The sequence below is a fragment of the Diplotaxodon limnothrissa genome, linkage group LG3 (genome assembly GCF_057381915.1).
Source record: "Diplotaxodon limnothrissa isolate DT_005_m linkage group LG3, D_limnothrissa_male_GT1.1, whole genome shotgun sequence".
Classification (NCBI taxonomy): Eukaryota; Metazoa; Chordata; class Actinopteri; order Cichliformes; family Cichlidae; genus Diplotaxodon; species Diplotaxodon limnothrissa.
Genome location: NC_140598.1, coordinates 41,317,820 through 41,442,217, shown reverse-complemented (window position 1 = coordinate 41,442,217; position 124,398 = coordinate 41,317,820). Strand labels below are relative to the sequence as shown.

Genomic DNA, 124,398 nt, shown 5'->3' with positions numbered 1-124,398 from the left:
ACATTTTGCTGTACCTGCAGCTGTTTGAACAGCGAACACACACCAGGAACACCTGTTCAATCAGTAACATTAACTGTGATCTGCAGACAGACTGAAGCGATACCTCTTTTTCCTAACTGGAATAAGAGGTTAAAAGAAGGGTAGGGGAACTGCAGTCAGGAAATGAAAAGAGCTGTCCGCTGTTTGAAACTATAATTTGAATGAGATGGATTCAGCAGGCAAAGGATAAAAGCCTGTAAAAAAACAAAAACAAAAACAAAAAAAAAAACCCATCGGTTACAATGGCTGTGATTTTAAAGAACCAAACGTTGGCTCTTACCTAAAATCCTTCACTCAGCCCTCACACTGAGTGTTTAGATGCCAGCCCCATTTATTGCTCTGTTATTGTTGATTTTTCCAGCAGCTCTCCGACCTTATAGAGCGATTTTCGTTTCTCTTGTTAAGAATACGATGTCCTCCCTCACACTCACTGATAATATCACTGAGATCTGGATGTTTATTGATTATATCTTGCTCCTTCAGATTATCTTCACGGGTCAACAAGGTCATTGTGTAACATGCTGCTTGTTCACCAAAGGTATTTTGAATTACTTTTTCCTTCTTGGTGAATCTGAAAAAACAACAAAAGAGAACAATCTCTCTATTCACCTCCTTTTCAGTTAGTCCAGTTTCCGTACCAAATTGTGAAACACAAATCAGTTTAAAATGACGAAATTTACAAGCTGCTATGAAACCAGATGCTTAACTGTACTGCATGCTTTTAGGAAGGAACATCTGGTTTACTTACTCCTAAATGACCCATTCCTAAGCAGCATTTTCTGAACTGTATTTCTGATTTCACCACAAGTTGACAGCGTTTTACAATAATGTGTTTGTATTGAAATAGGGCTGACCCAGTGACATTGAGGCGGTCGAGTAGTAAATACCGTATATCACAGTAGTTGTTGTAAGAAATCAGAAATCAGAATGGGTTTATTGCCAGATGTTGAGGTTTACAACATTAGGAAATTGCTGCGGTGCTTCAGTGCAGACAATAAGAATTAAAGTGCTATGTAGAAAGAAAGATATGTGCATGAGATATACATGAGATATATACATGAGAATAAGAATTATGAGTGCTACGTAGAAAGATATATACATGAGTGCAGGTGGTGATCAGTGCCAAACATGAAATGATGCAGTTACACAGCGTAGGGTCATATGTTAGTGGCGGGGACAATCATGTGGTTATTGTTCATGTGTCCAACAGCAGAGGGGAAGAAACTGTTCTTGTGGCGAGAGGTTCTGGTGCGAATGGACCGGAGCCTCCTGCCTGAGGGGAGCAGGTCAAACAGACTGTGTCCAGGGTGAGAAGGGTCAGCTGAGATCCGGGCTGCACGCCGCAGTGTCCTGGAGGTGTACAGGTCCTGCAGAGATGGGAGTCTGCAGCCAATCACCTTCTCAGCAGAGCGCACAACACGCTGCAGTCTCTGTTTGTCCCTGATAGTGGCTCCAGCGTACCACACGGTGATGGAGGAGGTGAGGATGGACTCGATGATTGCAGTGTAGAATTGCATCATCGTCCGTGTTGGCAGGTTGAATTTCTTCAGCTGCCTCAGGAAGTACATCCTCTGCTGGGCTTTCTTGATGACGGAGGTGATGGTGGGCTCCCACTTCAGGTCCTGGGTGATGGTGGTACCCAGGAAGCGGAATGAGTCCACAGAGGTGATGGGGGTGTCAGTCAGGATGATGGGGGGGAGTGGGGCTGTGTGCTTCCTGAAGTCCACAATAATCTCCACTGTCTTCTGGGCATTCAGCACCAGGTTGTTGTGGCTGCACCAAGACACCAGACGTTCAACCTCCCTCCTGTAGGCAGACTCGTCCCCGTCCGAGATGAGCCCAATGACGGTGGTGTCATCTGCGAACTTGATTAGCTTGACAGACTGGTGGGTGGAGGTGCAGCAGTTGGTGTACAGGGAGAAGAGCAGAGGAGAAAGAACACAGCCCTGAGGGGAGCCGGTGCTGATGGTCCGGGAGTCCGAGACATTCTTTCCCAGCCTCACGTGCTGCTTCCTGTCCGTCAGGAAGTCAGTGATCCACCGGCAGATGGGATCAGGCACATTCATCTGGGAAAGCTTGTCTCGGAGATGGTCTGGAAGGATGGTGTTGAAGGCAGAGCTGAAGTCCACAAACAGGATCCTGGCGTAGGTTCCTGGGGAGTCCAGATGCTGCAGGATGAAGTGTAGGGCCATGTTGATGGCGTCGTCTACAGACCTGTTGGCTCTATATGCAAACTGCAGGGGGTCCAGGAGGGGGGCCGTGAGGGTCTTGAGATGGGAGAGAACTAGGCGCTCAAATGACTTCATGACCACAGATGTCAGAGCCACGGGTCTGTAGTCATTTAGTCCAGTGATCCTAGGTTTCTTGGGGACAGGGATTATGGTGGAGGACTTGAAGCAGGCAGGCACATGACATGCCTGCAGTGAGGAGTTGAAGATGCCAGAAAACACTGGGGCCAGCTCGTTTGCACAATGTCTGAGGGTGGCAGGAGACACACCGTCTGGGCCGGGAGCTTTCCGAGCATTCAGACTCTTAAACTGCTTCCTCACACCTTCTTCATGAATATGAATTTCTCCCTGCATGATTTCAAATACAATAATTGTCAATTTAATATAATGTATTTGATGTAATTTAATTTACAGTAAAATTACAATTATTACGATATCTCATATAGTATCCTGTTTGAGTAAAGCAACTGTAAGTTTAATTTAGAGTAAAATTAATGTATAAAACTATTATAGTGTCTTACCATTACTGTAATGTCTTAAGTTTTTTGCAGTGTTTGTATCAGTCTTGTTTTATTATTATTTAAACATTGTTGTAGTTGTGTTTAATAAATGTGCGTTTTCAGTTCCAGCCTTAACTTCAGGTGTTTTTGTACATTATTCTCATATTAACAAGTTTCTCTGATCTTTTTTGACACAATTCACACACATTATTTCTGATTAATTATTACTTTGAGCTGATTTTAATAGCAGCAGTTGATTTAAAAAAAATCCATCCACATTCAGTCTCGTTGATTTCGCATCTCTCAGCACAGATGATCACACACTTAAAGTTCAGAGGCGAAAGAAATATTTCTGCTTCGTTTGAAGTTTTACTGCAGGTTAGAGTTAGTCCAGCAGGTGGTGCTGCTGGATGAAACCAAACAAACTGATTCACAATGATGGCTGATGCATTTTTTCCAACCCTCCGTGTGCAGATTATTTTCACTTGACTGTTGACTTCTTAATTTGTTCCATCTAATAACTGAATAAAAATGTATTTAACCCAGTGGAGAAAACATGAAATAAATGTCATTTGATCAGCTCAAACACTTCAGTGAAACTTCTTCATGGGAAACTGGTTCATTCCAGGTTTTTTTGTTAGAAAAGACAAGAAAAACCCCCCATCAATACATTTAATCTGTTTTATTAATGATACATTATTCAGGAGATCAAACTAAATGTGAGACCACAGCTTCAAGACACATTAAACCAATAAGTCTGTCAGATTATGTACAAAGTAGAATTCAAAATTCAAATTCCCCCAATCATTACAAGTAGGCTAATAATCAGTGATGATTAACATGTTTCTATTCAGCAAACGAACAAAAACTATGTTATTGAAGATTATATTTCACATAAAAAAAATTAAAAAAGAGACTTATAAAGACAGTTATGCTATGCTGTGGTTATGTTCTTCTGTCTTTATGATAATTTGTCCTTAATAAGTTACTGCTAAATGATCACAAAAACTCATCTGTCCCAAAGAAACTGATTGTTTCTTTCAGCTTCATGTCCTTCTTCTTTGGGTAACATATTGTAGCAGGTCAGGGCTGTTTGGGGTCATGACAGCTATGTTCTGTTGTTCCAGGCGGCAGCGTTATGTTGCCATGGTTACAGGTAGCGCGCTCTCTCTCTCTGCGACTGTGTGTTTCTGGGTGGAGAGAACGCCTTTTTGATGTTGTGTTTTCTGTTGAATGGCTCTGCTCCCTGGCTAACTCGCGGGAAGCAAGACCAAAGGACACCCCTGTCTCCTCCTTGTATAAGCTCGCCACAATATACTCTGTTTCTCTTTCTAACACATACTGAAAAAAGGTTCACACTATTACTGTTATTATTTTTCATTTAATTCCTTGTTTACCAGCTGATGATACATTGGGGCAAAAAAGTATTTGGGAGACACAGATTGCTGTCCCACTTAAAAAGATGAGAGAGGCCTGTAATTTTCTGCATAGGTTCACTTCAACTGTGAGAGACAGAATGTAAAAAAGAAACCCAGGATATCACATTTTATGATTTTTAAATAATTTATTTGTATAATGGTGCAGAAAATAAGTATTTAGCACGCACAAACAAGCGAGAATTCTCTCCCTCACAGACCTGTTACTTCTTCTTTAAGAAGCTCTTCTATCCTCCACTCGTTATCAGTAAGACACATCTCCACACCTTCAAACAGTCAGACTCCAACCTCCACTATTGCCAAGACCAGAGAGCTGTCTAAGGCCACAGGGACAAAACCCGCGAGAATGTTATGTGGTATAAACGCCACTTGCCATGTTTGGAGGGGGAAGAATGCTGAGTTGCATCCCAAGAACACCATACCCACTGTGAAGCATGGGGGTGGAAAAATCATGCTTTGGGGCTGTTTTTCTGCAAAGGGGACAGGCCAATGAAGGAGTGGCTTTTAAAAAGCATTTCAAGGTTCTGGAGTAGCCTAGCCAGTCTCCAGACCTCAATCCAATAGAGAATCTGTGGAGGGAGTTGAAAGTCTGTGTTGCCCAGCGACAGTCCCAAAACATCACTGCTCTAGAGGAGATCTGCATGGAGGAATGGTCCAAAATACCAGCAACAGTGTGTGAAAACCTTGTGAAGACTACAGAAAACGTTTGAACGCTGTCATTGCCAACAAAGGGCATATAACAAAGTATTCAGATCAACTTTTGTTATTGACCAAATACTTATTTTCCAAATAAATTCTTTAAAAAGACAATGTGATTTTTGGGGTTTTTTTTTTCTCATTTTGTTCTTTACAGTTGAGGTATACTTATGATGAAAATTACAGGCCTCTCTCATCTTTTTAAGTTGGAGAACTTGCACAATCGGTGGCTGCCAAATACTTTTTTGCCCCACTCTAAATGTTGACTTCCACTGAGTATTACTGTGTAACACAATCCCCCAATTTCAATTTAAAAATTGTTTTTAATGCAAAATCCACTACAGCTCCTGATGCAAATCCAGCCGACCCTGCAGCTCCTATACCTTTCACTCCTTGAGCAAAATATCCAACACCAACTCCAACACTAACTGCAGCACCAACAGCAGTAGCAACTCCAGCACTAACTTTTGCAGCAGTTCCACCAATAATGGCATCCCATTTCCCCCGAGTAACCTCGTTCCTTCTTTCTGCTTTGTATCTTGCTTCTTTGGCCGTCATCTCTGGATTTTCTTTCCGAAGTCGTTCCATCTCTGTTTTTATGGCTTTCTCTGCCTCTTCAAACATATTGGTGGTGTAGCATCCTCCTTTTCTTTCAGTCAGATTGTTGATTTCCTTCAGCACCTCAGAGGGATTCTTGTTTCTGCTGTTAAAAACATGATATCCTCCACGGCACTGACTGATAAAGTCTTTGAGATCTGGATGTTTGATTGCTTCTTCTATGGTGTCTTTATTCTCATCATCTTCATGGATTACCAAGGCCATTGTGTAATCAGCTGCTTGTTCACCAAATATCTTCTGAATGAATCAAATCAACACGTTTCCTTCTTACACTCTGATGTTACAGAGGAAGAGAAGTCTGTTGATCTAAATACTTTTCCCTTTAAGATGATGTTTCCTGCTGCACTCTTCCCAACTCTGGTTTTCCCAACAAGAACAATCCTGAGGTCGGCTTCTGGTTTTTTCATGGCTCTCTGAGCTTTTCTGAACATTTCATTAGTGTAGCATCCTCCTCCATTTCTCGCAATCATTGTGTTGATCTTCTCCAGCAGCTCTCTGACCTGAAAGGGATTCTTGTTTCTGTTGTTAAAGACATGATATCCTCCACCGCACTGACTGATGAAGTCAGTGATATTTGGATTATCATTGATCATTTTTTCTATGGTCACCCCATCTGCCTCAAGATTGTCTCCACAGGTGAACAAGACCATAGTGTAACATGCTGACTGTTCTCCAAACATGTTCTGGATGATTTTGACAGTTTTTTGTTCTTCTTCTGTGAATCTGTTGGTCTGAATCACAACCAGGAACACATGAGGACCAGGAGCAGCAAGGCAGATGCAGCTACTGATCTCTTTCTTCACATTGTCTTCAGTTTTTTTGGTGTCAAATAAACCTGGAGTATCAATTACATCCAGTGTTTGACCTTCAAACAGACCTATTTCCTTCTGACACTCTGATGTCACTGTGGAAAAACATGCTAAACTTTTAAAAGCTTTTTCTCCTAAGATGGTGCTTCCTGATGCACTCTTACCAACTCCAGTTTTCCCAACAAGAACAATCCTAAGGTAAGCATCTCTGAACATTTCAACTGTGTAGAATCTTCCTGCATTTCTCTGAACCATGATGTTGATCTTCTCCAGCAGCTCTCTGACCTGAGAGGGATCCTTGTCTTTGTTGTTAAAAATATGATATCCTCCACCACACTGACTGATGAAGCCACTGAGAGCTGGATTATCACTGATTAATTTTTTTATGGTGTCTCCATCTGACTTCAGCTCATCTCCATGGGTGAACAAAACTAATGTGGAACAAGCTGACTTTTTCCAAACATGTTCTGAACAATTTTCACTGTTTCTTGATCTTCTTTTGTGAATCTGTTGGCCTGAATCACAACCAGGAACACATTAGGACCAGGAGCAGCAAAGCAGATGGCTCTCTCCATCTCTGCTGTCAACTCATCTTCAGGCTTACGGGTGTCAAACAGACCTGGAGTATCAACTACAGCCAGCTTTTGACCTTCAAACTTTCCTCTTTCCTTCTGACACTCTAATGATATCACTTCGAAAGCATTCTCCTTTCCTAGGATGGTGTTTCCTGATGCACTCTTTCCAACTCCAGTTTTTCCAAGAAGCAAAATCCTGAGTTCTGGCTTCTCTGGTTCTTCTAGTTTTGCTGAAGAGTAATAAACATTTTAAAGGTAAAATTTAAAGTTAATATATTCACAATTCAAACTCTGAAGACAAACAATGTGTATTTTCTATTATGTCAAGTGTGTCTCTGGACTGTTGGAGGAAGAAAACGCATGCGAACTCCAGGAAAAAAATAAAAAGATCACAGAAGGATTTGAACCAGTAACCTTCTTACTGTGTCAATTATTATAGATCATGATGTCAAGACACCATCTCTCCCTCACCCTTCAACCTCTATATGACTTCCTCTTCATGTGCGCCATATATGATGATACCTACAGTATAGTAATATTTAACTGTTTAGAGACTCCAAACCAGTAGGTGCCTGACTTCTGTCACCCCTGTTACATCAAATTAAATAAAGAAAAGGCACACAGATACTGTAATTTTCTCAGTTTAAATAGTTGATGTGTTTTCTATGTTCTATTGTAAATAAAATCTGGGTGTTAGATTTTCTAATCATTGCAATCTGGCTTTATTTAGATTTTACAAATATTTTGGAATTGGATCAAACAAGGAAATAAAGTCTTGGTAGATTTGGTGAGTGGACCATTAATCTGAAGCGGGGTAAAGAATCATGTTTATTAGTGAACAGAACAAATGTTGAAGGAGACGAACAAGAAAACACCTTCCTTTTTTTGTTCCTCTGTAGTTTTGTAGAAAAACTGTTCAAATCTTTTTTTTCCCACTTCTCGTGTCATCAAGAAACTCCAGATGACATTAATTGAAAAAAATTCTGTTCCTACGTTCTTTCTGACTCTAAGCTTTAATAAAAGAAAATAACTTTTCAGTCAAACTTTTCTTTTAACTTTTGAGAGTTGATGTTCATGTTGGGCATTTCATGAACCAGCTTTTGGATTTGTAGACTAAAATTCTGATTTGAATCACAGTGTACAAAGAACCATTAAAAGCAGTAATAACAAAGGGAAATTGTTAAAGGGATAGATCAAACAAGGACATAAATTAAAATAATGTCTAGGATCTGATACATGTTTGGTTTAATAAGTGGCTGTTGACTTTTATTTGCCTTTATATAAAATTAATGTTATAGATTAGTATTTTTAAATGTACTCACCAGGACTAGTGTGTTTGCTGGCCATGTCTGTCTTTTATTGGCAATTGATGTGTGATTTTCTGGCTCTGCTGATGTTCTGCTGCTCAGCAGTTTCCTCTTTATCGCTCTGCAGTGTTGGAACGTGTGGAAACGTGTCTGAGAAGTGGGGCAGAAAGGTGAGAAGGACACAGGAACAGCTAGTTGTTAGTTACATGTGATTCAAGTTGAGTTACTTTTGTATGAGAGAAGAGTTCATATTTTGTGTTTGGTGTATTGAAGAAAAAAGGAGAGCTAATCTCAAATCCTAGTTTTTGGCCTATGTAATTGTGGAGATCTGAGTATTGACAGTTAATCACAGACTCCGTATTTAATATTGATGTTTCTATTGCTTTCACAAACCTGCATGAAGACCCTGTCTGGGACATTAACTTTGTGACTCAAACTAGGAGTACAGTGGCTTGTGCCACCCTGAATGGAAATCAGCATTATATATGCCAGCTGAGGGTTTAAATTCTTATTTTCCATGTCATCATATTTCTGTTTGGCTTTTGAATATCCATCCATCCATTTGCTACTGCTTATCCTTTTCAGGATCACTGGAGCCTATCCCAGGTGTTTTAGGGCGAGAGGCACGGTACACCATGGAGAGGTCGCCAGTCTGTTGCAGGGCTGACACATAGACGGAGACAACCAAGCGCACTCACATTCACACCTATGGGCAATTTAGTGTTTCCAATTAACCTAACCCCTCTAACTGCATGGAGAACCCACACAAACACGGGGAGAACATGCAAACTCAGGACCTTCTTGCTGTGAGGCAACAGTGCTAACCACCATGCTGCCCACGGTGGCTTTTTAATAAATCAAAGAAAGAGCATATCAAAGGTATGATATCTGACCAGGGATCCAGGGCAACGCCCAGAAGCTAGGCAAATACTTTCTCTGTAACATATCACACAGCCAAATCTAGCCTCCACTCTGTACAACTGAAGAGCATAGCATGTTACATAATGTTACGTTACATATGGCCCAAAAATCTCGATATTATTTAGCTGGATGGTGATACACGATATATATCTCAAGCTTTTTTTAAAGCCATAAAGTAAGAACAAAAAGAGAGTCCTTAGTCAAAGCTGTGTCCCAGATCTCACACAGGCACTTTTATTAACATCCAGCGTAGATGTACATAAAAAAAACAACTCAGAAATAAATTATCAGCATTTATTAAATAGTAATGCTCCATAAATAAAATAAAACAATGTTGTTTTTGTGCATAAAAAAAGCTCACAATTGTGCAGTCAAAATGTAGCGTTAACGTCATTTTAACGAGCTTAACGCTACCAGCACTAAAATAGTAATTTCCAGATGTTTTCTTTTAACCGACCAGCTCCTCTTTGATAGCTGCCGTGTCCATCTTGTTGTTGCCTGCAGGTGAAGCGATGGGGGAGGGGGAGTTGTGTTCAGTGAAGGAGAGAGGCAAGGCAGAGTAACGTTGCGTAGAGACAAAAGTGGACGAAAGAGAGGAAAACTTTCAGCTCCACGAGTATAATTATAACGTGACAGAACAGAGGGCGACACAAACAGCACACAGGAGGAGATCAGGTCAGAGTGGACACACATGGGGAACACAGAACCTGGAGGAATCAGGGTGAAGCAAAACTGAATATGAAACACACAAGATGGGAGACTAGCAAAATAAAAAAGGAAGTACACACACACAGACAGACACATACAAACTAAGACACGTGAACTTGACACTGGGACAGAGGAGAGACATGGAGACATGATGAACTAGGTGAGACCAAGGAGTAAAACGCACAGGCACAGGCACAAAACACTGAGATGAAACTAGGACGGACTAACAGAATGAAATTAGATGCAGAAAATACAAAAGTAAAGACCAACTAATACAGAACTAGAATATGAAAATCTCTTGAATCCAAAAGTGTCATGGTCCTGGGTCGTTGACCCAGCGTTTTGTGTTTTGTGACTATTTCCCTCTGTTCTAGTTATTCTGTGTCCTCCCCCCTTGTGTCCGGTTCGGGTTCTAGATTTCCTGTTTTACTTTGTAGGTCTGTGTCTCGTTATGCCCATTAAGTTCCAGCTGTGTCCCCTCCTGTGTGCCATTTCCTCATTACCTGGTGTGTGTATTTATAGTTGGTGTCTGCCTGTGCTCCTCGTCGGCTCGTCTGCACTCATCCGTGTATTTCTGCGTATCTCTGCATTCATCTGCGTTCCATGGTGTCCTGTCTCTGCGTCCCTCTGCCCCGCACCCCCTTTGTACGGTCTCAGGTTTGCTATTTAGTTTCTCCCAGTTTAGGTTTCCGTTTGTAAAGTACTCATACCTCGTTGCCTGTTTTTGTCACCACCACCTTTGTAAATAAAACATCACTCGTATCATCAGTTTGCTGCATCTTGGGTCCTCCTTTTCCTCCACACCACACGGCTCCCTCCGCCAGCCGTGACAAAAAGAATGAGTCACAACACAAACTCATAATCTGGCTCAAAGACCCAGGACCATGACAGTGATATAAAGACTTGCACAGACATTCATACATGTATGTAACCCTTTAAATATAAGTGTGGACACATAAGGGGCTGAGAAAATAATAAGGAAAAGGCCAAAGAACCAGAAATTTCACACGGATGTGTCTCTGCTACACGGCACTTTGGTTGAGGTCTACACTAATCCGGATAAATTTGAGAACGGCGTTTTCGTCTAAAAACGCTGCGCATCCAAACTGAGCCCGTTCTGGTAGTGAGAACGTGTTATCCAAACTATCATTTTTAATCATTTCCGAAGAGTTGTTCATCCACACTGAAACGACTGAAAACGCGTACGTTCCTGTACTGCGCATGTGTGAAACTGCTCCATTTGAACAATTCAATACATGAAAAGTACATTAACAGGCTCGCATATAGTCCACATATGCCTCAAACACTATTATAAAAACTTTAGTTTTTAGATGTTCTAGATGAGCCCATAAATCCAACTCGGTTGTGCATAAGACAAAAAGCCGACTGTAAAGCTAATTACTGTGCATCCAGTTACTGAAACGGGCAGAAGGAAACCCGAACGAAAGCTGAGAAAGTGAAAGCAGAACTTCTCTAATGTAGCCCAGAGAAGTAGCAGTCCGCTGTTAAGATATCAGCCTCACACCAAGACCAGACTGCCTGTAATGTACCGTAAAATTAACATTTACAGTAAAGAGACCATTGTGACAGCAGTAATGCTAAGATTGTAACAACTCAAAGTTACACACCAATCAAACGGCGCCGACCGATTCTTAAACAAAGTGGCCAAAATGAGGTTTCTGCAGCTCCAACCTATAAAAACACCTGTTTACTACCAGGGCCCTGTTTCAGGAAGCCGGTTTAGAAAACTCAGAGTGAAAAACGATACTCAGGGTTGAGTAACCCCGAACTGTCCAACTCGGAATATTCGGTTTCAGAAAGGCTGATAACAATTAGTTCAGTCAACGCGGAGTTGCTTTAACCCCAAGTGAAGCGCGCGGACGAGGATACATAAAGCCCTGATAAGCGGAGCACAGATTAAGCGAGTCACCATGGAGACGGAGGGAAAGAAGGCGCGGTCAATGTATTTTACAGCGCTTGAGGCCGAAATTCTGATGGCAGCATATGCCGATAACATGAAAATTCTGCGGAAAAAAGTAACACAGCCACAGCTGCAAAAGAAAGGGAGCATGCATGGCAAAACATAGCCGACAGAGTCAATGCCTGAGTGTTAATTTAAACATTGATCTAGGGATTTCCACCCATTTAACACGTTATTTTATCATATGTTATTTTATTTGTTATTTTATACATTTTATTTTGTGATGATGTGAGCGCAGGTGCAACCCAACAGGCCCCAAACGTTCCTGGCAGCAAGTAAAAATGAAATATAAAAATATAGTCCAAACAGGTAAGGTGTAATTGTATTATGAGCCATAGTGCTTGGTCTGTTTGTCCCATGTAAATCAATTGCAGTTAGAGGCTACATTAATTTCCCCTCTGTAAGCACTTATTGCAATTATCTGAGCACATTACAAGTACATATTTGCTTACTCTGTATGCTCAAATGTGGCCCGTTATAGCCAACAGATAAAAAGCGGAGGCCCGAAAAACAGGTGGGGGTCCTCCACCACCACCACTCACAGAGGCTGAGCAGTTGGCCCTCAGCCAAAACAGTGGGCGCCCTGTGGCCGAAGGCATCTCTGCGGGGACATCCTCTGAGTCAATAACCCCGCAAGACACAAGTGCCTACATAAGAGGTAAATTCAAAATAATACATGATGTGCATACATCCTTTCTTCACAGTCACCTTTGCAGTGCGACTCATTCATCTGATAAACTCTTCACCATAATGGATTATTTTGTAGTGAAGTTATTTTCCGACTGATTTTGCCTTCCCTCAGTCTTGGTTGTCTTTGAGAGCATAATGACAATGAAGTGTAAGGTGATTGGTATGTTTGTTAATTGCCATTTGGTCCCTTGTAAGTTATAAGTGACCTGTATAAACCTCATATTCTATCAGTTGATGGTGGTGGTGTACTGCATCTGGTGCAGCCTCCTGTTGAGCCAGACCAACATGCAGTTGTGAGTAATACTCCACAGATTATATGAGTGTACAGTAGAACAGCAATGTTGTTTATTTCTTTACTACAGGAAAATAATGAAGAAACATTGACAGCTGTTACAGAGGAGGAAGCAACAGAGACACTTTATGAGGTTTACATCTTTTAATACTTTGTGTACAGGAAACACAGGCGACCAATAAAGCCAGTTGAACAAAAAATCAGTTTATTCTTCTTTCAACATGTTGAGGTGATGGGTCAAAGGAAATGATTGTGACATATGGTGTCTCTGACTGCACTTCCATCTTGTATGTCCGTGCGAGGGTCAGGATGTTCATGGTTTGGATCACTGCTGATGTTTGGTTCAGAAGGACAGTGTTCTCCTCTAATTGTGGCAATGTTGTGAAGAATCACACATGCCACAATAATGTCACATGCCCTTTCTGGGGTGACCCTGAGTCTTTGCAGGCACTGGAACCGGGCCTTAAGCATTCCGATAGTCATTTCAATTCTGGCTCTTGTCCTGCAATTAGCCAGATTATATCGCTGCTGTGGGCCCGGTTCAGGGTCAGGGTAAGGGGTAAGCAAATAGGGTAAACATGGATACCCCCTATCACCAAGCAAGTAGCCAGTGAACTCTCCTAAGACAGAAGGATACACTTCAGTTCAAATGTCCCTGAAGCAATTGGTCTTTATATATTTTAAAGTATTTTCAACTCACCATGTCCAAATTTTGTGCTCAGTGTACATTCACGGAATATTTGTGAGTCATGGACAGAGCCTGGCCACTTGGCTTCCACATTTGTGATAATGTTGGCAGCATCACATATGATCTTCACAGTGCAGAGAACACAAATTAGCATCCATTACTATAATGAAATAATTTGTTAGTTTGACATGCTACAGGGAACTATGTACCTGTACATTAATGCTGTGGAAAGACTTCCTGTTCACATAGTCTCCTTCATTTACTAAAGGAGCAATGATTGGAATGTGAGTGCCATCTATACAGCCAATCACGCCTGGGAACCGTGAAAATACATGTAAAATTTAAGTAGTAGTCCAAGTATCACCACATCATAAATTAAGTTTCGTTCATCCTGATACCTGCAATTTTGTGGAATCCCTCTTTGATAAATCTTGTGGGTCTGTGACCGGGGAACACCACAAACGTGTACAGGAGACGTTTCAGTGCAACTGTAACATTCCTGACTGCCCGACAGACGGTAGCCTTGGAAACGTGCTCAGCGTCACCAATATTATACAGAAAGCTCCCGTTTGCAAAAAAACGAAGTGCAATACAAATAATACGTAATGAACTGAGAGCATGTCCGCGATGTGTCGCATGCGTAATATATGGCCTGAGGATGTTATTGAAATAACTTATAGATTGTGCTGAAAAACGGTAACGTTCGCACAGAAAATCATCAGGAAATGATAAGATGTCCAAACGCGCTCTAATCACTCTCTCCCGGCGGAGAGCTCTGCGGAGAATTTGGGCTTCACGATCTACTGGCTCTTCAAGGACGGGGCACGCCATGTCCGACACTTCCTACTGTCAGGTTTCCGACAAAGGGGCGGAGACAGTCAGGGTTAGTTGTGGTAAACCTGCTAGGGGGCAGGTTAGCTTCACGGCGTGTGTCGTCATAGTGACTCACTCAGGCTTCAGCTGAACTCGCTTTGTGAAACCGAAAACCCGGAGTTTTCGTTAACTCAGGGTATACAGAGTTTGCACTAAACCGGCTTCCTGAAACAGGGCCCAGGTAAAATAATTAAACGTACGACACAAAATAAACACATACCAGCAATCGACGGCGAGAAGACTTCAGAGAAAACGATCCGCAGGTGATCTCTACAAAAACATGAGGCACTCCAGTCAACAAAAATATGGCCAATTCAGACAGCTTGGGACACGACTCCTACCTCTGGCAGCTGGGAAGGTCAGGGCCCTATTTCAGGAAGCCGGTTTAGTGCAAACTCTGAGTAAGTATACCCTGAGTTAACGAAAACTCTGGGTTTTCGGTTTCACAAAGCGAGTTTAGATTAATTCTGAGTGAGTCACTATGACGACACACTCCGTGAAGCTAACCTGCCCCCTAGCAGGTTTACTTCAACTAACCATGACCTTCTCCGCCTCTGTGTCGGAAACCTGACAGTAGGAAGTGTCAGACATGGCGTGCCCCTTCCTTGAAGAGCCAGTAGATGTTGAAGCCCAAATTCTCCGCAGAGCTCTCCGCCGGGAGAGAGTGATTAGAGCGCGTTTGGACATTTTATCATTTCCTGATGATTTCCTGTGTGAACGTCACCGTTTTTCAGCACAATCTATAATTCATTTGAATAACATCCTCAGGCCTAATATTGCTCATGTGACACATCGCGGACATGCTCTCAGTTCTGTACATATTATTTGTATTGCACTTCGGTTTTTTGCAAACGGGAGCTTTCTGTATAATATTGGTGACGCTGAGCACGTTTCCAAGGCTACCGTCTGTCGGGCAGTCAGGAATGTTACAGTTGCACTGAAACGTCTCCTGTACTCGTTTGTGGTGTTCCCCGGTCATAGACCCACAAGATTCATCAAAGAGGGATTCCACAAAATTGCAGGTATCAGGATGAACAAAACTTAATTCATGATGTGGTGATATTTGAACTACTACTTAAATTTTACATTTATTTTCAGGGTTCCCAGGCGTGATTGGCTGTATAGATGGCACTCACATTCCAATCATTGCTCCTTCAGTAAATGAAGGAGACTATGTGAACAGGAAGTCTTTCCACAGCATTAATGTACAGGTACATAGTTCCCTGTAGCATTTCAAACTAACATATTATTTCATTATAGTAATGGATGCTAATTTGTGTTCTCTGCACTGTGAAGATCATATGTGATGCTGCCAACATTATCACAAATGTGGAAGCCAAGTGGCCAGGCTCTGTTCATGACTCACAAATTTTTCGTGAATGTACACTGAGCACAAAATTTGGACATGGTGAGTTGAAAATACTTTAAAATATATAAAGACCAATTGCTTCAGGGACATTTGACCTGAAGTGTATCCTTCTGTCTTAGGAGAGTTCACTGGCTACTTGCTTGGTGATAGGGGGTATCCATGTTTACCCTATTTGCTTACCCCTTACCCTGATCCTGAACCGGGCCCACAGCAGCGATATAATCTGGCTCATTGCAGGACAAGAGCCAGAGTTGAAATGACTATCGAAATGCTTAAGGCCCGGTTCTAGTGCCTTCAAAGACTCAGGGTAAATGGTAAAATGGTAAATGGCCTGTATTTATATAGCGCCTTACTAGTCCCTAAGGACCCCAAAGCGCTTTACATATCCAGTCATCCACTCATTCACACACACATTCACACACTGATAGGGTCACCCCAGAAAGGGCATGTGACATTATTGTGGCATGTGTGATTCTTCACAACATTGCCACAATTAGAGGAGAACACTGTCCTTCTGAACCAAACATCGGCAGTGATCCAAACCATGAACATCCTGACCCTCCCACGGACATACAAGATGGAAGCGCAGTCAGAGACACCATATGTCACAATCATTTCCTTTGACCCATCACCTCAACATGTTGAAAGAAGAATAAACAGATTTTCTGTTCAACTGGCTTTATTGGTTGCCTGTATTTCCTGTACACAAAGTATTAATAAGTATATTATTATGTTGTTCAAACACTGAAATAATTCGTCCATCTCTGACCACTTCACCCACCCTTAACTGATGTTCCAGCAGTAAAATCTCAATCGTGGTCTTTTGGATCTGCTGCTTGAAGTGTTCCATTTCCAAGTCACATTTTTTTATTTTCTTGATCAAATAGGTCTTGTACAGCTGCTTTACAGGGAGCTATTGAAACACAGAAAATAACATTGACATTCATAGTACATGCCTACTTAGGTTGGTTGTAAATCAGTGCTGAACATCTTACTGAGGAAAGGTTTGTTGGAGAAGTGGCTGGACCCTCTTCCTCTTCATTTCCATCATCACTCTGTTAGAGACATAGAAAGTCCATGGTTTTATTATAGTACCACATTTTATTCAATTGTTATATTTCCCATTGTAAGATGTACACCTCATAAAGTGTCTCTGTTGCTTCCTCCTCTGTAACAGCTGTCAATGTTTCTTCATTATTTTCCTGTAGTAAAGAAATAGACAACATTGCTGTTCTACTGTAAACTCATATAATCTGTGGAGTATTACTCACAACTGCATGTTGGTCTGGCTCAACAGGAGGCTGCACCAGATGCAGTACACCACCACCATCAACTGATAGAATATGAGGTTTATACAGGTCACTTATAACTTACAAGGGACCAAATGGCAATTAACAAACATACCAATCACCTTACACTTCATTGTCATTATGCTCTCAAAGACAACCAAGACTGAGGGAAGGCAAAATCAGTAGGAAAATAACTTCACTACAAAATAATCCATTATGGTGAAGAGTTTATCAGATGAATGAGTCGCACTGCAAAGGTGACTGTGAAGAAAGGATGTATGCACATCATGTATTATTTTGAATTTACCTCTTATGTAGGCACTTGTGTCTTGTGGGGTTATTGACTCAGAGGATGTCCCCGCAGAGATGCCTTCGGCCACAGGGCGCCCACTGTTTTGGCTGAGGGCCAACTGCTCAGCCTCTGTGAGTGGTGGTGGTGGAGGACCCCCACCTGTTTTTCGGGCCTCCGCTTTTTTTCTGTTGGCTATAACGGGTCGCATTTGAGCATACAGAGTAAGCAAATATGTACTTGTAATGTGCTCAGATAATTGCAATAAGTGCTTACAGAAAGGAAATTAATGTAGCCTCTAACTGCAATTGATTTACATCGGACAAACAGACCAAGCACTATGGCTCATAATACAATTACACCTTACCTGTTTGGACTATATTTTTATATTTCATTTTTACTTGCTGCCAGGAACGTTTGGGGCCTGTTGGGTTGCACCTGCGCTCAAATCGCATCACAAAATCAAATGTATAAAATAACAAATAAAATAAAATATAATAAAATAACGTGTTAAATGGGTGGAAATCCCTAGATCAATGTTTAAATTAACACTCACGCATTGACTCTGTCGGCTATGTTTTGCCATGCATGCTCTCTTTCTTTTGCAGCTGTGGCTGTGTTACTTTTTTCCGCGGAATTTGCATGTTATCGGCATATACTGCCATCAGAATTTCGGCCTCAAGCGCTGTAAAATACATTGACCACGCCTTCTTTCCCTCCATCTCCATGGTGACTCGCTTAATCTGTGCTCCACTAATCAGGGCTTTATGTATCCTCGTGCGCGTGCTTAACTTGGGGTTAAAGCAACTCCGCGTTGACTGAACTACTTGTTATCAGCCTTTCTGAATCCGAATATTCCAAGTTGGACAGTTCGGGGTTACTCAACCCTGAGTATCGTTTTTCACTCTGAGTTTTCTAAACCGGCTTCCTGAAATAGACCCCTGGAGACAGAAGTGACATAAAATAAAAAGTGGTTAATGTCTTAATGAAAAAACATGGGATAACTCAAGAAACACATAGTTTAACACAGGAGTACACATATTTGAAAGGTTTTATGGAAAATTATAATTCACTGAAGGCAGAGAAAGAGACTAAACAACCAACACAAACCTCTGTAGAGAAGTGTGAGAAGCTGACATCAATGTTTCTAAGAAAGAAGCTTTACAGGAAAACATGATAAACTAGAATTTGAGACTAAACAACCAGACAATCTAATCAGAAAAATGCTGTGCTTTTAATGAGCAGCTTTGACAGCGACCAATCAAACACCAGCAGCTTCATGCTGACAAACTCATACTTCAATCAACTGCGTTTCAGTCACCTTTTGTGAGAATTCAGACTTTAACCTGTTGTGTTTAAAGCTGCTCTCTTTGATTAAATATCAAAGAGAGCAGCCTCTGTCAGTGCGCTCCCAGGGTGGCTGTGGCTACAATGTAGCTTGCCATCACCAGTGTGTGAATGTGTGTGTGAATGGGTGGATGACTGGATGTGTAAAGCTCCACACTCTTTAGAGTTAAATCAACATTTTTGAAATAGTTAAAATATTTAACACCGTGCCAGAGTTCATGTTTTAACTTGCAAAACAGAGTTAAAACTAGAAAAAATTGCATTTCCTGCGAAAATGCTGTGTGGATGCCTTACGCTGAAGATTTCTGCTGAAAAAAGCAGAAAAAGTTGAAAAAACAAAAAACATTGCCCTGAGCGAGATTCGAACCTGGCCTTTCTGATCTATAGGCGGCATCTCACCTTACTGGACCAAACTGATTCTTACAAAGAAGAGGTGGAGAGACTGACAATTCTGGTGAAATTAGCAGAAGCTGCTTAGTATTGTGCTAATAAGAGGTGAAAAGGCTAAACATTTAGCAGAAAAGAGGTGAATCAGAAGAAGTTCTGCTGAAAAGAGGTAAAGAAGCAAAAAGATGAGTTGAAAAGAGGTGTAGAAGTGCTTGCTGAAGATGGCTGTATGTGTAATGACACACTGGAGAGTGTCAAGAAAGCAGAGCGCATGCAAGCAGGGAACATGTGTAGCAACTGTCACAGGTAGGATTCGAAACTCTGCCCCCGGGTCTCACGGCAGCTGCCCTACCCTCTGAGCCAAATGAGTTCTGGTCTCAAGCAAATATATGATGAGAGAGAAAATGTGCACTGTGGAGCAGAAGCTCAAATTAGCAGAAAAGAGGTGAAGAGGAAGAACTTTGTTGTGAAATGAGGTAAAGAAACTGAAATTTGTGCTTAAAACAAGTGAAAAAGCTGAACTCTGAAATCCTGCTAAAACAGTAGTAGAGGCTGATATTTTTCAGCTACTCACTGAGCCAAACTGGTTCTCACGTAACTGAAAAAAGGTGGAAAAGCTTAAAATTCTAATGAAAACAGCAGAAGAGGCTAAGTGCACTGTGGAGCAGGAGCTCTAATTAGCAGAAAAGAGGTGAAGAGGAATAATTTCTGCTGAAAAGAGGTAAAGAAGCAAAAAGCCGAGTTGAAAAGAAGTGTAGAAGCAGAAGTGCTTGCTGAAGATGGCTGTATGTGTAATGACACACTGGAGAGTGTCAAGAAAGCAGAGCGCATGCAAGCAGTGAACATGTGTAGCAGCTGTCACAGGTAGGATTCGAACCTCTGCCACCGGGTCTCACGACAGATGCCCTACCCTCTGAGCCAAATGAGTTCTGGTCACAAGCAAAGATATGATGAGAGGGAAAATGTGCACTGTGGAGCAGCAGCTCAAATTAGCAGAAAAGAGGTGAAGAGGAAGAACTTTGTTGTGAAATGAGGTAAAGAAACTGAAATTTGTGCTTAAAACAAGTGAAAAAGCTGAACTCTGAAATCCTGCTAAAACAGCAGAAGAGGCTGATATTTTTCAGCTACTCATTGAGCCAAACTGGTTCTCACGTAACTGAAAAAAGGTGGAAAAGCTTAAAATTCTAATGAAAACAGCAGAAGAGGCTGAGTGCACTGTGGAACAGAAGCTCAAATTAGCAGAAAAGAGGTGAAAACAGCAGAAGAGGGTGAGATTTGTGCTGATAAGAGGTGAAACTGCGGAACCAATCAGAGGTACTGCTTCTGTCTGCTTCATCAGGCTGTGTACTTGTATGTATTTCTGCCATAGACTGTTAACCAGAATCTGAGGTCCATATTAGAAAAGCTGCTAAAATCATTAAACTTTGCAGAATTGTAATAAATTATCAATATGAATTACCGGTCTGTGATAGTGTATAAATTTGTAGTTAAAAAAAAAACATGTGGGCCAAGGTGGAATCGAACCCACGACCTCTGGTCTGAAGAGCGGTGTCATTACCAATCGCGCCACCTCTAAGGGGGCGGGCGCTTTGAAAAAAAGGGTGATGAGGAGTCAGAATTAGATCGCGGTGAGACGCGAAAAACGCCGTTTTTTGGAGTTACAAAACGTCGTGTAACTCAAAAACTAGGTGGGATAGAAGCATAATTCTTGCACTGGGTGAATCAGCGGACTTTGGTGTACTTTGACTGCGATTTACATAGCTCTTTGTATCTCCGTCGCGGAGATATGACGAGAGAAGAAACGGCTTCATTTTCGGAATTTGAAAAATGAGAGGAGGACAGATTTCCACCCCTCAAACAAGTCTAACTCATCTCAGAACGGTAATAGGTGAGAAAATAATTCTTGAATTGTGAGTGTCAGGAGTGTCTGAAGATATACAGGGACAAGCCTCATGTCTTAACTTTGCTTCGTTAAGGAGATATGACGATTTGAAAATGCCTTCAGTTTCAGTATTTCAGCTCTGAGTTTCACAACCTCCCCATAGACTTTGAATGGGGAGTTTTTAGACCATGTGTCACTTCGAGGCAAATTGTGAAAAAAACGTAACTCTCACAATAATTATAGTGACACTGTCTTAAAGCCAGCAAAAATACCTACGTTTTGATGTATAATTTGTGGAAGTTGAGTGGAAATTGAGCGAGTAGCAAGGAGTTGTTCAGACATGAAGAGAAAATTCAGAACGGACGAGTGTGCAGTGGGAGTTAATTGCATAGCAACCATAGCAACACATGTATTTTCTGAAAAATCACAAAGTTGTAACTGAAAACTTAAAGAGTCATTACATGAAAACGGTAACAGATATGAAAAAGCTGAATCACACAGGAATAGCCCAATCATCTGAGAACGTTTTAAAGTTTGAATGGAGTTTCTAGGTGAAAGTATGAGGAAGTAGTTAAGTTTCAAAGACAAGCAAGTTTTAGCAGAATTGTAGAAGTTTCCCATTCATTTCAATGGGACAAATTAAAGGAAAAAAGTGTAATATTTTAAAAAGTATAATAGTAATAAGTACCAAAAGATATAGCAGTCGAAAGCAGAAATAGCAGAACAGTTTAGAGTTTGAATGGTAAAAATCGGCTGAAAACTGAGGGAGTAGTTAAGCGGCAAAGAAACGGAGCAACTAGAATAATAAAGGATAAAGAATAAAGAGAAACAGGATCTCAATAGTGTGGATGCCTACGGCATCCACCCAATAACACTTTAGAGACTGCTGAGACTCTGACATACAATTTTTAACCTTCTGGTGAGTGTTGGCTTCACTGAAAAGTGTTAAAATTAAATTCTGAGAAAGAATTACACTATGCATCTCTCCTCGGTATGTACAACTCTTAATGCATATAGATTGTTAAATCCTCCCAACTCTTTTAATCTTTGGGCTGAAGGAAGGACAATACTCGGTGTATAAATGCTCAATCAACAATCATTTTATTCCATACAATTCAGCACTTTATGAGCATAAACCATCCGGAGGGGAGATGACCGCGGGAGGGTGTCCACCTGATCTCGAAGTGTCTGAGCGTTCCTCAGATTCTTATAGCTTCATCCCCCCCTCCACCTAGTCATAAAACCTAAACATCCACATTCTTTCTCTCTCAGTGAGCCTAAATTATGACCTTGGCTTCCTGTGCAGTATGTTCTGTTCTTTTCTAATCAGACAAATAAGGTGATGACTCTCTGAAAACAGTATTTCTTATAGTTTAATAACTGTAATAGTTATCACCTCTTCAGGAGAATAATGCAAACTAAAACTACATAATGATTTCACAATCTTTAATTAGGGGTCTAACATGGCATAAGATAATATAATAATCTCACAAGATGGTTATCAAAAGACAGACATGTCTTCTTCCACTGCACTGCAATAACAAGTCCAGCTTTATATTATCTTGGGACAAATTAAACACAAAATGTGCTTTGAAAAGTTCATCAAATGGCCCGACTGAGTGGCTCGCCTGACATGGAATGAGATGCTTATCCATAAATGATGTAAAAGGTGTCAGTCTTGCTCTTCTGATGCCCAACAGTGAGGGGGTATGGTTGCCGACCTTGATTGCAGAGATGCTCTTCCAGACTGCAGCATGACTGGGGTTAACATAAGGAAACTGAAAATTATTCACAGAAATAATGTCTAAATACAGAAAAAAAAATATAGAAAAGATTCAAAGACTTTCATATTATTGAAATTTCGTGATAAATCACAACCTTATGAAAGACTACAAGTCTGTGACTTGCATCGCTTGCCCTGATTTTTGGAGACCTTTGTCCTCCTGGTGGTGGTGGAAGGAGATGTAACAACAACAACAGCAATGCCATTTCATGTTCAAAGGCTGAAGATGAAAAGACACAAAATTAATACCATTTCATCAAATGTACTGATCTTTTTTACAATGAAAACCAAGTTATCAAAAAGTAGACACACTTTTAGAGACACTCAAGAAATAAAAACTCTATCGGATTACTAGTTCTGGATCATCATATGAGCAAAACAGACAATTCTTTGTTTGACATTCAAAACTAGAAAAAGTGGACAAATATTTAATTTGTCTTAATTGTATGAATTTAAATGTTAAAAAAAAACACAGAAACAAATTAATATTTGCCCCTGAATGCAGCTTTAACCTTTAATATACAAAAAATACAACTCACTGGTAGAATCATCTTGATGATTTTCTGGATGACCTTCTGCTGACTGAACCAAGCGAAACAACTCTGATGTTGAAGTGAGCTTCTTAGCCTCTTTTATAGCTATGAGTACTCCGGGAGAGTAGAAAAGCACTATATAAGAATCAGTCCATTTACCATTTACCAAGAATGTATTCCATTTCTGAAGCAACCTGGAGGATGTGTCGTCATTGAACAGGAGAGTGAAGTCTTGCTCCGTCTTTAAGAAAGAAAATTGTATTTGAAACAACTGCTAGCTCCAAATTCCAAAGTATTTTAAAAAATGAATTCTAACTTACCAGTCCTTTTGTATCCAGGAATCTTGGAAAAGTGGATAGAATACCAACGCTTCTACTTGGGTCATTAACAAGCCGCTGATGGTGCTGAAAGGTCTCTTTCATCTTCTGGAAAATCACAAAATTGTCTGTAGTATGGTTAAGCAAAGACATGGCCTCCCTGCAAGCATCCCCATCAAGCATGTGTATAACATTCACGATCCTTTGGAGACTTCGGCCACCTGAAGAACTGTCTCTCAACCTGTTAGGTGGTGTTGGACGTCCATGACGAATCTTTCTTTCGACAGTTTTCAAATGCCAAGAAATGTATCCTGTACCACTTGCTGCATCATAGAAGCAGAGATGGGCAGTAATGCGTTACTGTAATCTGATTACTTTTTTCAAGTAACGAGTAAAGTAAGGGATTACTATTGCAAAAACGGTAATTAGATTACAGTTACTTTCCCGTAGGAACGCTGAGGTACTGCGTTACTAAAACCGTGATTTTTGGCGAGAATGTCTCACGACAGTGACGTAAGCGAGTGCGCCGTTAGTGACAACAGCTGTGTGCAGATCAACAATGGATAATATATCGAGTGCGGGAGAGAGTATGAGCGTGCAGCGTTTAAAGCGTGGAAGTACTGACCTTACTTTGAGTTTGATTCCATAAAAGGTGACAAAAACATTAGCGTCCGTTGTGCGTGGGAAGAAAACTTCTTTTTACAGCGAAAAAAACCCCCTAAACTTCCAAGCAAGCACCGAGTGCGCTACGATGTAATGGGAAACTCACAGAGAAACTCGTGGATTCTTCAACTGACCGCAGCACACCTGCACCAGGGTAAACCTCCGCCTACCGCAGTCCTGCTTTACAGGTGAAAATAGAGCAACAGGACCACTGAGTCTTTGGCTTTATTTATTTCCTGCTGTGTTTTACTTGCATCTATTTGAAAGACTGAGTGTAAACACAAAAAATATTTTATTTTATGTGCTGGAATGTGCAGAAAATAGGTTTAAATGTTAAACAAATTACTTCCAGTCAGAGAATGTTGCATATAATTACATTTTTGCTTGATGCATAAAGTTAAAAGATTAAAACTGATAAAACAAGTTAAAAAAAGAGACTTTTCCATTTGATTACATTTTGTATGATGGATTATGTAGAAAAAATAGAATTGGGCTGAAAGATCTATCGCTTTATCACCTCTTCAGGTTGCAAATCATGTTTTTAAAAAGTAACTAAGTAACTAAGTAATTAATTACTTTTGAAAATAAGTAATCAGTAAAGTAACATGATTACTTTTTTGTGGAAGTAATCAGTAATTAGTTACTGATTACTTTTTTCAAGTAACTTGACCAACACTGCATAGAAGTGCTCCTGGTTAAGTGAAAACACGAAGTATTTTGTCAGATTTAGCTCATAACAAAATATCAGATATTTTTTATGTCCATCATTGAATAATTTTCTGTTGAATAACTAAATATTGACTATTACATAGCCTTTGTCTGCATATGGATCTTTGAGTGAGGGGAACAGCATCACAATGCCCAAAGCATACTCCTCTCTGATTGCTTTTGTGTAGTGATGTGTCCTGTGTGTCTAAGCGTCGAACCGTGTGTCGGGTAATCTCGGGGGCATTTTTGTGAAGCGCGTATCGAGGCTTGCTTTGATTGCGTATGCAGTGACGTTCGAGGCCTCGCGGGCAGCCCGTACCACGTGACTGATTCAGGGACTGGTTCACCGGTTCGCGCCAGATTCGAAATAAAATGGGCAGAAAAACACAGCTGATTTCCCATCACACTGTGTTGTGGAATTGGATTACGTAAGTGTTACAAAGTTACTTGAGCATTTCTTCTTCGATGGAACCAGCAAGGAAGAGATTTTTTTCTTTTATATTATCTCTCCTAATAAAGATATGAAAAATATGCACACAGTAATAAATATCACAAATGATAAGCACCATAATATAAATAAACAACACTACACAATCTGATTTCTGTCTTTTAGTTTATTAAAAAGTGAAGCACCAAACACTAGTTTGTGTCATTATCCAGATGTACATAAGCATGATTACACAGGTACTAGGAGCGGGTTTTGATTATCGATTAAAATCGATTCTAGCTTGGATAACGTGATGTCATTCATTAAAATCCTGAATCGATTTTTAATATAAATATTACTACATTTCAACCACCACCAAACAGCTAAAACAGTAAATGAGAGCAGGCACACCGATTCTGCACAAAGATGTAAACACAAAGCGCGGACCCGCTGACGCATCAGAATCAGTGAGATGTCGCCTTTCTCACCAGAAAGCACGGTCAGGGCTGAAAGCCGACAGCTCGCAGATTCTGATCCATTGGCGGGTCCGTGCTTCGTGTTTACGCCTTTTTTGCGCTGATTCTGAAGCTGCAGGTTTTATTTCTCTTCAAACAATATTGACCGAACCAGCAGAAAAAGAAGATCCAAACTACGCTTCACATAAACATCGTCATGAATTTCCTCTGACTTTTGCTGTTTTGCTTTCACCAGGATAAAATCACACTTCAGGCACAGCTTTCTCTCTCTCTCACACACACACACACTCTCTCTCTCTCACACACACACACTCTCTCTCTCTCTCACACACACACACTCTCTCTCTCTCTCTCACACACACTCTCTCTCTCTCTCTCTCTCTCTCGACATAACCTGGACCAATATTCAAGATCCAAGATTAAAATTTTAAGAGGACAAAATAAAACCTACCCTGAGTCATTCATGTACTATATAAAACTGTGCATGTTTGAAGACTTTTTTTTTGCAGTTCTTTTGATGTCAAACTACATGTCAGATTCCACAAAAAATGAAACAGAGGGGCATTAATGCCAGCCTGAGCAGTTTACAGCTTGAATGTGAACTGTAACATTGATATAGTTAGAGGCTATTTACAGTTTGCATTAACAGTTATTGCTAGTAAGTTTGACTTGATTCTACTTACCCTGTGGAACTGCATGCAGGTGCAAAATCAGTACTGTTCTTCCATGAGGCTCCAACCGATTAAGAAAACTGCCCGCACTGGGAGGGCTGGGTCTAACTTGAGTTCACAATCAACTCTATACAGAGTTAAAGTTACTAAACTCATGACAGACTTAACATTTTAAACCAGCCTCTGCGCAGAGTTACAGTATTTAGAATTTTCTCTTTTAAGAGTTAAGTCAACACTGATTAAATACATGTTGTCAAATAACTCCAACACTGCACAATTTAAATCAGAAAGTGTTTAAATCACACTTTGGGGGTTAAAATCAGCTCTGAGACATTTACTCCAGCACATTGTAACACTCCAATTTTTTCTGTGCAGTTGTGATTTTATGAAACTATAAGTATGACTGAACTTAAACTTTGTTCTATTAGTATGAGTTAGAGTATGGAGAGCCATCCATCCAACCATGTTATTTGAGTCCTCAGCAATGTAATGTGTAAATGGTGATGTCACACAGCCGCCTCCATCTTCTCTTTACAATTTATATTCAATATATGTTCATAACTTTACTTACTTTGGCTGCAGCAGGTTGGTGTAATCAGAGACTGACTGCTGACAGCAGGCTCAAACAATCAGAGAAGGATGATAGCACTGCACTGTAAGAGGTGGCTGTAAATTATAACACTTACTGGCAGCTGGATGCAAGTAATTTACTGTAGAAAGTGTTCACAGTAACTTTGTAAACATTTGTATAGCAAAGAAAAAAGATCCTGCTGTAACTGATTTTGCAGCAAAAGTTCTGCAACTGAAATTTGCAGTAATTGATATCACTTTAATGCAAATATCACAGTAGCAATCGCTGTAATAAATATTTTCAATCTAATTAATGGTCAATTTAATTTACTGTTTTTGAGGTTATTTAATTTACAGTAAAATTACAAACCTATTACAATATTCTGTTCCAGTAAAGTAACTGTAAATTTAACTTCGAGTAAAAGTACTGTATAATTCATTTGTTTTGTCTTACCATTACTGTAATGTCTTACTGACATTACAAAAGCTTGCTGCAATATGTGTATCAATCTCATTTCATTATTATTTAAACATTGTTGTAGTTCTCTTTAATAAATGTGTGTTTTCAGTTCCAGCCTTAACCTCTGGTCTTTTTGCATTTTATTCTCATATTAACAAGTTTCTCTTGTCCCACACACAATATTCAGATTTTTTTGATTTTTTTTTTTTTTTTAATTTTGAGCTGATTTTAGAAGCAGCAGCTGATTAAAAAAAATAATCCATCCACATTCAGTCTCGTCCATTTCACATCCCTCAGCACAGACGATCACACACTTAAAGTTCTGAGCTGAAAGAAATATTTCTGCTTCGTTTGAAGTTTGACTGCAGGTCAGAGTTTGTCCAGGAGGTGGTGCTGCTGCGTCAAACCGAACAGACTAATTCATAATGATGACTGATGCAGTTTTACTATTCCTCTGTGTGCAGATTATTTTCACTTAACCGTTTTTATCACTGAATAAAAATGTGTTTGACACAATGGAGAAAACATAAAGTAAATGTCTGCTGTTCTTTTACATCACAATTTGATCGGCTCAAACACCACAGTGAATCTTTTCATGGGAAACTGGTCCGTTTCAGGTGTTTTCGTTAGGACAGACAACAACAAAACAACTTTCATCAATAAATTTAAACTGTTTAATTCATAATTCTGAATTTGAATGTGAGACCACAGCTTCAAAACACATTGTACACAATCTGAAAGACTGATTGGTTTAGAGTAGAATTTAATATTTCCACAATCATTACAAGAAAGCTAATAATCAGTAATATGTTCCTATTCAATTCATTAATAAAAACTATGATGTTATTAAAGGTATTAATTAATGTAATAAAAAACAACAATAATAAGAATTACACTACTCTATCATGGCCCAAAATGGCCATTATAGAGTCAAGAGGAACAATTTGGTGTATAGTGTATACTATTGACATTATTAAGGAGCCGATGTTGAAAATTAAAAAATCAGAAAAAAAATATACACCTTTGGGAATTTTCATTCCATTTGTATTAACCGAATGAAAATGGTTGAAAAAAGAAAAGTGGCCACAAATGGCCAGGATAGAGCCCAGAGGGTTAACTTTATATCTTTCTTCTTTGCAGCTCATTTATTATGTTTTTCTTTAGTCCATCTAAACAACACTCAAAACATTATTACTATTACTGTTATTTTTTTTATCTATTTCCTTGTAAATGGAACATTCACAAGCTGCTGATAAATGTTATTTTTCATTGATTATTACTGAGTAACACAATCATTTAATTTTCTTTTCGAAGTTACAAATTTTACTATGAAACCAGCTGCGAGTCCCACTGAAGCTCCAGCTAACGCTCCTGCTGCAGCCCCCACTGGACCCCCTATGGCTCCAACACCAGCTCCAATAACAACTTCAATGCCAATTCCAGCAGCAATACCAGCAGCAACTCCAGCCCCAGCTCCAGCAGCAGCAGCTCGAACATTAACACCAGTATCAGCCCCCGCAATGACAGCATCCCGACTCCCCTTAGTAAACGCGTTGCTTCTTTCAGCTTTGTATCTTGCTTCTTTGGCCGTCATCTTTGGATTTTCTTTCTGAAGTCGTTCCATCTCTGTTTTTATGGCTTTCTCTGCCTCTTCAAACATATTGGTGGTGTAGCATCCTCCTTTTCTTTCAGTCAGATTGTTGATTTTCTTCAGCAGCTCTCTGACCTCAGAGGGATCCTTGTTTCTGCTGTTAAAAACATGATATCCTCCACCGCACTGACTGATAAAGTCATTGAGATCTGGATGTTTGATTGCTTCTTCTATGGTGTCTTTATTCTCATCATCTTCATGGATTACCAAGGCCATTGTGTAATCAGCTGCTTGTTCACCAAATATCTTCTGAATGATTTTCACAGTTTTTTGTTCTTCTTTGGTGAATCTGTTTGGTTGGATCACAACCAGGAACACATGAGGACCAGGAGCAGCAAAGGACATGCATCTAACAATCTCTCTCTTCACCTCCTCTTTAGTTAGTTTAGTTTTGTACAGACCTGGAGTATCAACTACAGCCACTGTTTGACCTTCAAACTGACATGTTTCCTTCTGACACACTGATGTTACAGAGGAAGAGGAGGATGTTGATCTAAATACTTTTCCCTTTAAGATGATGTTTCCTGCTGCACTCTTCCCAACTCTGGTTTTCCCAACAAGAACAATCCTGAGGACGGCTTCTGGTTTGTTCATGGCTCTCTGAGCTTCTCTGAACATTTCATTGGTGTAGTACTCTCCTCCATTTCTCGCAATCATTGTGTTAATCTTCTCCAGCAGCTCTCTGACCTGAAAGGGATTTTCGACTGTGTTGTTAAAGACATGATATCCTCCACCACACTGACTGATGAAGTCAGAGACAGTTTGATGATCATGGATCAAGTTTTTTATGGTGACTTTCTCTCTCTCCAGATTGTCACCAAAGGTGAACAAGACCATAGTGTAACTTGCTGACTGATCTCCAAACATATTCTGAATGATTTTGACAGTTTCTTGTTCTTCTTCTGTGAATCTGTTGGCCTGAATCACAACCAGGAACACATGAGGACCAGGAGCAGCAAGGTTGATGCAGCTACTGATCTCTTTCTTCACTTCCTCTTCAGTTTTATTGGTGTCAAATAAACCTGGAGTATCAATTACAGCCAGTTTTTGACCATCAAACAGACCTGTTTCCTTCTGACACTCTGATGTCACTGTGGAAAAAGCTGCTGCGGCTTTAAAAGCTTTTTCTCCTAAGATGGTATTTCCTGATGCACTCTTTCCAACTCCAGTTTTCCCAATAAGAACAATCCTAAGATCAGCCTCTCTAAACATTTCAATGGTGTAGTATCTTCCTGCATTTCTCTGAACCATGGTGTTGATCTTCTTCAGCAGCTCTCTGACCTGAGAGGGATCCTTGTCTTTGTTGTTAAAGACATGGTATCCTCCACCACACTGACGGATGAAGTCACTGAGAGCTGGATTTTTACTGATTAATTCTTCTATGGTGTTTCCATCTGACTTCAGGTCATCTCCATGGGTGAACAAGACTAATGTGGAACATGCTGACCTTTTCCCAAACAACTTCTGAAACATTTTCACTATTTCTTGATCTTCTTCTGTGAAGCAGTTTCCCTGAATCACAACCAGGAACACATTAGGACCAGGAGCAGCAAAGCAGATGGCTCTCTCCATCTTTGCTGTCAAATCCTCTTCAGTTCTACTGGAGCCACACAGACCTGGAGTATCAACTACAGCCAGTTTTTGACCATCAAATGCTCCTGTTTCCTTCTGACACTCTGATGATGTCAATTCAAAAGCATTCCCTTTTCCTAGGATGGTGTTTCCTGAAGCACTCTTTCCACCTCCAGCTTTTCCAACAAGCAAAATCCTGAGTTCTGGCTTCTCTGGTTCCTCTGGTTCTTCTTCCTCTGTTGAATTACAACAGTAGTACAATTTTTTTTAATTTATCATTATCTTGTTAATAATTTTACCTCCTCACTACATATGACTCTGGATACTGTATCTCATGTGAAAAAGGGAACCTCAAATCAAAAGTATTTGACTCCCTGGTATAATTCTCCAACACATACCTTACAGCAGATTAACTCGTAAGGTGGAGAGGAAATGGAGTATCATAAAGGGCTTTGTGACTGAAACAATTCCACCTTGTCAGGTTTTTTTTCGCAGAACTCATGGTTTTAGTGTAATTACGTGTATAATTTACCTTTTAAATTGAAATCTGGTATCCTATAGAGTAAAAAACCATATCCAATAATGATTTCTTACATTAATATAATATTTCTAGAAGGGAGACTCAAGAGAAATACAAATAGAAAATGTGAGGAATTCCTTTTTTGCTGAAGCATATAGTTAGGGCTGGATCAGGTGACCCTGAGTCCTCCCTTAGTTGTGCTGCAATAGATGTAGGCAGCTGGGGGGTTCCCATGATGCAGTATTTCTTCTTCAGTCACCTTTTTCACTCACTATGTGTTAATAGACCTCTGCATTGAATCATACTTCTTATCAGGGCTGGCTATACGCTGGGGCAAGAGGGGGCAATGCCCCCTTAAACAAACGTCCTGCCCCCTTAAGTCAAACTTTTAGAAGTTTAGAAAGAAAATAATTTATTACCCACAAGCTGAATATGGACAAGATTTACTACAGTAGCTGAAAAAATCAGCAAGAAAAGGCACAAATTAAATGATAGGTTTCATGCACAGGCTCACACAACACTCGGCAGAGAGCTCCCCCTCCCCCCAGCATCCATGCGACACATCTTGCCACCGCCTTCAAGTTGGACTCCAGTTAAAGAACCCATGTGAAAGTATTGTGGTTAAGTTAAATCCAATTTATTAACCTACCTCTGAGATGAAGTGCAGCTGGGAAAAGCGTACTTTTTCCATTTGGCTACTGCAGGCAATGAGGTGCGTTTACTATGCCAGCCCTTTTTAGCTTTGTAAGTATTGGCTGTATTGAGAGGTCTTATTTTATTCTTACTTAATTTTGCAAATTTATTTGAATTAGGCCCTCCAATTATGATAGATTTTATATTGTTGGTGGTAAAGATCTGGATGGATATTTTATTTTATTCTGTATTTCTATTTTTAAGTTTTATTTTTCAAGACTTTGTGAATTCTGTTTTTTTTTTTTAAACCAGGCCTACCCTTTTTAGTTTTGTTAATATTGGCAATAGTGTGAAGTGTTATTGTTTGTTTCAAATATATTCGATATAGGCTATCCAATTAAGTTAAATGCCATGTTTTTAGTTGTTAGAATCTGATGAGCAATATTTTATTTTAGTTTTAGTTTATTTGGGTTTCTGTTATCCCCCTGAGAGATTGCCACCTTAATATGGTCAGCGGGTTTGCGCACCTTAGTGACCATAACAGCTTGACCAGCAGAAGCTCAGCCTTCAGGTGGGACACCCAAGTTGGTCAGGTGTTAGGGTAGAGGCCTGACGAAGTGCAATCCAATTACATGACAAAAACAGTTATCCAGAGTAGGGCTGCCATGATTAGTCAACATTCAAAATCATCAATGACTAATTTCATAGTCGGCACATCGTTTGAAGCTTTGTAAGATCCTGAAAGACGCAGGAATAAGTAGTAGGATTTAAGAGTGTAGTAACGGACTGAAACAGAAGATGGCAGCACTGCATCTACAAGGATGCCAGCTGCCGTTAAACCCCGACAAAGAAGAAGCTGTGTCTGGTATCGTATCTGTGTCCAAATTCAGGAACCGCATCCTAGAATTCATAGCGTGGCCCAGCCAATTCCAGTTTTCAACAATGGCGGCAGCTAGTTAGTTTTAATATTACTCTTATTACTCTTTCTGGGTCACAAAATAACGTTTTCAGATATTTTCAGGCGAGAATGTAGCTGTGTATACTTCAAATATCTGAGCCGGTGAGAACACCGAACTCCCAGCACATCGTTTTCAGACCCCCAGTGGTCTTTCACTACTCAGGTTAAACATGATATAGGAGTCCCTTAGATAACTTACAAATTTTATTGTTTGGCTTTTTTTCAGTGTTTTATTTGTTCCTGAATAAATCAGTTTGGCTGAGATTAAAGTTATAGTTTTTACACAGCTGAATAAACGTCAAGCAGACAACTGATTAAACAGAAGTGTGAGATGGTAGAATTTAGTCCTGTTATATTTTAGGGAGCAAGGAGCAGACGGCTGAGTTTATTAAGGGAAGAATACAGAAAGCAGTCTCAGAGATTTAAGCCGTCTGTTTCCACTGTTAGGAACATACTGAGAAAATGGAAGACCACAGGCTCAGTTCAAGTTAAGGCTCAAAGTGGCAGACCAAAAGAAATCTCAGATAGACAGAAGCGACGAATGGTGAGAACAGTCAGAGTCAACCCACAGACCAGCACCAAAGACCTACAACATCAACTTGCAGCAGATGGAGTCACTGTGCATCGTTCAACCATTCAGCACACTTTACACAAGGAGATGCTGTATGCGAGAGTGATGCAGAGGAAGTCTTTTCTCCGCCCACAGCACAAACAGAGCCACTTGAGGTTTGCTAAAGTACATTTGGAATAAGGTGCTGTGGACTGATGAAAGTAAAATTGAGTTATTAGGGCATAACAAGGGGCATTATGCATGGAGGAAAAAGAACACAGCATTTCAAGAAAAACAGCTGCTACCTACAGTAAAATATGGTGGTGGCTCCATCATGCTGTGGGGCTGTGTGGCCAGTGCAGGGACTGGGAATCTTGTGAAAGTTGAGGGACACATGGATTCCACTCAGTATCAGCAGATTCTGGAGACCAATGTCCAGGAATCCGTGACAAAGCTGAAGCTGCGCCGGGGCTGGATTTTTCAACAAGACAATGACCCGAAACACTGCTGAAAACCCACTAAGGCATGCCTATTCAACTACGAAGTTAGTTGGGCCAGATTTTCAAACCGAGGAATTTATCTGGGCCAGATATTTTTTTTTTTTAAGCCAGTAAGCAGCAGATCATGATCAATTTCAAACCCACACAACTGTACTGAAAAACAAGTATTTTTTTTATTCCTTTTCCCCTATAAATCTGGTGACCTCTCACAAATGCACACCAAAAGGTCCATTTAAAAAAAAGGGAGCTATAACTAAACAATTTTTTGCACATTTGAAATACTAATAATAATAATAACAAAAAACCATTTTTGATAATTCCCTTTCAAATTAAAATAAATATTTCGCTGACCACTCACTTTTCCTGCCATGGATGGAGCCCCATCCGTCACAAGTATACAGACATGCTTCATATCCAGACCATTTTCCTCAAAAAGAGCTTAAATCTTCTCAAACATCATTTCGCCAGCTGCGTGTCCCTCTAACGGTAGCAAGCCGAGCAATTTCCCATCCAAAAAACGGACATATACTCACAACTGTGCATTATCAGTTCTGTCAGTGATCCCCTGCTATAGACATTACATCAGTTTTCTTCAGGTCATCTAACAGCATTTCAAACTCGTCTGACGCCAGAACTTCAATTCTACGAATATTTGAACTGTCCTACAGGGGTACGTTTTTAATAGCAGATGTCACACTCACTTTAATTTTTTCATCACTTTTCACCGCATCCACCACGGCCAGCTTGCAGTATTTCATTGTTTCAGAATCTGTGAAAGGCCTTTTCTTCTTCGCCAAGAAGCAAACACGAAGGGAAGCTGCTGCAGCTCTCTCTTGGGCTGTACAGGACCCTCACCATGGTAGTACAACTCCGGTTGTAAGATTATTAAACTCGGTAAAATGAATAAGTATTTGTCAGTCCAGGCAGGGTTAAACCGACAGTTTTCATTGTCAATTTTGCGCTTTTGGAGTGAGAAAGACATGCTGTTGTCGCATCATATATTACGATGATTGTTTAATATGTTTACATCACGGTGCATTGTGGATTAAATATTGCTAGGCTACTAGGAGTGTTGCATTCACAGTCTACACTACGCTGTAGGAATTTTTAATTTTTTAAAAATTAATTAATGAATTCATTTTTTGCGTTTTCTCTGCGTTTCTGCCAGGACCACAGGCAGGGCCACTCGCAGGTTGCTTCTGGGCCGCATTTGGCCCGCGGGCCACCATTTGAATAGGCTTGCACTAAGGCATTCATGCAGAGGAACAAGTACAACGTTCTGGAACGGCCATCTCAGTCCTCAGACCTGAATATTACTGAAAATCTGTCTCGAGTTAAAGAGAGCTGTCCATGCTCGGAAACCATCAAACCTGAATGAACTAGAGATGTTTTGTAAGGAGGAATGGTCCAAAATACCTTCAACCACAATCCAGACTCTCATTGGAACCTACAGGAAGCATTTAGAGCAGGGGCGGAGCGTGGGGGTGGCTTACGGGGCTTAAGCCCGGGTTGTTTTGTCAGAAGCCCGGGGTATTTTGGAGTGTAATTTTTTCATAGTTAGATGCCTGGCTGACAACTGTATAAAACAAAAAGTACACACAATATTCGAAGCACATAGTGCACACTGTGGGAATTTACGACTGTGCGTGAATCCCCCCCTGATATTGGTATGATCCAAGCTCAGGCACTAAGCGACTGAGCGAGGGGGCGGGGGGAGCTGCTGCCCGTGAGTGCGCTGTTGGAGAGACGGAGCCAGCCATACTAAGGGGAGCTTAAGTTTGAGCAGGTACCAAAGCAAATCATTCGTACCGTACAAATAATGTAAATATGACGGTGCATCACGAAAGATTGATATGAAACTGATCACTTGACCAATATTACGTTACTTGCTCTTCAAGTGAATCAACAAATGGCGAAATGAAAAGCCGAACAAATGCTATTTTTTAGAGAGTCTTAGCTTACGTGTGTTTATTTCATATTTTCAGTTCTTACCCTCCCCGACTAATTCGGTTTCAGTTATGTACTGAAATATAAGAATGGACATTAGAGGGTTCTTTCAAAGAAAAACTCAGGTAAATGTTATTTTATATATTATGCTTTGTATGTTGTTCAGTATATTTCTATGCAAAACAAGAGGGATTTCAGTACACAGCAGGATATTCACATTTGTAACCAGATATTTACATACACTTTAGGGGGAAAACATAAAACATTTTTACTGTACAACATCAATTTAGAGTAAACTTTTGTTTTAGATAAATATTGAAATATATTTTGAATTAGTTAAATGTCAGAATAAAGAGAGACAGAGCTGTCTATTTTTTATCACTTTCATTAAATTTAGGAGTACATGTACACTAAGTTTATTGTTAATTAATAAGAAAACTCCAGACGATTCCATTCTGAGCTGAAGAAGCTTCTGATAGGTTAGTAGAGTCCATGTGAGTAAACTGGTGGCACAGCTGTGGATGCATATAAGGCAAAACACAGAGCCTGTTTCTTTGACATGGGAAAATCAAGAGATGTCAACCAAAACACCAGGAAAAGAATCGTGGAGCTCCATAAGTGTGGCTCAGTTTGAATACAATTTGGTGCCATTTGCAATTAAAAAACACAGACAGTTTCTCTCTTTACTCTTAAAGTTAACAAATATGTTTTTATATTTATCAATCTAAAAAAATAAACATTTAGTCTGATTTGATGTTACAATTAAAAAAGTGTTTGTGTTTTGATCTGAAGAGTTTGTAAATATCTGGTTTCAACTGTATATTTGATGATTGTCAGCACAAAGAGGGAGAGAGAGGAGCAGAGATTGAGATGGAGAATGAGGACAGAACAGAGATGAACAAGAGCAGGTGAGACACACATGTTAGTCAAATGGTTGCTTACTAAAAGTATCACTGTATCATAGGTACTCATGTATCTCGTACCTAGTGTTTCTTTTTAGGTTTGCTATTTTTCAAATTCTATATTTATTAAGTTCTGCAGGCTTGTTTGCACAACAAGGCTAAATAATTATATAAACTTTTCTCAATCTAAATATTGTACTTTGGTAGAATTAAATAAATAAGTGTAGTGCAGGTCTATGATGATTTTTAGTGCTACTATCATCTAGTTCTGATTGTGGTTATGTCTTGGTTAAGTCCTCAGTAATCCTGCTTTTGAACTGTTGTAGTCCTGTTTTAATTCTGGATCAGTTCTGGGTCTGGTTGAATTGGGGTTTAGTCCCTGTGTCTTGATACAGCCCCGACTTCGTTCTGTCTTGCTGCTCAATTAAAAAACTAGTTTAAGGTGTCCTGCATGTGTGATATATATATTTCCCTATATGAAGTCATTCTTTTTTGAACAAAACTCAAAACAGAGCCTATTAATCTTTCAGTCATTTCTACACCCCCCCCCCTCAAAAAAAAAAAAAAAATCCCACATGCATACTACCCTTTAGGGCTAAGCCCCGGGTGTTTCAAATGTCTGGCTCCTCCTCTGATTTAGAGGTTGTAATTTCTGCAAAAGGCGGATCTACTAAATATTGATTTCATTTCTTTTTTTGTGGTACCCAAATTTATGCACCTGCCTGATTTTGTTTAAACAATTATTGCACACTTTCTGTAAATCCAATAAACTTCATTTCACTTCTCAAATATCACTGTGTGTGTCTCCTATATGATATATCTAACTGACATTTTTTATTGTAACAACCAATGGAAAATAATAAATAATAAATACAGGAAAATAATGACTATTAACAAGGTTGCCCGAACTTTTTACCCCACTGTATATCATATGCAGGCCAAACTGACATTAAATCACTGAGTAAATAATAAGAAACACTGGGCTCCAGCAATTATTTTTAAACTTCGACACAGTCCAAGAAAAGAAAACCTACAAGAGCTGATCAGCAGGAGTGAGAGAAGGAAGACTGGTGTTGGGTTTCCCACTGATGGCTTATTTTTTAACAATTTTGTATAATAAAGGTAATATTTAACATGGTTTCACTAAATTTACTTAATGTCTGATAGCTCTCTGTTAGATTAATCTCAGGACCAAATGGATTCTAGTTTGTTTAATTTTATATTATTTTGTTACATTGGAGGTGAAAATGTAATATATTTGCATTCGTGTAGGACGTTTCTACTCTTAATGACCACTCAAAGTCCTTTTAACAAGAATTCACACATCAATCATACATTCATAGAACACTTTAGGCTTCTTCAAGGGGATCCCAAAAGAACCAGTAACCTTCTTACTGTGTCAACTATTATAGATCATGAAGTCAAGACTACATCTCTCAGTCACCCTTCAAACTCTGTATGATGTCTTCCTCATGTGCGCCATACAGAGATGGGCAGCAATGCGTTACTTGTAATCTTTTAACGTAAAGTTAAAAGATTAAAATTAATAAAACTATAAAAGTTTTAAAAAGAGACTGTTCCATTTGATTACATTTTGTATGATGGATTATGTAGAAAAAGTAGAATTGGGCTGAAAGATCTATCACTTTATCACCTATTCAGGTTGTAAATCGTGTTTTTAAAAAGTAACTAAGTAACTAAGTAATTAATTACTTTTGAAAATAAGTAATCAGTAAAGTAACGGGATTACTTTTTGGGGGAAGTAATCAGTAATTAGTTACTGATTACTTTTTTCAAGTAACTTGACCAACACTGGCGCCATATATGATGATACCTACAGTATTGTAATATTTAACCAGTAGGTGCATGACTCTGTGGGAATATGTGATAATGTGCTGAGAAAAAAGAGAGATCTTCTGACACTGTCAATGTCCCCCTTTGACTTCTGTCACCACATTACATTAAATCACATTAAATTAAATAAATAAAAGGCACACAGATATTTTAATTTTCTAAGTTTAAACATTTGAAGCGTTTTCTATGTTCTATTGTAAATAAAATCTGGGTGTGAGATTTTCTAATCATTGCATTCTGGCTTTATTTAGATTTTCCAAATATTTTAGAATTGGATGGAATTGGATCGAACAAGAAAATAAAGTCATGGTAGATTTGGTGAGTGGACCATTAATCTGAAGCGGGGTAAAGAATCACGTTAATTAGTGAACAGAACAAATGTCAAAGGAGACGAACAAGAAAATACCTCCCTTCTTTTGTTCCTCTGTTTTAGTCGAAAAACTTTTCAAATCTTATTTTTTCCACTTCTTTTTTCATCAAAAAACTGCTGACAACATTGATTGAAAAACAATTATTTTCCTAATAAATTCTTTTAATTTTCTTTTCCTACGTTCTTTCTGACTCTGGGTTTTAATAAAAGAAAATAACTTTTCAGTCAAACTTTTATTTTACCTTCTGATAGTTGATGTTCATTTTGGGCATTTCATGAACCAGCTTTTGGATTTGTAGACTGAACTTCTTATTTGGATCAGAGTGTACAACGTACTTAGAAAACCATTAACAGTAGTAATAACAAAGAGAAATTATTAGAGGAAGAGATCAAACAAGTAGATAAATTAAAATAATGTCTGATACATGTTGAGTTTTGTAAGTGGGGGTTGAGTTTTATTAGATTTACATAAAATTAATTATATAAATTAGTCTTTTAAAATATACTCACCAAGGCGAGTGTATTTGCTGGCCATATCGGCCATAGTTGATATGATTTTCTGTCTCTGCTGATGTTCTGCTGCTCAGTTGTTTCCTCTGTATTGCTCTGCAGTGTTTGAATGTGTAGAAACGTGCCTGAGAGGTGGGGCAGAAAGATCAAAAGGAAACAGGAACGGTTAGTTGTTGGTTAGATGTCATTCAAATTGAGTTACTTTTGTATGAGAGATGAGTTCATACTTTGTGTATGTTTTGTGTTTGGTGCACTGAAGAAAAAAGGAGAGCTAATGTCTAATCTAGGTGTTTAACCTGTGTAAGTGTGGACAGTTAATCACAGACCTCGTATTTCATATTGATGTTTCTGTTGCTTTCACACACTCTGCCTGGGTTATTAATTTTGTGACTCAAACGAGTATAGTTTTGTGCCAGCTTGACTAAAATGGGCATTTTATATGTTAGCTGAGTGTTAAATTCTTCCTTTCCATGTCAGCATATTTAATTTGGCTTTTTATTAAATGAAAGAAAACTCATATCAAAAGGTATGATGTCTGACCGGGCAGCCAGGGCAACGCCCAGAAGCTAGGCAAATACTTTCTCTGTCACATATCACACAAACAATACAAAAGAGGAGATCAGGCCAGAGTGGACACACATGGGGAACAAAGCAGAACAGAATTTGAATGATGATGAGGGAAGCAAAATTGGAGATGGGAGACTATCAAAATAAAACAGGAAGTACACATACACACACTCACACACAGACTGGGGATAGATGTGGAGACACAACGAACTAGGTGAGACCAAGGAGCAAAACATAGTGAAAACAGACAGACACAGGTACAAAACACTGAGATGAAACAAGGATGGACTAGGCACGAAAATCAAAGGAACATACATGAGAGCAAATAGGAAACGTTTTCCTTCCTATATTATTTTCTGTTTTCTTGTTAAATAAACTTTTGTTTAATGAAACTGATTTGCCACGCCTCTTCTTTGTTAATAACGTGCCTGTGTGCCTTTATAACTGTTAAAACTGTTGCACTGGCTAGTGTAATATTCTCTGGGGTGTAGTTCTACCTCCAGGTGACGTTATCAGTACCGTTTAATTACCTTTACTGGTTTTCCTTCACCCCACCACGCAAACACAAAATAAATGGAATCTTAATTTTAGAACAGATGACTCAGTTATGTGAAGTTTTTACATACAAACTGCTCTATTTGAATAACTCAATACATGAAACGCAGCTTAACAGGCTTCCATATATACCACATATTCCTCAAACACTATTATAAAAACTTTGTTTTTAGATGTTCTGGCTCTCCGCATGAATCCAAGTCGCTTGTGCATGAGACAAAGAGCCGACTTTAAACTAATTACTGTCCATACACTTCCTGAAACGGGCAGAAGGAAATCCAAACGAAAGAAAGTCAAAGCAACACGTCTGTAATTTAGCGTAGAGAAGCAGTAGCGGTCCCGCTGTAAAGCTATCAGACGCCCACCCAGACCAGACTGTCTGTAATGTATCGTGAAATTAGCATTTGCAAGAGACGATTACGACAGAAGTAATACTAAGATCGTAACAAGTCAAAGTTATACACCGATCAAACGGCGCCGCCCGATTCTCAAACAAAGTGCTCCAACCTATAAACACACCTGTTTACTACAAGGTAAAATAATTAAACGTATGACACAAAATAAAAACATACTAGCAATCGATCTAGAGAACGATCTGCAGGTGATCTCTGCAAAAACATAAGAAGCACAAATTGACAAAAATATGGCCAATTCAGACAACAGGGACATGTGCGTGACTCTTACCTCTGACAGCTGGGGAGGTCATGAGTCCGGAAACCCGGATACACACTGAAAAAAAGGGATTGGCCATCTCTTGGATTTACATAAGCATCTTGCATGCATTTAACACAATTGCCTCATGCTTTAAAGTTAAGTATAACTATATAGTGTGGAAACCACATGATATGCAGAGAGCGTATATTAAATTGTTCATATCATGTTCGAGTGAAGTAGGTCAATAATATAGCAATGTTAAATCTCTCGACACCGCACGGGATTTCAGTCTCGTGTGCTTTGGATCGTGGTTTGAGGAAGGCATCCATCTCAGTCAAGTCGAGCAGCCGCCTCTACTTTTTTTTGGTATAGCGAAAAAAGTAATTCGGGTGGCTGTTACTAGTGATGGGTAGATGAGGCCTCGTGAAGCGTTTCAGCACATTCCCCAATCTGTATCGATACTGCGTCGACACAGTGTTGCTGTTTTACTCCATACTGACACCTGCTGGACATTAAATATCATTGCAGGCAACTTACTTGAGACTCACAACAGACACTGATTCAATGACCTAGTCATACTTGTGTAACGACTGTGGGTTTGGGGAGCTGACTGGCTAAACTGCTCACTAGCTAAACGGCTAGCGGGGCGCTAGCAGCTATCGCTAAACTTCGCAACGAATGGAGAGCGCTCGTGCCTCGTACACCGCATGACCCCGAGCGTCTCAGCAGCAGACTGGTAATCCCCGAATAATCCAGCAGGAGGCAGTAGTGGTTCACCACAGGCATTTATTCACCATCTTTTTCAACCACCACGTAACACTGCTGACACCGAACCCCTATCACGCTCCCACCACATAGAGTCGCGGTGTCAGCCAACCATGCCAATTCACCCCCCTCCACAGAACACACATCAACTTCACTGTGGCTTACATTAACATAACACTAACACAACATGCAAATCAAACACATATGAACTAGCAGAACGATAGAAAACACAGAGACAACACAATACCCAGAATGCACCTGGCTAACAACCCCAGCCAGGTCATTACACAGCCCCCTCCCAAAAAGGTTTAGTGTCCCCACAACCTTAACTGTCCACACTGTAGTCCAGCAAATGTCCGGGCCGGCGTCGAGTACGCTTCGGCCTCGACTGGGAATCCATGGCGCCCCCCTCCGGGCCGGGCGTAGGGGGCGAGGAGTCCCCAGGCTGCACACCAGCCTGCGGGTTGGGGGCAAGCGGATGGTATGGCGCCAGCCGGTCCTTGTGTAGCACCACCCACCTTCCCCGCCCCGGCATCCGGACTCTGAAGACCACCTCCGACAGCTGTTCCAGGATTTCGCCCGGGCCTTGCCAGTGGCTCATGAGCTTGGGGGTCAGCCCCCGCTTCCTCTGGGGGCAGAACACCCAGACCCGATCTCCGGCCCCCAGCATAGGACCGTGCGCACGGGTATCATACGCCCGTTTCTGGCGGGCCCCGGCTCCCTCCAATGTCCGTCTTGCCAGTTGATGCACCGTGTGCAACCGCTCCCTGAGCCGCCGGAAGTAGTCCATCTCTGGTCCACCAGCAATCTCCGGCTCAGGGGGCGCTCCGAACACCAAGTCCACCGGGGTCCGGAGCTCCCTTCCGAACATCAACGCTGCAGGAGTACACTGACTTGACTCCTGCACTGCTGTTCGATATGCCCACAAAACAAGGGGCAGGTGTTGGTCCCAGTCCCTCTGATGTTGGCTGGTCAGGATGGCCAGCTGGGTGGCCAGCGTGCGGTTGAACCGCTCAACCAGACCATCGCTCTGAGGATGGAGGGGGGTGGTCCTCATTTTTCTCACCCCCAGCCTCCGACACACTTCTCCCAGCACCTGGCTCTCAAAGTTCCTCCCTTGGTCGCTATGGAGCTCCTCCGGTACACCAAACCGCGTGAACATCTCATCCACCAGAGTCCGCGCCGTCGTCACCGCACTCTGATCCGGCACCGCGTACGCCTCTGGCCACTTTGAGAAATAATCCATCGCTACCAGGACATACCGGTTGCCGGTATCAGTAACAGGGAATGGACCCAGGATATCCACTCCGATCCGCTCCATTGGCGCCCCAACTAGGTATTGCTGCAATGGGGCATGGGAGCGCTGGCTGGGACCTTTCTGCGCCGTGCAGTCGTCACAGCAGTGGACGTGGATCTCCACGTCCTGACGACACCCCGGCCAATAGAACCGCCGTCTCAGCCGTCGCAACGTCTTGCCATTCCCAAAATGGCCAGTACCTGCAGCCCCATGGACCCAGCGGAGGACCTCAGGCCGCAAGGCCCGGGGAACCAGGAGCTGGAGTATGTCGCCTCCCCCGTCTGGCGCTCGCCACCGCCGGTAGATTACACCGCCATGGAGCTCCAGGCTGTTCCACTGGGAGTACAGCGACTTTGTCTCGGGCCCTTGGGAAGACACGGCGGACCAGTCTGGCCGTGTCCCTGCCTCCATCCAGTCCCTCACCATCTCCAGCGCTGGATCGCTCACCTGGTGCTGCTGTAGCTCCGCCGCGGTGAAAGGTTCCTGCCCTTCATCCACACCCTCAGGTTCTGCTGCTGCCGATGTCGGACCCCGGTCCAGCTCCTCCATGCGCCTGCAGTACCGGCACTCATCCGCAGAACAGGGGCGCCTGGACAGGGCGTCAGCGTTGGCGTGTTGCCGCCCTGGTCGGTGCTGGGCCTCAAAGTCGTACTCTTGTAGTATTTCCAGCCACCGGGCCACCTGACCCTCTGGCTGGCGAAAGTTCAGCATCCAGGTTAGGCTGGCGTGGTCTGTCCTGAGCAGGAACTTAGTGCCCAGGAGGTAAGGTCGGAAGTGACGAACCGCCAGGACCACAGCCAACAGCTCACGCCGGGTAACACAGTAATTCCTCTCGGCCCGGCTGAGGCTGCAGCTGTAGTATGCCACCACTCGCTCCTCAGCCTCTCCCCTCTGGGAGAGCACCGCTCCGACCCCCACGTTGCTGGCGTCGGTGTCCAAAAGGAAAGGCTGGCTGGGGTCAGGATACGCCAAGACCAGGGCACTCACAAGGGCAGTTTTCAGCTGCTCGAAAGCCGTTGCACAGCCCTCCGTCCAACCAAACCGCTGACCCTTGTTTGTCAACTGATGCAAGGGGCTAGCGACGGTGGCAAAGTCTTTTACAAACCTCCTGTAATAGGAGGCCAGCCCCAGGAAGCTTCGTAGCTCAGCGACGTTCGATGGGGTAGGCCAGTCCCCCACAGCAACCACCTTCTCGGGGTCAGTAGCCACCCCCTGTTCGCTCACCACATGTCCCAGGAACTTCACCTGGCGAGCAAGAAGGTTGCACTTGGCCGGGTTCAGCTTTAGTCCGGCCCCGCGGATGGCAGTCAGAACCTCTCGTAGGTTGGCCACGGCCTGTTCAAAGTCCTTAGCATGAGTCAGCAAGTCATCCAAATAGACCACGCAGCGGGCACGGGGAATGTCTTTGAGGACCCTTTCCATTAACCTTTCGAACGTGGCTGGTGCATTGCATAGTCCAAAAGGCATCACCTTAAACTGCCACAGTCCTTGCCCTATGGTGAATGCAGTCTTGGGCCGCGCCTCGGCAGCGAGCTCCACCTGCCAGTACCCACTGCGGAGGTCTAGCGAGCTGAACCAACTGGACCCAGCGATGTAATCCAGTGCGTCATCGATGCGAGGTAACGGGTAAGAGTCCTTGCGGGTGACCACGTTCAGACGCCTGTAGTCCACACAAGGGCGCCACCCCCCTGTTTTCTTCCGCACCATAACCATAGGTGCGGCCCATGGACTATCCGAGGGTTCAATGACGCCATTAGCTGCCATCTCTTTTATCAGTCCCTCGGCAGCTTGGCGTTTGGCGAGGGGCAGGCGGTGGGGCCGCAGCCGGATTGGAGCAGCTGCTCCAGTGTCTATAGTGTGTTGCACCAGGCCCGTCCTTGTGCAGTCCTCTTCCCTGGCGGCAAAAGTGTCCATAAACTCTGCCAAGAGGCTCTGCAACTGCTGCTGCTGTGTCGCACTGAGGTGCACCCCACTTCGCCGCCCAAGCTCCTCTACTGCCGCGACAGTCTCAGGTGACGGGGAGACTGCCGAGCTAGGCGGCGACTCTGGCTGCGGGATGTTGGCCCTGCTTACGTCCACCCCCTGGGTCCTCTTCCGCACCCCTGCCGCCCTCGGCCCCTGGCTGTGGCATGGAGCTGCGGGGCGTAAGGGCTTTGGGGGTGCTGGTGGGGTGGGGGTCTGTCCCTGGCTACCGCGGCCCACTTGAAGCTGCACGGTCTCAGCACCAAGGTGGATGGCAACTCCCGGTACATCGACCCGTGCCCCCCAGTGGGCCAGCAAGTCCAGTCCAACAATGCACTCGTCTGTTATGTCGGCAAGCCAGAACTCATGGTTCACACTGTTCGTTCCCACCACCACCTGCAGAGTCTTTTTCCCCGGCATCACAGTCTTTTCTCCTGTGACAGTGTACAACGCTGTGTGAGTAGGGGTCCAGTCTTTTGGCAATGAGCCACCCGTCTCCGGGAGCACCCCCCTTCGCAGCAAGCAGATGGTGGACCCCGTGTCTACCAGGGCCCGGCAAGACCGTCCATCAACTATACAGTCCAGGTACAGTCCACGGGTGGACCCACAGCGGCCCACCACGGGATGAGTGTCATGGAGAGGGTTTAACGATTGGGGTGGGGGTTCCCTCACTGTCCCACCCCGTGGCCGTTTCCCGTCGGTGATGTCACTCGGCTCCGAGGACTAGGTGCGGGACAGTTCCGGGCGAGGTGACCAGGTTCCCTGCACCGATAACAGCAGTCCGTCCGGCGCCTCCGACGTGGAACTGCCTCTGATTGGGCTCGTCTGGCCTCCTCCTCCTCATCCGACTGGGACGCGTTCATCTCTCGCTCGACCATCCTGGCCGATCGTCGGGTCCCTGGCTCGCCCCGCAGCACCTCCTCAGCCCGCTCAGCCTCCCTCAGTGCCTCCTCCAGGTCTCGGGGGGATGACAGCCGGACATGCTGTCGCAGCCTCTCCGGTGTGAGGCCCCTCAGGAAGGCGTGGAGACCCAGCTCCTCTCGTGCCGCTCCTGGGAATGTCGGGTAGCCCCGTCGGGCATAGAGGCGGACGTCCGCAGCAAAGGACCCCAGGCTCTCTCCCTCGCGTCGGCGTCGGCAAGCCAGCTCCTCCCTGCTCTGTTCGGCTGGTGGTCTCTGTCCAAACCGTCTGCCGAGCGCCGTGGTCAAGGCCCGGAGGTCGCGCTGCTCCTCTGGGGGCAGGTCCAGCAGAACCTGGAGCGCTGGGCCCTCCAGTGCAAGCGCCAGGTGGGTGGCAGTCTCTTCTTGACCCCACCCGTTGTGAGTGGCAGCCAGCGTGACTTGGGCCAGATACGGCTCCAGCTGCGTCGCCCCAGTGTAGTGCTGTAGCTTAGCAGCCGTCCTGCCAGGAAGCTGTGGTGCGGCCCCAGGAATCCCCTCCCATCGCAGGGAGAGCAGGGGGTGGCTGTTCCGGGGCGCGCTGTGGCCCTCTGGCCGCCCCAGCTCGGGTCTTCTCCGCTGGGTCTCGGCAGCCATGCTTTCCAGAAGCGAGCTGTTGTCTCGGATTACACGCTCTAATTCGCCTATGGTCGGCTCCATAGTGTCTGCTAGACACTCATGAATCCCACTTCTGACACCAATTGTAACGACTGTGGGTTTGGGGAGCTGACTGGCTAAACTGCTCACTAGCTAAACGGCTAGCGGGGCGCTAGCAGCTATCGCTAAACTTCGCAACGAATGGAGAGCGCTCGTGCCTCGTACACCGCATGACCCCGAGCGTCTCAGCAGCAGACTGGTAATCCCCGAATAATCCAGCAGGAGGCAGTAGTGGTTCACCACAGGCATTTATTCACCATCTTTTTCAACCACCACGTAACACTGCTGACACCGAACCCCTATCACGCTCCCACCACATAGAGTCGCGGTGTCAGCCAACCATGCCAATTCACCCCCCTCCACAGAACACACATCAACTTCACTGTGGCTTACATTAACATAACACTAACACAACATGCAAATCAAACACATATGAACTAGCAGAACGATAGAAAACACAGAGACAACACAATACCCAGAATGCACCTGGCTAACAACCCCAGCCAGGTCATTACACTTGTATACACTGTAAAGTATTGTACTTTCCATGGAATCATTTTATATATTTTACATTGCAAATATTTAAGACATCTTTAAAATATATTGTGAATGACATTAAGTGAAAATTAAAATGAAAGTATTGTGAATGTAATATTACCCATTTAAATGTAATTGACTCAGAGTTTATTATAAATTTCTATTCAGAAAAGGATATATTCGTTAAAGGATCCTCTGATCTTGGAATGTTTCTCTCCGACACTCTCCACAATACTAAGGGGTTGGCACTCCTTTATAATAAAATTCACGACAGCCTGGTCCAGAACAGTCTTCCCAGATGCTTGATTTCAAAATAATAAAACACATATTAATAAAAAAAAAATGATGATAAAGCTGTTCAGTGTCAATATAGGCCGACCTGTGTTCATTCTCAGTGTGTTTGTCTCCTCATTTTCATGTTTGGCTCTGTAATGCCTAAACACTGAGGAGGTGCTTTTGTTTGTGTAAGAAAGCTCCGCAGAACAGATGCGACATTCAACCTGCATAAAATGAAATAAATAATTTACACTGCAAGTCACATTGCTGTTTTTCCTATTCTGATAGATTACACTGAAACAAAGACAGACAAACTATTACCTTATTTGCAGTTAAAAGATCAAAATGATCCCACACAGCAGAAGCATTTCTTTTTCTTTCGGGCTCCATTTTGTTATGGAGAGATGTGTATTTTTATTTGTTGTAGAGAGATATGTATTTTTTTGTCTTTGCAAGAGTAATTTTGTGGGGGGGGGTTTGGTGGTGACTCATTCCGTTGGCAGATGCGGTACCTTTTTTTTTTTTTTTTTGTCCCGTTTGGATCTATAGCCATCAGAATTGTTGTCTTAAGGCCAAGAAAGATGCCAAGCGGATTTATTTTACCAAGTGGATCATCATGGCCTTGCCATATTGGTCCATTTGATTGACCTTTATTATAATTATGAATTTATTTTATTTTCAGTTGCAAACGGGACAGACATGACTGTGGGATAGGACAGGGGGAAAGAATGAAAGAAAGAGGGGGAGAGAAAGAAAACCAAAGGGGAGAAGAGACGGTGAGAAGGGGGGGAAGAACGAAAAACAAACAAACAAAACACCTGGGTCACCTGTATGGAGAAAAAAAAACAGAAGAGAAAGCAAACAACAAAGAGCAACATAATAAAAAAAAAAACCCCAGCACCATCACAATAAACTAGCTAGCAATAGATAACAGTAGATACTAAATAATAAATGATATTGTGCAGCACGCAAGATAGACAGCGCACAGTGTGCTTTGAGGCAGCAGCCAAAAAAGGTGTAGTCCGCGTCTGTGAACACCCGTGTGTACACCCGTGTGTACACCTGTGTGCATACCTGTGTGGATCAGCATGCTTATATTCCATGTAACGATCTGCTAGGGAGTGTGGGGAGCCATAGCCCCGTCCACCAGGGTATGAAGCAGGTATGGAGGAGATCCAGGCCCCAGATATCCAGAGGCCCCAGAGTACCTGGATGCGGTACCTTTTAAACACAGTTTGGCGCGTTGGCAATGAGCGATACAGCAGCTGTATCGATCACGTGACTTTTTCTTAAAGCGACGCACGCCCCGATACAGGCTTCGCTCGGTGAGCTTGATACATGCGTCGGTGCGTTAGTGTTGCTGGACCCATCACTACCTAGCGCTCATTCAAATTTAGAGTCATTAAACGCCAGGTCACATGCTTGCTGTGGGCAGGCACATTCAGATGCTGGAATGCTTTTTTGTCGTAACTTGTGTAGTCTGAGGTCACCTGACGACGCACAGAGTGTCTGAGCCTCCTGAGCGAGCTGTATTGCTTCTTTGACACTTGCAGTGCTCGTCACACCATCGTCCACGTAGAAATCCTTCATTATGAATTGAGATGCAAGAGGAAACTGTGTCTCGTTTTCTTTAGCAAGATGCTTTAATCCATAATTTGCACACCCTGGCGAGGACGTAGCACCGAAAAGGTGCACCTTCATCCGAAACGCTTTGGGCTCGGTGTTCATTGCTCCATTTTTCCACCCTAAAAGTTTTTAAACAGTCTGCTTCATACACATGAAATTGATGGAACATTTTTTCAATGTCGCATGATAATGCAACTTGATACCTTTTAAACTGATAAGAACACCATTAAGTCTATTGAGCAAATCTGGACCTGACAGCAAATGATCATTAAGACTGGTACCTCTGTATTTTGTGGAACCGTCAAACACTACTCTGAGTATGTCTGGTTTTTGGGGGTAATATATATCGTGGTGAGGAATATACCACCTTTCTCCTTCTTTAGCTTCATTCTGCGCTTCCTCTGCATCACCTTTTTCTATGATTTCACTCATAAACTTTATATACCCTTCCTTGTACCTTTGGTCTTTTGACAGTTTGGTTTTGAGACTTTGAAGCTGCACAGTGGCCATTTGCTTATTGTCTGGTAAGAGGGGTCTGTCCTTAAATGGAAGTGGCATTTCATGATGTCCTTCAGTGTTTTTGTAAATGCCTTCCTTTAACATGTTCAGAAAGAGAATGTCATCTTGAGACACTGATTTGTTATCCTTGATATCATCCTTGAAGTAGGATTCAAGTACCTTGATTACATCAGCTGGAGTCACTAGGGGAATAATAATATATATATATAACTATAAAACTATAACTGCAACTCTGTGACACACATTAGACATGCTAGAGCTGCTTTGCAGCTAATGCCTTACAGCTACTGTAGCCAATTAAAGCTGGAACAAGGAATCTTGTTCATTATTTCCTTGAGATGATTCCACCGCCTTCCCGTTTCACAGGTAGGAATGTGAGAGCGGTTAACTGGTATACATTCTTTAGCGTAAGCAGGCGAGAGTTCAATCATTTCTGAGGAGTTATAGCTTCTTACCTTGAGACCTGAGCATTTGCTTGGCACAACAACATCTTTACCAAGCAGTGTAGTGAGCTTCAACCTTATTGGGGTGGCCTTAGCTTGGAGGTTATTAGACACATCTTGGTCAATGAACACTGTGTCCCTTTGCGTGTCTAGGAGGGCATAAACAAGACTTTCTGTACCTGGATGTTCCAATTCAAAGTACGCATCAAGCTGAGAACGCGAAGAATTCCCGGATGTGTTCTTGCTCCGCCTGTTTTATTGTGCATGCATCGGTGGTGACTTGTGTGGCCTTGGTACAGCTAAATATCCCAGAATGCATTTCGTCCAAAGCTCCGACGCAGCAATGGCGGAGAAGCATGGCTAAAAGCATTGAAATATTACTCTTTCTGGGTCACAAAATAAACTTTTAAAATATTTTCAGGTGTGAATGTAGCTGTGTAAACTTCAAATATCTGCTTGATTTATCAAGAAATCCCATATTTTCAAAAGTGCTCCGACGTTTTCTGAGACATAGGTTAGTCACCAGCTCGATGGCTGACTGGGAGGTTGAGGATCACAAGAGACCGGCGAGAGCAGCGAACTCTCGGCACATTGTTTTCAACCCCCCCCGGGGTTGCTACTCAGGTTAAACATGATATATAAGTAAGTAAAAGTAAAAGTAACATTTTATTTATATGGCACATTTCTAGATAAAAAAATCACAAAGTACTTCACAAAGTATAAAACAAAAACAGACAAAAGTTAACAAAATGCAATTCTAAAAAGATGTGTTTTTAGTTGTTTTTTAAAAGTGATCACTGAGTCCGCAGATCTTAAGTTCCGAGGAAGAGAGTTCCACAGTCTGGTGGCCACAGTGGCAAAAGCTCTGTCTCCCTTGGTTTTCAGCCTTGTATGCTGAATTACAAGTAGGTCCTGATCACAAGACCTCAGGGACCTACTAGGGACACAGGGCTGTAAAAGTTCAATGATGTAGGTTGGTGCTTGCTTAAGTCACGTAGATAACTTCTAAATCTTAATGTTTGGTTTATTTCAGTGTTTCATTTGTTCCTGAGTAAATCGGTTTGGCTGAGATTAAAGTTAGCTTTACACCCTTTTGTTTGCGCTGAGCAGAGACGGCAAACAGAGCCTTGCGTTTGCGCCCCTCCCCCCTCTGTTCAGCGCTGAGCTGAGGGGGCGGGGCGGTAGTTAAACTCGCAACAGCAGTAGCACACACAACAAGAGCAGGAGGGAGAGGGAAAGAAAGACAGCCGGGAGCAACAAGAGACAACACCGTCACATTGGAAAGGTACAGTAAAGCGCCTTGAGGCGACTTTTGTTGTGATTTGGCGCTATATAAATAAAATTGAATTGAATTGAATTGAATTAAAGAAAATGAGTGACACCAAGAAAAGAAGCACAGTCTGGAACCATTTCAATCTTATTGACAAAACAAAGGCAGAGTGTAGAGTCTACAAGAAAAGGATATCATATAGTGCCGGCTCCACAAACAACATGCACAGGCACCTAAGAACTGTCCACCCATCAGTGCAATGGGAAAATAAAACGCAGTCAGTTGAGTGTGATATTAATATTTCTAAATGCCAACCTTTCCCTTAATTAAAGATCTGGGCGTTCTTTCCCCCCCCCCCCCCCCCCTTTTTTTTCCATATTTTAATTTATATTTTATTTTGTTGTGGTTTGCAGTGTTTTGTGTTGTTTCACTTTAAATTTGTCTAAAAGGAAAAAGCTGAAAATTTAAGTAGTTAAAAGTTGAAATGTAAATAGTTGGTTTCTGTATTTTGTAATTTATTTATTACATTTTATGTGGAGTGAATAAATAAAAGTATATTTACAGTGGCCCCTACAGACAAAACACGTACAAACTCCAAAACACAACAGAAGTGCTCCAGGATGCTAGGGGCCGTGTTGAGCTTTTGTTACCTAGTGGCTACACAAGCCAGGAAGTACCAACAATCGGATTGGGTGTGTGATAGTAACAGGTAAATTAAGTTTTTTTTTTTTAATTATTTGAATATATATATGAGTGTTTGTGTATTAATACAAAAACAATAGACATATGAATTCAATTCAATTGTGTAATTTAAGTGATCTAGGTAGCTCTGTTTTGGAAGTTCAGTTAACTCTAGAAATGTGTTTTGGAGTTTGTACGTGTTTCGTCTCTAGGGGCCCCCATAAATATTTATAAACATACATAAAGAAAACCACGTTTTTTTACATTACTAATTCCTTTTGTGCATAATTTTATATTGTTGTTGATAATTAATTAATTAAAGCAACAAAACAACCTGAAGAGCCGGTTGGGAGACGAAAGAGCCGGCTCTTTTTAGTGAGCCGAGCCGAAAGAGCCAGTTCTCTAAAAAGAGCCGGAAATTCCATCACTATGATTCAGGTGTGTTGACCCAGGGTGAGATCTAAAACCTGCAGGAAACCGTCCCTCGAGGCCTGGAGTTGCCCACCCCTGCTTTAACCTAAACACAATATGAAACACAACAAAAAATAAAATAAAAAAAAGACTCATTTCCAAATTAGATCAAGGGTACCGTAATTGGAAATGGTACGCATTAACACAGTTAATTTACTGTGTTTCATCTGCCCTGAGTGATTCAGGGATCTACATTTAAAAATGCGCATGAAAAACTAATAGCAAGGTTTTACAATCATATAGTCTACATAACTAAGTAGTGCTAAGTAGTGTTGAAATGTTAACTCTTGTGACTAGAACTTTCAATGGTAAAACACTAAATATAGTTTAATGCACAAGGGTGTTGCAGGACCTTAACTTTAAATGTGTCCTACCTGAGCTGGTTGAAATTAGTCAGTTTCATGACATACTGTAATTCCTCTTTCATCTTGGAACAGAATCTAAAGACAAGAAGTACCGTATTTTTGGGACCATAAGGCGGTGTAAAGCCAATGCTTTAATAGAGTACAAGCTTCGGGTTCACACACACAAAAAGCAACTCTACAATTGCATAGCTGACCTAAAAAAGGGGGAAGATAAGAAGTCATTCAACATTTGTTTTTATTAACCTCCTAAGACCCACTGCCCACATATGGAGACATGGTGGTGATGGTAACTCCATCTTCATCATCCGCTTTCCAATATATCCACGAACCCTCTGTGCACATGTACAAACTGTCTCAGCCTCACCTCTGAAACTTTCAAACCTGAGCTGTGCCTGTAATGTACTAATTTCTAATCTTTTCCATCGTTGCCAGTCCAAACATATATAAATAAATAAATGCAAAAAACACTATTCAATGATAATTCTTACGTTTTCTACTTATTAAATACTACCAATCTGAAATATCTTGGAGAAATAAAAAATACATCCTAAACTTGACCTAAGGCCCCATGAGCTTAATGCATTCATTACATTGGCATCTAAATGACAAATATTTCATTTTAAAATTATACCAAAATAGTATGGCATTAAGTAATAAATCTCTAAGAACAAATCTGTGTTCACAAATTTTTTTTATCTCTCTTGTGTATACTGCATGGGTACTGTGATCCTCTGGTAAATGTAGCTCTAACTCAAGCCAAGCCTTCTCATAGTAGGTTTCCTGTTGAGAGACAAGTAATATGGGAACACACACACAAAAACCTCCAGCAAAGATAATATCTATTTTAGAGTAATTATGAACTATTTTAAAAGAAAAAACATTTATGAATATAAGTAGTAATTAGCTACTTACATTCCACTTCTCTGGGAGGTGGAATTTTTGTGTGTTTTCCTAATACAGGTTTTGCAATATACACGTTTATTTCTCAATGTTCTTTGCAAATAGTGCAAATGTTTTTGGATAGTGCTGAGAATTTATGTGACACTTGCAAAATTTGATGTTTCAGTGAATCCCACAGGCTGAGTTCTTTTGTCTTTGCCTTACTGCATGCTGTCTCTTCACCAAATGTGTTGCAAGTCACATTATCCATATTCTCAGCCAGTGGTGTGACTGGTGTGGGGACAGGTGAATCTGTCTGACTTAAGTTGGGAGGCGAGGATTTCATTTGTAGATATAAAAATTTTACACCATTGACTGTTTTCCGTGTTACTTTTATCTTGTTTGTCCTGAAGCAGACACCGTTCTTCAGTTTGGGCATGATACTAAGTAGGAGGGAGAAAAAAAAGAAAAGAAAAACAACTTAAAATACAGTCATAATAAAAAGCAGTTGAAGAGATTAGCAGAATGTTCAGGTACTAGTTTAAAACAGTACCTACATTACTAACTACAACCAACTGTACACCTGACATTTTAACATGAAATCGTGGATGAATACAGAAATGACTTAAAATGTCATGTCAAAATGGCTAATGTTTAATTTTTAGCAGTTGCACCCATCAATTCACACATGCTAAAGCAATATGAGTAAAAAATGAATGTTAAATTTATCCAGCTAACTTCAGTATTAACTATATGACCAAAAACCACAAAGTGGAATGAATTGGTTGGACTATATGAATAATAGCAAATTAAGCTATTAAAAAGCCAAAAAAATGCTTTAAAAAGGCACATTGGAACATAGCTACTTTAAAGGAAAAATTAAGTCATAATATAAATACCATAATAATTTTCCACACACTTAAGATGTTTAATGTTTAGACACACCTGTAATGCAGTCCTCTAGCTGGATAGTGTTAAGGAGCAGCCACGTGTAGAAAGAAAAGAAAAAAAAGCTTCCGGTTTTGTGGCATCTTTCAATCAACAGTCTATTTATTTGGTCCTTGACAAAAACAAACATAAACTGAAACCTGGGCAAGTTGATGAATTAACCTAACCAAGGAAGAAAAAATGGCAGATTAGCTTGGGTAAAAGACCAAACGATGTGAGCTGCTGGTAAAGTTTCTGGGCTGCCATCCCTCAAGATTCTCTCCATTTAAAGCAATGCATTATCAGGGACTGTAAGATCTAGTTACAACACCATACAACACCATAGTTTTCCAGTCTTGGATGGGGAGTACTGCAGTCCAGAGTTAAATCCAGTGTGCCTAAAGAAGACGTAAAGGACTTTATTTTCTGTGTGTAGTTCTGCTTTCATTGAAATTACTTTGGATGAATGTGACTTACATGCATATTCTTGCACCCTCTTTATCCTTGCAGACAAACAAAATCTTTACAGTACTGCTGTTAAAACTCAGAATTATTTTGATCTCAGTTGGTAGCAAGTTATTAAAGGTGGATGGAGTTTATGTACACTATAAACAAAATAAAGGGTTTGTTAAGGTGTAGCGGAAGTACACATTTCCTGCTTTGGCAGGAAAATGTGAACATTCAGGGTGGCTGTAGCTCAGGTGGTAGAGCAGGTCATCTACTGATTGGAAGGTTGGTGGTTTGATTCCCGGCTTTCCCTAGTCTGCATGCCAAATATCCTTGGGCAAGATACTAACCCGAAATTGCTGTGTGAATGTCAGTTGTGCTTGTGCGAATGGGTGTGAATGGGTGAATGCACAAGTTGTGTAAAGCGCTTTGAGTGCTCAGAAGAGTGGAAAAGCGCTATATAAGAACTAGTCCATTTACCATAAACAAAACAACAGGTGTTTGTAGCCAACATGAGTCTAATTAAGGGAAAACTCAGAAAATACTGAAATGTCACGGAGAATGTTTGGTCTGGTAATCCTTCAGTAATGAAAGTAATAGCTCATACAATACTATACCATTAGGGGGAGTATTTCACTGATATATGACTGTACAGGGTGGGCCATTTCTATAGACACACTGTAATAACATGGGAATGGTTGGTGATATTAAAGTCCTGTTTGTGGCACATTAGTATATGTGAGGGGGCAAACTCCTCAAGATGGGTGGCGACCATGGTGGCCATTTAGAAGTCGGCCATCTTGGATACAACTTTTGGTTTTTTCAACAGGAAGAGGGCCATGTGACACATCAAACTTATTGGTAATGTCACAAGAAAAACAATGGTGTGCTTGGTTTCAACGTAACTTTATTCTTTCATGAGTTATTTACAAGTTTCTCTTTGTTCGCAGCCATTGACATGTCGAAGAGGTTAACACGTGAGGAGCGGATCGAAATTGTGTTGATATCTGGTGAACGCAGTAACCGGGTCATTGCAGCAGATTTCAATGCAAGACACCCTACGAGACCACCCATCTCCCATGCTACAGTTAGCAAACTGCTTGCTAAGTTTCGTTAAACTGGTTCAGTGTTGGATTTGTCAAAATGTGGACGCAAGAAAACTTTCACTAATGAAGAAACATCAGTGGCTGTCCTAGCTTCATTCAGCAAGAGCCCACAGCGTAGCACTCACCACATGTCACTGGAGAATGGCATTAGTCGAATATCCCTTCAGTGGATATTAGCTACTCACAAACGGCACCCTTACAAACTCCAGCTACTGCAGCATCTCAACGAGGATGACCCAGATCGGTGCACAGAATTTGCAGAATGGGCAAAACAAAAATTGGAACAGGACCCTCAGTTCACGCAGAAGATTTTGTTCAGTGATGAGGCAAACTTTTATGTGAATGGTGAAGTGTATAGGAATTTCTTTTACTTATGTATTAATCACATTATTTTATTGTATAATGCCTTGGTGCCACTGGATTTTAACATGTGTCACACTCATACAGTAAGCCAAATAGTGGGGGTCTAGTAAGGAAGTTGGGGGAAGCAGACAACTCCACAGGAAGAATCTTTTGTCTCTTTGATGACTTTGTCTGTAGATGTCTGTAGACGACGCCATCAACATGGCCCTACACTTCATCCTGCAGCATCTGGACTCCCCAGGAACCTATGCCAGGATCCTGTTTGTGGACTTCAGCTCTGCCTTCAACACCATCCTTCCAGACCATCTCCGAGGCAAGCTTTCCCAGATGAATGTGCCTGATCCCATCTGCCGGTGGATCACTGACTTCCTGACGGACAGGAAGCAGCATGTGAGGCTGGGAAAGAATGTCTCGGACTCCCGGACCATCAGCACCGGCTCCCCTCAGGGCTGTGTTCTTTCTCCCCTGCTCTTCTCCCTGTACACCAACTGCTGCACCTCCACCCACCAGTCTGTCAAGCTAATCAAGTTTGCAGATGACACCACCGTTATTGGGCTCATCTTGGACGGGGATGAGTCTGCCTACAGGAGGGAGGTTGAACGTCTGGTGACCTGGTGCAGCCACAACAACCTGGTGCTGAATGCCCAGAAGACAGTGGAGATTATTGTGGACTTCAGGAAGCACACAGCCCCACTCCCCCCCATCATCCTGACTGACACCCCCATCACCTCTGTGGACTCATTCCGCTTCCTGGGTACCACCATCACCCAGGACCTGAAGTGGGAGCCCACCATCACCTCCGTCATCAAGAAAGCCCAGCAGAGGATGTACTTCCTGAGGCAGCTGAAGAAATTCAACCTGCCAACACGGACGATGATGCAGTTCTACACTGCAATCATCGAGTCCATCCTCACCTCCTCCATCACCGTGTGGTACGCTGGAGCCACTATCAGGGACAAACAGAGACTGCAGCATGTTGTGCGCTCTGCTGAGAAGATGATTGGCTGCAGACTCCCATCTCTGCAGGACCTGTACACCTCCAGGACATTGCGGCGTGCAGCTCGGATCTCAGCTGACCCTTCTCACCCTGGACACAGTCTGTTTGACCTGCTCCCCTCAGGCAGGAGGCTCCGGTCCATTCGCACCAGAACCTCTCGCCATAAGAACAGTTTCTTCCCCTCTGCTGTTGGACACATGAACAATAACCATATGACTGTTCCCGCCACTAACACATGACCCTACACTGTGTTCACTGCATCATTCCATGTTTGGCACTGATCACCACCTGCACTCATGTATATATCTTTCTACGTAGCACTCTTAATTCTTATTCTCATGTATATATCTCATGTATATCTCATGCACATATCTTTCTACGTAGCACTTTTAATTCTTATTCCTACTTTTATTTTTTCATGTCTATTTAAGTGCTATTTATGACACTATGTTTGCACTGAAGCACCGCAGCAATTTCCTAATGTTGTAAACCTGCTCAACATTTGGCAATAAACCCCTTTCTGATTCTGATTCTGATTCTGATTTGGGAGGTAGCAAGGGAGTGTGAACCTTAAGGTGTGAAACGGCTGTGTACTGCCTTTCGTTCCTGAAGAAGGTATTTAACTGAGAGCCATGCTAGGCTCAGGTGAGACTAGCATGGTCATGTAGGTCATGTAGGCTCTCCACCAACTTGGTTGTCTGTTCTTTGTGTTTTGATTAAAGAATGTTAGCTACCGCTCACCGCTTGTCTGCAGGCTTTAATTAATGGAAAACTTCCACAATATGAAGTTAACAAACAAAACCACCGCTATTGGTCTGACACTAACCCACACTGGATGGATCCCTCCAAGACTGTTGGAACAACAAAAGTGATGGTTTGGTGTGGTATATGGGGTACAATGATAGTGGGTCCATTCTTCATCAATGGAAACCTCAAGGCCACTGGATATTTGAAAATGCTACATGATGATTTGTTTCCCTCTTTATGCACTGAAGCTGGCACGTTCCCTGAGTTTTTCCAGCAAGGCCAGTTGAATGGCCCCCAAGGTCTCCCGATCTGACCCCTTAGACTTTTATCTTTGGGGTCATCTGAAGGCAATTGTCTATGGTGTGAAGATACAAGATGTGCAGCACCTGAAACTACGGATACTGGATTTCTGTGCTGGCATTTCTCCTGTGGTGTTGCTATCAGTGTGTGAAGAGTGGGAGAAGAGGGTTGCATTGACAATCCAACACAATGGGCAGCACATTGAACACATTTTATAGGTGGTCAGAAACTTGTAAATAACTCATGAAAGAATAAAGTTACGTTGAAACCAAGAACGTGATTGTTTTTCTTGTGACATTACCAATAAGTTTGATGTGTCACATGGCCCTCTTCCTATTGAAAAAGCAAAAGTTTGCCCCCTCACATATACTAATGTGCCACAAACAGGACTTTAATATCACCAACCATTCCCATTTTCTTATGGTATATCCATATAAATGGCCCACCCTGTATATGTTACACCCTCTGAGTTGGATACTTGGATATGTCCACATATGTGAGCTGTCCTGGGTTCAAATTACTTTGGACACAGACGAGCCAAGGTGGCATTTATGCCAGTTACTAGTTCTTACTTATTTCACACGAAAAAAGAGTGGTCACATATGTATTAAGCTGCTTTCACATAGAAAGCCTGATGTTCTGAAACCCACTCCTTTCTCTGGTTTGTGCTGTGGAATAACGATGTCCTTTTGGCACTGAGCAAAATGCAGCCTTTCGGCTGCTTTTAGGGGTCATCACAGCAGTTCATCTGCCTCCTAGCATCCTCCTCTGTTTCACCAACCCTCTGCATGTCCTCTATTTTAGAACATCCATTAACCTCCAATAAAAGTATTTGAAACTAATGAAATATTTATTATTGTTCATAACTATTTTGAACAATTCAAAAAAGTTGTTTCTGCACATCTGGATGTGTTTTTTTAATTGTCTCGTGGATGAAGCACATGTATGAAGTTTTTGCCACTGCCAAAAGTTTTGATCACAACACTGTTGCCTCACAGATACAACGTTCTGCCATCATACATAACTGATATGCCTATTATGAATGTTTATAATAAGTCATGACTAATGTATTAATGTACTAATTAATGTACCAGTGACAAGGACAGAATTATTAAACAGAAAGAAAAACTTCATTTAGTCAGCAACAGAAAACAAAGTCCATCAATATAAACAGAAGTCACACTGAGGATATAAATAGCAACAGTGGAAGACTCAATGGACAAAGGTCTATATTGTACACACACACAAGTTACAAACCAACCTGGAAATATCTTCTGAAAGTACGACACTCGAAAGTTATTGTATACAGACATGACCGAAATATAAATAAAATATTAAAACAACTCAGAAAATCTTAAACCTATTTAATCAAGCAGTAGAACAGATATATGCTGTCCAAATGTGACACAATTACATGATGCTAATGAGTTTAGAGCATTAAATGTATCTTAGAAAACAAGTTAATCTCTTTTAATCATGGGTGTGTTTTGTTTCTATCCACCACCATTATTGAATCTGCTTTATCAGCTTCTATGCAATCTCCACCTATTGCTCCTGCAGCAATGCCTACAGCTACACTCAATCCAACACCAATTAATATTACCCCAACTGCTCTCATTACAGGGCTTAATGGTATTTCTAAACCCTTCACTATTTTAACTGTAACTTTAAAAACAAATCTGGGAACTAATGTATTATTCTACTAGTGACTCCAAGGACAGAATATTTTTAAAAAATACAAAACTTTATTTATTCAGGAATAGAAAACAAATCCCAGCATAACCCAATAACATAGGGTTATACTGTACATACAAGTTGCAAACCAACCTGGAAATATCTGCTTCAAGTACAACACTCAACATTTATTGTATGCAGACACTGAAGAGTGAAACCATCTTAAACCATAGCTAGCAGGATAATGTATGACAAATGTTTTACTGAGGATTATCACAGCAAATTTTTTCAAAAACTAAGAGATAAAATTTAAAAGCAATTGTTTTTGATTGTCTAAAAGGAAATATAAAGAAATACTGGAATAACACAAAAAAGCTTTAAACCTATATAGACATTGTAAGGAGCCTAAGAAAAGCAAAGTTATGAAGCAGTAGAACAGATAAATGCTGTCCAAATGTGACGCTATAAAATGATGATAATGAGTTTAGAGTATTACATGTTTCTTAGAAACATGTTAATCTCTTTTAATCAGGTGTGTGCTTTGTTTTAGTGTTTATGAGACTTCTTCCTGCTTCCACAGCTAGTTCACCAAGAGCCTCAGCTGTGTTCATAACTGCCTCCTTTATTGAATCTGCTTTATCAGCATTACGATATCCTACATAACTCCCACCTATTGCTCCTGCAGTAGCAGCAAGGCCTGCAACCACACCAACCGTACCCAATCCAACACCAGCCACTCCAGGGCTTAATACTGTTTTCAGTATTGGAATAACAGCTGCAATCATTATTGGCACACCAAGCAGTGCTCCCAACAGCATCCCTGTGGTAACACCAGCAGCCATCTTGAGAATATTGTAGACTCTCTTCTTTGCCTCCTCTCTGATTTCTTCCTGTGACATGTCTCCTGATGATGATCTAATGCTCTCTTGCTGTTGTTGTATTGCCTTCTCCACTTCTTGCAGCATCTCATTTGTGTAACAGCCTCCGCCGTTGTTCCTCACCATCTCTTTTATTGTGTTGAGCAGCTTTTCCCTCTGCAGCTGGTTGTTTCTGTATTCATGCTGCGGGTTGTTGTTCCATTGTTTGTTATCAAAGACATGGCAGCGCCCACCACATCTCTCTAACAACTCACGTAGACGGTTGTTGCCCCTGCAAAACTCTTCAATCTGCATTCTTTCAGGAAGATCGTCACCACGAGTGAAGACAAGCACAGCATATCTGAAAGCTTCTTCAGAAAAAGACTCTATGATTTTGGTAATAACCTCGTACTCATGATCTGTGAATCTCTCCACTTTCAGTAAAATAAGAAAAGCGTGAGGTCCAGGAGAACACTCTACGACACACCTTGCAATCTCATTTCTCAAACCCTCTTCAGACCTGCGATTGTCAAAGAAACCAGGAGTGTCAATTATAGTAACAGATGTTCCATTCACCACTTTGGTAGCTTTCGTACACTGACTTGTTCCAGAGGTTGCAGTATGACATATCTTAAACACCTCTTCCGTCTCTCCAAATATGGTGTTGGCCAAGCTGCTTTTCCCACTTCCAGTTTTTCCCAGCGTGACAATCCTCAGGGGTTCTGCACATAAGAGAATAATTACTTCCTTTTTTTTTTTTTTCAATATTTGGCATACTTCTCTGTTTCATATCACACACAACAGCCATGGTTCGTTCTTGCTGTATGGAGGACCACAAGAGCCACGCGCATCGAAATAAAGAATTCTGTGCTTAAATAATAAATTGTAGAATAAATTCTGCATTTGTAAATGCCACATTAATAAACTGATTTTCCAAATGCTTTTTAAAATGGCGATTCCACTCCTCATTTCAAAATCCATTTCCCTTAGTAGTTGGATTAGCAACTTTGTTTTAAAAACCCTGCTGCAAGGTAAATTAGCCATACCGTGAGATGCAAGGAGCTAAAAAGAGTTTAGCAAAAAATGCCTAAAAATAAAAGAAAATATATCTCACCTTCCATGATCAAAAAGGAAGTTAATGTAGTGTCACAAGAATTCAGGTTAATATCAGCACGTCCCTTTTCTGTTGTTGTCGTCTTTGTTGTCTAACTAGACTCTGATATGACACTTATTTTCGTTTCACTTCTGACTTGGCTGCACTCCCAGGATTCTTTTTTTTTCTTTTGTAGACAGGTTGTGAACAAAATGAACATCTGTGTGAGCAAAGACAAATTAAAATTCCAGTTTGTACAGAGCAAAATGTTTTCCTTACGTTTCTGGCTGTTCATCAGAAAGCAGACATGTCGGTGTAAACAGTTCTCATCTTGGCTGAATTTTATCTGCCGTCTCCTCTCAGCTCTGATCTTATAGTTATTGCGTAGTCACATGACTCAGCTGCACTGAGAAGAGTTATGTAGCTGTGATGGAAGGTCTTATGGCTCACCTCACTAAAAAAAGAGCTCAAGGGGCTCTTCGGATTTTTTGTTTCTTAAATTAGTACTAAACATAAATTATGTCTAAAATTAATTACCAATGTATAAAAGATACATTATATTATATTTAAAAACAAATAACCATCACAAATTGATAAAAAAGGATCCAATGTTTGATCTGTGTGAGTAAAGACTAAAACTGGACTTGAAAAACTTAATATTGTTAAAAGTTTTAAAGTGAACATCTAAAAAAACGTTCTCTACATGTTTCTCTTTCCACTGCTACAGAGCATGAAAGCAGTGGGTAATCAGGTTTCCAACTAAAACGCTGACATTCATTTTTATGTATTTGAATGCCTGCCAAAACATTTTGATCAGAACAGCCAAAGAATCAGATAAAAAGTGAAATAATCTGATCAGTCCTGTTTTCTTTTGTTTATACCAAGATATCAACATTTTAAAAACAACCCTCAATTTTTCTTAAACTCTTTAAAGCTGAATATTGGCGTCAGGAGAGGATACATTTCTTAAAGTGTTTTTGTAGTTGACTAACAGACTGTTCCGGCCGTACTTGCTAAAACAACAGGCTTTTTTAAATTAATTACACAACATCATATTTTATACCTTAATGTGAAAGAAATCTGATTTGAGCATAAATCTGATTTTTAAACTATTAGATCTTTATTTACTGCATTAAGCTCTTATAGTTTCATCAGAGATATTAAGGAAAACTATAAATTGTTTAAACAAATCATTAGTAAAGTAACCATCATTTGGTTTTATGACAGGTGTAGGTATTTCAGTGTTTTTAAGTATTTCTAAATACTGCACTCACATTCTTATACTGCAAATGATTGTTGACAATTCAATTTCTCCATTTCATTTTCTTCTTACTTCTTATTTATTTTTATTAAAAACTGTCAGGGAGAAAAATCTACACTTCTGAATACTAACCAATATTATTTTGAGATTTCAGAATTAATTGTACAAATAACTGAATATCACTAAAACATTTATTCTCATTAGAATTTACTTAGCCAGACAGTTTCCTCTCCAACTTCCAGTGGAGAGATATGCACGACAAATAAACCTTTCGGCTTTAATAAAACTCTAACTTGAATTTTGTAATCTTAATTTAAGTTTCCATAGAGCTACAAACTCTTTCAGCTGCTGGTGAGTTTTAGTGCAGCCAAGGACAGAAACAGAAAGTGAAACAGAGCTACAGTCAGAGTCCAACAGCAGAGAGGAAACAGCGAAATCACAGTTTACCATTAATTGTAATCTTCAGGCAAGAGTACCGCTGATTACCATCATCATGGATAGTAAGTTAGATGCAGTTCTTTTATATGCACTGAGCATTGAGCTTAGACATGCACAGACATGCTTACAAGTGCCTGTAGTTTCATTTCAGTACCAGTGCAAACAGATTATTTTCAAGTCTTTCCTAAAGCAAACATGTTCGTACCTGAGAGGTTGATCAACATTTAATCATTCCTCCATATCTAATCTAATTTATACTGTTATAGCTAACATGCTACACAATGAGCTGTGTTTTGATATTCTAGCTAAAACACGTTCCTCGTTTTGTAACATGCTTTTCTGTTCATTTCTCCTGAGTGTGCTATGGCAGCCATCTTAGATATACAGTAAGTGTTTCATTTATTGGAAGCACTGAAGATCATTTGGTGTAGGGGGGGGTTTTCTTAATCCATATTATTTGCCCTTTCACAATAATATGGACCTTTATATTTTGTAAGTGACGATTTTGAGTAAAAGAATAGAAAATTATTAGAAACACATTTTAGCATACAAGTAAAGTTTTTGTAAATCTTTGTAATATGGGTGTGTCTGTCTCCCATTAAGGATTTCTGGATCTGGGTAAGCTCAGAGGGCAGCAGTTTTACTCACCAAAAACCTGAATTATAGAATATGATGGTGGACAATAAACAGAAGTAAATAAAGTATTTAAAACGAGCTTAGTCTTAAACATATGCAGCAGTAATATTAGTACATTTCCTTCTTATGAACAATTTTCCAATAATACACCTCATGTGTACTGAGGTGTTTTCATACTGTTCGATTATTTCTTTTCCAAAAGACATGGTTTAAAAAATTCCAGCAACACTTGTCATTTTCAACTAATAATAACTAATTTGGGGCAATATAGTAGGTATTTTTTTTTAACAATGTTAGTAGTATTTTTTTACTGCACTCTTTCCTGGCACTTTCAGTCAGAAATACATAGATACATACATGAATAGATAGATCTATGCTGTGGAAAATTATTTGAGCCCTGACTGACCTTTTTTTCCCTCTTCTTTTTTGGCATAGATTTCATTGCCCAAGAGTACATAAAATTTTGGAAACTGTTTTCCTTCTCAACCAACTACAACTGTAAAATGTGAATGTAAATGTTATGGGGGAATAGAATAGATTTCTGCATGTCTCCATTTAATGATAAAAGTTTGCAATTAATGGATTAAAATAAGAAAACTCACCATTAATGATCAAAAAGGAAATCAGTGTAGTTTCATACAAGATACAGGTTCAAAGAAGAATGTTGGTCTGTTGCTGTCGTCTTTGTTGTCTGACTTGAATTGGGTGTGACGGCTGTATTTTGTTCACTTCTCACTTGGATGAAGTCCAATTTCTTGGAACTGTAGACAGGTTTGAACAAACCGGAAATTCCTGAAAACCTGATAAAAAAAGATTATGTTAGAAATGGGATGCCTGACACTGGGGCGCCAAAGTCTGTTTCACTCTATTAAATTAATCTATTCATCTATTTTTTGTGTTTTTAGGCATGTTTTGATGAAGCAAATATTTGAGGTTAACTCATTTTAAGGTTTTTATAAGTGATTTAGATCACTTGTCCAGAATCCACTCTGACTGGAATCCGGTGAATACAGCAGTACAGGTAAGACCATTTAAACGGACAGCATTTATAGAATGACTATTAAAAGTCAGCGAGTGTCAATAATGTTAATGTGGTTATCTTAGTGTAGCCGAGTGGTAAATTAATAATAATATTTTCCATTTCAGTTAACCAAATATCCATTTAAGGTTCAATAAGGGGTCTTAAAATGTTGTTTCTTTGTTTCCATGTATGGTAAGACAAGAATGTTATTGGGTAATTTAATGTCATTGCTTGTGCTATTTCTTTGGTTATCTGCATGTTGTGTGCACTTGAAGCTGTTAATTTTATAGGTTTGTGTAGTTGCATATTGTGGTCACTGGGGGGTGGTAGTGCTTAAGGGTTAACTGCAGTTTTCCCAAAAAAAACTTAACAAGAAATGCATCTTGGGACTTCCTGTTTGCTTTTCTGCTGTGGATGTGGAATGGGAATGTTGTGAAGGAGTTAAATTGTTGGTAAGGAATTGTTAAATATGCACATAACTCATTGAAACATATTGTTATAATTGTAGTGCAGTGGCAAAACGTCAGTATTTTAACAAGATGATGTATTTCTTAAATGTATGATGCAAAGGACCTTTATGTGCAGCGTGGAGCGGCCATTTTCTCCATGCAAGGGATAAGCTGCGAGATCGTCTGTGTGCTCCAGTATTGCAAGTGAGCAGAGATTTCTGTGGAATGTAAGTGTTTATAAACATGTATGTAACCCTTCCACATTTTTTTAAAGGAGCCTTGTGTGATTTAGTTCTTTGTATTTTGTTCTGCACAGACAGAGGCCACTGCCGTATTTTTGTATTTTGTATTTCATTTCATTTCTTTTATTCCTCGTATTGTAGTGGCGCATCTTTGTTTAATAGGTTATTCTGTTACTTTGCCACGTTACCTCTCGTGCTGTAGATGTTCAGTACAAGTCCATATGGCCGCTGTTTGACAAAAGTAAAGGTCAAAGGACTTTTTTTTTTTTGTTTATTCAGTCGTCATTGACAATAAAACTGCACATTAAGAACCCCAGTAATTGTGTCCTGCGTGGCTAACCATTTCCCAGGCTACATAATTTTGGTACCAGGAGTGGGGTGTGCAGCAGAAGGAGAGTTTTAGTTCACTAACTTTTAACTGGCGGCACAGTGGCATGTTATTTCCTTTTTATTAAAAATACAAAAAATACGGCAGTGGTGAAGACTACAGGGATTAACCATCACTGCGGGAGGACGTGCGGAGGTGGTGATTCTGCAGAGTTGCTGGTGCGGCGCTTGGGACAGAACCCATCTGGACCTGGCAATTGGATAGCAGGGAACAGGATTAGTCTTGTTCCTTGAACTGGACTTTTCCCATAGCATCCTTATTATAGCTAATCTATACTTAAGCTTGGACTGTGGACTGAATTAGAAGCGCCATGTCAAGTGCTCCAGATGCTGGGGATAATGCCAGTGGTGGGGATTTATCCAGTCAGGGCCCATTAGAGCCGACAGGACCAAGTAGGGCTCCAGATGATGAGATACAAAATCAGCTTCAGGAGCTGACGAGGTTGAGGGATGACCTTATCAGATTAACTGATGAAACAAGGGCTTAAAGGGACAGTGCTGGTCGTGCCCTTAACCGTTCATACATTTGCGTTCCACGTGAACGCCAGGTCCAAGTCTTTACAGGGGAATTGGGAAAGGACGGGAGGTCTGTTGAAGAATTTATTGAAGAGGTTGAAAGAGTGACAAGGTCCAGAGAACAGCGCACCGAGGAACAGTGTGATTTTATACTTTCATTGTTGCGTGGACCAGCACTTGAGGAAGTGAGGTTATGTATGAGGGGTCAATCAGTTGGGCCAAGTGATTTATTCGCCTATCTAAGAAATGCGTTTGGTGAGAGGCGTAGTGTCACACAGCTCCTGCAGTCTTTTTACAACCGTAAGCAGGCAGATGGAGAAGATCTCCGTGATTATTCCCATGCACTTTCTCAGATACTGAGCTCTGTAGTAAAACAGTCCACAAATGCAATATCTGATGAGAACACTGTCCTAAGGGATCAGTTTATTGAAGGGTTAAAGAATGCCACTCTGAGGCGTGAACTAAGGAAAATGGTCAGGGAGAAACCACACTCTAGTTTGCTAGAGGTGAGGGATGAGGCTCTCCTTTGGGAAATGGAGGATTACCGATCTCATTCCACGAAAGGGTTGAGAAGCCACATGGTTCAATCAGAAGCCTTAGAGGCCCAATGCTCGGTAACTAAAACAGCTCCGAACAACGATCCCCCTTCAGTGTTAGAGGAAGTGCAACGGGCTGTTGCCCACCAGGGAGAGCAGTTAGCAGAATTAGGAAAAGCACTGACTGCACTATCAACTGCTGTAGCGGAACTGTGTAGACGTGCCCCACAGACTCCCCCAGACCCCAAGCCAAGAGTTAAACCACAGCCTGCATTTACACCTGATGGTCAGCCAATTTGTTTTAAGTGCAGAGGGGTTGGGCATATTGCCAGGATATGTCCACAAATCAAACTCGGGTCTAGTGATGCTGCTCCTGTGTCTCCAATAGGGCAGGAAAACTGGAGCCCTCGGTTGTCATGAGCCAAACAATTTGAGGGGAGGCAACTGGCTCACAAACTAAAACACTGAACAAAGATGTAGTTTTAGAGAGGGCCGTTGGGGAATGTAGGACTGTAGAAATCAAACTACAGGGAGTGGAGGTATCATGTCTCCTCGACACTGGCAGTCAAGTGAGTACCATCTCAGAGGGGTTTTTCAACGAACACTGGTCAGCAGAAGACACCAATATCCATTCTACCTTTGAATGGCTGAAGATCACGGCAGCTAATGGACTGGAGATACCTTATGTAGGCTATGTGGAGCTGGAAGTAGAGGCGATGGGGCTGACAATCCCAGAAAGGGGGTTTCTTATAGTCAGAGATTCAGCACAGTCTTGCTCTGTGCCTTGTCTCCTTGGAATGAATGTAATTAAAAAGTGCCAAGAACTAGTACATGGAGAGTTTGAAACCACAATGAAGGGTAACCTTGACAGTAACTGGAGGCAGGCTTTTCAGCGAGTACAAACGGTTAGTGTAGCAAACAGACTTTCATGTGCCAGGCTCGCTGGGAAAGATGCTGTCCATGTCCCAGCCTCATCTGCGGCTACCATCATGGCCAAAGGGCTCAAAACTGTCAGTGAAAAAGGTCCTTTAATGCTTCTTGAACCTGGCAATGCCCCTTTACCTGGAGGTTTGGTAGTTGTGCCAACCTTGATAACATCAGAGAGGCATATTTTTCCTGTTCAGGTCATGAACTTGTCTGATGAAGACATCTGGTTGCAACCCAGGACTAGACTTGGACTTTTGACTGAGGTTGACACTGTAGACAATGACCAGTTGTGTAAAGTTCAGTTTCAGAGAATTTCAGCAGATACAGATGAAGTGAGTGTAAGCACGCAGCCTGAACCACCCACAGATGTTCAATCCATTCTACATAAACTTAAGGTTGGTGGTACTACAGACGAGCAGGCACAACTAGCTTTGCTGTTAGGAAAATATTAATTAGTATTTGCAACAGAAGATGAAGACCTAGGGTACACAGACAAAGTGCAACATGAAATACACCTCACAGATGACATACCTGTGACACAGCCCTACAGACGGATTCCCCCCACACAATACAATGAAGTGAGAGAACACATTGGCAAGTTGTTACGGAAGGGAGTAATCAAAGCGAGTTCTAGCCCATATGCTTCCCCAATAGTGCTAGTCAGAAAGGTTGATGGTAGTCTGAGGCTGTGTGTCGACTACAGGAAGCTCAACTCAAAAACCAGGCGGGATGCTTTTCCCCTCCCAAGAATCGATGAAAGCTTTGATGCGCTGAGGGGTGCTAAGTTCTTCTCCACAATAGATTTAGCAAGTGGGTATCACCAGGTAGCCATGCACGAACGTGATAGGCCCAAGACAGCATTCACAACCCCTTTTGGCCTTTATGAGTACGTAAGGATGCCCTTCGGTGTGTGTAACGGGCCCGCAACATTTCAGCGACTCATGCAGGCAACAATGAGTGACCTCATTTTCCAGATGCTACTTGTGTATCTTGATGACATTTTAGTTTTTTCTGAAACATTTGATGAACATCTCCAAAGACTTGAAACTGTACTCAGACGCTTGGCTGAAACTGGTCTTAAGGTGAAGCTCGAAAAATGTGCCTTTCTTCAGGACACAGTGAAGTTCCTGGGACACCAAGTGTCAGCTGAGGGGGTGGGGACGGACCCATCCAAAGTGTCTGCTGTTAAAGACTGGAAGGTTCCAACCACTGCCAAAGAGCTCCAGTCTTTTTTAGGGTTCTGTAGCTATTACCGGAGGTTTATCAGAGGCTTCGCACAGACTGCAGGGCCACTACATGACCTGGTGAACAAATGCTTAAGTGCAAAGAAATCTGGATGGGCAGGCCGCCATTTTGATGCAATGTGGACTCCCACGTGTAGTTCAGCTTTTGAGGGGTTGAAGGAAAAACTTACCTCTGCCCCTATTCTTGGTTTTGCTGATTTCACACAGCCTTTCGTACTGGAAACAGATGCCAGTCAAAATGGTTTAGGGGCGGTATTCTATCAGCAACAGGGTGACACAAAGCGAGTCATAGCCTATGCCAGTCGCCGGCTACGCCAGGCTGAGAGGAATGACCGTAATTACAGCAGCATGAAGATAGAGTTACTAGCTTTGAAGTGGGCTGTTGCTGAGAAATTTAGGGGATACTTACTCGGTTCGAAGTTTGTTGTGCTCACTGACAACAATCCCCTTTGCCATCTTAAAACGGCTAAGTTGGGTGCAGTAGAGCAGAGATGGGTCGCCCAGTTGTCAGTTTTCGATTTTGAAGTGAAGTATCGACCTGGGAGTTCTAATGCTGCTGCAGATGCCCTCTCAAGGCAGAAGTTTGCAGGGGAGCCGGAGGTTGATCCAGATTCAGAATTTGATGACTGTGTCCCTGTCTGCAGCCTGGTAAGGCGAGGGACTGCTCTGGAACCAGATCTTGTAGCTAAAGGTCTTGAATGCTATGAGGTGAGACAGATACGTGCTTGGGAGTCAGGCTCAGGAGTGGTGACAGAGCAAGGGAATACTCCTACGCTCCCAGGCTATACCAGAGAGGAATTATTAGCATTTCAGGGCAGTGATCCTACCATTACAGGGTTCAGAACCTTTTGGGATCGTGGAAAGAAACCTAGTTACAAGGAAAGGGCAGCCTTATCCAACCTGGTGAGACGACTTTTAAAACAGTGGAACCTTATTCAGGAAAGGGAAGGTTTGTTGTACAGGGTTGTTGTACAGGGTTGACCTTTGAGGCTGTTTGCCTCAAAGGTCAGGTCCTAGAGAGTGTCCACAACAAGATGGGGCACCAGGGGATTGAGCGCACAGTGAACTTGCTAAGGGGGAGGTGTTTTTGGGTAGGTTACTATGAGCATGTGGAGAACTGGGTTAAGAACTGTGAAAGGTGTGTCTTGTCTAAGATGCCGCAGCCAAGGATTAATGCCCCCATGCAGGCCTTTCTGGCATCCAAGCCATTGGAAGTAGTAGCTGTGGACTTTACTGTCCTTGAACCAGCATCAGATGGTCGGGAAAGTGTGCTGGTTGTGACTGACGTGTTCACAAAGTTCACACAGGCATTTCCGACTAAAGATCAGAAAGCCGACACTACAGCTAAGGTTTTGCTCAGGGAATGGTTTATGAAGTATGGAGTGCCAGAAAGACTCCACTCAGATCAAGGACGGAATTTTGAGAGCGAGATTATAGCAGAACTTTGCAAGTTGTATGGTGTTAAAAAGACCAGGACGACTCCATACAGACCACAAGGAAATGCTCAGTGTGAAAGATATAACAGGACTCTTCATGATTTACTGAGAACGCTTCCACCTGAAAAGAAAAGAAAGTGGCCAGAATATCTACCTGAGCTTGTGTATGCTTATAATGCTACTCCTCATTCAACAACAGGGTACTCACCCTACTATCTTCTTTTTGGTTTTGAGCCTCGCCTTCCAGTTGATGCACTGTTAGGCCGTGAGTGTGTATCAGACAACGGTCAGAACTGGCTCTCTGTTCACCAAGAGAGACTAAAGCAGGCCCACACGCGAGCCAGAGAGTATTCTGAACAAAAAGCAGCAGAACGGATTTCATTTCAAAACAAGAAAGTCCATTGCCCCCCGTTTACATTGGGCAGTTTGTTTTTCTTCGCCATCGGCCCTTGGGGAGGCATAAAATCCAGGATGCTTGGGGGCCCACTATTTACAAAGTAGTGGATGTCCAAGGCACCACACACACTGTGGAACCTTTTGAAGGAGGGCCAACGAAAGATGTTCATAGGTCAGAGCTGCGACCATGTGCAGCCCCGGGTCAGAAGCCCAGAACTCAAACCAAACTACAGACCAATGCTCAGCCAGTGGTTGGAGAGGAACCAGTGGTATCTGAACCAGACTTTGTCATTGTTGAGGAAGTTGATCGTCTACCTCGGTTAGATGTGCCACAAGTGTCCTTATGGTCAGAGAGGGACATTTTCCAGTGTCAGCACAGGCAGATGGTCTCGGGTCAGAGGGACCTGAAACAAGTTTTACTGATATGACTAGGAGAGAGAGAGACTTGGGGACTTGTTCCGATGGCGGAGGCAGTGACTTCCCTGATTCCGACTGCATTGGGCCAGAGTTCAGGCCCAGGATTGAGGTGGAGGGTAGCAAAGGCTCTAAGCCTGTTTCCGCTGTCAGGAAAAGTGAGCGGAGTACTGCAGGGTCACATTCAAACCTGTTTCATTTGCCCAAATCTGCCTGCAATGCTGTAGCAATTAGCACTGACATGGCATCTCAGATTTGAACAAGTCTAGGGGCAGCTCTGTTTGGGAAAAAACAAAACAAAACACAACACTGCGGGGGGATTTTCCATTCAGTCGAGGTTTAGTAGTCACCGAGGGCGTTGACTGATTGCAGGGGAGAATGTAGCCGAGTGGTAAATTAATAATAATATTTTCCATTTCAGTTAACCAAATATCCATTTAAGGTTCAAAAAGGGGTCTTAAAATGTTGTTTCTTTGTCTCCATGTATGGTAAGACAAGAATGTTATTGGATAATTTAATGTTATTGCTTGTGCTATTTCTTTAGTTATCTGCATGTTGTGTGCACTTGAAGCTGTTAATTTTATAGGTTTGTGTAGTTGCATATTGTGGTCACTGGGGGGGGGGGGGGGCAGTTCTTAAGGGTTAACTGCAGTTTTCCAAAAAAAAACTTAACAATAAATGCATCTTGGGACTTCCTGTTTACTTTTCTTTTTGTTGTGGATGTGGAATGGGAATGTTGTGAAGGAGTTAAATTGTTGGTAAGGAATTGTTAAATATGCACATAGCTCATTGAAACATATTGTTATATTTTTTTAATTTTTTTTTTTGCCTGTCCCGTTTGGCTCTTTTGCCATCAGAATTGACCAAGGAAGACCAACAGAGGGGCAGCCGCGCCACTGTCCCAGAAAGAGCTGAGGAGAGTCCCAGATGAGGGCTCACTCAGCAGCCGCGGAGCAGAAGCCAGGGGGAGTTGCAGTGACGCGCCCGTGAGCTCCGCCGGCAGCCAGCCGTGCCTGAGTGACCGAGCCCCAGGCCGAGAGGCCGGGGTCACCCCACCTCCGAAGTGGCCCGAGCAAGCCCCAGGCTCCAGGCCCCGATAAGCGGCCGCCAAGGAGTGAGCCGGTGTGTACCTGGACGCCCATCCCCGGACACAAAGAACCACCAACGCACCGATGTCTGAGGGAGTCCGCCACTGGCAGGGGAAGTGGTGGTAGGGGGAGATAGGCCTCCATACCTTGGAGGGCCTAAGATGTCCCCAGAGAGGTGGCGCCTGACACCCAACCTGACATATAGACACAGAAATACAGGCACACACAGATACAAACATCCATTCCCACCCTCATGCTCTCATATGCACTTACTCCACACTCAACCAACGTGGAGACAGACATAAAGAGACACTGTACACACGATCACACTCCCCAAGCGTACTCTAAGCCCCGGGTCTAGGTACCCTTGCCCCTGGAGGGGGGTAACTGCACCCGGACCCAGGTGGTGTTACCCTTTTCCCTGCAGTGGGGGGAGGCAGACCGCCCCGACTCCGCAGCAGCAGGGAGGCCCCACACTCCAGACCGCAGTCGGACGGCCAACTCCTCCTCCTAGCCCCCCCGCTCCAGCAGGTCGCAGAGAATGGGGGTGAGAGAAGACTCCAAACCTCCCTCCTCCCGCTCATTGTAGTGTTGATGCATGTGTGTTCTAAGGTGCATTTAAAACCCAGGAGGGCATGGAGCTACCTGCCAGAGAGCAGCAGGTAAGCGCATGGTCCCTCCTGCTGGCCCTCAATGCCTACGTGTATTTAACATTGAGAGGTGGGCAACGACGCCAGGGGTGGGGTGTACACCCTGATGGTACTTTGGATTCCGTGTATCGTGCCCACCCCCAAGATCCTATATGTAGCTGCCGTCATAGGCAACTCTCGCATTTAAGTTCATTTTATTAGATATGTAAGGTTGAAACAATTAGTAGTTCAAATATTAAGAAATAAATCAATAGTAATTCATGTTTTGTTCATTGGATTTATATGTTTAAATGTGTTATTTTTACTAATTGTGCAATTAGATAGGAACCTTTTCTATAGTTCCGTCTGTTGTTGCTAAGAGGGTATTTTTGGCTGGCACACTCAGCAAGCTAATTGAGACGAGCCACGAGGTTTGCACGTCCACAGTAAGATAGTAAATAGTAAGATAAATAAAAGAGTGCCTTTTTTGGACCTCCCCACGATGTAAGGATTAAAGTTTTATTCCCTTTGAGTGAGGCCAATGAGGTAAATGTTTTCTTTTGTTTATTTTCGTTGTATGTAAATATGCTAGTGTTGCGTGATATTCTAGTGCAATTACCGCAGTGTGAGGTGTAATGTGTATTTTATTGATTGTTTTGTTGGAATGTTTCGCCATATATAATGCTTAGGGGCTTTATTAAGAATATTCATTTAAGTTTGTATTTCTTTTTAGTTCTGACGGCATTGTATGTGGTCAGTGTGACCCAGGGTCAGTGTAAAATACAATCCTAGCTGTGTGAACAAAGCCTGGCTCCTTTAACTTTGATTTGACTTAACTAATCAGCGGTAGTTGTGCCTGAAGCTTATAATTAATGGCAGACTGTGATGTCGGTGTTTCCTCTCTGCTGTCGGACTCTGACTGTAGTTCTGTTTCACTTTCTGTTTCTGTCTTAAGCTGCAATACACCAAAACAACAAGCAGGCTGTGTTTAAAAGTCTGTAGCTGTATGGAAACTTAAATTATGATTAGGCTACAAATTTTAAATTACAATTTTATTAAAGCAGAATTATTTTTTTGTCATGCATATCTCTCCACTGGAAGTTAGCAAAGACTAAACTGCCTTCCTAAATAATGAGAATAAATGTTTTAGTGATGCTCAGTTATTTGTAATTAATAATTAATAAGTAATTAATTCAGAAACCTCAAAATAATGTTGGTTAATTTTTAGAACAGTGGAACTTTCCTCACAATTAAATAAATAGAAATGATTTGAAATAGAAAAAATTATTGTCAACAATCATTCGATGTATATGAATGTGAGAGCAATATTCAAAAAAGACTCAAAAACAATTTACTATCTGAAGGAAACGGTTTCCAGGGCCTAATCCGTGGATCGGCTTCCTTCGAGGCGTGGACGTCTATCAGCAGAGAATGTACCTTCACCTATCAGCAGAGAATGTCCCTTAGTCTGTAACACAGTCAAATATATTCTCAAGTAATATTCAAGCATGCCATTCAGCGTGTGAGTACGAGTTCGGGAGCAGCTTGGGAGAACAAGAAAACAGAGACTGCTTCAGGTTGTCTTCCCAAATCGACTCAACTTTATTCACAAGTACAACAGTTTATATAGAGGGTAAAATTCATGAGACAGCAGATTATCAGTTTAAACCAGTACAGACCAAGATAAGGGAGCGTCTTCCTGCCCTTGGGTGAAGAAGCACCCTTTGTGTATTTTATCAGTTCAGCTACAATTATGATTATCTCAGCGACATATTTTCAAGGCACGGAATAAAGAGTTCTTTCATTAGTGAATTCTGAAACAAACCATCTGGCCTTCAACAGGCGTCTCCTAAGAGATTTAGAAACTAATGTAGCTGAGGGAGTGATTTCTGTGGTATTTCAACCTTGTACCAGCCTGTGATCCTCACACATCAATTCTTGGGTCAAAGAGAAAAATAACTAAAACAAAGGGGCCTTATTGAATGACAGAGTTTTCCTGCATAATGTCACTATAAAACAATATCCAGTAAATGCTCCCATGGTACTAAAATACCTAACACTATCTACACCCATAGTATAACGACATGTACTTGTACTTTACTAAGGAGTGCTTTTATAGCAATTAATATTTTTATGTCTCAGAGGAAATATTACAGCTGTATTTATTACATAATACAGAGCCCCAGGTGTATAAAATGTCTGGCTCCGCCTCTGAGCTCCAGCTGCATCTGTTTCTTATTCTGTTACTAAAGAGGATCTCCAAAAACACCATGGCTTTGTTATAATAGTCTTATTTGTTCTCAATAGGTTATCGATTACTTGTCATATTGTAATTAATGTAATTATGTAGCAGAATTAATATGAAATTTCAATATTACATTGTTAATTACTGGTTAGTGGCCAATCACATTATATAGTGCTAGTTCCGGCAATCTGAGCAACATTGGCTTACTCACCTGTTCCGGTATGTATCCGGGTTTCCGGACTCATGACCTCCCCAGCTGTCAGAGGTAAGAGTCACATGTCCCTGTTGTCTGACTTGGCCATATTTTATGTCGATTCGTGCTTCTTATGTTTTTGTAGAGATCACCTGCGGATCGTTTGAAGCCTTCTCTCCATCGATTGCTGGTATGTTTTTATTTTGTGTCATACGTTTACTTATTTTACCTTGTAGTAAACAGGTGTGTTTATAGGTTGGAGCACTTTGTTTGAGAATCGGGCGGCACCGTTTGATCGGTGTGTAACTTTTACTTGTTACGATCTTAGTATTACTTCTGTCATAATCGTCTTTTGTAAATGCTAATTTCACGATACATTACAGACAGTCTGGTCTGGGTGGGCGGCTGATAGCTGACAGCAGGACCACTACTGCTTCTCTGCGCTAAATTACAGACGTGTTGCTTTGACTTTCTTTCGTTCGGATTTCCTTCTGCCCGTTTCAGGAAGTGTATGGACAGTAATTAGTTTAAAGTCGGCTCTTCGTCTCGTGCACAAGCGACTTGGATTCATGCGGCGACCCAGAACATCTAAAAACAAATTTTTTATAATAGTGTTTGAGGAATATGTGGTATATATCGAAGCCTGTTAAGCTGCGTTTCATGTATTGAGTTATTCAAATAGGGCAGTTTGTATGTAAAAAAGTCACATAACTAAGTCATCTGTTCTAAAACACGTTCTCACATGTTCAAACACCGCAGATCAATAAACAGGAAACTGCTGAACAGCAGAACATCAGCAGAGACAGGAAATCACACATCAACTGCCCATAAAAGAGAGAAATGGCCAGCAAATACACTCGTCAAGGTGAGTAATTTAAAAGACTAATTTATAACATCCATTTGATATAAAGGGTAATAATAATAATAATAATAATAATAATAATAATAATAATAATAATAATAATTTCCTCTCTTCAACTAACAATTTCTCTTTTGGTGGTTTTCTAAGCACTTTGTACAATTTGATGCACAATATGAACATCAGCTTTTAAACGCTGTGTAAAAGAAAACTAACACAGACTTTTAATTTTGTGTTTCTTTAATTAAAACCCAGAGTCAGAACCCAGGAAATGAAAATTTAAAAACATTTTCAGTAAAATAATTTCTTTTAAATCAATATCATCAACAGTTTCTTGATGACACAAGAACAAGTAAAATAAGATTTGAACACTGTTTACAGTAAACCTGCTGAAAGGAAGTGATGAAGGTGTTTTCTCAGTCATCCCACTCAGCACTTGTTTTCTTCACTAACAGACATTTAACTCTCTGAAACAGGAAGTTTAGGGCAGCAAACTCCTGTGAAACAGTCGTTTCATTGCTGCAATAAAGCATGTATATGTCCTCCTTGTGGTTTTTGCAGCTTGTACATGTCTACTTTCGCTTCTGTAATCACCAGCAGTTTAATCTCCACCCACCAAATCTACAATACTTGGTTGGAGACGGTGCCTGGATCTTTAATAGTTGACACAGTGAGAAGGTTTCTGGTTTGAAACCTGGCAGTGATCTTTTTATGGCTTTTACATGTTCTCCTTGGACCTGAATGGGTTTCCCCCAGTTACTGCACCTTCCTCACACAGTCCAGACACATGGTGTCTTACAAACTTTATCTTTTAGCTCCAATATATAGAAATAACTCAATTATAATTATTCAGAATATTATAGACATTAAATATATATGAATGACACAAATCTTTGGTGTTACATGTTAAAACACTTTGAGTGGTCTTTGAGTAAGACTAGAAAACGCCTACACGAATACCAGGAAGTTCTTTCCAGTTTCACTTATTTAGATTATTATTTCTGTCATGTTTTTGTCTTTTAGATAAGACAGTGGATAACACGGCATAAAAAGAGATTTATTTTCATCAACAACAAGTCTTAAATCCTAAAAAAATCATTCTATCTGCTCTCTGAGACATTTATTAAGACACACACACACACACACACACATTCCCAGAGTTATATGGTCTCTTCTCAATTTATCCAGCAAAGTACTCCAAGATGAAAGGTGTCTACACACGTCTGCTTTCTGATGAACAGGGGTTTCTTTGGGAAGTAATTACCCAGCGTTTTCATGCTGCCTTGCAGTGAAAAGAGAAACATAAAGAGAAAATTTTCCTCTATACAAACAAAAATTTTGAAGAAAAAAAATCCTGGGAATGCAGCCAAATAAGAAGAGAAAAAAAATACTTTCATACTAAAGTCAAGTCAGCTAGCAAAGAAATCTGACATTCTGATGTCAACCTGAATTCTTGTGACATTACATTAATTTCCTTTTCTATATGTTTCCTTTAGAAACATATAGAAATGTATCCTCCTTTATTTTATCTTTCACATGTTACAGTTGTAGGTGGCTGATGAGGAAAACGAGTTTCATAATTTTATGTACTATTTTATCAGCTCAAAAGATATGTAAAAAATAAGGAGCTATAAATGAAATAATAAAAAAAAACAGTAGCTAAAGAAATCAAGTTTTAAAAGTGCTGCATTTCCTCCTTGATACATGAATAATATTATTAATATTTGTCAGGGTTTCTATGTCTAATATTAAAATTTTTTCATGATATGAAACAGAGGTATGCCAAGTATGGAAAAAAAAATCAGGAAGTAATTTTTCTCTTATTTGCAGATCACCTGAGGATTGTCCTGCTAGGAAAACCTGGAAGTGGGAAAAGCAGCTTGGCCAACACCATATTTGGAGAGACGGTGTTTGAGATATGTCATACTGCAACCTCTGGAACAAGTCAGTGTACGAAAGCTACCAAAGTGGTGAATGGAACATCTGTTACTATAATTGACACTCCTGGTTTCTTTGACAATCGCAGGTCTGAAGAGGGTTTGAGAAATAAGATTGCAAGGTGTGTCGTAGAGTGTTCTCCTGGACCTCACGCTTTTCTTATTTTACTGAAAGTGGAGAGATTCACAGATCATGAGTACGAGGTTATTACCAAAATCATAGAGTCTTTTTCTGAAGAAGCTTTCAGATATGCTGTGCTTGTCTTCACTCGTGGTGACGATCTTCCTGAAAGAATGCAGATTGAAGAGTTTTGCAGGAGCAATAACTGTCTACGTGAGTTGTTAGAGAGATGTGGTGGGCGCTGCCACGTCTTTGATAACAAATACTGGAACAACAACCCACAGCATGAATACAGAAACAACCAGCTGCAGAGGGAAAAGCTGCTCAACACAATGAAAGAGATGGTGAGGAACAACGGTGAACGTTGTTACACAAATGAGATGCTGCAAGAAGTGGAGAGGCTAATAGAACAACAGCAAGAGAGAATTAGATCATCATCAGGAGACATGTCATGTAGGATATTGTGAAGCTGATGAAGCAGATTCAATAAAGGAGGCAGTTATGAACACAGCTGAGGTTCTTGGTGAACTAGCTGTAGAAGCAAGAAGAACTCTCACAAACCCTCAAACGTCTTAATCGCTTTTAGAAGAAGATTAGCACATTTCTAACACATTTAATGCTCTAAACTCATTATCATCATTTATTATCATTTTAAAGTGTCACATTACTAAGCAAGGCGTTTTGATATTTTGATTAGATTTCTTACCTTGTATTTTCATTTATACATTTCCTTTCAGCCAATCAAAGTATGGTCTGGTTTGAATTGGTTTCAGTCTTCAGTTCCTGTACACAGTAAATGTTACATTTTTATATCTTTAATTCATAAATAAATGTTGTTTTTCCATTATTTGAAAATGCAGGCCAAACCGCTAGGCTTTTAAACTACAAACACTGGAGCAGGGATATGGAATGACCTGCAGGTTTTAGATGTGTCCTTGAGCCATCACAGCTAATTTAAATAGCTAATATCGAGGCTGCCGGACCGCCACCGGGCCCTCTGACCACCACCAGTAGGCAAACATGGGGTTAGTATCTTGCCCAAGGACATTCGGCATGCAGCCAGGAGGCAGCCTGGGATCAAACCACCGACCTTCTGATTAGTGGCTGACCTGCTCTGCCACCTGAGCTACAGCCACCCATAAACTTCCTGTTTGTGCTGAGTGGGATGACTAAGAAAACACCTTCATCACTTCATTCCTTTCAGCAGGTTTACTGTAAAAAGTGTTCAGATCTTATTTTACTCCGTCTTGTGTCATCAAGAAGCTGTTGATGATATTTATTTAAAATAAATTTTTTTACTGAAAAATATATTTTAATTTTCTTTTCCTAGATTCTGACTCTGGGTTTTAATTAAAGAAACAAGAAATTAAAAGTCTGCGTTAGTTTTCTTTTACACAGCGTTTAAACGCTGATGTTCATGTTGGGCATCAAATTGTACAAAGTGCTTAGAAAACCATCAAAAGAGAAATTGTTAGTTGAAGAGAGGAAATTATTATTATTATTATTATTATTATTATTATTATTACCCTTTATATAAAATGGATGTTATAGATTAGTCTTTTAAATGTACTCACTGTGACGAGTGTATTTGCTGGCCATTTCTCTCTTTTACAGGCAGTTGATGTGTGATTTTCCAACCCGTTCTCACTCCCAAAGCGTAACATTTTACGCTAGGTGACAAATCGTCACCATATTACGTTTTCGGCTACCCACCACGTTCCTAAATGACGACCTCGGAAAAAGAGGAAATATGAGAACCGTCTGGACTGAACCTACACATGTTCGCTCTTATTCTTCAAATCGCTTAGAAACACGCTATTTAACATCATTAAAGTCCTGGTTAAGGTCAGGAATAAGGTTATGGTCAGGGCTAGGGATAAGGTTAGGTTTAGGGCTGGAATACAGGGCTGGAACGTCTACTCCCGCGGGAGTGTCATTGCACTGGATTCCAGCCATAACCCGCCGCGTACCATAAGAACGCCGAAGGTCTCCTTTCGCGTTCCTCAGGAACGCCGCGGGACGTGACAAAACGTCGACATGTTACGCCTCGGGAGTGAGAACGCTCTGGATTTTCTGTCTCTGCTGATGTTCTGCTGTTCAGCAGTTTCCTGTTTATTGCTCTGTGGTGTTTGAACATGTGGGGACGTGGCTGAGAGGTGAGGCAGAAAGGTAAGAAGGAAACCGAAACAGTTAGTTGTTGGTTGCATATCATTCAAGTTGGGTTACTTTTCTATGAGAGAGGAGTTCATACTTTGTGCGTGTTTTGTTTTGGTGAAAAAGGGAGAGTTAATCTCTAATCTGGTTGTTTAACCTGTGTAAGTGTGGAGCTCTGAGCACTGACAGTTAGTCACAAACCCTGTTCTTAATATTCTGTTCTTAATATAGACCTTGCTGCTGCTTTCACACACCTGCATGCACACTCTGTCCCCTCAGAGGAACCAGCTCCTTGTAAAGTCTATAAAAACCGCACACACAAGCTCCTCTCTATATATCCCTGACAGCAGAGCTGCCTCTTAGTTACATGTTGTAGGATTAGAGAAATTATTTTACTGCTACTGTTCATAACCATCATCTTTATCATTGCATTAATCATCATTTCATCAAAGTATTTATTGAAGCTGTTGGCATTATGTTATAATTTGTATTACAGGTGTTATCATAATCACATTAACTTTTATTACAGGTGCAGTTATGACCACTTTAAACTGTTGAGTTTAAATTTATAATCTTAAATGCTCATATGCTGATTATATTGGGTTATATAAGAAAAGCCCAACTCTGAGTACAGTCTGTGCCAAAGTAGACAGGAAACTACATGCTTTTGCAGAGCGTGCTTGCGAAAGTGAAACTAAGCAGAGTATGAGTGACGTGGAGCTTAGAAGGTTAATCTTACAGTAAAATAGTAGCTGAGCAAAGGCCTGAGTGTATTCGGCAACGTGCTGCGTTTGAGTTTGCTTGGTAGCAGACAGTGTTGGGGAGTAACGGAATACATGTACCGCCGTTACGTATTTAAAATACAAAATATGAGTAACTGTATTCCGTTACAGTTACCGTTTAAAAAGGTGGTATTCAGAATACAGTTACTTTGTTGAAATAAATGGATTACACTGCGGTACTTTCCTGTTTCATTTTGTCGCGGGTCAGGACTGTTTGGGTTTTGTTTGACAGCTACGTTCTGTTGTTCCAGGCGGCAGCGTTACGGTTGCCATGGTTACAGGGCAACGCTCTCTCTCTCGCTCTCTCTCTCTCTCTCTCTCTCTCTCTGCGACTGTGTGTTTCCTGGGTGAGAGCGCCTTTTCGTTGTTGTTGTTGTTGTGCTAAGCTAACAGGCAGAACGCTACAAGCATAGCTCTAAAGAATGTAGCATCATGGGCAGTGTAGTCCGTGTCACTACCCGATCCGTACCGGAAACCCGATCGGTACCCCACATGCGCGAAAGGTTTCTACTTCCGGTCGTAGTGTTTTACGATAGTTACAGGTCTGTTAAGGAGTATCTGTTAAGATGTTAAGAATAACAAGTATATCTTAAAATGTTTGCAATAATGAAGCATTTCAGTACAATGTAGACAAAAACGAAAAATAAAAAGATAGTTACGGATCAGGACTCCCCGATCCTTACTGCGCCTGTGTAAAGTCTGACCGTACAAATCGGGTCTACCCGATCCGTACCGCGCATGTGCAGATGTTTTCTTCTTCTTTGTTAGTTTAATGGCAGTGTACTCCCCAGTGTACGAGGATACCGCCACCTGCTGACCGAGCAAATAAACCCTATTATAAACTGAATTAGCGTCATTACAAACGTGTGTTAAATTTGATTTAGCGATAGTCGAGTGTGTTTATGCTTGTCTGTGAGGAGAGGATTGTTGGAATAGTGATGATGATGTGCGCTATCACTGTCAATTGTCAATAAACACTTCATCTGGCTGGTGAATCTACACGTGAGATATTACAAAGTCTGCATTATTAACTCTGTAATTAGGCGCCATTCTTCTTATTTTACGGCGCTGTTGCTCAATCGGGGGACGCTCTCTGTTGAGGAGAAAAGCATGAATTTCTTCGTATACGGATTATCCATTGTTTAAATGTCCCGGGCAGTCGAAAAGGAGGCAGAGCTGTTGAGAAATGCTAGGAGCTAACTGGGCGCTAACCGTATCATTCAAATATATTGAATGTCGCAATGTTGGCAAAGAGAGGAAGTGACGTAAGATTTACGCATGCAGGGTACCGATCGGGTTTCTGGTACGGATCGGGTAGTGACAGTCCATGCTGCAGGGAGAATGGACTGCCATACACGTTATGTGTCTGTGAGCGCGAGGAGGGAGAAAAAGGGGAGTGGAAAGGTACGAGTTGTCATCGAGGAAAAACGGGAGCTGGAAGCATGTAAATATAATAATAACCACTTCAGCCAAGAAGAGTGCCTGACGAGCCCAGTTGTAAGTAAGCTATTAAGACTCGACTGTACACCGTGTTCGTGTTTTCCTCCGAAAACAATAAGTTCCGTTGGAGCAGTCTTTCAACGCCTCTCTCTGTCTCTCGCAAGAAAAGTTGACCCACACAACAAAGTAAAGCTATTTTTCGGCTACGAGCCGACAGGGACCCCGCCGTATTAGTCAGAGGTCCCTTTACTACAGTTCGGAGTCGCGGACCTTCAGTGACAGTAATAAATCACACAGCAATAGTACATTCACGTTGTTGTAAAAAGCATGATAATATATCAAGTAATCCAAAGTATTCAGAATACGTTACTGTCATTGAGTAACGTAACGGAATACGTTACAGAATACATTTTGGGGCATGTATTCTGTATTCTGTAATGGAATACATTTTAAAAGTAACCTTCCCAACACTGGTAACAGATGACTCAGAATAAGACAGGAAGTGTACTTCTGAAATGTCTTTGTTTCCTCTGTAAAGTGTGCATCTTTTGGTGGTTATTTTGAGGAGCTGTTGGGATGATGCTATTTGAATAACTAGGTTATTCATTATTATCTTTTATCCGTTTATATTCTTTTTTATTAAGCTTTGAGTAGTGGCATTTAATTAAAGCATTTATTCAATATATACATATATAGTTTTAGTAGATTGTTACACATCTGAGAGTGGCCTCTGTCTGGTTGGGAGCTTTAGTAGGCGAGGTGAGAGGTGATACAGGGTGTCAATTGAGGTCAGGACACACATACACACACTGTAGGTAGACTTATATTCTAGGTAAGAGTTAAGACATATTTTGCTTGTAACTGCATTTTTGTACCTGCAGAATTGATAGTTTTGTTGCAGAGCCTGCCTCTGAGGTTTTGGAGATGCGAGAGCGAGATGAGCTACTGGAAGCACCTGGCTTGGAGGCAAAGAAGATGTTCTTTCAAACTGTGTCAAAGTCGCTAACGGAACGTTTGTGGTTTTGACTTCTGCATGTATTGTATTTGCTTAACGCAAGAGGGGGCGTAATAATACCCTGATGATATAAAACAACTGCTTGTGTATTGTTAGGGAGAGATCGACGCCGAGTGTGTGACGGTATTCATCTCTCCACGCGTGTGTTCATTAAAATCATCGTTTGACCTAACCCTTCTGGACCAGTGTTGTGATTTGAATTCCTCCTGTATCCCTCCTCAATATTTGAACCCGTAACAATGTTTTCACTAGAGGGACATGTTTTAGTGAACCAGCTGCTGCCAATCTCCACACCTCACCACAAAAACACTGTGAAGAAGAAATCTTCCCTATATTCATCCACTCAGATGAGGACTGAAAAGTTGACCATATTTCGTCTTGTCATCATGTAAAATCTCAGGGGCTTCAAATTGGTTTGTTCACAAAGTTTGCCAACAGTGTCAATTTTTCTGCAGGTATTCTCTCCTGCAGTATTTCACTGTCTCGCCATCCCTTCACGTTGCTTGTGGAACACACCTGATGGACCACACAGCGCTCCTTTGGTTTTTGATCTTACTTTCCATGCTGCAATTTTATATCTTAGGTTCTGCAGAAGAGTCTCTTTATCCGTGCTGTACTTAGTTTGTTGACAGAAGGACTTCGTCCACGTTAGAATAGTAACAATACAGACAGATTACAATATGACATTTCAAAACATATGTGCACTTAACATGTTTAATGAACCTGAACATAATTACAAGAGTTAACATTAAAGGCTTGCATATACGACTTCTGTTATTCTACAAGTCAATTGCCTTCTCAACCCCAGTGTTTTATGCTATCTTGTTCTTTCACTTACTGAATTTTACACATACTTTGTCTTGTTGCGTGTGCGTGATGTCCTCTTGTGAGACCTCTCGTGACCACAGGAAACATTCTAAATCCTAAATCCTCCATGTCTACTCCGTGGACACTTCTCATTCCTGAATGGACAGAAACAGACCCGTTATTAAAAAGTAGCAGGATCTCTAACTCAGGATCTTGCAAAACTTTTGTGAGATCTCGCAAGAGTTCATCGTAATTTTTTCCCCTCAAATATCCCTTTCGGCGCTCTGTATTATGTAATAAATACAGCTGTAATATTTCCTCTGAGACATTAAAATATTAATTGTTATAAAATAACTCATTAGTAAAGTACAAGTACCTGTACCATTGTTTTGAGTATGTCACGGCTGGCGGAGTGAGCCGTGTGGTGTGGAGGAAAAGGAGGACCCAAAATGCAGCAGTGACTGATGATACGAGTGATGTTTATTTACAAAGTAGTGACAAAAACAGGCAACGAAGCGTGAGTAATTACAAACGGAAACCTAAACTGGGGGAAACTAAGTGACAAACCTGAGACCATACAAAAGGGGTGCGGTTCAGAGAGACGCAGAGACAGGAACACCATAGAACGCAGATGAACGCAGACGAGCCGACAACGAACACAGACCGACACCCACTAAATATACACACACAAGGTAATCGGGTAATCGCACACAGGAGGGAAGAACAGCTGATCTGAATACACATGATGACTGGAGGACACAAGCTGAACACAATGACAACAGACACAGACCTTCAGAATAGAACAGGAAATCTAGGACCCGAACCGGACACCAGGGGGGAGGACACAGAATAACTAGAACAGAGGAAAATAATCACAAAACACAAAACGCTGGGTCAACGACCCAGAACCATGACAGAGTATTTCCAAATATTGCTCTCACATTCATATACATCGAATGATTGTGGACAATTATTTTTCTATTTCAAATCATTTTTATTTTTTTATTTTTTTAATTGTGAGGAAAGATTAACCAACATTATTTTAAGATTTTTGAATTAATTACTTATTAATTACAAATAACTGAGCATCACTGAAACATTTATTCTCATTAGTATTTATTTAGGAAGACAGTTTAGTCTTTGCTAACTTCCAGTGGAGAGATATGCATGACAAAAAATAATTCTGCTTTAATAAAATTGTAATTTAAAATTTGTAGCCTAATCATAATTTAAGTTTCCATACAGCTACAGACTTTTAAACACAGGCCGTCAACTGCTTGTTGTTTTGGTGTATTGCAGCTTAAGACAGAAACAGAAAGTGAAACAGAACTACAGTCAGAGTCCGACAGCAGAGAGGAAACACCGACATCACAGTCTGCCATTAATTATAAGCTTCAGGCAAAACTACCGCTGATTACCTTCATCATGGATGGTAAGTTAGTTAACTTCTTTTTTATGCACTGAGCAATGAATTTAGACGTACACAGACATGCATACAAGTGCCTGTAGTATCATTCAGCACCAGTGTAAACAGTCTGATTATTTTCAAGTCTTTGCTAAAGTAGTGCAAACGTGTTCATACCTCAAAGGATGATTAACATTAAATCATTCCTCCATATCTAATCTTATTTATACTGTTATAGCTAACAGGCTACACAGTGGGCTGTTTTGACATCCTAGCTAAAACATGTTCCTCGTTTTGTTTATGCTCATTTCTCCTCAGTGTGCTATGGCAGCCATCTTAGATGCGCAGTAAGTGTTTCATTTAGGAGGAGCACTGAAGATAATTTTTTTTTTTTGGAGGGTGGGGGTGGGGGGTATTAATCCACTTTTTTACCATTTCACTAAAATATGAACCTTTATATTTTGTAAGTTAAGATTTTAAGTAAAAGAAATTGTAGAAAATTATTGTAAACACATTTTTAAACGTGAGCTTTATTTGGACAAAAAAAGCACATAGAAAAACAGAAGAAACAAGTAAGAGTGTGTTTTATATATACCCTAAAGTATAGTAAGTAAATATAATCTAAATATGAATAATATAAGTAGATGGTTGAATAGATAAACAGATAGTGGAGGGGGGGGGGGTTATTATGCCCACTGATATTAACCTGTTGCTGCAGGAATAATAATGCTGGTGGAGCTTTGCCTTATGTTTCCTCTTCCTGATTAGCCTTTACTAATGTCCCTTTTTTTAATGTAACTTTATATATTTTTAGTTAATCTTTATATATAATAATAAAAGCAATTATTATTTAGATTAAAACTTAATGTAAAGAGAGTCAGTACTCCAGCATGTCTGTATCTAAACAAAAAGTAGTTAACTAAATCAAAGAACAATTGACATTGAATAGTTTATAAAATAAAGAATATATCTGTATAAAACAATTGAATGTCAAATACAATCCATCATCATTCTGTACCCACACATAAATTCTTTTAAATGTATGACTTCACTTTGAAGCGTTCTTGAATTCATTTCAATCATTCCTAGAAGCTTGGCAAAATAAAGCAACTGGATTTCTGTAAGTTTAGTAAAAAAAAAAATAAAAAAAAAATCCAGGAGACTTCTTTAGCTCCAATAATTAAATAACAACTCCAGCTGCTTGCTGTCCAAGTTTCTCAGACTACCATGAGCTGGACGACTGAGGACGTACACAGACTTGTCCGATTATTATTGCCATTACTACCCAAACCTTCAGTGCTTTAAACACTTTGGCTAAAGACCATCCCAGAGAAACATCAAGTGTAATCTCAGTTACATGATGAATATAGTTATGAATTTCTGTCCAATATACTTGCATTTCCAGGCATGTCCACAATGAGTGTAACATTGTGGACATGCCTTTCGCAACGCGAATATAGTTTTTGTGTGTGTCACACCTTACATGTAAGTATGGTTTTGATTTCTTCTGGTTGTGTGGTAGGATGTTATCATTACTCCGCTGTGTGTAAAGAGCTTTAGTAGGTGGTAAAACACACTGGGACAGCAAGACTAGTGAATTATTTGAGTGAAAGGTGGTGTTAAATGAAAATATATCTATCAAAACAGCTCAGTGGGAAGAAAAAATAAAACAAAACAACCAAAAGCTGAAAGTTGCCGTGTGGACAGGAATAAGAATAATTGAATAGAATAATTCTTTAATTGTCCCACAAGGGGAATTTTGGGTGTAACAGCCACAAACAAACAGTACACAAGACACAGAACAGAAACATACACAATTTTTACATATTTAATAAAGTTAAACAGGAACCAAAACACAGAGCTGCAAAACTGGAACTCACTTTAAGTGACACCATCTGCTAAAAACAGGAATCAAAAACCAATAAAGGAGACAATTTACAAACAGCACAATTAGGCCTACAGTCAGACAAGTGTTAAAAGTGTAACTAATCTTTTTTTCTTCTAGTTCCAAACACAACGAGGATCGTCCTGCTGGGGAAAACTGGAGCTGGGAAGAGCAGCCTGGCTAACACTATATTAGGAAGGAATGAGTTCAAAGTCCAAAATTTTTCAGACTCACAAGCAAATGTTTGTGAAGCAAAGTCTGGATCTGTCGTTGGAAGAAATCTCACTTTGATTGACACTCCTGGTTTTTTTAGCCCAGGATTTTCAGAGCAGGAGCTGAAGCATGAGATACAAAGCTGTGTCACAAAGTGTCCTCCTGGTCCTCACGCTTTCATTATTGTGCTCAGAGTGGAGAAATTCACAGAGCAGGAGACGGCTGTCATCAGGAAACTGCAGGAGTGTTTTTCTGCAGATGTATTTAAATATTCTACAGTTGTCTTCACGGATGGTGACCAGTTACCTGACAGAATGAGCATCAAGGAGTTCATCACAAATAATAAGCCTCTGAAAGATCTGGTAGACAAGTGTGGTGGTCGGTGCCACGTTGTAGATAATAAGTACTGGAAAAACCAGCAGGACGATTACAGGAACAACCAGTTCCAGGTGACACAGCTGGTCAACACAATAGAGAACATGCTGATGGAAAATGAAGGAGGCAGCTACACCACTGAGATGCTGAAAGACTGGCAGAGACAACAAGAAGAGCGCAGTAAACCATCATCATTATCAGCCTCTCTCCACAGAGTCTACAGGCTTTTGACCAAATACACAACCAAAAAATCTGTCAAAGTCCTGGTAGGTGTAGCTGTGATCGTTGGTGCACTGCTTTTTTTAAAAAGTGTGACCACATCGCAGAGCACTGCAGCAACTGCAACGTAAAACACACACACTGATGTCACAGAGAGAGAAAAAGAAAGAACAAAGATTTTTACATGAACTTTGTTCTGTGTGTTTATTTTATTTTATACGATTGTAGATTTGTGTCACGCAAGTGATTTGAATTGTCATGAACAGGTCGACTAAATAACATAGTATTGTTTGAACTATGCAGTGTTTCCAAATATTTTCTGTATCTTTGTTTATCACATTTGAACATTTTACTTAATGTGGTGTATACACATGTACCTGTTTATTTATTCATTATTAAGAAAATGAACCTTTAAACAAACTGTTTTTGTTGATCACATAAACCAAGAAAGGAACAAAAATGGAAATAATCTTTTGACCTTTTAAAGGAGGTCAAAAGAGTCTATCTAGTTATACTTATTTTAAACAGTTTAAACAACAGTCTTACATTATTATTTAAAGACTACATAAATCTTCATCTTTAAAAAGCGTGTTAGTAAAAAAATCAGCTCTTCTAATAAAGCACAGTGTATCATTAGCATTTATCAAAAGAAGCCTTTTACCTCTGACGTCAACAAGACTTTAGCGTCCTCCAGTCTTGGTCCAGCTGAAGTCTTCAGTGTATGCTATCTGCAGTTTAAAGTAAGACTTGTAGATGCATGTTGGACTAGTTGGTTTGCTCGTTCTTTAGGGTGCAAGAGGTCCTCAAATTTTGGATGAAGTGTAATTAGAATATTGCCCAGGTTACATACAGATAATTAGTATCTCTTCTGTGGGTCACTAATAGTTATTTCGGATGGATGGATGGATAGATAGATAGATAGATATTTTTGCTGTATTGCAAAAGCCTGTCTTATCTCCACACATGACATTTTCATCGAGGTGAAGGAACAAGTTTAGCAAAACAATAAACGTTGAGAGGAAGACAAACAAGATAACAAGATTAAAGATTTCATTGCCCTCACTTCAGATTTACTGTAAAAGTGTTAAGGTCTCATTTTACTTTCCTTTTTTTGTCACAAATAAAGAGCTGATAATATCGATTTTCTTTTCCTATGATTGTGTTTCCTCCTGCACTCGTTCCAACTCCACTTTTTTTCCAGCAACAAAAATAATTTTTTAGTCTGTGTTTTTTTTTTAATGTTAATGTTGGCCATTAACATAGCATTGTCCTTTTTTTTTTTTCTTTTTTTTTTTACTGTTGATGAAGTCGACAGCAAAAAAGTAAAGAAAATTACTCCAATATTAAATCTGGATCTTTATATTCTTTTACTGACAGATAAAAACCCGACTCAGTTGTCAATTTAAAATTATTCATTTATTCATCTTCCGGAAGAGAGAGCCGTGCACAGCCCAAAGCCAGTTGCAGATTTCTAGCATTAGAAGCCAAAAATGTGTATCATATAGGTGTTATTTTGGTCATTAGCACGTCACACATAGTTTAGATCAAAACAACTCTTTCTGGCCTGACTTGATGTGTGTGTGTGTGTTACTTAGTTAGGCTTTTTCTGTCTGGTTTCCTGTTCTTAATATATTGCCTCTGCAGCTCTGCACTTCCTGTATTTCTAGTCTGGCTGAGAACTTGGTTTGTGAGTAAAAGCTGGCCTTCTTTTATACAGGCCTTTATTATTAAAATGGATAAAACAATATAATCAGAAAATAAGCACTAAGAATATATATTTATTCTTTAACACCAGTTACTGAAATGGGCAGAAGGAAACCCGAACGAAAGAAGGGAAAGTCAAAGCAGCGCTTCTGTAATGTAGCCCTGGGAAAAAAATAATAACAATCTTGACAAATCAAAGTTACATACTGATCAAAAAGTGCTGCCCGATTTTCAAACAAAGTGGCCAATAGGAGGCTTCTGTAGCTCCAACCTATGAATACTGTTTACTACCAGGTAAAATAATTAAACATACGTCACACAATAAACACATACCAGCAATCGATGGAGAGAAGGCTTCAGACGAAACGATCCGCAGGTGATCTATACAAAGACATGAGGAGCATCAGTCAACAAGAATATGGCCAATTAGGACAACAGGGACACGTGACTCCTACCTGTGACAGCTGGGAAGGTCAGGTGATCAGAAACCCGAGTTTGATCTGGATGTGCACAGAAACAGGTGATCGATGGAGGGATGCTCAGATGACAGCTAATATTTATACTAGCAATGTAACTGGCCACTAACCAGTGATTGAAAATGCAATGTTCATGTCTCCCCAGGTTCTCTCCAGGTACTCCAGTATCTGAGAGCTACTGTATTAATGTACTGATGACTCCAGGGACAGAATTAAACCAAAGGCAAAACTTTGTTTTCTGTTGCTGACAAAATAAAATCCATGGATACAAACTGAAGTCACACTGGGGGAGAAAACAGGAATAATGGAAGACAAAAGGATGTCAGGATGAAGGGCTCTATATACACAGACGTTGATTAGAGGACTGGGGAAATTTATTGTACACATGTACTGAAAAATGAAACCAATTTAAACCCACACCCAGCAGCATGAATTATTACAAATGTATTATTAAGGATTATCACAGAACATTTACCACAAAACAACAAGTGAAATTCACAAGCAACCAAGCAAGACTTGCCTTAGCCAAACAAAGTAATCAAGAATTAATACAGATATGTGCTGTTCAAATGTGACACTTTAAAATGGTAATAAAATGATGATAAGGAGTTTAGAGCATTGCACGTGTCTTGAAATGTGTTCATCTTTTTCTAAATGATTAACACGTTCTGTTTTAGGGTTTGTGAGAGTTCTTCCTGCTTCTACAGCTAGTACACCAAGAGCCTCAGCTGTGTTTACAACTGCCTCTATTATTGAATCTGCTTTATCAGCTTCACGATATCCTATGGAACCTCCACCTATTGCTCTTGCAGTAGCAGCAAGCTGTGCAACTGTATCCAATTTAACACCAGTCGTTGGAAGTTCTCCCTGTGTTGCCACTCCTGTCACTACGGCACTTGCTGGTATTTTCACTGGTATTTTCAAAGTCCTCGGCATTTTAACAACGTTTGCAATCATTCCCGGCACACCAAGCAGTGCTCCCAACAACAGCCCTGTGGTAACACCAGCAGCCATCTTGAGAATATTGTAGACTCTGTTCTCTGCCTCCTCTCTGATTTCTTCCTGTGACATGTTTGTTGATGACGATCTAATGCTCAATTCAATTCAATTTTATTTATATAGCGCCAAATCACAACAAAAGTCGCCTCAAGGCGCTTCATAGATAATGCTCTTGCTGTTGTTGTATTGCCTTCTCCACTTCTTGCAGCATCTCATTTGTGTAACAGCCTCTGCCATTGTTCCTCACCATCTCTTATTGTGTTGAGCAGGTTTTCCCTCTGTAGCTGGTTGTTTCTGTATTCATGCTGTGGGTTGTTCCAGTATTTGTTATCAAAGACGTGGCAGCGCCCACCGCATCTCTCTAACAACTCACGTAGACGGTTGTTGCCCCTGCAAAACTTTTCAATCTGCATTCTTTCAGGAAGATCGTCACAGGCAAGCACAGCATACCTGAAAGCTTCTTCAGAAAAAGACTATGATAGAAGACTATGATATTGGTAATAACCTCATTCTCCTCATTCTCAGGATCTGTGAATCTCTCCAGTTTCAGTAAAATAAGAAAAGCGTGAGGTCCAGGAGAACACTCTACGACACTCCTTGTAATCTCATTCCTCAGATCCTCTTCAGACGTGCGATCGTCAATTATAGAGACAGATGTTCCATTCACCAATCTGGTAGCTTCTCTACACTGACTTGTTCCAGGGTTTGCAGCATGACCCATCTCAAACACCATCTCTCCAAACATGGTGTTGGCCAAGCTGCTTTTCCCATTTCCAGATTTTCCCAGCAAGATAATCTTCAAGTGTTCTGCAAATAAGAGAATATTTCTTTTTAAAAAGTATTTTAGTCCCAGTCAAAGTTAATCTGAATAAATACAAATTTCACTTATTAAATCATGATTTCATATACGGTATAAGGGGAGAAACCAAACATGCAAACATACTTAGTTTTCTTTATTTACAGCTCTTTTTACATAGAAATGTTTTGAGCTGATAAAATGAGGCATTCTTATACGTTACAGTACTCGAGTGATCACAACCTTTTGAAAACTGTTTTTGTCCTCACCAATTATAACTTTAAGATCTTACAGATGATATTAAGGAAGTGTACTTCACAATGAAAGCTTAGATCCTGGACAGTCTGAGGTGCAACCTGGCAGCATCAGATGGACCGAAACATAACGTCACAGACATGTTCTATTGGATCTAGATCAGGTGAGAAGACTCTAGGAATTCACACCATAGGAGGGAAAAATGTCAGTGGTCGCCATCATTCCTGTTTGCAAGTCTAACTGTTATCCCTTTAGTGCACCTGTTATTAAATTTCATTAATATTAGTGTAGCTGAAACTGATTAACAACACCTATATTGACACCTTAGTCTAGGAGCAGTCCCAAAGGTGACAGGGTATCATAAATGCCTATGGGTCCATACACAATAAGCTAGTCGAAGAGGCACTGACTCGTTCCCATATCCCAAGGAGGTTCAAGAACTTCATTCTCGACTATTACGGCAATTTTAGCCTGAAAGTCTCTACAAGGAAAATTACTTTAGTATTAGCACAAGCTTGAGAAAGGGATTATCATGAGGTGCACCCTATCTATAAAATATGAACATGTTACTAAAGGCCGCTGAAGTTGAGCATAGAGGATCCCTTACTTAGTGTGGCATTAGACTGCCACCTATTATGGCCTTCATGGATAACCAGTAGGATGACAGAGTACCAAGGTGGAGCATGCTCCAGCACCCGAGAATTTACGCCAGTGTCCTGTTATATTTTAGATAGCAAGGAGCAGACGGCTGAGTTATTAAACTCCACGGAGACAGCGGTGACGCTAATCTGAAGGCTAGACCGTCCAATTTCACGGCCGTTTACTTCCGGCCTACCCGACCTTCTGAGGATGCAGCCCATGAATTTGGACACGACCACAGACTTACTTGTCTGGGTTGACGGCGAGGCTAGGAGGGGATTAGTGGTCCGAGTGAGGCTAAACAGGTTCGTGTACACTCACTGTGAAGTGTAGGGCAGGGAGGCAGGCGAATAGCGCCGAGAATAGTAGCAGGCCAGCGACGGGGAGTGAGTGGTTACAGGCAGCAAGATCCAATCCACTGTGAAGCTGCAGAGGCAAGTAGACAGGGTTAGCGTGACAAAAACAGGGTTTACCGAGCTATGACTCTCACTAACGCGGGTTAGCTGACGTTCCAACAAGGAATGTTTGAGAACGCTGGTCTTAAGAGCCTCCCAACAAATTACACACAAGTGCCACAAACGAGGGGTGTGGTGACTCTGCCCAGTGATGGATTTACTGACACGCAAGAAAACACAGTGTAACCCAGTTCCTAAAATCATCTCAAACAAAAAGAGAAGAAAAATTAAAACATTTAATGTTCATTGTTCTGTTCTTACTGTCCCTGTTAATGAAAGTGAAATGAGATCAAAATATTTATTTAAACATAGAAGGGATGCAGATTATATATGATATGCTCTGGTCAAACAAGGGTTAAGTTTTCTCAGAGGGTTGATGAGCTCTGATGAGAGCCAATTGTTTTACCCCACTCCTCACATGTCAGCCAATCGGTGAAGCTCTAGGCAGCTCTTGTCCCTCCTTAGTACCAGCTCCCAAGTTTTCAGTCTCTTGCTTCTACAGCCGAACAGAGCAGACGGACTAAAACTTTTGTTATCGGTAAGCTGGAGAAATGAACCTCTAACGAGTTTAAAAAAAATACCATCTAAACTGATATTTTTCACAAATTATGTATTTGCACTTTTGTTGTCAAGGGCAGAGTGAAACCGGAGGGTTTACTGAGCTGTGGCTCCATGTAAATGCTGAGCATCCACTCGACGGCGGTAAGCTAAATGTGGCTAATCAGACACGTGATGTGCGGAGTGTGGGTACAGTTGTTCGATGTCTCTGAAACGCTGTTGTTATGCTAGTTAGATCGTTAACTAAGTCATTAACATGTGAAAAGCTGTAAATGGTTAAAGCAGCTAAAAATAACTTTATGAGAGATAATTGTAATCAGACTTTATCCTGCTTCCTGTTTAAATTTTGATGTCAATCAGTTGTTTTACAATACTCAGTATTGAACACTTGGAGGTAATTTTTAGTGTATTTCCACTTGTACTGGTAGGCCTATGGTACAAGCGGGATTAAGCACGTCTATTTTAATACTCCTATTTGTGGACTGAGTCCTTGTGTTTACGTGTTATTGAAATTGATTATTTGCACTTTGTTCAATTTCTGATAAGCATTTGCATATTATTCCATTTCTTAAAAGGGGTAATATACTTATTTATTTGTGATTAGATATATATGTACAGTGAGTTTATTTTGATCGATGTAATTAATGTTTACAATGAAAGTGAATTATATGGTGACTATAATTCCTGAATGTTTAAAACCTTGTAGATAATCTTTAATGTTACTGCAGGTTACAAATAATTGAACCTTGATACTGTGAAATTTTGGATATTGATACTTTGACCTTTGAAACTTGATATTTTAATGTTGTACAACATGACTGAACTGATGATGATTGAATTGATGATAGCTGATCTGAATAGTAGTTACTGCACTGTGACACTACTTTAGTTTAATTTGTGAGAGTTATCCTTAAAGGGCACGTGACATATATTTGGCCATTGTTTATAGGTCAGGTTTTTATATGGGACGAATCCAAAGACCAGGTCAGCGATTCCAGAACCCAGAGTGTTCCAGTGTTCACTGGATGGCGAGCCAACCCAAGATCCTAGGAGGCGATATACATATACACGCACACTCATTTGCACATTGATGGACTACAGTCCTCTACTGTACAAGTAGTACGGTAGGACAGACAATCACACACACACTCCTTGTCAGATGAATTCTATGGGCCCCACCGGTACCATTTGGACTTAAAAAAGACTAATTCTTTTACTTGTGCACAATTTTATTTAATTCTATTTTTTTTTGCTACTTTGGGGGAAATTTTTATACTTGACATTCTGTTAAAACCTGTTGTAATACTGTGTTGTTTACAAATTTCTTTTGCAAGGCTTAACATCACTAAAGTACTTTTAAAGCCACATAACTGTGTTTGTCTGGTTTCTCTGCCATTCGTGTACCAGAGCTCTAAGAGTCGTTCTCAGTCTTCTGACACTAGCCCAAATTGCTTATTACTTTGGTAATTATCCATCGGTACTTTATGTAACTCCACGTAAGTGCTACAAAAGTGGCGAGCCAGCCAGGAGCTCTTTGGTGCATGAATATCAGCAGTGAAACCTCCTTAAAGTGTGTATTGTCATTGAAACATCTTTTACTATTGCCACAAGATGGATTTTGTATTGAGCTCAGGTATCAAAGTCCCCAATGCAGTAATTGTTAGTGGTACACTCAATTCATCGGATGATGAAGGGGTTCTCGACTTTTTGAAGCAGTATGGTACCTTTAGAGCCGTCCCAGTTGTAGATCCAAACTCAGAATTTTTTAAAAACCTGATCGTTGAGTACAGAAGTGGTAACTCCATTGATGCTTTAACTGATCTTTTGCCGTACACATATGAAGTTGAAGGGAAGCCCGGTGTGAAATACCATGTAAGAGCTCTCTCCAGCGTTTACACTGCCAAGGTGGGTAGCAGTGCTACTAAGTCCTACTTAGATGAAATAAAGCAGGTGGCAAAACTGAGTGGCAAAAGTTTTGAAGAGGTACTGAAGTCGATGATGACAGAGATCGGTGAAATCATTGGGAGTTCAGAGACCGATGATGAATGTATGCTCTCCTCCATGCAAGTTGATGATCCAGACAGGGAGAACCAGCTTCACCCCTCTCTTGAAACTTCTGAGATTGCACGCCAGCAGTTTTCTGAAGATCCACCCCAGGTAGGATTGATTCAAGGTGGTGCGGAGCCACACCTACCTGTTGATTTCAAAAAGAGCCCATTTAGTGCGGCAAACAGTTTCAACCCACCTGAAATTCAGAAAGTCATTGTGGAACACATCGTGAAGAAAGATGACTTGATTGCACATTCATATTCAATGAGACTCCGGTCATTCTCTGGCAGGATCCCCAGACCCAGCGGTGAGACAGATTATGACACATGGCGTTCACATGTCGAACTTCTCAGGAAAGACCCTGCCATGTCTGAACTTCAAAAATCTAGAAAGATCTTTGAGAGCTTGTTGTCCCCTGCAGCTGACATTGTCAACAGACTGAGCCCAGAAGCTACACCTGAGACTTACCTTCAGTTGTTGGATGCAGCTTTTGGAACAGTGGAAGATGGAGAGGAGCTTTTTGCCCAATTCATGAACACTCTTCAGGATCCTGGTGAAAAGGCCTCTGCATACCTCTGCCGTCTTCAGGGCGCATTGAACCTTACTCTGAAGAGGGGAGGAGTCTCTGCTGGGGATGCCGATAAACACATTCTCAAGCAGTTTTGTCGTGGATGTTGGGACCACACCTTGCTCTCAGATCTTAATCTTGAAAACAAGAAAAGCCAACCCCCAACATTCTCAGAACTTCTATTAATGCTCCGGACAGAAGAAGATAGACTGGCAGCTAAAGCTACACGGATGAAGAAACACCTTGGCTCAACCCGGCAGCGGGTTGTGGCGCACTGTCAAAAGACTTGCACCTGTAGTGAGCTACAGGCAGTGACTCAATCTGATTCTGACCCGTTGACAGATCTGAGGAAGCAAGTTGCATCCCTACAGAGTCAGCTTACTAATTTGATGGCAAAGAAACAGAAGAAAAGCTCGAAGCCTAAGGACAAGGCCGAGTGTGATTTACGTGAGATGGTTATGGCAACACCTAGCATCAAGGTCACAAGTGCGAAGCCTGCCAACTTGCGGCAGAGCACCCAGCCAAAACCATGGTACTGCTTCAAGTGTGGTCAGGATGGCCACATCTCAGCAAGTTGCAGTAATGACCCAGACCCCACTCTTGTCGCTGATAAGAGGAAGCAATTGAGAGAGAAGCGTCGCATTTGGGAGATGCAAAACACTCCATCTGCTGACCAGGATTTTTAGACGCAGTCTCAGTTGTGGGGCAAACTGGGACTGAAGCAGGTCAACATCGTCCCGCTAAATCTGGAAGTCAAGCTAAACCAAGAGCACAGGCCACTTTGAGGCAATCCCATGTTGGAGAACAACCTTTCAGACTACCTAAGAGGCTCATAGGCACAAAGAGTACAGGTCAAGTCACGATCAAAGGTAAGGTGTGCAGTTGTCTCCTTGACACAGGTTCTCAAGTGACCACTGTCACCAAGTCCTACTATGACCAGTATTTGTCTGAGCAACAGATAGAGCCACTACATGACCTTCTGGAGGTTGAAGGGGCCAATGGGCAGCTTGTACCTTACCTGGGTTATGTTGAGATTGGAATCACCTTTCCTAAAGACTTTCTTGGTGCTGAACTAGAAGTCAAAACGCTAGCTCTAGTAGTCCCAGACACCGGGACATTAACGAAGTCTTGTGTATTGATAGGAACAAACACTCTTGATGTAGTGTATGAAATGTACAGAGAGGCAAACCCAGAGGGCTACCATCCCATTCCTCATGGGTACAGAACCGTACTCAAAGTACTGGAGTTGCGGCAAAAGCAAGGTTCAGATGAAAACGTTGGATTAGTGAGGATGCGTGGCAAGGATGAAGTGAACGTCCCAGCTGGGAAAACAGTCGTTCTTGAGGGGACAGTATCAATCAAGGAATTTTACACTGAGAGATCTGCCCTGTTGGAATATCCTTCAGTATCTTCCCTGCCTGGGGGGCTTTTGGTGCAAACCTGTCTCCTTGACTTGCCAAATAACCAGTTGTGCAAGCTACCTGTAGTAGTTTCCAATGAGTCAGAGCATAACATTACCATCCCAGCAAAGAGTGTGATTGCAGAACTCAGTGCAATACAGACTGTCCTATCTCACAAACAAATTGTGAGTGAGCCATCAGAGTGTGAACCATCCAGGACCTCTAGTGTGACATTTGACTTTGCCGACTCTCCCATCCCTTCTGACTGGAAAGACCGCATTACTCAAAAGCTGAGCAGTATGCCAGAGGTCTTCGCCCAGACTGATCTGGATTTTGGAAGGACGGACAAGGTCAAACACCACATTAAGCTATCAGATGAGACACCATTCAAACACAGAGCCCGACCGATTCACCCGCACGACATAGAGGCTGTTCGAAAGCATTTGCAAGAGCTTCTCGCAACTGGAGTAATCCGCGAGAGCGAGTCCCCATTCTCTTCGCCAATTGTTGTGGTCAGGAAGAAGAACGGTCAGGTACGTCTGTGTGTTGACTACCGTAAGTTAAACTTACAAACAATGAAAGATGCATACGCCCTCCCAAGACTGGATGACACCTTCACCGCACTCTCAGGTTCCAAGTGGTTCAGTACACTCGATCTTAAATCCGGCTATTATCAGATCGAAGTTGCAGAGAGTGACAAGCCCAAGACTGCCTTTGTCTGTCCACTAGGTTTCTGGGAGTTCAACCGTATGCCACAGGGAGTGACAAACGCGCCAAGTACTTTTCAGAGGCTTATGGAGAGATGCATGGGAGACATAAATCTGAAGGAAGTTGTTGTTTTCCTGGATGATCTCATAGTTTTCTCGAAAACCCTTGAGGAGCATGAAGCCAGACTCATGAAAGTCCTGGAACGCTTAAAGGAGTATGGCTTAAAGCTGTCCCCCGAGAAGTGCAAGTTCTTCCAGTCCTCAGTTCGGTACTTGGGGCATGTTGTTTCTCAACACGGAGTAGAAACTGACCCAGAAAAGACAGCCACACTTAAAACTTGGCCAGTCCCTCAGAACCTTAAGGAGCTGAGATCCTTCCTTGGGTTCTGTGGATATTACAGACGGTTTGTTAAAGGCTACTCAAGTATTGTGAAACCGCTGAACGATCTAACGTCCGGTTATCCACCACTGAGGAAGCATTGTAAATCAAAAGGGAGGAGTAATCAGTATCATGATCCAAAGGAGCCGTTTTATGGACGGTGGACCCCTGCATGCCAGAAAGCAATTGAGACTATCATTGACAAGCTAACGTCGCCTCCAGTCCTGGCCTTTGCTGACCCAAAGCTGCCTTACATCCTTCATACGGATGCGAGCACTACGGGCCTTGGAGCAGCCTTATACCAGGAGCAGGAGGGACAGCTGCGGGTTATCGCCTATGCGAGTAGAGGTTTGTCAAGTAGTGAGTCCCGCTATCCAGCACATAAGCTCGAGTTTTTGGCTTTAAAGTGGGCTGTAACAGAGAAGCTGAGTGACTACCTCTATGGCAATCAGTTCACCGTTGTCACAGACTCAAACCCTCTGACCTACATCCTCACCTCAGCAAAACTCGATGCAACCAGTTACAGGTGGTTGGCGTCCCTCTCTACCTTCAATTTCAGACTCCAGTATCATTCTGGAAAACAAAATGGAGATGCCGATGGACTCTCGCGTCGTCCTCATGGCAGGCTACCTGATGACCTTACATCTCAAAAAGAGAGAGACCGGATATGCCAGTTCGCAAAACAACATCTGTCAGATCCAGACAATATTGACTCAGTCGATCAGGACGTTGTTCATGCTATCTGTGAGAGACAGTTTGTTTATCATTCAACCACCTCTGAAGCTTTGGGTGATGATGCAGGTATAACCCTTGTCGAAAGTCTTGCCATTTCTGGAGATGCTATACCTGACAGCTTTGAGCAGGAAGAAACATTGGGAGGCTTACACATCATTCCCCACCTGTCACCGGCAGATCTCAGAGACAGCCAGAGATCTGATCGGTGCATCAGACATGTTATTACCCAGATGGAGAGTGGGGAGAAACCCCCTCTCACATTGAGGAAAGAACTTCCAGACGTAGTCCTGTTGCTGAGAGAGTTGAACAGGTTCGAGCTGTGCAATGACATTCTCTACAGAACACGAAGAGAAGGCGGTAATAAACATTACCAGTTGGTCTTACCTGAAGACCTGCGAGAGTCTGTGTTGACAAGCCTACATGACAATATGGGTCATATGGGAATAGAGCGCACACTCGATCTGGTCAGAGCCAGGTTCTATTGGCCAAGAATGTCCTCAGATGTGGAGAAAAAGATAAAGACCTGCCACAGGTGTGTGCGCAGGAAAACGTTACCTGAGAAGGCTGCACCTTTGGTGAATATCATGACGACAAGACCCCTCGAGCTAGTCTGCATGGATTTCCTATCCATTGAACCAGACAGCAGTAATGTGAAAGATGTTCTTGTCATCACAGATCATTTTACTAAATATGCAGTCGCTATCCCAACATCGAACCAAAAAGCTCGGACTGTCGCAAAGTGTCTGTGGGACCATTTCATAGTACACTATGGCATTCCTGAAAAATTACACAGCGATCAAGGGCCTGATTTTGAGTCTCAGTTGATCAAGGGGCTGTGTGAAGTAGCAGGCATACAGAAGATTCGGACTACGCCGTACCACCCCAGGGGCAACCCGGTGGAGCGTTTTAACCGAACACTCTTAAGTATGCTTGGAACTCTGGAGAACAAAGACAAGTCACATTGGAAGGATTTTGTAAAGCCTTTAGTTCATGCGTACAACTGTACCAAGAACGAGGTAACTGGATTCACACCGTATGAGCTGATGTTTGGGCGTCAGCCACGGTTGCCTGTCGATTTGGCTTTCGGTTTACCTGTGAGAGAACAACAAAGCAAGTCACACTCCCAATATGTTAAGGACCTCAAATCCCATCTTGAGGAGAGCTATAGAATAGCTACACGGAGTGCTGCAAAGGTAGCCGAAAGGAACAAAACCAGATTTGACAAACATGTGACCACATCTACCTTGGAAATCGGGGACCGAGTGCTGGTCAGGAACATACGCATTCGAGGAAAACACAAACTCTCCGATAAATGGGAGCAGACCGTCCATGTGGTGGTGAAACGAGCTGGAGACCTCCCTGTCTACACCGTCAAACCAGAGGGCGGGGATGGCCCCATACGCACCCTACACAGAGACCTCTTACTCCCTTGTGGGTTCCTCTCTGCAGCCAAGGAAGTGAAACCTGAACAACCAGAACCCAAGAAAAGGCCCAGAACGCGACGGACCACTCAGAAAGACAATGAAAGAGCAGATCACCCCTCGGACGAGGATGGTATTGTTTCAGTCCACTGGTTTGCAGATAGATCAGTGCCAAATGACTCGGCGTACATTGTCAAGCGAGATCTTCTGCTGACCCATAAATCAAGTCTTGGTCAAGATGATGTGACTGCAGATCAAGACAAGTTGGCTGGTAATGCTCCAGCTTGTGCAGACACCATCTCCGATGTTGTTCCAGCCAGTCATGCTGACCATAACCAACCTTATGACAATCAGATTGCGAGTTATGGAGAAGCCTTGTATGGGGAAGACTTAGCCGGAAATGACGAACCTGAAAAGGAAAGAGACTTACCCGGAAATGACGAACCTGAAAAGGAAAGAGACTTACCCGGAAATGACGAACCTGAAAAGGAAAGAGACTTACCCGGAAATGACGAACCTGAAAAGGAAAGAGACTTACCTTCTATGGATCGCCCTGACATGAGGGATGAACAAATCCTACTTCTTTCGGACATGTTAGGGAGTGATGAGGAAGGAGAGGAAGGAGAGGACTTGATATTTGACAGGGAAACAGTAAACAAAGAGAGAGATGAACAAACAAGCAAAGAAATTCCTGTTCGAAGATCAGAAAGAAGTCGCCAGCCACCAAAAAGGCTAGACTATGCTGAATTGGGAAATCCCCTTGTCACTGTGGTCAAATCATTATTTCAGGGTTTAACCACAGCTTTCATTGACTCTTTAAATTCTAAAGCTGAATTATTGTTCTTAGATGATGCAGTTCACAGTAGACATGCAAAGGGACTTGCATGAATTCAAGAGGGGAGGGTGTAACCCAGTTCCTAAAATCATCTCAAACAAAAAGAGAAGAAAAATTAAAACATTTAATGTTCATTGTTCTGTTCTTACTGTCCCTGTTAATGAAAGTGAAATGAGATCAAAATATTTATTTAAACATAGAAGGGATGCAGATTATATATGATATGCTCTGGTCAAACAAGGGTTAAGTTTTCTCAGAGGGTTGATGAGCTCTGATGAGAGCCAATTGTTTTACCCCACTCCTCACATGTCAGCCAATCGGTGAAGCTCTAGGCAGCTCTTGTCCCTCCTTAGTACCAGCTCCCAAGTTTTCAGTCTCTTGCTTCTACAGCCGAACAGAGCAGACGGACTAAAACTTTTGTTATCGGTAAGCTGGAGAAATGAACCTCTAACGAGTTTAAAAAAAATACCATCTAAACTGATATTTTTCACAAATTATGTATTTGCACTTTTGTTGTCAAGGGCAGAGCGAAACCGGAGGGTTTACTGAGCTGTGGCTCCATGTAAATGCTGAGCATCCACTCGACGGCGGTAAGCTAAATGTGGCTAATCAGACACGTGATGTGCGGAGTGTGGGTACAGTTGTTCGATGTCTCTGAAACGCTGTTGTTATGCTAGTTAGATCGTTAACTAAGTCATTAACATGTGAAAAGCTGTAAATGGTTAAAGCAGCTAAAAATAACTTTATGAGAGATAATTGTAATCAGACTTTATCCTGCTTCCTGTTTAAATTTTGATGTCAATCAGTTGTTTTACAATACTCAGTATTGAACACTTGGAGGTAATTTTTAGTGTATTTCCACTTGTACTGGTAGGCCTATGGTACAAGCGGGATTAAGCACGTCTATTTTAATACTCCTATTTGTGGACTGAGTCCTTGTGTTTACGTGTTATTGAAATTGATTATTTGCACTTTGTTCAATTTCTGATAAGCATTTGCATATTATTCCATTTCTTAAAAGGGGTAATATACTTATTTATTTGTGATTAGATATATATGTACAGTGAGTTTATTTTGATCGATGTAATTAATGTTTACAATGAAAGTGAATTATATGGTGACTATAATTCCTGAATGTTTAAAACCTTGTAGATAATCTTTAATGTTACTGCAGGTTACAAATAATTGAACCTTGATACTGTGAAATTTTGGATATTGATACTTTGACCTTTGAAACTTGATATTTTAATGTTGTACAACATGACTGAACTGATGATGATTGAATTGATGATAGCTGATCTGAATAGTAGTTACTGCACTGTGACACTACTTTAGTTTAATTTGTGAGAGTTATCCTTAAAGGGCACGTGACATATATTTGGCCATTGTTTATAGGTCAGGTTTTTATATGGGACGAATCCAAAGACCAGGTCAGCGATTCCAGAACCCAGAGTGTTCCAGTGTTCACTGGATGGCGAGCCAACCCAAGATCCTAGGAGGCGATATACATATACACGCACACTCATTTGCACATTGATGGACTACAGTCCTCTACTGTACAAGTAGTACGGTAGGACAGACAATCACACACACACTCCTTGTCAGATGAATTCTATGGGCCCCACCGGTACCATTTGGACTTAAAAAAGACTAATTCTTTTACTTGTGCACAATTTTATTTAATTCTATTTTTTTTGCTACTTTGGGGGAAATTTTTATACTTGACATTCTGTTAAAACCTGTTGTAATACTGTGTTGTTTACAAATTTCTTTTGCAAGGCTTAACATCACTAAAGTACTTTTAAAGCCACATAACTGTGTTTGTCTGGTTTCTCTGCCATTCGTGTACCAGAGCTCTAAGAGTCGTTCTCAGTCTTCTGACACTAGCCCAAATTGCTTATTACTTTGGTAATTATCCATCGGTACTTTATGTAACTCCACGTAAGTGCTACAACAGCACTCACCCGGACCATGACACAGACGACAATCAGGATCTGTTTCCCAACCCAAAGGCTGGCAGTACAAGCATTGTAGTGGTTCTTATGTGTTTGTAAACTAATTGTATAATATATTGAGCCATTCAATAGTACACAAATGTTTATAAGCTCCTTTTTGTATGCAACTTGCATGTCTTTCTTAATTAATTGTTTGTTTATATCATATTTTTTTAGGAAAAAGAAGAAGTTAAAGTCAAGTGGAAGCCTTGCTCAACATGGTATGTAGTAACAACTTTGTTGGACGGGAACAGACATTCATATTGTTGATAAATAGTTATCAACTCAATTTGAATTCATGTATTTGGACTAAAGTAAATTGGGAGCTTTTAGCTATCGAGCTCCTCTTCTGTGAGGAGCTTGATAGCTGTCCACCTCCAAAGTCCATTATGAGTTTTGGAGGTGGACATGGTCAACACTTTTAAGAGTAGGCATAAGACTTTACTTCTTTATAGAACTTATAATTAGGGCTGGTTCAGCTCATCCCTTAGTTATGCTGTAATAGGACCAGACTGCTGGGTGTTAGTGCCCCCCCCTCTCTGTCTGTCTCTTTCAGGGTTATGCAGGCTCAGTATTGGTTGAAGATGCAGTCACGTCTCCTTTTACTGAAAACTCTCCCCCTCTCCCTCACCACCATCTGTAAACATACATGTCTCAGTAATGCAGTTCATGCATGTTACTAACTAAACTTCTTCCCTGGAGTTTCTGTGCTCTCTCATCCAGCAGGTTCCGATGGATCGTGGCTGCTGCTGTGGTCCTGCTTGACATCTACTACATATATTAATACTCTCTGACATGATTTGATTAATTTATATTACAATGAAGGTGTATAAAGCATGACATGAATATAGAAGATATTTCATCCTAAAAAAATTGTCATATGTCACAACCTAAATTGTCCTATTTTGTGTATGTGTGGTTGTCGTTGTTGTTTGTTATGTTTTTCTCCTGTCAGTGGCAAAGTGTGGGATGACACATGGGAACCTGCGCAGTTTTACACACAGTAAACCAGGCACCACAGGTCGCAGAGATCGCACAGTTCACAGTTTGTAGTTCAGCATAAAAGTTCAAAATAAAATATTTACTATACATTTCAACCAGTGTCAGTCTCTGTTTCACTCTCTAATTGTGGCTTAAGTACCTAACACATTCATGAATCTGATCGATCAATAATATCTTCCCTGCACTCGACATCTCATAGTTTTACATATCAGCCAACATTATTTTCTACATCCTCATAAATATAGAAGTGACTTACTTATTATAACATATTACAAGTTAAAGTAATACTGCACTGCACGTATAGTAAGTAACACCTACTGTGTATGGGAGCCTAAAGCAAAGTTAACTGCACCAGTACCAGCTTCAGAACATATTGTATATTATATGTTCCTACCTTTTTGTAATATGTCATGTTTAGATGCAGTGACAATTGCACATTTGGAGTTGTGGTCATATGTGGTTTTTATCTATATCTACAGTATCTATCTATCTATCTATCTATATACATACACACATACATACAGGGTATTAGAAATAAATTGAAATTTTTTGCTATTTTTCTTGTTTGTTTGCACATTATTATTGTGTGCATATTACATATGTAACATTATTGTTAATATTATTATTAGATATCAAAGATACAATTTGATTGAGGGTTTTCCTGTCATAATTTCAATAAAAATGCAATTACACGCGTAAACAATAGGATCAAAATAAACTTTTAAAAAGTCTGTTGATCAAATGCTGATTTTCAAAACATTCTAGAGGAAAATAGAGATAAAATAATCTGAACAGTAACAGTGATTGTGGATGATGATGGAGGCTTCAATGGATTATTCTGTTTCAATCAATAGGTTCATACCTATGACAATAATTTGATAAGTTTAACAGGTTGGTTTAGGCCTGGCAATACTGGAAATATTCACAAACTTTTGTTTTTGAAGAATGTTTATCTTTTTTGGGATGAAGCTATCTGGCAAAATGACACAGCCCTTTAACCTCATCTGTATGTCTATCATGTGGCTATGATACTGGATTTTGGTTTGATGCATATGCAGGTTACAGCTGGGGAATGGCAGTATGTTGTGGATTGATTTGGCATGTTCAACCACTGTTACACCAAACTCTCTCACTTATAACATGATAAAGGCCTCTTACTCAGTGTCATGGATTTTCTATACTTTTGGGGACACGGGGCCAAAGTCTGAGGCAATAAGTCAGATCAAAGAAGGCAATGATTCTAAAATGGGAGTTTACTTATGTCATTATATATATCCAGGAATATGTGCCTGAGGATAGTTGTCATGAAATCAATATTAAATCAAAGTATTCCTTAATTACCACAGCTGACACGAGTTCTCCATAGTTGCCTGCTGTCTCAGGATCTGTCTCCAAAAAGGACCAGGGAGCGCTAACATGTTATGTTCTAAACTGATGAAGAAAATGCACATTAAACATAATATAAACTTACTGACTGAAGTAATGTCAAGAGGATTCCTTTAGCTCCTATTGGGTTGGTTCCTTGATCAGTGCAATACAGAATCATTCATCTGGTTTTATGTAATGTCCTTAAAACATGTCAAAATGAGGCTCACTAGTCTGTGTGGCCTCCACATGCCTGTATGACCTCCCTACAACACCTGGGCATGCTCCTGATGAAGTGGCAGATGCTCTCCTGATGGATCTCCTCCCAGACTCCAGGACTAAAGCATCTGCCCACTCCTGGACATTTTGTGGTGCAGTTGGTGGATGGAGCGAGACATGATGTCCCAGATGTCCTCAATTGGATTCAGTTCTGGGGAATGGGCGGGCCAGTCCACAGCATCAATGCCTTCGTCTTGCAGGAACTGCTGACACACTCCAGCCACATGAGGTCTAGGATTGTCTTGCATTAGGAGGAACCCGGGGCCAACCACACCAGCATATGGTCTCACAAGGGGTCTGAGGATCTCATCTCAGTACCTAATGGCAGTCAGGCTACCTCTGCCGAACACATGGAGGGCTGTGCAGCTCCCCAAAGAAATGCCACCCCACACCAAAACTGACCCAATGCCAAACTCATGCTGGAGGATGTTACAGGCAGCAGAAGGTTCTCCACGGCATCTCCAGACTGTCACAAGTGCTCAGTGTGAACCTGCCTTCATCCGTGAGGAGCAAAGTTGCCAATCTTTGTGTTCTCTGGCAAATGCCAAACATCCGGCATGGTGTTGGACTGTAAGCACAACCCCCACCTGTGGACGTCGGGCCCTCATAACACCCTCATGGAGTCCATTTCTGACCGTTTGAGCAGACGTGCACATTTGTGGCCTGCTGGAGGTCATTTTGCACAGCTCTGGCCTTTCTTTCCTACCCCACAGTACCTTCCCTTACCATTCGTTTCCTACTCTTTTACTTCTTCTTTGATGACGGTTGTCTTTCTAGATAAACAATTTCATTTGCTCTGGGGCGAGTCACTGGCTCGGGTGCATTCTGGGACTGTCAGTTCACCAGTGTGCTGGCATGCTTCTTAACAAACACACCACTACAGCAAACATCTCAATTGTACTTGTTGATTTCTTCGACAAAACACTGAACAAAAAATTTACTTGTGAGTGTGCTGCCTGGTGCTTTTAAATTTTGTGATAATTTGAGCAGCCCAGAAAGCATCCCATAAATTAAATTATGTTATCGTATCTGAACATGTACACTAGTCATTAAATTAGATGGGAAAGAATGATTCAGGGTAAACAACTGCACCAAGGAAATTCCATTTTTCTTCTCAAAATGTAAAATGTCTGTTGAAAAATCACATTAAACAGAGATGTGATTAACTTTTTATTTTACCAAACATAACATCAATGATGACACAATCAGTCTTCATCAGAAGTGCTCAAATCACTCTCAGTGGCATCGTCTGGAATGTCTTCCTCCTCCTCAGAGTCTGTAACAAAGCGTATCTGTAACCGGAAGGTCGCCGGTTCGATCCCCGGGCTCTCTGTCCTGGTCGTTGTGTCCTTGGGCAAGACACTTTACCCTACCGCCTACTGGTGTTGGCCAGAGGGGCCGATGGCGCGATATGGAAGCCTCACTTCTGTCAGTCTGCCCCAGGGCAGCTGTGGCTACAACCATAGCTTGCCTCCACCAGTGTGTGAATGCGAGAGTGAATGAATAGTGGCATTGTAAAGCGCTTTGGGTGCCTTGAAAAGCGCTATATAAATCCAATCTATTATTATTATTATAACAAGTATGTTGGTGTTCAGGTTTATAAAACCAACTAGTATGACATCATTTCAACCCAGGTTCTATCCAATTTGATGAAACGCAACAACTCTGCCATAAATTCTGCTTTTACAAGGCTTATTTTTCATTGTTTGTTGACACTGTCAGAAAGATCTTAACTCTAAGTTCTTTAATGAGGCCATGGTGGGTCCTATTGTTATACACGAGTGCATTATATTGAGACTCACCTTCAGCCCATTTCTACACATCGGCCACCCATTGCTGCAGTGTGTCGTCATCCACACCCAGCTCATTTTTGGTCGCATTCAGGCTCTCCACTTATTCTCCAAGGATCCTTATGATCTAAGAATACATTAATAAATGTCATTCATATTGACATTAAAAGAGTACTGGTGTTTTTCCCCCATTACCACACACATTAAAATGGTTTTTGAAAAAAAAAAAAAAAAAAATCACCTTTAGATATCTCTGGCTCAAAGTGCGGTTCCACAAAGTTGTTCCACTTTCCTTTTGTTCCAGCCCAAAGCCAGGAGGGTCAGCATGTCTGTTCGCCCTGCATTTCAGTTAGTAAACAAATTAGAATTAATGAGCAGGAGACTGAGTGGAATCTCAGACACGGACACATACCTGCTTTAGACATGTACTTCGTTGTGATGGCCGCCCTAGACAGGAAACTGTTTACTTGTTCCACCTCTTCTCCAACTGTTGAACCGGCCCCATCCTGAAACGCACCTCCCCATTTGATCTATAGAAAGGAGGTTACAATACATGACTGCTGAATTCATTCAACCTTATAACAAAATGTCTCAGACTAATCCAAAACTACAAGCTGCAGTATACCTCGCATTTCCAAGTGTGAGCCTTTGCATGCATGATGGAGAGAAAAGGAAGCATTGACAAGAGGTTCCTCAGCTCAGGGCACTGCTGAGCCACCTTGGTTAAATAGGGGAAATATTTACAGGCCACATCGGAGCAAAGGAACGTAATATGTCCTGGGACGCTAGCTGCCAACTTCCTCTGGAGAAAAAGAGGGTAAGCAAAGATCTCCCCTCGAAACATGTTCAATGCAGCTAAGAGGACTCCGTGGCGACAAACAGCTATTTCCATGCCCTCCTCATACAACTTCCCAGTGGACTTTTTGGATGACTCCTTTGCTGCAGTCCAAGATCCGCACAACCCTTTCCCCGGGACCTATACACTCAAAGATTTTAACATAAAAGACATGGCATGATTAAGCCCTATCAGGGACAAACTTTTTAAAACAAATGCATAACAATTAGCTGAATTAGCCTTGAGTCACACAAGACCTCATATCTCCCCAGGACAGCACTGATAACACAAAATAAAAATCATGTTGTTGTTTTTTTTAAATACACATGGTGACAAAATTAAGTACACATTAAGATAAAGTAAAGTAAATAGTATTACGACAACACCAAGAGAAAAATAAAATAAATATCCACCCATCCATATATGTCTACACACACACACACACACACACACACAAACACACATGTATGTGTTATGGCATTAATGTCATTTTAACAAGATTAACGCTAACAGCACTAATATATATGTGTATCTTACATGATTTGTGTGTCTCTGGATGTATTTCACAAACTCAGCAACTTCCTCATCTTTTTCAATGAAGACACCTTCAAAGTTCGCCTGCTCTGAAGTGCTGAACGAACACTGTCAAGCTCTCTAAGTTTGTGCAGCTTCCCCGCTTGAAAGGGATTGATGCATCTACCACAGGTGTTTAACTGGGTTTCACTCAATGACCAGGCAGATCTTTTGTTTTCCTTTTCTTTAATCTTCTTTTCGGCCACAGTCAGCCATAGGTGAAAAACCTTTAAATACAAACCAAAAAACCAAAATACAAATTATGTTTGTCATCACACATCTGCAAATATTATAAACAATCCCAAACACATTTTCTTTTTTTCAACACATCAATGCAGTGCATAAGCTTTGTAGTACAATATTTGCTTGAGTATTTTTAAATGCTCAAATTACGTAATTCACTAACAATTGTACATACACCTTGAGAAATACTGCTTTCTATTAAAGTGCTAAATTAAATAATCAATCTGCATTAGAACTTGAGCAGTAACAATAGTATTTATAACCAGCTTCTCTTAACCATATGCAAGCATTAACAGTCTCCCATATGCAGACCAACAATAAACAATGGTGCCGCTCGTAACAGGCGACCAACTCACGGCACAGTGCTAATGCTACGTAAGCTAGCGGCAGCCGCGATTCTTTAGCAACTCGCTTCAAAGTCTTTTACCATAGTCAGCAACCATTCCCTTACCGGCTGCCTCCCTGGCTTTGTAGATACTTCAGTTCCACACAATATTCATGTTGGCGACAACTTATTGAAGGAATTATGCTGGGCTTTTCCCGAAAGTGGCACCTTCCTATTGCTTCCCAGTTCGCCTTTCTTTTTCTTCCCGACAGAAACCCAGACACAAGATTAGTTCCGCCCTCCAGTCTGTCACGTTTACTTTTTCCCTCAGGGCTCTCCACCTCCTACTCGGTTTGACTTGACACCTCCCACTCGATCTTCCCTTGGAACACAGGAGATCGCCAAGTACACAAGCAAACCGCAGTTTAACTCATCACATTTAAGCATGACACTGACGACTTGGTCCCATTTTGCTCCTCCACAGGTAACAGAACAACTAGACGTCTGACGTCTCTATGAAGGATGGTAGCTTGAGCCACCGGAGTCGCTCCCCTTGAACCAGAGCTTAAGTCCTCCGCCCTCAAGGACTTAGCCACAGAACCGCTGTAACTTGGGCATACCCGGACACTGACGTCCCTAACAATACCCTTTTTGTCTGGATTAGTGCTGACAACTATGCCCATTTTGAAGTGCCCTCTCAGTGCATTCTGATCACTTAACCAGACGACATCTCCAACAGTGACATTTCTGTGTGCAGTGTGCCACTTGCTCCTTACAAACAAATTAGGGCCAGCAAGTTGGCTCCAGGACCTCCAAAACTTGCTCACTTCTGCCTGAATTGCTTGAAGTCTCTTATAAGGGTAAACGGAAAAGTCAAACATCTTGAAGTCCCCACTTTGAGATGCTCGACCAAGCAAAAGACTGTTGGGTGTGACATAATGAATGCAACCTTCCCGACTCTGTACTCTGGCATCAATCGGGCGCTCATTTGCAAGGTTAGCTGCCACATGAAGAGCTGTCTGGAACTCACTGTAACTTAGCCCAGACTCCCTTCCAAGACTCTGGAGTGCTCTCTTCACAATGCGCACGGCAGCCTCAGCAGCTCCATTTCTATGTGGGGAATCAGCCGGATTTACTTTCCACATCCACTCTGTGCCATTCTTTGTCGCAGTCTCCTCCAAGACAAACTTATTCTGACTTTCCAAGAATCCGTAAAGTTCCTTCAAGACAGACTTTGCTCCTATGAAATTAGTACCTGGGTCTGACCAGATCTTTCTTGGATGTCCTCTAATTGCTGTAAATCTCTGGTAAGCCATTAAGAAGCCTTCAGTCGACAAGGAGTTTACTAACTCCGTGTGAATCGCCCTGCTGGCCATACAGCAGAATACAACCCCCCAAACCTTTATCATGACTCTTTTCTTGATGTCATCCTTCACTTGGTAGGGTCCAAAGAGATCCACTGTTGTGAACTCAAAAGGTAAAGCAGGTTGAGTTCTTTCCGGAGGTAAGTCGCCCATTATTTGCCGGCAACTCTGTGCTTTTGCTTTCCGGCAAACCACACAACCATCCACAACTTTTTGAGCAATCCTTCTCCCTCTTATGACCCACGCTTTCTTCCTCATTCTGAGCAGGGTCCCAGCAACTCCCTCATGACTCTCATTGTGGGCCTCCCGAGCCAACAGTGTAGACATCCAAGCATCATAAGCCAAGATGGGAACACTAACCTGGTCTTTCTTAAAAGCTTGCACTCGGCCGCCACAAACAAAGAGCCCAGAGCTTGGGTCTTTGTATACTACCAGTCTATCTGTAGTAGTGCTTGGGAAGACAGCGCTGTCTTGTGCTGCAAGGAAGATGTCTCTTAGGGCATCTTCACGTTCCTTCACCGAAATTACTCCTGCCAATGGGACTGCCTCCCACTTTGGGTCATTTGCAGATGGATGTCCCCCAAGAAACTTTCTAGCTGCTCTCCAAGTCCAAGCAACTGATCTAACTAATCGAGTTAGGTCACTGAACAGCTTGACATCTAAAAGGTTCTTGATGACCGACCCTGCAGGTGGTCTTCGCTGCTCTCCCTGGGCCTCAGCCCGACTTCGCTTTTCTTCTTGCCCTTTTATCTCGGCCCTTGTCAAGGCAGCGACAAACGCCTTTCTTTGCAGCTTATTGACGTTTTCTTTGGCAGTGGCGGCTAACTCTTTAGCTGACCTGACTGGCCACTCGCACACCGGCAAACTCAAGAACTTTGGACCATTTTGCCATTCTGAGTCTTCATCTAGATCCCTGGGACTAGCTCCTCTTGTGACTACATCCGCAATGTTCTGAGGGCCAGGAACCCACCACCAATCTTGAATCCTTGTGCTGCTCTGTATTTCTCCAATCCTATTTGCAAAAAAGGTCTGGTACCCATAGCTCTCCCGCTGTATTGCCCCAATGACGGTTTGGCTATCGACAAAGTGATACCACCTCTCAACCTGAATCCGGCTTTGCGCCTCAAAGTATTTCTTTAGGCGTGAGCCAAACACTGCCCCACACAGCTCTGCTTTGACAACATCCCCTTTGTGGTCCAATGGCGTTAACTTAGCTTTGGACTCCACCAACCTGATGATTGTGCCCTGATCTGAATTCCACCTTAAGTACAACACTGCCCCATAGGCTTGCTCACTTCCATCGGAGAAAGTAATTGCCCAGGATTCTTCGGTGAAGCACGGGGGAGTTAGCGCCCTTGCAAATGTGACTTTGCTGAGCTGGGCATACTCCTCAAAAAGCCTAATGGCGTCCTCCCTCAGGGCATCTGAGAGCGCCATATCCCAAGTGTCCTTGACCAAGCAGCTTTCTACTTTTGTCTCTTGGAATGCCCTGCGAACTAAGATTGCTCCTTTCTGCTTTGCAGGAGTGACCAAACCGACTGGATCATACAACACTGACACTTGACTGAGAAGCTCTCTTCGTGTCAGTGGGTTTGGCGTGTGGGTCTTAATCTGCTCCTGGGCAAGGTCTTGGCCAACTCGCCCTTTTTTTTCTTCCTCTTGGAGAAGTTGATTGCTACCATGACATGAAGCTTGTCTTCTTCCACTATGTAACCCAGACCAAGAGCTTTGTTTTCTTCGTCACACATTTGGTTTGGTAGGACAATGGTTTTCATTCTTGTTTTCTCACCCTCGTCATTGCGCTTCCTCCTCCCACTTTGACCAGACAAGACCCAAGGTTTCAGCTCAAATCCTCCAGCCTTTAGGATCCGCCCAATGTTCTCCGTAATGGCTTCTAGTTGGTTCATGTCATTGTGAGAGGTAAGGATGTCGTCGACATAGCTGTCTTGCTGGAGTACACGACGTTCCTCCTTGAGGTGGGAAAAGGTAGAAAGGCTGGCAGTTTCACGCATTGCCAGCTGTGCAATGCATCCTGCCGGTTTATCTCCAATGTTCACCCTTGTGATGGCATATTCCTCTAGCTCGTCATCCTCAGAGTCCCGCCAGAGGAACCTATGCAGGTGCATCTCTTTGTCTTCCAACCAAACTGAATTGTACATCTTTTTTATGTCACCAAGGGCTCCATACACTCCGCCCCTGAATCTGAGGAGAACTGCTCGAATCTGGTTGAGGACATCTGGACCCTTTATTAGCAGGTCGTTCAAGCTCACACCTCTAAACCTCTGGCTGCTATTCCACACAAGCCTCACTGGAGTTGTAACAGAGTGGGGATTCGGAGCAATGAGGTGGCTCACGTACCACACTGGCCCAGCCCAGTTACTGATCATGTCCTTGGACAACTTGACTGCGGCTCCACGCTCCACCATGTCATGCACCTGAGCGGCATAAGCAGCTTTCCATTCAGGCTCCTTGGCCAATTGTTTCTCTGTCCGGAGGAATGTGCTCTCAACTCCTTTTTTGTTATCTGGTAAGGATACTGGATCTTCAGCCCAAGGGTATCTGGTATGTCAGTGTGGCTCGTCGCTGTGGCCATCACCCGTGACATAGGTGAGTCCTTCTCTTATTATTTCAAGCTCTCTCTCCTCGGCCAGTGTCATTTCCTTCCCACCTGGCTGGCAATTTCCGCAACGACAACACCCACACTTTGGCTCACATGCAGCACCAATACTATCCCACTTCCACCACTCTAAGAATCCTCGACTGGTGGTTGAGGTACTTGACCTCTCAAGCTTAGCGGGAACGTGCTTCCTTGTTGAAGACTGGTCTGAGGCCTCGCCAATGAGCTCCTCATACTTGACAGCTGCTGCTCTCATTGACCTGGCAAAGTGTGTCTTGGACATGTGGGCAGAGACAGTAAGCTCCTCGAAGAGCTCAGGGTGAGTTCCCCCAACTGTCTTTCCAAGTGGCCCATCCCATAACACAAGGTCACCGATGACTCTGCTCCTCTGAGGCGCTAGCCGACCTTCTTTATGACTTATAAGCAGATGAATGTCTTTCGGTCTTACAAGATCGTTGAGTGGTATATCCGGAAAGAACCTTTGTAGCTGACTCGGTGTGACATGTTTGTGGACTTCTGCTATGCTGTCGAGTCCATAGCAGACCAGTTGGTGTGACCTAAGGGTGCCTCTAGGCGTTCTGACTCGGATCTTCAAAAGATACCGCCTTGTTCTCACGTGCGTTTTCATTTCCCCTACTCCATGAACAACCAGAGTGATTTCTTCACTTCTTAGGTTAAGACTGCTTGCAGCTCTGTGGGTTATATAGTTGGTGTCAGAAGCCAGGTCAATTAATGTCCCAATCTTTTGCCCAGCATTAGCTGTGACCTCAAGGAGCATCATGATTACTGGCAGCTCTCGAAGCCCACCTTCAAACAGGAGGCTTGGCTTCTCCTTGGTGGTGCTGCATGCCCTAGATGCAGTGTTTGAAAACGCATCCCTGCATTCTCTTGCCAGTTCAGGTGACAGTTTTCTGAGGAACTCCTCCTGATCCTCTGTACATTTCCTGCTGACCTTTCCTCCCTCTGGATCAGATCTGTTTTGCCTCCCTGCTGCACTCCCCTTCCTCACCTCAGCATTAGGGCATAGGTAGTAATGGTGCTCCGCAGCGCGTGCTTCTTTGCAGCCTGGGTTTTTGCACAGATAAGCGGGTTTGCAGTATGACCCATTGTCATGAACCTCGAGACAACTCCAGCATGCGCCTAGTTTCTTAATTGCAGCCTTCTTTTCTGCAAGCTTTAATGTCTTAAATTGCCTGCAGAAGTAGAGTTTCATTTTATGCTTTCCATCACCGCAGACCACACACCCTTCATCACTACCTGATTTGGTGAATTTGGTTCTGGAATGTTTCAGCTCCACTCTTTCTCGCTTACTTGGCTCTTCCTCTCTCAGATGATCAAGCTGTTCATATATGGTTTCTTGCTCTTTGAGGAACTCCAGAAGACTATCAAATCGTTTTTCTGGGGTGATCGTGTTTCTACTGTCAGCAACATAAATAAGCCACTCCTTTTTGAGTGTTTCCGGAAGTTTACTTTTGATTGACTTTGTCACCAGTGGGTTTTTTATGGCCCCCGTGTCACCAAGGTCAACCAGGTCTTGAAGCGCTTTCTCCACAGCTTGAATTAATTCCACTATTTTTCTTGGCTGGTGGCTCTTAACAGCTGGCATCCTCTGTAACTCCTCCACTATTTCAATAGCAATTGATGTTTGATTGCCGAACCGATTCTCCAAAACACGAAAGATGTCGTCTGCAGTGTTGTAAGTGGTGAGTCGAAGTTCTCTCGTTATTTTCTCATCCACACTATCAAGTAGCTGAAACTTTTTGATCTCTTTTGAACCAGATGGCTCCGCCTGCCCCTGAAGAACCTCCCATTCCTTCTTCCATCTGTGGAAGTCTCGTTTATTTCCAAGAAACTTAGGAAGTGCTGTTGGTTTCAGCTTGATGATTGGCATGGGGCAGCTGGAGGTAACTGGCAATGATGACAGGTGATCGGCATCCTCCTTTATTCTCATTTCCAGAAAGTCAGCTTTTCTGGAAACCAGCCTGGGGACGCAGAGTTCCAGCCTCTGTATGTTGCTTTGAAGATCTCTCCGAATACCTGATGGGATCCAATGCTTCCACTTGCTATACCTCTCCTTTGCCACTCCCACCAATTCTTTCAGGTGGCCAAGAACGAAATCATACACTTCATAATTACCGTCAGGCGTAATGGCAGCAACATGATCACACTCAGCCTCTGCTGCCTGTAGTGCTGTGGACAATTCTGCACTTCCAAAGTTGGCCCAGAGAGCCTCTCTGACTAGGGTTTTTATTTCCTTCAGTTTTAACTCACATTCACTTGCAGTCTTTGCTAAGTCGGCTCTCTGCTGTTCTGTCAGCACAGCTGCTTCACTTGTGTCAGGCTTTGCCTCTAGCTCTGTAATGAAACCGGCCTCTAGATCATCATTGGCCTCCATGACTTTCTCTGCTTCCATTGTCAGTCTATTGAAACTGTCTTTGAGTTCTTCTTCAGTCATATCCTCATGCGTCCTCGTAATGCTATTAACCAGACGAGAGAATGATCTCTTGGCTGTTGCCCTCAATCCTTTGAGTTGTTCAACTGACTTTCCAGCAGCTTGGTCTGCCATTTTTGTGTGCTCAGCTTGAACTGGGGTTTATTTACTAATGGGAATGGCACATGCAACTTGAGGGATTCTCCGAATTTCCTCTTTGCACTAATTATTCCCTTATCCCAGGACTCCAGGTCATTTTTCCCAGATTTGATTTCCCGGTTTTTCACTGTCAAGCTCTCCAAGTTTGTGCAGCTTCCCCGCTTGAAAGGGATTGATGCATCTACCACAGGTGTTTAACTGGGTTTCACTCAATGACCAGGCAGATCTTTTGTTTTCCTTTTCTTTAATCTTCTTTTCGGCCACAGTCAGCCATAGGTGAAAAACCTTTAAATACAAACCAAAAAACCAAAATACAAATTATGTTTGTTATCACACATCTGCAAATATTGTAAACAATCCCAAACACATTTTCTTTTTTTCTTTTTTTTTAACACATCAATGCAGTGCATAAGCTTTGTAGTACAATATTTGCTTGAGTATTTTTAAATGCTCAAATTACGTAATTCACTAACAATTGTACATACACCTTGAGAAATACTGCTTTCTATTAAAGTGCTAAATTAAATAATCAATCTGCATTAGAACTTGAGCAGTAACAATAGTATTTATAACCAGCTTCTCTTAACCATATGCAAGCATTAACAGTCTTCCATATGCAGACCAACAATAAACAATGGTGCCGCTCGTAACAGGCGACCAACTCACGGCACAGTGCTAATGCTACGTAAGCTAGCGGCAGCCGCGATTCTTTAGCAACTCGCTTCAAAGTCTTTTACCATAGTCAGCAACCATTCCCTTACCGGCTGCCTCCCTGGCTTTGTAGATACTTCAGTTCCACACAATATTCATGTTGGCGACAACTTATTGAAGGAATTATGCTGGGCTTTTCCCGAAAGTGGCACCTTCCTATTGCTTCCCAGTTCGCCTTTCTTTTTCTTCCCGACAGAAACCCAGACACAAGATTAGTTCCGCCCTCCAGTCTGTCACGTTTACTTTTTCCCTCAGGGCTCTCCACCTCCTACTCGGTTTGACTTGACAAACACAGTGACAGTTGTTTGAAAAAAAAATTAAAATACATTTTTCTACAAATCCATATTTGATTTATGTACACAATGCATAACGTACCTTGCATTAGACTGAAAGCGATAAAGCTTGCGGTTTCCATCAACTGAAACCTCAACGTTACCTGCTGGGCAGTCACGCACATGGTCTGGCCAGGCAACAGCCGAACTAACATTAAAACACACAATATATATAAAAAGAATTAGAAATTAACTGATACACAATAAATATACAATAACAGCACCCACTCATAGTACATAGCAAGAAATGCATAAGACTTAAAAACTGTACCTATTGGCTTGTGAAACTCTGATGAAGGCTGCAAAAACCCTCCTGTTACTGCCTCTCTGTTGTGCAGGACAAAGCGTGTGTGAACTGCAATATCACAGTCAGCACAAAGGAATGGAAGAGGCAGGCAGTCCAGACACCTCACAACTACTTGTTTGCCACACTGACACACACGGTGTGACTGTGGATCCAGAGTAGCTAACATATTGTCTATAAGACAAGGCCTGGCCTCTTTCCACTTTTGCGAGGACACCATATTTCTGATCGCACAGTGAGTAGCAGCCTACTCACACGACGTCTCACAAGTCATGGCTGCGTCCTCTTCTCCATCCTCCAACAACTGAAGGAGATCCTGATGAAGCACCTCAGTTCCACACACTAACAGAAAAAAAATAAAGAAAGGAAGAAACTCTTCCACAAAGTGAAAAACACTCTAGGCAGTATGTTTCTTAGGACTCCACAAAAGCTAAAAATAACGGAGTCTTCACTAATCCCATGCAAACGTACTCCTATCTGGAATAACCCTGACATATTACAAAACAATAATATGATTAACTTCCCAGAATGGAGTTGTAAAGGAATTAAATACTTAGAACATATATTGGAGGGAACAGAATTGATCCCATTTGACAGACTAGTTGCACAATATGGGATCAACAAGAAAATTTTTTTAGAATATCAACAAATTAAATCCATTATAAAAAAGAAATTTAACCTCAGTCAAGTTGAATTACAAACACCACCAAGTGCGGCACATTTCCTTACTCTTAAATCCCCCAAATTATTATCTAAAATATATAGAACACTTTCTAAATTAGATGAATCAATATCCCTTCCTATTGCAAAGTGGGAAGCAGATTTATCAGTCAGTTTAGACCAAAACTTCTGGTCTCAGGTATGCTTAAAAACTTTTAAATTGATTAAAAATCCCAGTCTGCAATTAATACAATACAAAATACTACATAGAGTGCACTATACAGGTCATCGGATGTTCAAGATGGGCTTTACATCTTCCAACAACTGCTCACACTGTCAAAACAATACACCAGACAATTATATTCACGCTCTTTGGTTCTGTCCACCAGTGCAGAAGTTTTGGCACGAGATATGTGAAGACTTATCAAAGTGTCTGAAATGTAACATTCCAACTTCCCCCTTAGTGTGTTTGTTGGGCAGCTTAGATAATGTCACTTCAGAAAACAATATAGCCCATATGGTTTTCACTGCCCTATGCATAGCCAAGAAAACTGTCCTCATGAACTGGAAAAATAAAAACAATCTTAATTCTAACCAATATAGAAATTATCTATTAGACTACATTAGTTTTGATACAGCCTCGGCCACCACATCAGATCAATTGCTCTGGGCTCCTTTGATCGGCTCCATCACCTAGTGGGGATGGGGGGTCATAGTTTGGTCCCGCCTTCAATGTTGTGATTGGTGTGGGGGTAGGGACAGGCTTAGGGCGTCGGGGGATTCCCCGGAGGCATCTTCCTTGGGGGGCTCAACTCGGGGTAGCGGTCATGTCCGGTTGGGGGCTCTTTTCTGACCATTTCCTCGTGGCTGCGTGCAGCGGGGCTAGGGGAGGGTCTGTGGTGATGGACGTGGGTTACTGACCTGGTGGCCTGTCTGCCCCTGGGTGGGTCCGGGATGGGCGTGAGGGTCTGGGGGCGCTCCATCTCTGGGCCGGGGCCCTGGCTGGGCCTCGGGGCCTTGGGTCCTGGTTTGTGTGTTGCCGGGGTTGTGGGCGGGTGGGTGCATGGGAGCCCATCCCTGGCGCAGGGTGCCGCCGGTGTGTCGAATCGCCTGTGGGGCTCTTCAACCGATGGGGGAGATTGTTACACCTTGCAGGAGCTTTCCTCCCCTCAGGAACTCTCTGCAGGAGGGGGAGATACAGGAGAGGTGGAGGAAGATCTCAGCCTGGGCGTCTATTGTCTCATGTAGTCTGGAAGACGAGTGGATGGTGGGGTGGGTGCAGTTTTCTCTGTGGTGGGGTTGGGTGGACTGTCCCGGGCTCTGTGGGGCCGGGGGGCGCTGCCGCGCTGGGCCCCGGTCTGGATGGGCCTGGGCCCCCTTTTCCCTGGCGGGTCGCGGAGTGTGGGAGTGCCTACTGGGGTCAGCGGGGGAGCTGGCCCCAGGGAGGGGTCACTGCCCCTCCCTTCCTTTCCTCCCCATCTCCAGCTGCCTCCCTCCTCCCGCTCCACCACAACCACCCACACATGCAGGGCCTTGGAGTAGGGGTATGTCACCAGGATGCAGAGGAGGCTACCCCCCCCCCCCCCCCCCTGTCCCCTTCTGGCTGCCTCTGCCTCAATTTTATCCCACAACTTAGACATTCACATTACTCACACCCTCATTACACATACATATAGGATCTTGGGGGTGGGCACAATACATGGAGTCCAAGTTACCATCAGGGTGTACACCTCACCCCTGGCTTCGTTGCCCACCTCTCAATTTTAAATACATGTAGACATTGAGGGCTAACAGGAGGGACTATGCGCTTACCTGCTGCTCTCTGGCAGGTAGCTCCATACCCTCCTGGGTTTTAATTGCACCTTAGAACACACATGCATCAACACTACTATGAGCGGGTGGAGGGAGGTTTGGAGTCTTTTCTCACCCCCGTTCTCTGCGGCCTGCTGGAGCAGGGGGGGCTGGGAGGAGTTGGCCGTCCGGCTGCGGTCTGGTGTGTGGGGCCTCCCTGCTGCTGCGGAGTCGGGGCGGTCTGCCTCTCCCCACCGCAGGGAAAAGGGTAACACCACCTGGGTCTGGGTGCAGTTCCCCCCTCCAGGGGCAGGGGTACCTAGACCCGGTATGTAGATTACGCTTGGGGAGTGTGATTGCGTATACAGCGTCTCTTTATATTTGTCTCCACGTCGGTTGAGTGTAAAGTGCACATGAGAGCATGAGGGTGGGAATGGATGTTTGTGTTTGTGTGTGCCTGTATGTTTGTATCTATATGTCAGGTTGGGTATCAGACGCCACCTCTCTGGGGACATCTCGGGCCTTCCAAGGTTTGGAGGCCTATCTCCACCCACCACCACTTCCCCTGCCGGTGGCGGACTCCCTCAGGTGTCGGTGCGTTGGTGGTTCTTTGTATCTGGGGGTGGGCGTCCGGGTACACACCGGCTCACTCCTTGGCGGCCGCTTATTGGGGCTCGCTCGGGCCATTTCGGAGGTGGGGTGCCCCCGGCCTCTCGGCCTGGGGCTCGGTCACTCAGGCACAGCTGGCTACCGGCGGAGCCCACGGGCGCGTCACTGCAACTCCCCCTGGCTTCTGCTCCGCGGCTGCTGAATGAGCCCTCATCTGGGACTCTCCTTAGCTCTAACTGGGACAGTGGCGCAGCTGCCCCTCTGTGGGTCTTCCTTGGTCTCTTGTGTTCTGGGGGCCTCTGGATGTCTGGAGTTTTGATCTCCTCCATACCCGCTTGATACCATAAAGGACAGGGCTGTGGCTCCCCACACTCCCTAACAGATCATTACATGGAGAAACCTTTGGAATGCAAGCATGCTGATCCACACAGGTATGCACACAGGTGTACACATGGGTATTCACAGACGCGGACTAAAGCTTTCTTGGCTGCTGCCTCAAAGCACACTGTGCGCTGTCTATCTTGCGTGCTGAACAATATCGTCTATTATTTAGTAACTATTGATATTTATGACTAGGTAGTTTATTGTGATGGTGCTTTTTTTTTCTATTTATTATGTTGCTCTTTGTTGTTTGCTGTCTCCTCTGTTTGTTTGGTTTTTTTTCTCCATACAGGTGACCCAGGAGTTTGTTTTTTTTGTTGTTTGTTGTTTTTTTTCTCTCTTCCCCCCCTTCTCACCGTCTCTTCTCCCCTTTAGTTTTCTTTCTTTCTCTCCCCCTCTTTCTTTCATTCTTTCCCCCTGTCCTATTAAAAAAAAAAAAAAAAAAAAGATGACAAAGGATGAACTGAAGCTCCGCCATCACGTGATGTCACATGCTGCTGTTTCTGATGTCACTTAAAAAAAAAAGGACTCCACAAAAGCCCTGCATAACTCAACTATAACAACAAATATAAAAGTAAACAGAAATCCCAATATATACAAGAAGGTAAAATACCTTTTGTTGGGTTGACACTGGCAACATAACTAGGTTCTTCACGTGGACATTGATGCTGCTCTGTGGACACTGGGAGGAAAAAAAGAGATTGAAGAATATTTACTTACTGAAATTCTTTGGTGAAAACAAGTTGTGAGATAAAATCAATGGTTGTGTGAACACTGACCACGTGGCATGCAACTAGTACTTCGACTGGTTGATGGTCTTTGAGGAATAAAAGCTCCCTGTCTGTCACGCGTTTTCCAGCGCACTGGTCTTGGCTGAGGTTCACTCTGTGCATCATTCTACGCAATTAACAAGGA

General features: G+C 41.9%; 3 protein-coding genes, 1 long non-coding RNA gene and 4 pseudogenes across 4 annotated transcripts; 3 read left to right on the top strand and 5 right to left on the bottom strand.

Annotated features, from left to right (window-relative positions):
• Positions 1-4,479: 4,479 nt before the first annotated feature.
• Positions 4,480-8,248, bottom strand: LOC146635862 (GTPase IMAP family member 8-like; annotated as a pseudogene).
• An 8,161-nt stretch (positions 8,249-16,409) lies between these two features.
• LOC146635861 (uncharacterized) lies at positions 16,410-17,519 on the bottom strand. The gene is made up of 5 exons (XM_085350231.1): positions 17,327-17,519; positions 17,002-17,063; positions 16,870-16,932; positions 16,726-16,785; positions 16,410-16,643 (listed from the first exon to the last, which is right to left on the bottom strand). The coding sequence occupies exons 1-5, from the start codon at positions 17,517-17,519 to the stop codon at positions 16,410-16,412; spliced, it is 612 nt and encodes a 203-aa protein (XP_085206357.1).
• Positions 17,520-22,526: 5,007 nt separating this feature from the next.
• Positions 22,527-39,549, bottom strand: LOC146635860 (GTPase IMAP family member 8-like; annotated as a pseudogene).
• Positions 39,550-61,014: 21,465 nt separating this feature from the next.
• LOC146635859 (GTPase IMAP family member 7-like) lies at positions 61,015-63,789 on the bottom strand (annotated as a pseudogene).
• Positions 63,790-77,370: 13,581 nt separating this feature from the next.
• Positions 77,371-79,914, top strand: LOC146635858 (GTPase IMAP family member 4-like). The gene is made up of 2 exons (XM_085349310.1): positions 77,371-77,395; positions 79,220-79,914. Exons 1-2 carry the CDS (start codon positions 77,371-77,373, stop codon positions 79,912-79,914), a joined length of 720 nt encoding a protein of 239 aa, XP_085205436.1.
• A 9,137-nt stretch (positions 79,915-89,051) lies between these two features.
• LOC146635857 (GTPase IMAP family member 9-like) lies at positions 89,052-89,873 on the top strand (the record flags this gene model as incomplete). Its single annotated transcript, XM_085350230.1, has 1 exon — positions 89,052-89,873. A coding segment is annotated over one exon (822 nt), but the record flags the coding sequence as incomplete, so codon positions are not given.
• A 1,999-nt stretch (positions 89,874-91,872) lies between these two features.
• On the bottom strand, positions 91,873-94,191 carry LOC146635856 (GTPase IMAP family member 4-like; annotated as a pseudogene).
• A 9,914-nt stretch (positions 94,192-104,105) lies between these two features.
• LOC146635855 (uncharacterized) lies at positions 104,106-105,420 on the top strand. The gene is made up of 3 exons (XR_014905381.1): positions 104,106-104,144; positions 104,240-104,308; positions 105,114-105,420. It is a non-coding gene; the product is annotated as an uncharacterized LOC146635855 (long non-coding RNA).
• The last annotated feature ends 18,978 nt before the right edge of the window (positions 105,421-124,398 follow it).

Excerpts from the sequence above, each read along its gene's own strand:
- LOC146635861 (XM_085350231.1), bottom strand. The coding sequence starts at position 17,519 with ATGCGACCCGTTATAGCCAACAGAAAAAAAGCGGAGGCCCGAAAAACA. Across the intron at positions 16,933-17,001 it reads AGCCAGACCAACATGCAGTT|GAAAATAATGAAGAAACATT; the intron begins GTGAGTAATACT and ends TCTTTACTACAG. Across the intron at positions 16,786-16,869 it reads CAACAGAGACACTTTATGAG|AGTGATGATGGAAATGAAGA; the intron begins GTGTACATCTTA and ends TGTCTCTAACAG.
- LOC146635858 (XM_085349310.1), top strand. The coding sequence starts at position 77,371 with ATGGCCAGCAAATACACTCGTCAAG. Across the intron at positions 77,396-79,219 it reads CAGCAAATACACTCGTCAAG|ATCACCTGAGGATTGTCCTG; the intron begins GTGAGTAATTTA and ends TCTTATTTGCAG.